The following is a 139,443-nucleotide window of genomic DNA, read 5'->3' as shown; positions in this document are numbered from 1 at the left end:
TGTAAGAATCAGAGTGCAAAGTAAAAATCAAAAGAACCTGCCAATCACCTCTTGAAAGAGATCCCAAAATTAAAACTCCCAGGAATGTCATAGGCAAAATCCAGGACTGCTATGTCAAGAGGAAAATACTGCAGATAGTCAGACTATGGAGTCAAGATTCCACAAGATTTAACAGTTACCACCATAAAGGAGAAAAGGGCTTGGAATATGATATGGTGTTCCAGAAGGCAAAAGATCTAGGGCTATGCTCAAGAATAATTTACTCATCAAAACTGAGTATGAACCTACAAGACAAAAGCACTTTAATTAAATAGAAGATGTTCAGGCTTTTCTGATGAAAAAAGAGCAGAGTTAGCTAGAAAATGAAACATTCAAACAAAGGACTCAAGAGAAGCACAAAAAGGTAAACATGAATGAGAAATCATAAAGAACTAAATAAAATTAAATGGCTTATATTCTTATATAAAGAGATTGGGTGCGCATGCGTGCATGTGTGTGTGTGTGTGTGTGTGTGTGTGTGTGTGTGTGTGTGTTTAAAACCTTTCAGAGTTTTTTCAACACCAGTTTTAGAGAATGTCTAATTCAGAGGTTCCCAAACTAATTTGGCCTACCACAACTTTAAAAAAAATTACTCAGCACCCCCTAGAAATCTACTTTCTTTAACTCTTTAATGTTTCTTTTTACATTTGCACCATTTAGAAAATATATAAGATATTTTAAAATTACATATAATTTAATAATTTGTTGTAAATTTGTGGGAGTATTGAAATTTTGATGATGCAATATTGTGCCACACTGGACTTCCTGACATTTGCAACAAGTTTGCTTGCCAATACTTGCTTGTTAAGACCTGTCAGCAGACTTGACCACTGATCCAGTTATAACTTGCCTCCTTTGTAGGTAACAAACTTGCTTTCATCTTAAGTCTTTTGATTCACATGATTTCCATCTTCTGGCTCTCACTGGGATTTGGTCTCCCTCCTGCTTTTCTAGCCCTGGTTGCACTTCTATTCATGCCCCAACTCACTGGAGGTTGGGGAGTTGGAATCCTCCTTGCTTATCATTGCCACTCCCAGGCTCTCTTTCTGCCACAATCACTAAGTGACTTTCTCTCCTTTGAGATTTACACAACTCATATCAATGAAAACTCCAGGAGTTGAACCATTTCATGATTGACCCCAGCTTTATTCAGCAACACAGTAGGTGGTGGGAGTGAGTCAAGGCTGAGGCAAAATCAGGAATGGGACAGAGGAAGAAGAGACTCCAGAGAACAGGGTAGCAGGTGCAAACTGCTTGATCAGGGGTAAAGACAGGAAAGGGTAGCCAGCAGAGGGATGAGAGTCTATAAGAACTGGAGGGTGGAGGGATGGAGATCTCAGTGAGAACAAAAAACAGAATTTGGAATCAGTTGCAAGCAGGGGGAGAGGTGGAATGACAACAGATTGTAATCAGAAAAAGGAACTTCACAGTTCATGAAACGTGGGAGTGGTACATTGTGGGTACATATATTCATACATACAGCCAGATAGAGTAGTTTGATGAAGACCTGAGATTTGGTCTACTTGATCAGTTCATAAAAAACAATTATTAGAAATGTTGGAGAATATGTGGGAAAATTGGAACACTAATGCCTTGCTGGTGGAGTTATGAACTAATCCATTCTGGAGAGCAATTTGGAACTATGCCTAAAGGGCTACAAAAATGTGCATAACCTTTGATTCAGCTATACCACTACTAGGTCTGTATCCCAAAGATCATAAAAAAGGGAGAGAGACTCATATGTACAAAAATATTTATAGTAGCTCTTATTGTGGTGGCAAAGAATGGGAAATTGATGAAATGCTCATCAACTAGTAGTGAATGGCTGAAAAGGTTGAGGTATATGATTGTGAAGGAATACTACTGTTCTATAGGAAATAAACAACAGGTTGATTTCAGAAAGACCTGGAAAGACTTACATGAGCTGATGCTGAGTGAAGTGAGCAGAACCGGGAGAACATTGTACACAGTAACAGCAACATTGTAACAGTAACAGCAACATTGTGCATGATTAACTATGATTGACTTGGCTCTTCTCAGCAATATAATGATCTAAGACAATTTCAAAAGACTCAAAATGAGAGAAAGAACAGTGGAGTCTGAAGGCAGATTGAAGCATAGTATTTCCTCTTTTTTTTCTTTCTCAAGTTTTTTCCCTTTTGTTCTGATTTTTCTTTCACAACATGACTACTATGGAAATGTTTAATATGATTGTACATGTATAGCCTGTATCAGATTGCGTGCCCTCTTGGGGAGATGGGGAGGGAAGACGTGGGAAATTCTGGAACTCACAATCCTATAAAAGTGAATGTTGAAAACTGAAAATAAAGAAATTTTTTTAAAAAAAGAAAATTATCAGCTAGTTTTAAAATACTGTGGGACTTTAATGTGTATATTGATAGTCCTTCTGACACCCCAATTTTCCAGTTCTTCAACTTGATCATTTCCCAGGATGTACATTCAATTTTTCATTTCTGTCATTTTATTCCCCATTTTCATTAGCCATCTCCCATGCTTGGAATACACTCTGTCTTCTCTCTTCACCCACTCATAATATGTAAAAAATCCCCAAGTTATGGGACTGAGATAACATAGAACTCAGTGACTAAGTAACTGTGGAACCCAGTGACTGATGGACCATCAGAGACATTTTAATTTATTTAACAAACAAGTGATCTCCTTCTCTGCAGCTTCACAGACTTGTCTTTCTTCAATTCATGAGTCAATAAACATTTATAAAGCACCCTCTATGTGCCAGGCACTAAATTAAGTGGTGGGGAAGCAAAGAAGAGGCAAAAGAGGATACCTGCCCTCAAGGAACTTACAATCTTCAAGGCACAGCTTAAGCATCACTTTCTACCAGCCTTTCCAGCTGCTAACACCTTTACTCTCAAAACACATACATACATATGTATATATGTATCATATTACATATGTAAATATGTGTGTATGCATACATAAATATAGATGGACAGATGGATAGACGGACAGACGGAAGGATGGATTGGATGGAAGGATTGATGGATAGCTACATAGACGGATGGATAGATGGATAGGTAGACAATGGATAGATGGATAGATACAGATAGAGGGACAGACAGACAGATAGATAGATGGATAGATGGATGGGCAGATGATAGATGGATAGATAGATACATAGATAGATGGATGGATAGATGGATGGAGAGACAGACAGATAGATGAATGGATAGATAAATAGGTACAAAGATGGATGGGTGAATGGGTGGATAGATCCTAGTTGTGTCCCCATTGAAATGTCAGCTCCTTTTGAGAAGGATTTTTATTCACTGTATTTGTAGTATCCCTAACACCTAATAAGGTATCTGGCACATAGTTAAAGCTTGCTGATTGATCACATGATCAGCAACCCACTGAGTTAATCCAACAGCATTTTTGGTGCCAGATGAACAAGGAGCTGGACTCAATTCTTCAACAAGCATTTATTAAGAACCTGCTGCATGCCAGGCTCTGTCCTAAACAATGTAGGTACAACTAAAGGCAAAGAAGCCCTGGTGCCTGCCCTCAACAAGCTGACATTCCCTGGGAGTTATCAAGCTCGGAATAGGAAGGAGAGAGAATTGAACTGATCTTGGGAAGCAGCAGGGAGCTTCTGGAGATTCCAAACTTCTCTCAGAAACACAAAAAACTTTTTACCTAACTTCAAAGTTCTCCCAGGAGGCTTATATAGAGATAGGGAACATTGACCACGACAATCTCCAAGGACTCTGGAGAGATGAAGGGTAGGAGGCTGCAGCAGATTACCTAGGAGGTTTTGTGCCCAATAAGCAGCACAAGAGAGGTCACCTGGGAAATGGAGATTGGAAATGAATGGCAGCCAAACATCTAGCCAAAAAAAGAGGATCATGGTACTTCATTCATCAGACATTGGGTCCAGTTTGAGTGGACCTCTTGTGGAAGAATTATGGGAGGAGTGCGCAAAATTTACCCGGGATGAGAAGCAGTGGATAGGCTGAGATAAACCCTAACGAGGAAAAGCCCTTATCAGTGAGATCAACAGATTCAGTGGGGACCTTAGGCCAATCATTTCACTTGGGCAAGGAAAGTTTCTTCTTTTCCTGGTCTGTCCTTCCCCATGTCTCCATCTCTCTCACCCCAACACATACACTGGGTTCTCAGTTGCCTTGACTGTTCAATGGTTTGGGGGAACAGGGAGCCCTGGCCACTTTTAGCCTTTATCACAGATCCTGCCCCCTCTACTCAGCCTGGCCCTGCCAATTATTCTCTGTCCAGTAGGGATTCAAGCTCCTGCCTGGGTGCTGGTGGAGGAATGGGCTCCTAGCCTAGGCAGGAAGAACTCCAATTGCCATATCTATGAACTCTGGCCTTTCTTGAACTCTAGAGGTCATGTGGTCACTCGTCTGACTCTACCTTCCAGAACTTTCTAGAGAGTACAGGTCCCTGGCTATTGGAAGAGAGAGAAATAGAGAAGACTGGTGGGCAATGAGTTTGCTTTCTTTAATGGCTCAGGGAGGGCAAATGTCCAATGCCAGGCCTAGAGGCCTGTGTGGGCTACCCGAGTCTTCTTACCTCACCTCCGAGGTCTTCGGTTGGCCAAAACCGGATGCTCATATGAGAGAAAGGACGTTCCAGAGTCGAACAAGGGTTGAGCTTTATTTCAGGGTCTCGGTTACAAGTGCAGGGGGGTCTTCCTTAGGAGGAAGAGGGGGAGATTTCCTAAGGAGGCTAAGATCTTGAGGGATTGGAAGTAGAAGTACAAGCGGGGAGAGAGGGGGAGGGGAGAGAGGAAAGAAGAGAAGCGGAGCCTACTGTCCTCTTGGCTCCTCATATGCTAAGAGAGCTTTCAGGCTTCCTCAATCCTACTTAACCTTCAGCCACACAGTTTGCATCTCAATACCGTGCTGTTAGATAACAATAGTGTGCCCAGATCCGGGACGACCTCGAGGGCAGGGAGACTCCACCCATCACGTATCTCCCGGGGAGAGGCGGAAATACCCGAGCTAGCCGAGCTAGCTCAGTCTGACCTTCTCGAATCCCTGCTGTTCATGGAGGGCCTCGTAAGACTCTAAGATTTAGAAGTCCCACTTTTACCCGCCCGAGACCGTCCACACGGATTTGAACTTCCAATCCCAACAGTCCAATGCACTCAAATAGTACGCCCCATTCCCATCACACTGTGGAAGCATCCTTATTAGTTTCTCTAGTACATGGGATGGGTGTGTGTGTGTATGTGTGTGTGTGGCCAATGAAAGTTATGTGTATTCACATGGGTCTGTCTAGAGTGGCTCACAGGAAAGTGTGAATGATATCTCTAGAATCTTCTCTACCCAACCTTCTCCAAGGGAGACTTTTGATTCCTAATTGAAGGGAAGCAGGAGGTTGGTGCCAAAAGGCTGACCACTCTGCTCTCCTCAGAGAGAATTCTATCTATTCACCCTGCCCTCCTGCCACAACTAAATATTGTTAGAGGAAAGAATGTTTTTGGGTTCCACTTGTACCTCTGATAACTATCTCTTTAATAAGAAATTAGTATCCCAAGCCATATATCCAAGGCAATTCCCACCAAATGTTACTTATATAAAGACTATAAATAGTGCATACTAAGCCCATTTGTCTGTGAAAAAGAATTCATTTGGACCCCTACTCTATTCCAATCAGTATTAATCAGTTTGATGCTTTATATAAATCATATAGGGACAGACAGGTTCATATATGGGGCATCAAACTTTAATGCAATGTTCCCTACTTGTTTACCAAGTTATGAGGCTCACTGGTGCAACCGCAAGAATGCTGACAAAGATATTGCCATTCTGTTTTACTCAAATTCCAAGTCCAAACCCAGCATGGGGGGTGGGGGTGGAGGGGGGGATGCCTTGATGCTTTGGAAAGTCTCCCAATTTATTTTTGTACCTCCAGGCCATTCTCTCTTGTCCAACATGAGCAGGTGACCATCTTATGACCACTTAGTCAGTGGAGATGCCCCCTGGTTCACCCAATCTCTGACCCTACCACTGATGTCATTTCTGGCCCTCAAGAGCAAGGTCTATCAACCAAGAGATTCTGTATCTCACCAAGACTCTTTTACATATTTGGGTATCAAATGCAAATGTAAAAACAAGATCCTGGAAGAAGGGGGCATCTCAGATCGTAAGGAAAATCTTCATTAGAGTGGACCATGGACCCTTTTAAAAAATGCCATTGGCTCAGTGTTTTTTCTTGTAGGCTGGACAATTATACTCCCCACTTATCTAAGTAGTAGTGAGCTTCGTAGATATTATACAGAGGAGACCATACCAAATAATTCACACAATGAATGAGTTCTCCTATTGGAAGCAAGATATCTCAGCTCAACTGAGAGAGTCCCAGGAATTCTCCCAAGTAGCAGCTAGTGTGGTAAACTGGGTATAGGAACATGATGGTACCAGCTCCTCTATGGGTCAGCTTCTTTCCAGAGTCTTTATCTCACTTCAGAGACTCGCACTCTTAAAGCTGGAAGCTGGAAGACCAAGGTTCTGTCTTGTCACCCTCTTGCAGACATGGAGCATGGAGTAATCAATATCCACCCATGATGTGAGTCTTAAGCAAATCAGCCCAAGACCCTGGTTACACCATAAATACTAAGAAATAGTATTTCTCCAGAATAAAACCTTTCCATACTTTTTCAGGGAGAGAAACGAATAGAAGGAAAACAAAGACCTTTCTTAGGGAAATGGAATAATTGCGAGGACTGGTCTTATCTCTCGCCTAGACAAGACCACTGACTCTCCCCTCACTTGAGGTAATGGGTGCAAACCTAAGGCCGGTGTTCTCTTGGGCTTTGGAATTTAAGATACTGATCGCTGGAAGGAATACTTGGCGCTCTCTACGCGACGTCTTAGAAGGAACTGGGTGGTAACCAAGACTACATGTTAACCTAGGATGGTCTTTGGCTTCAAGTCACCTGGGGACAGAGAGGTCCTACCGGGAGGAAAAGAGTCTCTCCAAATGACTCTGATATAATTATTACGTAGGAAATAAACTCGTCCCGGGACTCCTCGGCCACTGGCTTCCTGTGGGGGGACCTCGTTTATCCGGACACTCCCTAGGAAACCCCGGCTCTCGGGGCGGGCTGACCTCCAGCCTGGCCGTGTCCCCCTCCTCACTGGCCTTCCCCGATCACCCAGGGGCCGCCTTTGCCCATCCCCCCAATGCCAGGGATGGCTTCCCCCGTCTTTGGGGCCGGGGCGGGGGAAGGCGTACCCCGGTAAAACGCCCAGGAGGACCAAGGACGCCCAAGGCACCGAGATGCAGTTTTCAAAATCTATAAAAAAAGACAGGCGCCCCGCATTTAGAGAATTGCCTCGGGGTGCAGAGAGCCTCCCAAACCACGTGGAGTGCTGAAGCTGGATTTGAACTCGCGGCCCAGGGCGTCAGCCTTTAGGGCATCGCCCAACTGCTCTGATTAGGAACGGCTGGATGGAAAGATCACGTGGTCTCGCGAGCAGGGGCGAGGGCGCCAGAAACCGCCCTCTCCGCGTCTCCCCAGCCCCGCCCCCGGGCGAGGCCCGCTCCACCGTCTTCGCATTCATTGGCCGCATCACGCCCTCCGTCGCGCCTATTGGCCGAGTGCCTCAGCTCGTGGCCCTATCGCAGCCTCCGTCGTGTCTTCAGCCCCGGCTCCGCAGACCCCAGCCGGGCGCCGCTGCCCTTGACGACGAGGGCGGGGCCTCTTCGGACAGCGACCAATGGGGAGGCGGGCATCCCACGGCGCGGGGCGATGATTGGCTGCGGGCGCCGGCGCTGTCGGCGGGGGATTGGAGGCGGCGCCCTGGCGGAAGCGGCCCCGGGCCTGGCGGGAGTGGGTCGGGGGGATGTGGAGGCCGGGGCCCCCGCCGCTGCTGCTGCCGCTGTCGCTGCTGCTGCTCCTGCTGCTGGCGGCCCGGGCCGAGGCTGGGGCCGAGCTCGGGACCGGGGCCGTGACCTGCGGGTCCGTGCTGAAGCTGCTCAACACGCGCCACGGCGTCCGGCTGCACTCGCATGACGTCAAATACGGCTCGGGTGCGGTGGGGGAGGGGCGCGGCGGGGAGGGGGCTGAGGCCGCAGGGGACGAGGGGAGGGGGGGGGGACGAGGGGAGAGGGGGGGAGGGGACGAGGGGAGGGGGGGGGACGAGGGGAGAGGTGGGGGAGGGGACGAGGGGAAAGGGGGGGGGGACGAGGGGAAAGGGGGGGGGGACGAGGGGAGGGGGGGGAGGGGACGAGGGGGGGGGAGGGCCGGCCCCCCGCCGTGACGCCCCCTCCTCCTGCCCCCGGCGCTGCAGGGAGCGGCCAGCAGTCCGTGACTGGGGTCGAGGGCTCGGAGGATGCCAACAGTTACTGGAGGATCCGCGGCGGGGCGGAGGGCGCGTGCCCCCGGGGGGCACCCGTGCGCTGCGGCCAGGCCGTGCGGCTCACCCATGTGAACACGGGCAAGAACCTGCACACGCACCACTTCCCGTCCCCGCTGTCCAACAACCAGGTGAGCGGCGCCCGGGCCGGGAGGATGCCCTGCAGGGTGGCAGTGCCCCCGTCACGCATTTCCCCATTGTTCCCTGGGCCACGAGGTAGCGAGCTCCCTGTCCCTGCGGGGATGGCAGCGGGAGCCGCAGCCTCTCTGACTGCCCCCCCCACCGGGCACCCAGACGCAGCCCCGCCGTGCCACCCAGGCCTGGTGCGGAGGGAGCCACGCTGTTGTGGGTGATACCGTGGCTCCCTGGGAGAGACCCGGAGGGAGAGCCTCGGAGGCAGCTGCGCAGGAGTCGGGGTGTCCCCCCCACTTTCTTAGCATTTCCCCGCCTGGGAGGTGGTCGGGCAGAGGGCAGAAAGTACTCCACGGCAGTTCGGTCTGCGGGTCATTCCCCGAGGCTGTCCCAGCCCTCCCCCTGGCACCAGAGTGCCCACTGCCAGCTCTGGTCTCGGGCACACGGGTTCAAACCTTAGCTCTTCCCACCGAACAAGCATTTCCTTTGCCTCAGTTGGTGGCTCTGTAAAATGGGGAAGGGTCTGGACTAGACAGTGCCTGAAGCCCCTAGCCCCTCAGCTCCCATAAGCCTTTGCTTCCAGGAGGTGAGTGCCTTCGGAGATGGCGGTGAGGGGGACCAGCTGGATGTGTGGCTGGTGCAGTGCAGCGGGACCTACTGGCACCGGGAGGAGGCTGTCCGCTTCCAGCATGCTGGCACCCACGTCTACCTGTCCGTCACAGGAGAGCAGTACGGGCACCCTATACGAGGGCAGAGGGAGGTCCATGGCATGCCCAGCCCCAACCAGCACAACTCCTGGAAAGCAATGGAGGGTGTCTTCATCAAGCCTGGTCCCACTGAGCCCTCCAGCCACGATGAGCTGTGAGCAGCCAGCTGCCGCCTGGGCCTTCCCCGGGATGGGTAATCAATAAAATGTTCCTCTGATGGCCTTGCTGATGCTCCCTGTAGAGACTGGGCAGCTGGGGGAAGGACAGGGCCACCAGGGGCCAGAAGCCTACTGGGCCAGGCACCATGGGGCTAAAAAAAAAAAAAAAGGCAAAAGACAGGCCCTGCCCTGATGGGATCTTAAAGGGAAGGCTCCTGGCAGATGATGGCACTTGGGCTAAGCTTTGAAGGAAGCCAGGGGAGGTAAGGGGTGGAAATGAGGAAAGGGTTCTGTAGAGAAAACGCCCAGAGATGGAGGGGAATGATGAGGTGTGGGGAGCCCAGGAAGGGAGGAGCAGGCAGGCCTCCAAGTCCAAACAGCATTTTGTGTTGGGTCCCCGAGTTTATTGGCGGGGGGGAGACACAGTGGATGAGACTGGGCTTCAGATAAGTCATTTTAGTGACTGAATGGAGGATGGATTGGAGGCAGGCCAGACCCCCTACCTCCCTTCCCTGCCCCCTCCCCAGCAGCTAGGTGATGGGGGCTTGGGGGCAGGGCAGAGGAGAGAAGGGGGCCAAGTGGATGTGGGAGTGAGAAGGAGAAGCCCAGCAGGACTCCTAGGTTGGGAACCTGAGGGATCCAGAAGGTGATGTCCTTTACAGTTCTAGGCCTAGCTATGTGACTCTGTCTGCCTCAGTTTCCTCCGCTGTAGAGTGCTTAGGTACTATAGACATGCCTGATACCAGTGAGAGAGAGCCATGAGGAAGATAGCGTAATGCCACGCCCCAAGAGCAGACTGGCTCAGTAAGTGCCCCTCCCTGCTAGGACCACTGGCACACTGGAGTGGGTCCAAGTTAAAATCCCCAAAGCTTGAAGTCACTGAGTGACTTGCCCTGGGCAAAGCACTTAACCTGCTTCCTCACTGGACTCAGCAGCCCCTGTTGTCTCTTCTGGGTTCAAGGTTGTACAAGTACTGGCCAGAAGGCCCCACTGTTTTGGGTTTGGGGAGGTGAGTGGATGTCTCCCCAGCCCCAGAGGGTCCTTTGTCCAGCTCAGCCCCCAAGGGCAGTGTGGGTGGGAATTACTAGGAGGTGAGTTTCCACAAAACACCAACAAGACTAGTAGTCTTAAGTTCCCCATCCCACCAGGGATTCAAGCAGTGACCTCTTGGGGCCCTCACTGCAGGAGAAACCTCTCAAGAAGCTGCCCTGGGGGGCTAGGGCAGCCGTGGCAATGAAACCCCAGAGCTGTCTGTTCAGCTTTGGTGGGCTTCACAAGGAAAGGCTGGCTCTGGTTCTGCTTGGCCCCAAGTGGGATAGGCTGGGGCCACCTGCAGGACAAGACCTCTCTCATGTTCCTAGTCCCAGCCTCAGATTTTGAGAAGGGGGCCCCAGGCCAGTAACTGACAGCCACTGGCTGTGTGGATAGGTGACAACCCCAGGAGCCTGCCATCCAACAGAATCGTACATGGGATCTAAGGGCCGGATACTAACTTCCGGCCCAAGCTGAATTTTGGGATCCCAAGAAGCCCGGAAACAAACCAGAAGACTGACAAACCCTTGGGCATCAGCATTTATTACATCTCATGCAGAATGGGTCAGTCCTGGTCCTCAGGGAGCTGGTGGCCTCTGGCTGAAGCCCCCTCAAAGGGAAGGTGCACCCCAAGGGGCAGTCTGGCTTCATCCAGTTGCCAAGCCTCTAAACTCTGCCTTGAGCCCCTGCCCCCCTCCATCAGCAGCACCCCTTTTAGGGAAAGGAAACAAGCATTATTAAGTACCTACTATGTGTCTGGCACAGATATCTTGAATTCCAGGACAACCTTGTGAGGTAGGTAGGTACTGTTACTCCCATTTTATAGTTAAGGAAATTGAGGCAGGCTCTGGAAGCCAGGAAGGCTCTGCAGCTGAATTTGAACTCAGGTATCCCAGATCACTGCCCTCTGGCAGCTACCTTCTGCCTCTCTGAATCCCCATCAATTAGCCCAGAGCCCTGCACACAGTAGGTACTTAATAAATGTTGACCTTTACAAGTCCTCCTCGGGCAGTCTCCTCTGTTGCAGTGGAACCCTAGGGCAGGCCCTCCCTGTCCTCAGCCCTGCTCCCCATAGCTCACACCAGTCTGGGTGCGAGGGAGGCCTGACCAATGCCCTTTCACAATTGCACTGCTCAGTGACTGGACAGCAGGGCAACAGGGAAAGAGCTTTGGGCAGCCCCTGCAGCCCCTCCCCCAGTCAGGGCTGGGCAGGGGGGAAGGGCGGCCCCCAGGCATTTAGGGAATGTCAGCAGCGGCTGGCCCTTCCCCCACCCCAGCTGTCTGGGGGCCCAGGGAAGGCCAGATAAAGCTAGGCAGCAGCTCCCTCCCCAAAGGTCAGCCTCCCCCAGGCCCAGCCTCCGTTGGCTCTGTGGTCCCCTCCTTTCCCCCCTCCCCCAGCCTCTGACAAACAGGTCCAACATTCTAGGGAAGGGGCACAGTGTTGCCCCGCAGGGTTGGGATGGGGGCCCCCTCAGTGGTCCTTGAGGGAGGTTACAACTACCATCCATCACCTCCAGTTACCTTCAGAGAGGTGGGGGTGGTGGTAGTAACCACTATTTCCATTCTCAAGAGAAGACTGAAGCCCAGAGAGTGGCTATGACTTCTTTAGGTGGGGGGCCAGGTCTGGGGCAAAGCTTGGGCCAGGGGTGTACCTCACCTCCATGAACCTCCCCTTCCTGTTCTGGAAAATGGGAGCTCAAGAAGTCTACACTCCTCTGATCAAGGCAGGCCAACTAGTTTTACCTGAGACCACCCAGATTGCAGGACAGGGGGCTTGGGGGGGGTTTGGTATGAAGATGCCTTAGGAGGCCACCGAGCAGGGAACTGGCCTGTACTGGGCCCAGGACCACACTGGAGCAGACACAGAGGCCAGGCTGGATGGAGCCCCCCAAGTCTGGGCTGTTGGGATCAGCTCCCAGGCCCCTCGGGTCACACTGGGAAGGGACGGGGCTGATCCAGACCCACAGGAGCAGGAAGGGTCAGAGTAGGTGACCTCTAAGGTCCGTTCTAGCCCCAGGGCTGCATCCTAAGTCCTCGATGGAGGTCCGAGGCTCCAGTTGGAGGGGAGGGGAAAGCTGGTCAGGCTTGGCTAGCCCCACCCCCCAGTGTGGGGGGCCTTGTAGGGAAGAAGGTCTGAGCCCTGCTGACCCAAGGCCCCTAGGGCCCAGCCAGGAAGGGGGGACCTGCCTGGAGGAAAATCTAAGCAGACCACAAAGGGGGGGGGGCGCCTACAGGACTGAGGCCAGCCTGGCCTGGCCAGGGGCCCGAGCTGTCTCTCTGAGGCCTGTCCTGGCGGCCAATGCCCTTTTAACATTGCACTGCCCTCACTGGCTCAGCAGGGCAACAAGAAAAGGGCCCTGGCCACCAGCAGCGGTGTCCAGCCCGGGAACCCCTCTGCCCCAGGCGGCCCCCTGGGTGGGGCGCCCCCATCCCGGCCTCCCCCCTCCCCCAACTAAACTCTTGGACCCCCCCCGGCCCCTAAGAGCGCTCCGACGGGCTCGTGCCCACCCCTCCCCGCTCTCTCTGGGATCCGCCCCCTTTAGTCCCGTCTCCCCGAGCCCCCTCCTCTCCCTGGGGCCCCCCGCTCCTCCCGACCCCTCCCCGGGGGCTCCGCTCCCCAACTGCCCCCAGCAGCGCCTGGCCCAGGGGTCCCCGAGTGGCCCCCCCCGCCCCAGGCCCCGCTCCCTCGAACCCCGCGATGTCCGCGACCCCACCCCTCCCTCTCCGCACGACTTTGGGCTCGGCCCCCGCCCCCCCGGGGCCCCAGAACCTGCGTGTCCGGGAGCCTGGGCCCCGCGCGTGGCACGCCCGTCCGTGCCCGTGCCGGGGAGGGGCCGGCCCCCGCCCCGCCCCGCCCCGCCCCGCCCCGCTGGAATCCCCGCCCCCACCGCCTTACTCACGCGGCCCGCCCCGGGGGCGCGCTCGGCCTGGGGCGCGGGGGCCGCGCGGGGGCCGGCCGGGCGTGAAGCGGGCTGCGCGCGGCCTCGTGGCTCCCGCCCCCGCTCCCGCCGCCGCCGCGCGGGCCCGTCTCGACGGCCGGCCCCGCTCCCGGCCCTCGTTAGCATAGCGCGCGCCCATTGGCCGCCGCCCGCGCCGGTCCGGCCGCCCGCCTCGCCACTGGCTGCGGGCCGCAGGTTTTAAACCGGGGGCCCGGCGCTGATTGGCCGGCGCGCCCGCCGCGTCACGGGCCGCCCGCTTTTCACAATGAACTGCTCCGGGCCCGCCCCCCATTCACAATCCTGAAACCCTTGCCCGCCTTTTCCCCGCGGCGTGCTCCTGCGCGCCCCGCCCCCTCCCCTGGGGGCGCCCCGGGTTCGAGGGCTGCGGGGCCGCCTAGCACCCCGGGGCTGGAAGCCACCTGAGGGGCCCCCCAGGAGGTGCCCGCGCCGGGCGAGGGCCGGGTCACAGGAGCCGGGCTGGGATCAAGCGCCCGCTGCGTGCGGGCACCGGGAGACCAAGAGAGGCCCCCAGGGAGCTGTCGGGGCAGCCGAGGGGAGGCAAGGGGGCAGGCTGAGCTGGCAGCCCCCTGGCCAGAGGGAGGGCAGAGGGCAGCAGTGGCACAGGACCCCAACTCTCACAGCCCCAGTAAACAGCTGGACTCGGAGCCGGACTCCGGACGTGTCCTGTGCCCTCTTGGGGCTCAGCCCTCATTCGGGGCCTGGAATCATTTACCGGATGAGTTCGCCAAGCTCAGCCTGGACCCTTGTCCTCCTTTCTCTCCTTCCTCACTGGGGTCCTCTGAGCTCCCTGGCCCGGACCCCCTCCTTCCCCCATCTCCATCTGCTAGAGTCACTCAGGGCAACAAGCCCCCTGCTTGTGCTGAAGCCGAGGGCCTGGGGTGCCTGGGGCGCCTGGGGCTGGGGATTTATGGGACCCAATGGGCCGGCGAGCCCAAGAGCAGAAACGCTGTCAGGGCGTGGGTCTGCGCCGGTGGAATGGATATCTTTGAGATTACAGATCCCTTGAGATATCTGCACGTAGCTGGTGATGTACAAAGCTGAAAAAAGAAAAATGTGGTCCTGGCTGGCCCTGGAGTCTACCAGGCTGGGGGTGGGGGGGGTTGTGACACGCACGCAGATAGGTGTGATATATGGCACACGGGGTGCGGTAGAGAGAGAACCCTCCCAGACTAATGACCCACTAAAAGTGTGGGCAGAGAGGGATGGTTTCAGCGGGGGTGGGGGTGGGGTGGGGGGAGGCTGAAGGAGCAGGAATGAGGCCCCCTGAGATGAGCCTTGGAGGAAAAGAAGGATTTTTGACAGGTGGGAATGAACAGGAGCGATTTCCAGGCATGAGGGGACAAGGCTGCCTGGAGAGATGGAATGTGGAGATCAGGAGGCTGCTGGGGAGTTAGAACCAGAGCAGAGAGGCCCCGTGCCTGGCTAATGCCCAGCTCTGGGGCCAAACTCCCTGACGCCCCCACCACTGGCCCAAATGACAGCTGGCTCTGGTTCAGATTCCTCCCGAGCCCAGTCCAGGACCACTTCATTTCTCCCTGGCCCTCACTTATTAGGACTTGATCTTTCCCCAGTTCCTGGGGGCAACAGGATTAACTGCTTGAAGAGTTCCTGAGATCACAGATCCAGGCCTGGAAGATGTCTCTGAGCCTAACAGAGGTGCCCCACCCCCACCCCATCATTTGACAGGGCAGAAAACAGACTGAGGTGATAATGATTTGGCCAGGGCCTCTTCCTCCTCTTTGGCCATCCTCAAGTAAAGGCTGGAAGGATAAAGAGGACCCTGGCAGCCTCTGGATGGTTGCACCAGCTGGCCTCTCTGCCTCTTCTAGTTCCAAAATAAAGACATCCAGCCTGCTTTTTCCTCCTCAGTAATCCCACAATATACAGTCAACCCTTAATAAAGGTTCTTTGAATTAATTGGCTGGGGCAGGGGGCTCTTACCCAGGAAACAGTCTCTCTCTCTCACACATACACATGGGACAACTCAGTCTAAAGCCCCAGGCAGGCAGGCTGGCTCACCCCTAGGTCTTGTTCACTCAGACTAAGCCAGGAAACCAGGGGGGGCAGCAAGCCGGAGGAGAGCCCCTTTGGAGAGAGTGGGGGGTAGGGGCAGGGACCCACTCAGAGAAAGTTCTCTGGTACTGTTGGGGGAGCAGAGGGAGGGCATGTCTGAATGTTTGAAGGGGCACAGTGACTGTGTGAAAATAGGGGATGAACAGTGTAGGGGGATGGGGTGCGTGTCCGTGTGTGCCAGTGGAAAGGAGGGTGAAGGTGATGGGGGTGCCGCTCCTTCTGGCAGAATAGGGTTATCTACGTGCTTCGGAAAGGGAGTGACTTAGGGCACCTCTTGTGTGTGCGGGCTCCTGGGATAGCCTCGACCGCACCTCCCCCAGATCCCGCTCTCTGGCTCGCCTTCCTCCATCCCAGCTGCCCCAGTCTGGGGGCCAGGAGGGCGGGAGCTGGGGAATCCGGCACATTCCTGGCCTTCGGGGCGGAAACGATCGCTTTGTTCCCGGTCCGGGCTGGCCCCGCGGGGCGCTCGCTGGGCCGAAAGGAAAGCATTAGGTGTCAGTCGGGGGGAGGGGGCGGTGGGAGGCCGAGCCAGCCCCCGGCCCCAGGAATGTGAGGGGGGGAGGAGAGGAGCGAGAGACGGGGGAAGGGATGAGGCGGCCCCCATCCCCCACACCCATCTACCCACTCACTCTCCTGGTCCATAAATCTCTCCCCACCCCTCCCCTCCCAGCGTCTGTTTTTCTGTGTCTCCTCCGAGTCTGTTTTTTTCCTTCTCTCTCTCTGTCTCTCTCTCTGTCTCTCTCTCTCTTTGTCTCTCTCTGTCTCTGTCTTTCACTCTCTCCTCTCTCTCTCTGTCTCTGTCTTTCACTCTCTCCTCTCTCTCTCTGTCTCTGTCTTTCACTCTCTCCTCTCTCTGTCTGTCTGTCTCTGTCTCTCTTTCTCTGTCTTTCACTCTCTCCTCTCTCTGTCTCTGTCTTTCACTCTCTCCTCTCTGTCTGTCTCTGTCTCTCTCTGTCTCTGTCTCTCTGTCTCCGTCTTTCACTCTCTCTCTGTCTGTCTCTGTCTTTCACTCTCTCCTCTCTCTGTTTGTCTCTGTCTCTCTCTCTCTGTCTCTGTCTTTCACTCTCTCCTCTCTCTGTTTGTCTCTGTCTCTCTCTCTGTGTCTCTCTCTGTCTCTGTCTTTCACTCTCTCCTCTCTCTCTCTGTCTTTGTCTTTCACTCTCTCCTCTCTGTCTGTCTCTCTGTCTCTGTCTCTGTCTCTGTCTCTCTCTGTCTTTCACTCTCTCCTCTCTCTGTCTCTGTCTCTCTTTCACTCTCTCCTCTCTCTGTCTCTGTCTCTCTGTCTCTGTCTTTCTCCTCTGTCTGTGTATCTGTCTCTATCTCTCTCACTCTCTCTCATTCTGTCTTTCTCTCTCTCTTCCCCCTCTCTCTGTCTCTGTCTCTATCTCTCTCTCTGTCTTCCTTCTCCCCTTCCCCCTTCCTCTTTTCCTTCTCTCTGCCCCTCCCCCTCCCCTCTCTCTCCGTCTCTGTCTCTCTTGTCCTGTGTATATCTCTTTCTCTCAGTATCACTGTATCATGTATACATCTTGATGTCTCATCCCTTCTCTATAGTCAATCATAGAGCATTTATTAAGCACCTACTACATGCTGAGTGCTGGAATCCAAGGAAAGTCCAAAACCATGGGTGCTCTCCCAGCTCCCTATGGGTCTCTCTGTTGACTCTGCACCTCCGGTGGTCTCTCGTTCTGCTCTCTATTCTTTCTCTCTGCATTGCTTCCTTTTGGGCTAAGAGGAAGCCGCCTTAGTCAGTGACCTCAGCAGGAATTGGACCCTGGGGTGGGGTGGGGGTGGGTTACCCTCTTCTCTGCCCAGGCCCATAGGTCAAATTACTAGAAAATTGAGGGGGGGGGGAGAGATGAGTCAGGCCCAAGGAGGGTCAGTAAGAGGTCAGAAGCCCCCAGACCAGGCAGCACCCTGGCTTTGTTCTCTGGGGAAGGGGCTCTTGTCACAAACACTCCATTTCCTTCCTTTCCACCCTGGCTCTGGCTGGACTGAACTAAGGAGCAAGCCCTCCCTGCCATCCCCCTCCCAGGCCCTCCCTGCCATCCCCTTTCCTGGCCCTCCCTGCCATCCCCCTCCCTGGCCCTCCCTGCCATCCCCCTCCCTGGCCCTCCTGAATCTGGTGCCCTCCCAATCCAGCCCCCCATGTGCCATCTCCCATCTCTAGCCCTTTGCAGGGGCTCTCCTTCATGGAGATTGCTCTTGTTTCTGCCCTTTACCTCACCCACAGTTCAAGAGGCATCCTTTCCATGGGCATCCAACATTTCCACACAGAGGGTGGGCCTTCCATAAGACCTGGTCATTGCTTGGACACCAGAGGAACATTCTGGCTGGCTGTCCCCTTGCCCTCAGCCTCCTCCATTGTCACACAAGCAACCAATATTCTCCCCCGAATCTATTGCCTTAGTGACCCCCAGCACTCCTGCTCTTCTTTGGAAATCATTGTTAGTTCCACACTGAAACTTCTCCCACCCACCAAGGGCTTTGTGGGAGGGCTGCCCATCTCTAAGTCTGGGGCAGTGCAGGTCCATATCTCACTGCCACAGAACAACATCCAGAAAATATGAATATGAGAAAGACAAGCCTTTGCTGTCATGACCCCCTTGGGGGGCAGGAAAGGTCCTTTGCCATCTGCCCAGAGCCACCCAAGTCACCCCTTCCTCTCCCTCCACACAGGGACCATCTGCCCAGAGCCACCCAAGTCACCCCTTCCTCTCCCTCCACACAGGGACCAGCTCCCCAGAGCCACCCAAGTCACCCCTTCCTCTCCCTCCACACAGGGACCAGCTCCCCAGAGCCACCCAAGTCACCCCTTCCTCTCCCTCCGCACAGGGACCAGCTCCCCAGAGCCACCCAAGTCGCCCCTTCCTCTCCCTCCGCACAGGGACCAGCTCCCCAGAGCCACCCAAGTCGCCCCTTCCTCTCCCTCCGCACAGGGACCAGCTCCCCAGAGCCACCCAAGTCGCCCCTTCCTCTCCCTCCGCACAGGGACCAGCTCCCCAGAGCCACCCAAGTCGCCCCTTCCTCTCCCTCCGCACAGGGACCAGCTCCCCAGAGCCACCCAAGTCGCCCCTTCCTCTCCCTCCGCACAGGGACCAGCTCCCCAGAGCCACCCAAGTCGCCCCTTCCTCTCCCTCCGCACAGGGACCAGCTCCCCAGACCTACATCCAGGGTCTACAGGGACCCAGAGAAGCAAATATATTTGACCAATGGAGATGGAATACTTATGTTATTTGTGTTTATTTGTTATTTCTTTTTTAGGTTTTCAGAACTTTATTTTCTAGAGCACCAGCCCCCTCCCAGCCTCCCAGGCTCCCAACCTAGGAATCATCGTGGTTCCCCTCCCATATACAATATGGTGCCAAGGTTTGTCCCTTTCACCTCTGCAGCACTTCCCAAATACTACTCCCTTCTCTCCCCTGCCCCTGCCCTCACCTTAGTGCAGGCCCCCCCCCCACCTCAACACCCGAAATGGATGCTGGGGGGGGGGTCTGCCTGCCTTGTGTCTCTCCCTACTCTAATCCATACCCCATTCAGCCACCAAAGGGATTTTCCTAAAGTGCAGGTCCAATCACATCACCCCCTACTCAAGAAACTCCCTAGTGTCTCCAAGATCAAATACAAAATGCTCTGGTTGACCTTCAGACCCTTCATAATCCAGCCCTTCTTTTTTTCCAATCTTCTCACACCTGACTGCCCCCTCATGCTCCCACTCACCAGTAACTCTCTCCTGTTCTCCTGACCATATCCTGCTTGTCCATAGCTGTTTGTACACTCCTCCCAATCAGGGACTGTTTTTTGACCTTTCCTTGTATCCCCAATGATTAACACAGTGCCTGACACATAGTAGGTGCTTAATAAATACTTCCTGACTAACTGACACTGCCCCCTCTCATAGAATAATTTTTTTAAAACCCCAAACAAAACTGTCACAATAAATAAACTTACTTTAAGTGTTGACATTCTAACCTGGAAGAAGAGACCAGGGCCCCTTCAAAATTCCACTGTGTTGAAGGATCCCAGAGGAAATTAAATAGGACCCAGGGAGGAGTGGGGATGGTTTTATCCTCTTTGTATGGCACTAAGAGAGGAAAGGAAAAGGGTGACAAGGAGGGAGAATGGGGTCTAATGACTGGCAGGAAAGGACACAAACATGGAGGAAGAGGAGGGGGAGCAGGCAGCCTGAGCCCTTATCTAAAATAGACAGAGAAGGGTTGAATAGATAAGGACCTTAAGAGCTTGATGCAGAAATGAAAGAAACTCAAACCAGAAAGAAGTCGAGATAGGGAGGGATAATTAAGAGGAAGGGGAGACTCCAGAGCTAAAGACATTTCCTGCTCTTGAAGGGGAGAATGAAAAGAAACAGAAAAAAACAACCCCAAAGAATTAGAATCTAAGGGAAGGTGCGTGTCACTGGGGAAAGGCTCAACCGAGTGGGGCTTCCCAACGTAAAAGTCTAGATTGTGCCATAAGAAATGACAAGAGATTCGATTTCAAAGACTCCAGGGAAGTATGAACCGACGAAGAGCGAAACCGGCAGAACCCGGAGGGCTACGTACAAAGACAGCGAACTCTTAAAGACAAAACCACTCGGAGAGACTAAGGATCTGCCAGCAGATTAGCGAGCCGCGGCTAACTCGGGAGAATGTACGAGGAAGCGTGTCCAGTGCCCCACCTCCCCGCTCCCGACAGACGGACGGACTCCAGAGGAAGACAGACAAATATTTCTGGACTGGCCACTGGGTGGATTCCTTTTGCTCAACTTTGCAACTTTTCTCCCCCCTCTCCATTTTGCGGGGGGGGAGGGGAGGGAGGCGGGGGTGACGGTGTTGGGAAGAGACCGTTAGCAATGACGATCCTAAAAGAAGATCATTGAAACTCAAAAAAAATACACAGGAAAGAGGAGAAGGAAGCCCAGAAGGAAACAGAAAGAAGCAAAATGTGTGGAATCCATTACAGACTTTCAAAAATCAGACAAGCAGTGTGAAATGGAGATATACGGTTTTATTTACGGTCATCTTTTTGTGTTCTGTCGTGTATATCGAAATGGTCATTGTGCTCTTAAGTTCAGGATTACCAAAAACAAAATTAAAAATACAAATGACCAATATCAAAAATGGAAAAGGGAGAATTAACAAAAAATGAAGAGGAAATAAAGGACTCAGTTAGAAAAGCTGTTGCCTGATTACATGCCAACGCAAATGATCATTTAAATTAAATGGAGGCATATTTACAAAAATGTGAAATACTCGGATTAAATGAATAAGAAACGGAGAATTTTAATAATAATCTCAGGAAAAGAAACTAAATAAATGATAAATGAACTCCTAAAGGAAAAAAAATCATAAGACCAAACTATTAAAGAACAGTTCGTTCCAAAACTACAACAAATTTGTACTACTAAATTGTTTGCAAAAATAAGAAAAAGAAGGATTCTACCAAACTCCTTTTATGATACAAATATGGCCTTAATACCCCCATCCTGCAAAAAAAAGAGGAAGGGACAAAGGAGAGAAAGAAATCTCTAGACATTAGTCTATACTGAATGAACACTGATTCATTATTAACTCAGCTTACTGAACACTCAAAAATATTGAAAAAGTATTGGTAAAGGGGCTATAGCAACATATTAAAAAGTATACACACTACGACCAAACTGGATTTTTACCAGTTATGCGGAATTGGTTCGATATTAGGAAAACTAGTACCACAACAGATCATATTAATAACAAAACCAAAAAAAAAAATGATTACGTCAAAAGGTAAAGTTTGCAACAAAATTACATCGTTTTCTGTTAGTAACATAAAAACCACTGGAGTAAATGGATCTTTCCTTTAGATGATAATTACTATCTGTATAAACAATTACTATCTATCTAAAAGCACGAATTATCATTATCTATAATGGAGAAACATTGACAATTTTTCCAATAAGATCTTGTGATAAAGCAAGTATGTCCATTATTACCACTACACATTTTCCAATTTAATTTTTATTCTGAACTTTACAAATATGAGCCTCTTCATAAACATAAAAGAACAGAAAAATAGGATTGCACATAAAGTAACAAATTTTTTAAAATTCCTTTAAAATCTATAATAAAGTCAGAATTTATAATATCTATAATAAATTATGTGCTTATGATAGAAACATCATTTATCAAATGATATTCAAAATAAATTCTATGATATAATTTATAAAAGCTAAATATTTTATAATAATGTTTAAAATAACTTATGATACGTTTCTTATAAATTCAGAATTGTTATCAACAATAACAGTCATCAGAGCTGACGTTTACATAGTGCTTTGAGATTTGCAAAGCGCTTTACAACGACTGTCTCATTTGAAGTTTCCAAGCTGTCGCCCTTGCTTCCGATTTTTCTGGCCTGGCTTCTGTTCTTTCTGTGAGTTTAAACATAATGTTTCCATGACTCTCTTTTCTTTGTTTCTTTCTTTCTTTTTCTTTCTTTCTTTCTCTTTCTCTCTTTCTTTCTTTCTTTCTTTTTCTTTCTTTCTTCCTTCCTTCCTTCCTTCCTTCCTTCCTTCCTTCCTTCCTTTCTTCCTTCCTTCTTTCTTTCTTTCTTTCTTATTGGGAGCTACAATATCCTTAACTCACCTCTACTTCTTATCCTCCTCCCTCAATGGAAATAAAAAGAAAAACAAAGCCCTTGTAAAAAAAAAAAAATATGTACACAAACAAAACCAACTCCTATGTTGGCCACATGCATAAATGTGTGTTTGCATCTGCATCTTGAGTCCATCTGTTAGGAGTCACCACCATTATCTGATATAGCTCTAGCGATGCTAGCAATAGTAAGAAAACAAGAAAACAAATCGAGAGAATAAGAATGATCCTCTTTTGTTGCTGATAACGTGACATTCAACTAAAAATTAATTAAAATGACTAATAACTTCCCCAAAGTAGGAGAAAATAAATAAACCCATATCCCTCATCAGCTTTGTTGTATACCACCAACCAAACACAACAAGAAGACACAGAAGAAGAAATTCCATTAAAAATAACTACAGAATCAAACGGCAAATATTTTAGAGCCCACCTGACAATATTTCCACAGGGATTCCATGAACACAGCTACTGAATGCTTTTTATGGAAATAAGGACAAACCTAAGTAAGTGGGTGAGTCTGAAAATATAATACAAATGACAACACTAAATATGAAATTAATTTACTTATTCAGTGCCACACCAATCAAGAAACCAATGGATTATTTTATGAAACTAGTAGAAGTAATAAAAGTAACATTCACCCTGCAGAACAGATGATCATGAATCTCAAGACAAATAATGAAAACAAGTGAGAAGGAAAACAAGCTTTCCAACTACCCCACAAAGCAGCAAGCAGTAAAACCATTTGGTTCTGGCTCAAAAATAGAAAAGTTTTTGAGTTTTCTATTTAAATTGATCGAGTCAGATTTATTGTGATGTATGGATCTAAACCAAATTGTTGTTATCTAGAAGAGCAGTTTTCTATTGAATCATGAATTCCCCTTCCCAGTGTTTTTTAAGCACAGATTTATCAGACAGGAGTTATCAGTAGTTGTTGACATTAATGTAGCCATGAAAGTATTTCACAGACATTCTCTCATTTGATGATCTTGCTGTCTTTCTGGGTTTTCTTTTCCATTTTCCATTCATCAATGTCTCTTTTCATTTTCCACTAAAGGAAAGATTTTTAAAATTTATTTTAATCTTATTTTAAATCTAATTATATATTATATATAATATGATGTAATATAATACATTATCCAAATTTGATCATATAATTTAAATTTAATTATTAAATAAATATTTAGAGGCATTATCATTTATTAATTATATGTTTATATAATAATATATAAATATATTTAATTATATGTTATATAACGAATACTATTAATGTATTAAATAAACATGGAAGGATAAATAACAACTACATAAAATATTAAATTATATTTTAATTAAATGATTGTCAATTGCTAAATTATATTTTATTTAATCATATTTTTAATTTAAATATTATTTTAAAAATAACTGTAGTTGTCATTGTCCTGGTCTACTTAAGCCAATTTTCTTTATTCATCATTTTACTTAACATTCTTGCCTCCCCACTTTTCTACATGACTTTTACTATGACTTTATCTAATTCTATAAAATAGCCTTTGGGGGCTTGGATTAACAGCGCCTTAATTCTAGAAATCAAAACTATCTGTTTTGTCTTTTGTAGTTGCTTCTATACCTTTTTTTGATTAAAAATTTATCTCCTACCCATAGTTGTGAAAGGTGAATGATCTGTTTCTCTTCTAATTTTTTTTGATAGTATGATCTTAAATATTCAATTCATATATCCATTTTAAAGTTATGCAACATGGTATAAAATGCTGGTATAGCTGAATTTCTGCCAGTCTGCTTTCCAGTTTCCCCAGCAGTCTATATTAAAGGCATTCTTTCCTAAGATTATTTGAATATTATTTTATTGATTATTGATTTTTGAATTTTATTTGGGGATTATTGAATATTAGGCTATGGAGATCCATTGTTTCATTTAGGTCATGTAAGCATTTTGAATTTATTGTCAAATATACTGTAAGATGGGCAGCTAGGTGGCACAGCAGACAGAGTGTTGAACATGGAATCAAAAAGACTGACCTTGCAGAGTTCAAACTTGGCTTCAGACACTTACTAGTTGTGTGACTCTGGGCAAGTCACTTCACTGTATTTGCAAATCAGGTCATGAAGAGTCAGACATGACTGAAATGTCTGAACAACACAACAACTGTGGCGTAAGATCATAGAATTTTGGAACTGAAGCCTCCCTTTGTGAGCATCTCATCCAATCACAGCATGAAAGCAATCTCCACCCGAGCATAACCAAGAAATAGTTGTTCAGCCTCTGCTTGAGGACCTCCAACGAAGTCATTTTTAGGTCATGTCCAACTCTTTGTGACCCCATTTTGGGTTATTATCACAAAGATCCTAGAGTGGTTTGCCATTTCCTTCTCCAGTTCATTTTACAGATGAGAAAACCGAGGGCAACAGAATCAAATGACTTGCCCAGGATCATACAGCTAGTGTCTGAGGCTGGATTTGAACTCGCGAAAATCTGTCTTCCTGACTCCAAGCCTGGACACTCTGTGCACTATAGCACCACCTAGCTGCCCCCTCCCCTTTGGGGTAGCTCTAATTGTTAGAAAGCTTTTTTTTTTTTCTGACATTGAACCTCTGGGCAACTACCCTCCATTCCTTCTGGTTCTGTCTCTGGGTTAAACAAAACAAATCTAGTTTCTCCTTGATGTGACAGCACTTCCAATACAAGAGCCTTCATGTCCACCCCTCTCAAGTTTTCTCTAAACACAGCTGGTCCTTTAACTGATTCTCACATGACGTGGTCAGGGCCCTCCTGGTTGCTCCCCTCTAGACGGTCCTGCCTTATCAAACTGAACACAGTGCTCCATATGTGGTCTGATGAGGCCACAGTCCAGTGAGTCAATCTCTTCCTTGGCCCTGGAAGCTAAGCCTGTCTAAACGGAGCTAGAGACCTCATTGTTTATTTTGGTTTTTTCCCTTTGTTCTGCTAACTTATGTTGAGCCTGTACACATCCACTGAAACCCTAATCTTTATTTGCAACAACTTTCTAACCATGACTTCCCCATCTTATACTTGTGAAGTTGATTTTTTTGGTACCTAAGTACAAAAATTTAAATTTCTTCTTATTGAATTTCATCTAAATGGAGCTAGGACCCAAGTTCAAATCCTGCCTTAGACACTAACTTAGGTGTGTAACCCTGGGCAGGTCACTCAATTTCCCTCAGCCTCAGTTTACATATCTGTAAAGTAATAGCACCTCCCTCAAAGGGTTGTTGTGAGCATCCAGTGGCATAAAAAGAGTTTTGCAAACCTTAAAGAGGTATACAGATGCTCGCTATTATTATCCATCATGTTATTAAATTCAGGGCAGTACTGTAGCGTGTCCAGATGCTTTCAGACTTCATCATATCCCATATTAGCTGTCCCTCTCAGCTTTATGAGATCTTTGGGTCACTGGACAAGCATACCATCTTTGCCTTTGTCTGAGGTATTGATAAAATGGTAAAGAAAAAAGCACCAAGTGCAGAAGATCCCTGAGCCACTTTCCTGGAGACGTTCTGCCACACTGACCATTAACATTATTTTTGCCCCCAAGAAGGAAAAAGCACAAGAGGGTTACCTGCCCTTTCCTGTAGGACTCAGTTCTGTTCCCACACCTTCTGACTCCACCTGGCATCCCGACTCACCCCCGGAGAAATTATTCAGGGCCAGAAGTTGTCTCACCAAGCCTCCAGGGGCTGGGTTAGAACTAGGCAGGGACTGTGAAGTGTGCTGTGTATGACTCACAAGGAAGGACAAACCCCCCCCAATTACACCAACTTTAAGTGTGCCTAAGGTAGATGGCCTCTCACATATTTCATGCATGCTGTAATTATTTTGAAGAGGACTTCACGTCCCCATTATTGCCTCCTGGGTAGTATTATTACATAGAAATAGTGCTGATTTTTGTGAGTTTATTTTGCTACCTGCAATTTTGCTGAGGAAATTATCATTATGCTAATTCTTCATGATTCAAGATTAAATTAATTTGGATTAATTTAGGATTGCAAGCCCTCCTGTCAACAGTAAGTAGGGACAATTTTGTCTCCTTTTTGCCTATTGTTATACTTTTAATTTCTTTCTCTTGATTTACTGATATTTCTATAACCCTATAAAATAATAGTGGGGAAAGGAGACTGTTCCTTTACTCCTATATTTATTAGAAAAGCTTGTTGTATTTTTCCATTGCATATAGTGCTGGATTTTGGTTTTAGAGTGATATCTTATTTTTAAAACTATATGCCTATAATTGTAGGGTTTTTAGCATAAATTAATTTTGTTCTGTCAAAGGCTTTTTCTGTGTCTATTGCAACAATCATGGTTTGGTATGTTTTTATTTCTGTTATGGTTGCATTGTTTTCATAATTCTTAACTACACTCATATCCCTAATAGAATTCCAAACTGATCATAGTGAATGATTTGGGGGATAAATTGTTGTGGTCTTTTTTGCCAGGACTTTGTTTCAGCTTTTTGAACTGACATAGTTTGCTGTTTTGTTTTTTCTTCTTGTAGTTTTCTTTTCTTAGTACACCTTTCTCCCTCCTCTTCATATAATCCAGCATCCAATAACAAAAACCTCCTTTCTGTTCTTCCCACATGCCATCTCCTTGTCTGTCTTCCAACCAAGTGTATTTTCCCTGATTGTCTCCCATACGTGGAACTCTCTCTATTGGTATCTCCATTTCCTATCTTCCCTCATTTCCTTCAGGTCCAAGCTTGAAATTCCACCTTCTTTGTGCCCGAAGTCTTTTCTTGTTCCTCTTAGTGCTGGTGCCTTCCCTCTGTGGATTTTACCTTGTCAACTGGGAGCTCTTTGAGGGCAGGGATTGTTCTTTGCCTTTTTTCTCCTTCATCTCCTGTGCTTACCAGAGTGTGCAGCACTTGTCTCATAAAAAGAGTTTGGAAGAGTGTGCTCTTTCTCAATTTTTGATTCGACTTTGTATAGTATAGATATTTTTCTTCAAAGTTTGACAGAATTCTCATGAAGACATCTGAACCAGTTTTTCCTTTTGTAGTTTTTTAACAGCTACTTCCACTTTCTTTTCTGAGATGGTATTACTGACAGTCTCTATTTGGTGTTCTGTTAATATAGCTGTTTTAATACTTTTGTAAGTAAACCACTTTCTTTTGAGTTCTCAGTGTTGGGGGGTATATAGATATTTTGAGGTCCATTTTAGAGAACAGGAGATTAAGGCTAGGGGAGATTTAATGACTTACTCAATGGGGTCACACTGATGCCCAGTAGCTTTCAGAAATGGGCTTTTCAAACCCAGGTCTTCAGACCCACACAACTAGTATCACTGGGAGGATTGGAACTCATGACCAGCTTTCTATTTCACTGCTCTGTCACTAGAAATCTCCGATCATTTTGTCCCCTTCTTTCCCCCTACAGTGATCTCTTCTTTATCTTTTCTTGAAGAGACTTACTCATTATTTATCAGTGTTCTCAGTCTTCCAGTACCAACTCTGATTTAATTGTCATCCCCTTCACCTTTTTAGATTTCCAGCTGCATTAAACTCTGCTCTGCTCTTGGTTCTCTCTTTCTGTTTTCAATCAATCAGCGTTTGCAGATGATGAGATGGAGACCCAGGAGATTACACGATTTACTCATAGACAAACGGGTACAAATCCAAGTCTCAATTCCAAATCCAGAGCTCGTTCCACACTCTCATGCTAAGTTAATTTGAATTTAATTTAATCTGAATTTCTCTTTGTTACCCCAAAGATAACTGTTGTGACACTTTCACTAAGTGCTTTTCCTGAACTCTAAAACCACAGTTGCTTTGGAGGAAGTGAAGGGAGGGTCTGATGCATCTCTTACCAGTCTAACTTTACTGAGCAGAAAGGCCCCTTCCCTTGGAGGGTCTGGAGCTCATTCCCAGACACAGGCTCATTCCCAGTCAGGCATTTCGTGCACATTTGGGCACTTCCTGGCATGTCTGAGAATCCTTCTCCCCTCCTTCCTCCTCTTCTCAGTATCCACTGGGACCAGGACTTCACCCTTGCCTTGCCTTGGACTCTTCCAAGGGAAGATCTGTCCCTTCCCCAAACCCCAGGTCCCATCTATGAGCAGAGCTGGTGTCTTCTTGAATGTAATCACCCAGTCACTTGTGTGATTATCTAATAACTTATTTTTTTTTTAGTTTCTGCTTGGGCTTTTCTCTAAGGCCAGTTGATTCACTGTATCATTTATTTCATATTTTATTGCACCACCATCCACAAATGTGCAACAAAAAGTCTCTCTTCACCTCTTTTTAGTTGTAATTTGTGGCCCAGTACATGGACAACTTCTGTAGATGTAATGGGGTACATTTGATGGAAAGGACTGCATTTGCCTTAAGGCTTCAGGCTTTTCGTGGGTTCCTAGGACAATGCTTCCTGTAAGACTGTGTGGCTGCCTTCAAGGAGCTCAGAGTCATTGTAGGTGTGTGGGGGTGGTAACCACAACCAATTCACCCAAAACCATAGCACAAGGAACATGGCTGAAAGACAGGATCAGAGAAGGCTGCCCAGAGAGAGTGGTTTCTGAGCTGAGCCTAGAGAGAGGCTGAGGATCGTGAGATGTGGAAATGAGGAGGAGGGTATTCTAGGCACAAGGGGAGGTTGGAGGGAACAGTCTCAACTGAAAACTCTCTCTGGACACTGGCATGTAGTTGATTCAAGTCTGAATAAATTTGCTGCTGCCATTCCCAGGGCAACTTCAGAAAATCCCAAAACATTTTATTTGAGTTCAGGAGAGAAGTTAAAAGCAGAATTAGGAAGTGAGACCTAGAATAATAGTCTGATGATGAACTATGTCAAGCTGGCTTAAGCAAATTGGTTAGATGCTGGTACATTACTTTTTCATATTTTGGGGGTGTATCCCCAAATAGCCCTATAGGAATTGTGCTGGTTGCGCCTGGGCATGCTGTAGACCTCTCTCTCTCTTTGGATGGGGGGGAGCGTACTGCTCCCCCATGGCAGACTCTGGTGCCAACATATTGGAAGCAGCCAGCTTGTATTCTCCAAGGCCAATGGCAAATAAAGAAAGGTACAGGGGAAAGGCCTAGAAGAAGTCACCATCTACTGAGTTCTTCTCATTTGTCAAAATCTGTGCTCTCCTCTTTGAACACCTGGCACCACAAGTGCCAGGACTGTTGAAAGAGCCTCCTAGCAGACAAGCCTTCCACACTCTACCATATCTACCTCCATCTAAACTTTATGTAGTCGTCTTCCAGACTGAGTTTCCTCTCACGCAGATCTGGTCATTTCAGTTTTCTGCTCTGAGGTCTTCAGCGACTCCTAAGTAAAGGCTATGAGAAACTTGGTTTTCTTCCATCTGGCATTCAGGGCCCTCTACCTGCTGACATTTGCTCTTCAGCCTCTGTTCACTCTTCTTTACACCAGAAACTGGACAATTCTGTGTCCCCTCAACAGACCCAGTGTCCCACACTCACACCTGGCCATCACTGAAGCACAGGAGCCCCGGGGGCCAGACAGGATTTTAGAGAACACTGGGTTCTCTGGTTCTCTAGCTGTGACCGTAAACACCTTGGGATATTGAAATCTTCAAGGGAAACACAGCAATATGAACTATTAGGTATTTCATTTAGCCTAGGGGTCAATGAAAAAAATGACTGCCACACTAAAAGTGCCATGAACTGAGAAATTTGGAAGCCCCTGATAAAATCTACCCCCTCATTTCCTCTCTCCCTACAATGATCTTTATCTTATTGTGAACTTGAAGGACAGGAAAGGAGGATTGTCTATGAAACTGTGATGGGAGAAACAGCTCCCCTCTGAGTTCAGGCAGTGGGTAGCTGCGGTCAAATATAGATTCACCACTACACAGAAGTTGTGAGGGTGAAAACCCCAGACTTTATTATGCAGAAGCATAGGTTCAGTCTTCAAAGAAACCAGAAACAACTGTGAGGATTCTGACTCAGCTTCTTCTGGGCAAAATTCCATCAAAATAACAGTGAAATAACCCTTTGGCTTTCTGCAGTCTTGTACATTCCTCTTAGATCATAAAAATTAAAGATGACAGAGCCATAATGCCATAATTTCTTTAATGTCATAAAAGCTGAACAAACTTAATCAAGTAGCCATAATCTCACATATCCTCAAAAGGAAACAAACCTCACCAACCAAATTCTATAGGGAAACTGAGTCAGGTCTCCATTTAGAGATTTCACAAAAAGGCTGGTTGAGGAGGAGGATTTACTTGTCTCCAAGGAGTAAGGAATAGTTGAGATTCTTCCTCTGGCTTCTTATCTAAGGAGTGCTAAAGGCTCTACATAAATTTCACATCCCACAGGACTGGTTTTGGTCAGGTGACAATAATTTATTATAGTAAATATTATAAATTTATAATTATTTTATTGGAAATAATATAATTAATTCATATTATAAAAACAATAAATATTAACAAAAAATGCAGGAGGAATAAAAGGAAATAAAAAATTCCTGTCACAAAACTATGGAATCTTCATTGCCTACAACTTTTCGAAAACCGTATGTTAAATGTAGCATGGTAGCTGCTCTTGCTTGTGTCCCCTTCAGAACTTCCCTCTGCTTTTTTTCCCCTGGATGTTTTAAAATGTTAACAGTCTTTTCTTCTTCTTTTTTTAAATCTCTATCACTCTTCCCCACCCTCCCTCATAAAAATGTTCCCTTGTAACCAATGTTGAGTCAAACAAAACCAATCATACGCTAGCCATGCCTGAAAAGGAATGCCTCATCTTGCACCTTTGGTCCATCACCAAGCAGGAGGCAGGCTTCAGATGCTTACCTCTCTAATAGATATAGGGGTGCCTGCATGGTCATTACTATTTATTCAGGGTCAGTAACTATGGGCGGGACCACAGAGATAACCACAGTAACCACGCCCTTCTCCACTAAAATCCCTCTCAGCTCCAGACTCAGGCAGGCAGCCAATACATATTAAGTTCCTACTAGGTGCTAAGCGATGCATGAAGTGCTGAGTCCAAAGGCATCTTCACTCTTGAGATCTTTGCCCAGTCTAAAAGGGAGAATGCAGGCAAACAACCATACCGCAGCATAAACTGTACGTGATCAAGAAAGACCCTGGGGGCCTGACCTCTAATCCGAGGGTAAGAGGCTCCCATTTCACACATTCTTCAAGCTCAGTAGGCTTGAGCCAGGCGGTTACTGTGTCACTGAAAAGGAGAGGAATGTAGGAAACCTGTAGAAAAAATCATTCAGACTTGGCAACAGACTGGATATATGGGATGAGAGAGAATGGGCAGTTGTGAGGGACTATGTTACGAACCTACATAACTGGAAAGTTAATGATGGACAGAAAACAGAAGTCGTGGGTGAAAGAGAAAGAAAGAAAGAAGAAAGGTGGATGTGTTCTCTTTGGTACCAAGAGAATATGAAACGTCTACGGGGAATTCAAAATACCTAAGAGGCTGTTGGTGACTGGGGGGAATAGGGCTCAGGAAAGACAAGGCTAGATACAGAGCTGGGCATTATCACTGGAAAGGTGATGCCACACAGTGCTGGCACACAGGAGGCACTTAACAAAAGTCGTTTGAGGCTTGACTAGAGAGAGAAGGGTCCAACGCGGAGCCCTGCCTCCCACTGCACGCTGGTGGATAAGACTCCACTGGAGATCCAGACAAGGAGCCCTCAGCTGGACAGAAAAGAGGGATCACAGATGGGCAGGACGAGAATTAGGAGGCAGCAGTGTCCCAAAACCTAGAGAAGAGGATGGAGGAGAGGAGATCATCGGTGCCCACGGCTGCCGAGCGGTTCGGACCGAGGAAGAGCCATTAGATTGGTCACTGCGGACAGAGGAGGTTCAGAACCATCATTTCCAAGGCTTGAGCCTCCAGAGAAGCGGCGAGGTTTGGTTGTGAAAGGGAAAGGAGATGATACTGTTGGACGAGCATTTGCTGTGGGCCGGCTGGGCACCAGGCACTGTGCAGAGCGCTGCGGATGCCAAGAAAGGCGCACCACAGTGCCTGCCCTCAGGGACCTCCCTGGCTAGCCCGGGAGAACCGCGTCCACACCGCCGGATGGAAGGGGATCTCCAGGGAAGGCACCGGCAGTCACCCAGTGAGGACCGTGCACAGCAGGCAGGGATTGAGGCGCCGTCGGGGGAGGCGGAGAAAGGGATCCAGGGCTGGGGTCGGGGCACGGCCAGCCTGGCCACGTGTTAGGGGGTGACCCGGGCTTCGAGGCCCTCTCCGGACCCTATGGGCTCATTGACAGTGCCGGCTTGGGTCCCCCCCAGCTCTGGCTGGGCTGCAGGAGCTGTAAGCTCCCAGAAGTCAGGACGTCAGCCTCCCCGTGGGCTTCCTCGGGGCCAGCACAGCAGCCGCGGGGTCCCAGGTCCGCACCTAGAGAGCGGAGGAGGCAATTGACCTTAATTGGAAGTCTTCCGGGAGGCCCCGCCCCTCCTCTTCGCAAGGCCCGCCTTAGAGAGGCGGGGCCAGAACGCGGGCTCGGACCTTGGAGGCATTGTCTCGTGGCCGCCCCGCGCTCTGATTGGGCTCGCGCCACCACGTGGACAACAACTCGAGCAGGATTGGCCAGAACCCCGAGGGGCACTTCTGGGGCCCCGACGAGTGGGTGATTCAGGCCGTGACAGTCTCCGTGGAAACACAGGGCTCTCTTGCCGCTGTGGGCGCCCGAGCTGGTGCGTGCGGGCCTCGGAGAAGGGGCCCACCCCCTAGCCCCTCCTTCCCTCTCCAATTTTGAATAAGAAAGGCCCTGCTTCCGTCCCCCTTCTTCCTTCCCCTCCCCCCTTGAGAGGCCCCGCCCCTCCTCGGAAGCCCCGCCCTTCCTCTGTTCTTTCTTTCGCGCTCTCCCCTCCCTCTCGAAAAGCCCCGCCCCTTCCCCCCGCCATAAAAGCCCCACCCCTCCCGGGGAGAGGCCCCGCCCCTACTGTCCTCCCTCCAGCTCTCTCCCCCTCATACCCACCCCGCCCTTCCTCCCTCCCCCTCCAAGAACCAAGCACCCTCCAGAAGCCCCGCCCCTTCCCCCCCTCCAGACCTCTCCGCGAGGAGAGAGCCCCGCCCCCTCCTCCCCTCCCGTCCCTCCTCATGGTGGCCCCGCCCTTCCTCCCCTTCTCGCCTTCTTCTCCCCCTCAGGGGCTCCCCTCCCCTCCCCTCTCCTCCCCCCTGTCCCCGGGCTTCCCTCGCTTCTCGTCCTCCTCCTCCCCGGTTTTCCCCCCAGTCACCTTTTCCCACTCCACCCTGGCCTTCGCGCCGTCCCCCTCGGCCCTCCGGCACTCGTCCTCCGCGGCCCTGACCTTCACGCCGGCCTCCCTGTCCCGGTCCACGCTGACCTTCGCCCCGGCCTCGCTGTCCCCGTCCACGCTGACCTTCGCCCCGTCCTCGCTGTCCCCGTCCACGCTGACCTTCGCCCCGTCCACGCTGACCTTCGCCCCAGCCTCGCTGTCCCCGTCCACGCTGACCTTCGCCCCGGCCTCGCTGTCCCCGTCCACGCTGACCTTCGCCCCGGCCTCGCTGTCCCCGTCCACGCTGACCTTCGCCCCGGCCTCGCTGTCCCCGCCTAGGCTCACCTTCTGCCCGGCCCCCTTCCCCTCGGCCCCGCCCCCGCCCTCCCTGCGCCCCGCCCCCCTCTCGTCCTGCACCTCCGCGCACGCGCTGGTCCCCACGATCGTGGTGCCCGCCCCCGACTCCACCACGGCCAGCCCCTCCTCCTCCTCCGTGACCTTCGCCCCCGCCTCGCTGTCCCCGTCCACGCTGACCTTCGCCCCCGCCTCGCGGACCCCGTCCTCCCAGTCCTTCGGGCCGGCCCCGCCCCGCTCTCCCGCCTCCGCGCTGGCCCTGTCTCCCGCCTTCTCGTCCCCGGGCCCGTTGGGCCGCCCCCCGGGCCTGCTGTCCGCGCCCTTCCTGGCGGCCCCGCCCCTGCTGCCCTCGCCGCCGCCGTCCCCGCGCTGCCGCCGGGCCCCGTCGCCCCTGTCCCAGGGGCTGCTGGCCTTCTTCCCGGCCCCGCTGCGCTCCGCCCCGGCCCTCTCCGCCCCGCTGCCCTCGGCCTCGCTGCTGCTGCAGCCGCCGCCGCCGCCGCCGCCCTCGGCCTCGGCCTCGGCCTCGTCCCCGGCCCCGGCCTCGTCCTCGTCCCCGCCGCCCTTGCCCCGGCCCTCGGGGCCGCTCGGGCCCCTCACCTCCTGCCGGCCCCGCCCCTTCTCCAGGCTGACCCTACCGCTGGGTCCCGCCCCGGCGCCCGCCGCCCCCTCCCCCTTGCCCCTGGGACCCCGCCCCTTTTCCCTGCTGACCCCGCCCCCGACCTTCGGCCCCGCCCCACCCCTGCTCTCTCCTCCTTCTCCCGCCCCTCGAGTCCGCCCTGCGCCCTCCTCCTCCGCCCCGTCCTTGACAGGAGGCCACGCCTCCCGCCCCCGCCCCGCCCCCGGGCGCCGGCCCCGCCCCTCGGGTCCGCTACGTCCCTGAGGCCCGGGCCGGCGGCGCGCATGCGTGTCGCTGCAGGGCGGGGATGGAGGTCCTGGACGAGTTCGACTGGGAGCACCCGCTGACCTTCACGTTCTGCGAGCTCATCTCGGAGGAAGCCTTCGAGCGGCAGGCCGTGTCTTACACCGAGCGCTCCCTGCGCCGCCTCTTCCGCAGCATGGACCGCAACCCGGCGCTGGGGGAGCGCGTGGTGCGCAAGTGGAAGCAGGAGGAGCGCGAGCGGCGCGGCCTCATCTCCTTCCTCACGGTGGGCCCGGGGGGCGGGGGGGCAGCGGCCCCTACTCCCCCAACCCTCTCCCCGCCCCCCCGGCCCTCCCCCCTCCTCCCGCCCGCAGGACTGGGGGTCCCCCACCGGCCCGGCCCTCCCCCCACCCTCAGGACTGGGGGTCCCCCCCACCAGCCCGGCCCTCCCCCCACCCTCAGGACTGGGGGTCCCCCCACCGGCCCGGCCCTCCCCCCCTCCCCCCGCTCGCAGGACTGGGGGTCCCCCCCACCAGCCCGGCCCTCCCCCCACCCTCAGGACTGGGGGTCCCCCCACCGGCCCGGCCCTCCCCCCTCCCCCCGCCCGCAGGACTGGGGGGCCCCCCACCGGCCCGGCCCTCCCCCCTCCCCCCGCCTGCAGGACTGGGGGTCCCCCCACTGGCCCGGCCCTCCCTCCTCCCCCCACCCGCAGGACTGGGGGTCCCCCCACAGGCCCTCCTCCCACTGCCCGCAGGACTGGGGGTCCCCCCACCGGCCCTCCTCCCCCCGCCCGCAGGACTGGGGGTCCCCCCCACCAGCCCGGCCCTCCCCCCACCCTCAGGACTGGGGGTCCCCCCACCGGCCCGGCCCTCCCCCCGCCCGCAGGACTGGGGGTCCCCCCACCGGCCCTCCTCCCACTTCCCGCAGGACTGGGGGTCCCCACCACCGGCCCAGCCCTCCCACCGCCTGCAGGACCGGGGAGGCCCCGGGCACGCCCCTGCCCTGGTCCCCGCACTCACCCCCTCTCCTCCCCCTGTCCCAGGGCAGATTCTTCCAGGCCCTCCAGGGAGACCTCAACCACTACAATAACGTGGGGGCCTCGGAGCTCCAGCAGAGGCTGGACCATCTGAAGAAGAAGATGCAGAAGCTGAACAACTATGCCCAAGGTGATGGCACCCGCCCGTGTGGAGGAGGGGCAGGGTGGGCCTGGCTGGAGGCTGCCCCTTCCCCGCCTGCTGCCCCCTCAGGCCCAGACTCTGGACGAGGGGCCATAGGAATGACCTAGGGAGGTGACTCGTGTTTGGAAAGGACTGAGGGGCCAAACTAGCCCACCTTTGCCCAAGTGCTGAGCTGGACAAGTGCTCCCTAGCTTCCTTTGAATATCAATAATGTTGGGGACTCAGTGTGGACGCCCCACCCCAGTTCATTCCACTTTGGGCAGGCCCCATTGTTAGGACATCAGCCTTATATCGATGAGGTTGCTCTGACCCTGTATAACTTCCCCCCACTGCTCCTCAGTTAGCCCCCTCGGGCCAAGCAGAGCAGGGGTGATGTAGTGACAGATCAGGGCTTCATGGCTCAAAGACCCCTCGCCTGTGTCCGCGATAAATAGCCCCATTTCCTTCCCCTGTGCCTCCGAAAGCATCATCGTAGGAACCCTTCTCAGGTTTAGCAGCAATAATTACCACACTTCAAGTGCTTCGCAAACTTCAAAGGGTTCTTATCGATGTCAGTTACTATCCTTGTGTTTCCAGGCCCTTGATATTGTGGCTGCCCTCCTCTAGATCATACCTCCAATTTGGCCTTTCTAAAGCAGGCCTCCCAGAAGTCTCTTGCCATTCTGTGCAGCCTTTCTTAAAGTCCTCATGTTAGCTCTCCAGATGTTCTCTAGATTCTTGAGTTTTATTTTGTTCCTTGTCTGGATTTTTAAGCCAAACTTCTGAGTTTGAGTAGTCTCATTGAAGGGACTTGACTGCCCTAGAGTTTGAAGCAATCAGTATAATATGACCTTTGAATGGGAGCATGGCCAACAGCGATGGATGACCTAGACTATTGAAGAAGGATCACAGGATTGTAAATTTTAGAGCTGGAAGAGAAGGCAGGTCATTTACTCCATAAAAAAACTGATGACCTCTTTAAGATAGGGATCCCTAGACTGAGAGTTTGGGGTACTGGAAAGAATGGGTTCAACTCAGAAAACCTGGGCATTTATCCTGACTTGGGTATTTGCTGTGATCCTGGGCAATCGAAAGATGCTGTAGAAGGGGATGGTACAGTTTGGACTAAATGACCCCTGCTCAATCCCCTTCAGTGAGTCCCATCAGTGTGAATAGAAAATACTTTACAACCTGGAGGACTTGCTGTATAAATTTGGATTGTTAGTATGATTGACTTTCCAAAAATTGGTTTGATAGTATATCTCTGAGCAGATTAAATTTGGGATTCTGGGATCCCAATAAATTTGGGACCCCAACCAGTGAAAGATCATGAAAAGAATTTAACATAAACTAGAACAGAGTTGAGGGAGGCTAAAAGTCATTCCAAGGATTCCTCGTCAGGCTGTAGAATGTTTGAGAATATGGATATTATATGTTTAGCAAACACACCATTGGTGGAGCTGTGACTTGTTTGAACCCTTGTAGAAGCAATTCAGAACTATATTGGAAAATTTACTAGACCATAAATACCCTCTGACATAGAGGTGCAGCTACTAGGTACATGGCCCCAAGGAGATCCAAGGCAGAGGAAAGACCCATATATACAGAAATATTTACTATACCAGTTCTTGTGGAAGCCAAAACTTGAAAACATTGGTTGAGGGATGGCATTGTGGTGGAAGATGACTGCATGGTAAACAATGTTGACTCTAAAGTATCGTAGAACCTGGGGATGCTTGTTTGAAGGAAGCAGACCTAGAACAATTATACAGTGGCTATAGTAGTGTAAAAGAAAACCTTGAATGGCTTTAGAAGTGAGATCAAAGCAGTGATCAGTCATGACTCCAGAGGGGCACAATGGTCAATTGGGGTTCCCTTCCATACGAAGAGACTACAAAGCCTTCTTAGTTACACAAGGCCGGGGAGTGCTGGTGTGTGTGTGTGTCTGTGTGTCTGTGTGTCTGTGTGTCTGTGTGTCTGTGTGTGTCAGTGTGTGTGTGTGTGTGTGATTTTTTCCAAACTCTACTCACTCATTAACTCTTCTCTGTTACAAAGGAAGGCCCCATGGGGGTTGGGGGTGTCATTGGGAAGGGACAGCAATGTAGCAAAATATCAGTAACACGTTTCAAAAAAGAAATCTGTCATGGAATAAAAGTGGGCAAGGACATTGGTCTTAAAGTTACCTCTGGAAAACTTCCCACTTACAGTATTTTCAGTGACACCACAATTTTCCAACTTTCTAACACCTCTTTCTTCTGGTGATGCCTGGGGACTGTGACTCATGGAATACCACAATATCTGAAGAAGGAAGACTGTGAATTCCCCCCACCCCCAAGGGTGATGGAGAGATGTATGGTAGCCGGAGAAAGAACCAAAGTGCCCAAGAAGCATCAGAAAAAATGTCCAAAAGGAGCTGGGCCAATCAGATGGAAGAACAGTCAAGTCAATGGATCTCCCATGTATTACATGATTACCCAGGTCAAGACAAGAGACCCTGATGGAAGCTTTCTAGCAAGTAGGGCAGATGCCCTATGGAGAACTTATGGGAGGGCAAGAAGGGAACAAGCACGTATTAAGCTCCTTCTAGGCCCTGTGCTAAGTGCTTTACAACAACAACCCTGGAAGGCAGGGGCTGTTATCTCCATTTTACAGTTAGGGAAACTGAAGCAGGCAGATCTCAGGATCATCCAATTAGTAAGTGTCTGAAATTGAATTTGAAATTGACTCCACAAAGGCCCAGTGCTCTGTGCACTGGCTCCCCCTAGCTGCTACAGGATGGACATACTTGGATGAGTTAGGAAGAGAGCCCACGTGGATGCTCTTCCAGCCCCCCTGAAATGCCCTTGGACAGGTGATTTCACCCTCCACAGTTCAGATTGTTACTTTGAAAATACATGGTGATAATCCACTCTCTGCCTTAGGGAGCAGTTGTGAAGAAAGCACCCGATGTGAATGGGAGTAAGAGATGCCTAGTTCTCTACCTAAATGTTGTATTCCTTTCCTGTTCTGTGTCCTTGTCTCAATCAGTATTTCCCAAACCGTATTGCAGGCTGCCAAGTGTCTACACTTTCTACTTTGGATAATTCTTCCCATTGGACAGTTTGAGCCAGGTGGCTTTAGGTGGCTCCAGATAGGGCCTGGGACACTAGTCTAGTAGAAGGCGGGGGCCAGGGCTCAGGAGAGCAGAGTGAAAGGAGGTTATTTTAAGTCTAGATGACTGATAGAAGTTTAGCAAACCTATAAAAATCAGTTGCAGAGGACTTCCAAGTTTGAATGGGAAACACCAGCTCAAGTTTTCCAATCCATTTGCTTTGTGCTCTAGCCATCCCTGTTCCTCACTGAGGATGCTGCCTCCATCTTGGTGCCTTCGCCCTGGCAGTCTCATTGCCTAAGAGTGCTCTCCCTCCTCATCTTGGCTTTTTAGAATTCCCAGTTTCCTTGAAGGTCAGTTCAAAAGCCATTTTTAAAAGGAGACTTTTCTTAGTCTATCTGTCCCATCCCCAAAAGCTGCTGGTAACTTCTCTTCTAAGGTTCCCTTCCATTCACTTTGCATAAATCTTTCACATACTTATTAATGTACATATCTCCATCATTAGGATGTGAGCTTCCTGAAGGCAAGAACTTTTTTTCTATCAGTCCGTAAACATTTATTAAGTGCCTCCTATGTACCAAGCCCTAGTTCTAAGTAATGGAAATATTGGTTGTTTTCCTTCATTCTCTTAAGAGGACTCAAATAACATCGCCATGCTAAAGTCAAGTTACAATGTGTCCAATTGGGACTGATCAGAGCAACACGAATGCGCTACCACAGGTTGAGCACAAATAGTCCATGTGAACATTTGGGGTGGATTCTCTAAATTTGTGCATCCTGCATGTCCTTTGAGCTGTTTCAATTGTGCTTTGCTCATAGAGCACAACACCTTCTCTGATGTGGGCAGGCCATGCTGAGCGGTCCCATGTCTCACAATCAGTTCCAAAGTTCTTGAGGGAGACCTTGAGAGTGTCCTTGTAGCACTTCTTCTGACCACCATGTGAATGCTTGCCCTGTGAGTTCTGCATAAAGTACCGTATAGGCAGGTGTACTTTTTGCATTCAAACAACGTAGCCAGCCCATCTGAGTAGAACTCTCTGAAACAGAATGCTTGGCTGGTTACTTTGAGTGAGGACCTCAGTGTCTGGTCCCTTACCCTGCCAGGTGATCTTCAGAATCTTCCTAAGATAGTTCAAATGGAAGCAAGTCAGTTTCTTGTATGGTGCTGGTAAACTGTGCAGGTTTCACAGGCATGCAGCAATGAGGTCAGCACAACAACTCTGTAGACCTTCAGTCTGGTAGTCAAATACCTCTTCCATACTTTTCTTCAGAGCCTCCACGTGCAGTGGATGGAGTTCCAGGTCTGGAGCCAAGAAGACTCCTCTTCTTAAGTTCAAACCTGGCCTCAGACACTTACTAGCTGTTTGACCCTGGTCAAGTCACTTAATCATTTTTGCCTCAGTTTCCTTGTCTGTAAAATGAGCTGGAAAAGGAAATGGCAAACCACTCCAATATAAAATATAAAAAGAAAAACAAACAACAGTCCCTACTTTGAAACAGTTCACAGTCTAATGGGGAAGACAACATGAAAATTATGTACAAGCAAACTATATATGACATGAATTAAAAATATTAAGCAGAGCCAAGACCATATAATGTTTTTAAATTTATTTATTTTCAGTTTTCAACATTCACTTCCACAAAATTTTGAATTTCAAATTTTCTCCCTGTCTCCCCCATCCCCCCACTCCAGGACAGTATGCTGATTACCCTTTCCTCTAAGGTGGCCTCCCTTCTATCACCCTCTCCCCACTTTATCCCCTTCCCTTCTGTTTTCCTATAGGGCAAGATAGATTTCTATACCCCATTGTCTGTATATCTTTTTTCCCAGTTGCATGTAAAAGCAATTTTTAACATTCATTTTTAAAGGTCTGAGTTCCACATTCTCTCCCTCCCCTCCTCCTTATTGAGGAAGAAAGCAATTTAATATAGGTTATACATGTGTAGTCATGCAAAACACTTCCATAACAGTCATGTTGTGAAAGACTATATTTCCCTCTGCCCTGTCCTGCATTTATTCTATTTTCTCCTTTGACTTGTCCCTCTACAAAAGTGTGCTTCTGCACCCCTTCCCCCAATCTGCTATCCCTTCTATTATTCCTCCCCTCTCTTATCCCCTTCCCCCTGCTTTCCTGTAGGGTATGATAAACTTCCATACTGAATTGAGCTTGTGATATTCCTTCCTTAAGCCAAATATTATGAGAGTAAGGCTCACTTATTGCCTCTCACCTTCCCCCTCTTCCCCTCCATGTAAAAGCTCTTTCTTGCCTCTTTTGTGTGAGATGATTTACTACATTCTATCTCTGCCTTTCTTTTTCTCCCAGCATATTCCTCTCAACACTTAACTTTATTTTTTAGATATCATCCCTTCATATTCAGCTCATCTTGTGCCCTCTGTCTCTTTACATATATACACATGTACATACACACACACACACACACACACACACACACATATATATATATATATATACTTACACACATATATACTTATACACATACACACACATATATTCCCTCCAACTACCCTAATACTAAGAAAGGTCTCATGAGTTACAAATGCTGTCTTTCTATGTAGGAATGTATACAATTTAATAAATTCCTTGTGGATTCTCTTGTTTACTTTTTCAAGCTTGTCTTGATTCTTGTATTTGAAAGTCAAATTTTCTATTCAGCTCTGGTCTTTTCAACAAGAATGCTTGGAAGTCCTCAATTTCATTGAACTTCCATTTTTTCCTCTGAAGTATGATACTCAGTTTTGCTGGGTAGTTGACTCTTGGTTTTAATCCTAACTCCTTCAACCTCTGGAATATCTTATTTCAAGCTCTTTGATCCCTTAATATAGAAGCTGCTAATAAATCTTGTGTTATCCTGATTGTGTTTCTACAATACTTGAATTGTTTCTTTCTAGCTGCTTGTAATAGTTTCTCCTTGACCTGGGAACTCTGGAATTTGGCTACAATACTCGTAGTTTTCCTTTGGGGATTTCTTTCAAGAGGTGATTGGTGGATTCTTTCCATTTCTATTTTACCCTTTAGTTCTAGAATATCAGGGCAGATTTCCTTGATAATTTCTTGAAAGATGATGTCTACACTCTTTTTTTGATCAAGGCTTTCAGGTAGTCCAATAATTTTAAAATTATCTCTCCTGGATCCATTTTCCAGGTCAGTTGTTTTTCCAGTGGGATATTTGACATTATCTTCTATTGTTTCATTCTTTTGGTTTTGTTTTATAATTTCTTGATTTCTCATAAAGTCATTAGCTTCCATTTTTCTATTCTAATTTTTAAGGAATTATTTTCTTCAGTGAGCTTTTGGGCCTCCTTTTCCCGTTGGCCTAGTTTGCTTTTTAAGGCATTCTTCTCCTTATTGGCTTTTTGAACCTCTTTTGCCATTTGGGTTAGTCTAATTTTAAAGATGTTATTTTCTTCAGCATTTTTTTAGTCTCTTTTAGCAAGCTGTTGACTCATGTTTCATGATCATGATTTTCTTGCATCTCTCTCATTTCTCTTCCCAATTTTTTCTCTCTTTCTCTTACTTGATTTTCAGAATTCTTTTTGAGCTCTTCCATGACCTGAGACCAATTCATATTTTTCTTGGAGGCTTTGGATGCAGGAGCCTCGACTTTGTTGTCTTCTTCCGGTTTTATGTTTTGATCTTCCTCATCACCAATGATGTAAGAAAATACCTCTTCACCAAGAAAGTAAGAATCTATAGTCTTTTTCCTTGTTTGCTCATTTTCCAGTTTGATAACTTGATTTTTGAGCTCTTGACTTCAGAGGCAGTCTCCCAGTCAATTACTTGACTTTTGAATTCTTTGTTAAGTGGAGGGTTCCAGAAGCAGCTGCTGCTTCCCAGTGGCTGCCACTGGGGTCTGGACTGAGGCTGGGACCAGACCATGCTCCCCTCTCAGTCAGGTGAGAGACACTTCCCACTGACCTTTGAAGCTGTATTTGGCATTTGTGAGTTGAGAAGGCTGGAAACCAGTGCAGCTACCGGCCATTCAATCCCCTAGGACCTGCTCCAGCTCTGTCAACATTGGCATGGCCCATGCCAAACTGCATTCTACTCCCAGCCTGGTGCGATAGACCCTTCCTAGTCAACATTCCAGATTGTCTTGGGGTAGAAATTTGCTTCAGTCTGTCGTTTTGTGGCTTCTGCCACTCCAGAATTTATTTAGAGTTATTTTTTATAGGATTTTTGAAGAGTTTAGGGGCAGAGTTCAAGCAGGTTCCTGCTTCTACACCACCATCACAAAACAGTATTATTAAGGGCCACTGAAATAGGTTTCTCTTCAAAGGTAGGATTTTAGGTGGGACTAAAAGGAAGCTAGGAGGCAGAGATGAGGAGGGAGAACGTTTCAGGAATAGGAGACAGCCAATGAAAATGCTTGGAGACAAGAGACAGAGTGTCTTGTTCATGAACAGCCAGGAGGCCAGGGTCACTGGCATGCAGACTATGTTGTAGGATGTAAGGTATGAGAAGATTAGAATGGCTTAGGTGGGCAGTTTCTGAAGAGTTTTGAATGGTGAACAGAATTTTATATTTGATCCTGGAGTTGATTTGGAGCCCCTGGAGTTTATTGAGTAGTATCCCCAGCACTTAGACCAATTCCTGGTATATAGTAATGCTGGATTGGTTGAGCCCTGTCTCAAATGGAAACCCCACACACATTGACCTATATAAATCTTTGAGGGAGAGCACCTTGAACAGTAATTAGAATTGTTGCTCCATGGCAATTTGTAAGTCTGCTCCAGCTAGGAATCATGTCTGCTGGTTTGCAACGAGGAAGTAGATCTTCCTGAGAGATGGGTCAGAGCATGTAAGATTGCATGTAAGATGACCAGTGATCCAGGACAAGGAAGCTGGTTGGAAAAGAGGCTGATGCTAACCTTGTTACCTGTAATGCAAAGTGGCTTTTCAGGAGGTGATCCTTACCAGGTGAATACTGATGGGAGGAGGGCTTCTCTGCAGATAAATGGGTGGGATGAAAAACCTTGAACCCAAATGGTTAAAATCCTGGAATTTATTCAATTGTTAGTCTGTGGTCCCTGGGTTACAAAAACTGACACTTCCTGAGCATCTGTTCATCGTAATTCACTTTTCTGCCACTCTTCAAGATTTACAAAACACTTTCTTCAAAATACTTGCACAAGTTCTTCTTAGGAGTCCCAGATAAGCAAGCTGAGACTCTTGAGAGAGGTTCTTTGGCAGGGTCAGGATTTGAACCCAAGTCTGTTGAATGGAAGAATGTCTGAACACCATTTAGACGAGTATTCAACTGTGTGCACAAAGGCCACAAGTTTCTCACCCCCTGTCCTGGACTAGAAATTCCTCACAAAGGATGAAGGAACCACCACCTTCAGGTATTTGAAAGGCTGTCAGGTAGAAAACAGATTAACCCCTGTGGCAAAAACTAGGGGCAGTGGGCAGAAGCCACGGTGAAACAGAGTGAGCCTTGATGACAGGAAAAACCTTTCAGGGCTGCCCCCAGAGGAATAGGTTCTTCCTTAGGTCAATATGGGTTCCTGTGCAACAGAAGTCTTCTGAGCAGAGGCTGAGCACTTCCTGAGGAGGTGCAGGCTAGACCAAAGTCTCCAAGGTCCTGAGATTCTATAATCCTTTGGGGTCTACAGGGGACACAGGTAAATAGTGGAGGAGGGGTTATTTTTGAGGGCAGAACCGGGGCAGTCAGCAGAAGTTTCAGAGGCAAACTAGGTACAGCATAAGGATGAACTTCACAATGGGAGCTATTCCAAAATTAGAATGGGTTGCCTTGGTGGTAGTGAGTTCCCTTTCCCCAGAAGTCTTCAGGTAGAGGGTGGAAAATCACTGGTTGAAGATTTCTTCTCAAGTATAGTCAGTGTGGCTTTAGAACTCAGGTCACTCAAGTCCTTTCCAACTCTGAGATTCTCCGACCTCAGAGACTTCCTCTGGCTGTACCATTCAAGGAGCCCTTAAGTCTATAAGGGCCCCAGAACCAAAGCTGAAGATTAGCTCTGGGCCTCTCTTTCAGGCCACAAAATGCTTAACTCAAGTGGTTGTCTGTCACAGACGCAAGGCAGAAGAGAAGGAAGAGGGGAACCTATAGACTAGACCATTCCCCTTCCACGGCGGGCAGCATCTTGTCCCAATCACCAGGTGCTACGACCATTTCCAACCGCTCGGCCATTCCAGTTACATACATGCCCAGAGTCTTTGGTCCTTTCCCTCCTCTCTCCAACGAGCAGGTTTGTCTCCAATATTCTCTGCTTTTACTCTTTGCCAGGGGCAGAATCAGAATCCATAACCATCTTGGCAGTCTGGAACAGTGGGCCAAATAAGATGGTTATAAGCACAAATGCAAAAGTTCTGCATTTGGGTCCAAAAAAATCAATGGCACAAATACAACCAGGTCAACTAACAAAGATGTGGGTGGGAGTCTCAGTGGTTTAAAAGCGTATTATGAGTCAGTCCTGACAGAAGAGCCCAAGTGCGAGCCTGAGCTTTCTAGTAGAGGCATCACGTCCAGGCCAGTGGTGGGGATGGTCCCTCTGTCCTCTGACTTGGTCATCATGGAAGATGATATTCATTTTTGGGCACCACATTTTAAGAGGGACACTGAGAAACTGCAGTGTGTCCAGAGGAAAGCATTCAGGATAGTAATGGGCTTGGGGATATTTAATCTGAAGAGGAAAAGTTTAGGGGACACTCTGTGAAGTGCTATTACGTGGAAGAACTATTAGAATTTTTGATCTTGGCCCTGAGAGGGCAACAGTAGGAGCAAAGAAATTGCAAAGCCACAGATTTAGGTTTGCTATGAGAAAAAAGTACTAGAGGACTCTGAAAATGGAATGGGCTGCCTTGGGAGGTAATGAGCTTCCTGTCCCTGGGGGTCTTCCTGGGGAGATTCACATGAATAGGAATTTGTCAGGATTTCTCCTCCAGCGTGGGTTGGCCCAGTTGGCCTTGGATGTTCCTTCCAGCTTATTTCACCCCAATCTTTGGCCACAGGAAAAGGCCAAAGAACCAGGGAAGTCTGAGTGACTTGCCCAGAGGTGTGTCCTTGGTAGGTGCACTTGCTGGGCTGTGTGCTGGGGGCAAGTTCAGCACCTGATTCCAGCAGGAGAGGGTGTTGACATTGACTTAGAAGGATCCCAGCTAAGAACCATAGAACCGGAAGGACCCTGAGAAACCATGTAGCCCAGCACTCCACTTTCTCAGATGAAACTGAGACCCAGAGAGAGAGGGGAAACAAGTGAGTGGCCAGAAAAAGGCCATGCGTCCAGTGTCTGCTCTAGTGGTTGTTGCGTTAGGCCACCTCTTTGAGTACAAATTTAACCTCCATTTTGTCTTGCTCAGTGAAGTTAATTAGGCAAAGTCTCTCATTCTGAGCAATCCACTTGATCAGTAAACAGTGCTAGAAGGACTGTAAAGAGCAGGAAATCTCTTTGTTTCCAACAGACAGAGACATTGGCTGGTCCAAACTCTGAAGTGAAGGTCATGCAACTAAACTGGACAGGACTGTCAGCAGCCCCTAAGAGGTAGAGGGATGGCAGGGGCCTAGCTCCTTGGAAACAGCCGAGGAAGAGTGGAGAACAAGACAGGACCCAACGCTGGTTCTGAGGAAGAGGCAATGAGCACTTCTGGGCCAACTTCAACTAACATGATCAGAGCTGGGAGGGGCCTCGGAACAGTGGATGTCAGCATTGGAAGGGGCTTAGAACAAGGGGTGTCAGAGCTGGGAGGGCCTGAGAACAGGGAATGTCAGAAGTTAAATAAAGCAAACTTTATTATCTAGTCTAATCCCTTTGTTTGACGTATGGGGAAACTGAGACCCAGTGAAGAGAAGGGCCTTGCCCAAGGCCATAGCCAGTGGCAGAAACAGGATAGGGAAAGAAGAAAGAGGAGAGAGGGTCAGGGTCAGCCAGGGTGGCTCAGTCTCCAGTTCCCTTGTCTCCTGTCTTTCAGCAGAATGGTTGATCTGACTCCCTTGGTGCTTAACCCTGGTGGTTTTCATTCATTTCGGCTCTCTGGAAACCCCACCCACAAGCTCCAGTGCCCTGGCTTTCCCTGGTAAGCTATCTCAGGTTGCAAGAGGCCCCTGGTGAGAGAGTCCTGAGGCCTGTGTGTCATGCTGGGCAGAGCCCATCATACACTTAGAGTTTCACTTCCTTAAGCCCACAGGCCACCTCTCACCCTCCCCTCCTGCATCCCCCAAGGGGCTCCCTCCAGCCTTTCAGTAAATAGCATGTTGCCCATATACTGTTTAGCCTCTCCCCCTCCACTTTCCACCCAACTCTGACCCTCTCGACCTGTGCCCCATGCTAAATGGTAGCCTTCTTTGGGCAGGTCTTCCGGTCTGGGTACCACCACCGATCCTGAGGGCTCAGCCTCAACAGTGGGGACAGCCTCTGTCTTCACCCCCCCTGTGCTGCTCAAGTTCCAGCCAGTGCAGAGGCCTGAGGAGGATCCAGACAGCGACTGTGAGACCAAGAGCCTGGATTCTCCCAGGAGCGCCCCACAATAACGCCCCTTTATCACTCTGAACTCAAGAATGAATAAAGCTCTCCATGGAAACTAGTGCTTGGCATTGGTCCTGGGCTTCAGAAGGGGTAGAGGCTGCACCTTGGGGCTTGCTCTCTGTGGCTCAGGTACTAGAGGCAGTCTGAAAACCTCCCAGAGAGGCCATGAGCTATAGAGTAAAGAACTCTGACATCAGGGGTTGGGCTCAAGTAGTACCCTAACCCTTAATGTGCACCTCACTTAACTTCACTGGGGCTCAGTTTCCTCATCTGTCAAGTATATGTGTGGGTGATTGGAGGAGTATGGCACATGGGAGGAGCAAACCCCTTGAGAACAAGGGGTCAAGCATCCCATGGAGCTCTTTGGTGACCTTGATGACCTAAAAAGTCCCTTGTGGCTCTAAATCTATGGTTTTCTCTTTGAGAAAGAACCACCTACTCAGAATGCCTAAACAAAGCATTACCATCCACTATCGATCTCACTGTTGCTGTATCAAGCATGTGGCCCCACTCAGAACTTTCCTTTGGACTTGCACTTAGGGGAGTGGGGATCCCTACCTGCCACCAGGAGCAGCACATGACAGTAAGCCCAAGTGGTGGCCTAGATGAGCCTGAGGCTGACCCCAAGGCTCTGACTGCCCCTGGCTCCATGTTTCTTTCCTAGAGCACAGGTGACTGAACAGTAATCCTGAGATGTGTGTTTCTTAGCCTTGGCAGCAACCTTGGGAATCTGGGAGGTCACTGTCCAGCTCCTGGTTGCTCAGCAGGAGGTACTCTCCAAAATAAATTGTTGGAGATGACCACCACCAGGAGGCTGAGCCTGAGTCATCAGCTGACTTGCCAGAAGAGCTGAAGTGAATTACTCAGACACTGTAGGTCTGAAGTGAAAGAAAAATTGGTCTGTTTAACATCCTGCAGTATTTTGTAGTCTAACATTGGAAGTATCAGCTTTCTGGAATAGTCTAGTAAGAATTATGACATTTTATATTTGAAATATTAATGCACATTGATGCATTTTCTGTGTGCATTTTTTTTGGAGTCAATAAATAGCCTTGCTTTTCCTGATCTGTGTTGTACATTAAGCATCTTTCTAAAAGAGACCCTGCGAATCCCTTCTAGGAGGAGACCCTAGACATGAAGGGGAGCAAACATGTATTTTTAATATTTTAAAAAAAATTTTAATGTTCATTTTAAATTCTCTCCCACTGGCTCCTCCCCTACTTATTTAGAAGGCAAGCAATAAACATGTGAAGCCATGCAAAATATTTTCATATTGTGACAGCAGCAACCACAATAAAAAACTAACCTGACCAACAAAAACTAGAAAAATAAAGTGAAAAAAAAGTATGCTTTGATTTACAGTTCTCTCTCTGGAGGTGGATGCATTTTTCATGATGGAGCCTTTGGAAATGTCATGGATCATTGTATTGACCAGAGAAGTTGTCTCTCACAGTTGATCATTGTTACAACGTGGCTGTTACTGTGTACAATGTTCTCCTGGTTCTGCTCACTTCACTTTGTGTCAGTTCATAGAAGTTGTCTCAGATTTTTCCTGAAAAATCACTTTGTCATTTCTTATAGCCGAATATTATTCCATCACAGCCATATACTCCAACTTCTTCAACCATTCCCCAATTGATGGACATCCCTTCAATTTCCAAGACTTGACCCCCACAAAAAGAGCCGCTGGAAATATTTTTTCCATGTGGGTCCTTTTGCTTTTTTTCTGATCTCTTTGGGATATAGACCTAGAAGTGGTATTGCTGGATCGAAGGATATACCCAGTTTTATAGCCGTTTGGGCATAGGAACCAGCACCTACTGTGTGTCAGGTAGTATAACTGCTGGGCAGACACAATCCCTAGCCTCAAGGAGCTCAGGGGAGACAACATTCAAACAACTACGAACAAACACGCAGCAGAGAGGATGAACTGGGAGTAATACAAAGAGGGAAGGCATTTGCCTTCAGGGGATAGGGAAACCAGGAGGCTGAGGTGAGGCACGGGGTGAAACAGATGTGGAGTCTGGAGATCGAGTCTTGTTCAAGGAATGAAATGGAGAGCAATGTCACCGGATTGCAGAGTACGGAGGGGAAGGGGATGAGTAAAGGTGTAAGAAGTCAGGAAAGGCAGGATAAGGCTAGGAAGGGCTCTGAATGCCAACCTCAGCGTTTCGTATTGGATCTTGCAGTCATCTTGGGTAACGGGATGACATGGTCAGACCTGCTCTTTAGGAAAATCACTTTGACAGCACAATAGAAGAGGCTGGAGTGGGGAGAGACTGGAGGCAGGCAGACAGATGCACCTGTAGGCTACCACAATAGTCCAGGTGGGAGGCGATAAGGCTCTGCAGCAGGATGATAAAAATATTGAGATCATTGGTGCCAGGAGGGGCGGCCCATGTCTGTGAGCTCAAGGCTGGTGGGTCACTCTCCCTTGGGAGCGTTTGAGCTTCAGTAGGTTTGAAGCAAGCAGGCATCCCTACCAAGTCTAACATTAATATGGCGAGCCCTGAGGAGCTGAGGACCACCAGGCTGCCTCCAGCGGGGCAGACAAGCCCAGGTCAGAAAAAAGGGACAGATTAAAGGTTCCAGGCTGCTGCTGGTACTGCCGAGTGACCATGGAGACAGACAGAGACCTAGACAGAGACACAGACCAGAAGGAGACCTAGACAGAGACAGAGGCTAGACAGACGGAGACCTAGACAGAGAGACAGACCTAGACAGAGGCAGAGGCTAGACAGACAGAGACCTAGACAGAGAGACAGACCTAGACAGAGGCAGAGGCTAGACAGACGGAGACCTAGACAGAGGCAGAGGCTAGACAGACAGAGACCTAGACAGAGAGACAGACCAGAAGGAGACCTAGACAGAGACAGAGGCTAGACAGACGGAGACCTAGACAGAGGCAGAGGCTAGACAGACAGAGACCTAGACAGAGAGACAGACCTAGACAGAGGCAGAGGCTAGACAGACAGAGACCTAGACAGAGAGACAGACCTAGACAGAGGCAGAGGCTAGACAGACGGAGACAAAGATGATAGAGACCCAGACAGAGGGAGAGGCTAGGCTGGGGGCGGGGACCTCGAGGGCGGGGCCGCTTCCCGGGGCGTGATTGGTCGAGATCCGACTTGACACTCCGTAAGTGAGCACGTGTCCCCTGGTAAAGCGGGGACGATAACTGTATATCTCCCAAAAGAAGGAGGCGCTGCCCGGCCGCCCAAGCCACGCCCCCAGCTCGTTCCCTGGGCGGTGGGCCACGCCTCCCCAGGGGTGGGCAGCTCTGCTGCGCATGCGCCTCCTCCTCCCTCCGCCCAGAGAGGGGGGAGAGCGCTGGCCGCGGCCCCCGCGAGCATGCGCAGGAGCGGGGCACGGCGGCCCGCCTAGGCGAGGACACCGGCGGCCGCGCCGGAAGTGCCCTTGGTGAGCCGGAAGTACCCGTCCGAGGCCATGGCGGCCCCCTGAGCCGCATCCGGACCCGAAGCCGGAGCCGAGTGGGAGCGGGAGCGGTGAGGACGAAGGCGGGGCGGGGCGGGGCCAGGGGGCGGGGCCCCGGTGAGAAGGGGGATGGGCCCGCGGCCCCCCTCCCCCTCAGCCGAAGCCTGGGGGCGTCCTGGGGGGCGGCGGGGGGCGGCCGGGCTGTGGCGCGGAGCAGGCTGGGCTGACCCCGGGACGGCCGCGTCCCCGGCACTGAGTATGCGCCGGCTGTGTGCGGGGCCTGCCCTCGGGGGCGTGGAGACCAGGCGGGGAAACTGAGTCTGGGGGGCGGGGCCTCTCTTCCGCAGGGTCCGGTGAGGCAAGATGAAGACGGTGCTGATGGTGGCGGAGAAGCCGTCCCTGGCGCAGTCCATCGCCAAGATCCTGTCCAGGGGTGAGCCGGGACGCGCGGGAGGGGTGCTGGCCCCCTGGGGTGTGGTGCTGGGCCCCCCCCGTGATGGGGTGCTGGCCCCCTGGGGTGTGGTCTGGGCCTCCCCATGATGGAGTGCTGGCCCCCTGGGGTGTGGTCTGGGCCTCCCCTTGATGGGGTGCTGGCCCCCTGGGGTGTGGTGCTGGGCTCCCCAGGGCGTGGTGCTGGGCCCCCCGTGATGGGGTGCTGGCCCCCTGGGGTGTGGTGCTGGGCCCCCCGGGGTGTGGTGCTGGGCTCCCCAGGGCGTGGTGCTGGGCCCCCCGTGATGGGGTGCTGGCCCCCTGGGGTGTGGTGCTGGGCCCCCCCGTGATGGGGTGCTGGCCCCCTGGGGTGTGGTCTGGGCCTCCCCATGATGGGGTGCTGGCCCCCTGGGGTGTGGTGCTGGGCCCCCCCCGTGATGGGGTGCTGGCCCCCTGGGGTGTGGTCTGGGCCTCCCCATGATGGGGTGCTGGCCCCCTGGGGTGTGGTCTGGGCCTCCCCATGATGGGGTGCTGGCCCCCTGGGATGTGGTGCTGGGCCCCCCGTGATGGGGTGCTGGCCCCCCGGGGCGTGGTTTGGGCCTCCCCGTGATGGGGTGCTGGCCCCCTGGGGTGTGGTGCTGGGCTCCCCGGGGCGTGGTGCTGGGCCCCCCGTGATGGGGTGCTGGCCCCCCGGGGCGTGGTTCTGGGCCCCCCGGGGCGTGGTGCTGGGCCCCCCCGTGATGGGGTGCTGGCCCCCTGGGGTGTGGTGCTGGGCTCCCCAGGGCGTGGTGCTGGGCCCCCCGTGATGGGGTGCTGGCCCCCTGGGGTGTGGTGCTGGGCCCCCCGGGGTGTGGTGCTGGGCTCCCCCCCCCCCCCCGCCATGGTGGGGTGTGGGCCCTGGACTGGGGGGCAGCCAGACACAGGGCACGTGCCCTCCAGGATGCCTGGGTCCTGACATAGTTGGCCACCCCAGAACCCCTGGTGGGGAGAGCCCAGACCAGGCCAGCATTCCTCTTTTGGCCTGGCCCCCCGTGTGGCCCGCCTTAATTCTCAGCCACTTCGCTCTTGGGTTTTCCACCCCAGTGGAACACAATGGGTTTTCTTTGGACTCCTGCGCGGTTCATGTTGTGCATTTAAAACCCTACCGTGAGAGGGTCCTTGGGCTGTCGGCCTGGAGCCCCAAGGTCCGGGCCACCTCATACTCGCAGCTTGGCCGCTGGGGCCGTTGCTGGAGGTGGGCTCACCCTGAGGCTTGGGGCTGTAACTGGCTCATGGGCCTCAGCGGCCGCCGCCTTCTCCTTCACCTTGACGGTTTGTTCTCTCAGGGAACATGTCCTCGCACAAGGGCCTGAATGGAGTCTGCTCAGTGCACGAGTACACCGGGTCCTTTAGTGGGCAGACCGTCCGTTTCAAGATGACCTCCGTCTGTGGCCATGTCATGACCTTGGACTTCACTGGTGAGGCCCCATCCGCTTTAGTTCAGTTTGGCGTGCAATGCGTCTGGCCTGTGCCTGGTGCTGGAGATTGGTGCGTGCAGTAAGCCATGATCCAGGCCAGATGAACAAGAGGTCACCCTAGCGGCTTCCTGGAAGAGGGGTCCTGGAGCTGAGCCTCAAAGTCTGGTGTAGACAAAGGTGTAGAGGAGGGAAAACTTTGCATTGAGGAGCAAAGAATCCCTAAAGGGCTGTCGTCAAGGTCGGGCAGGTGGACTGAGGAGGGCAGTCACCTGGTAGACAGTGAGTGCCTTGGAGCGAGGGGGTACCTTGGGGCATGAGTGCATTAAGCTGCTCTCAGTCCTATATTAGGCACCACTGTGGGCTGTGGTGCCCGAGATACAAAGACCAAAGCCTGCCTGGAGCCCAGCTTTGTCGTCCCTGTCTGGGGGCAGCCTTAGTGGACTTGAACAAAGCGCACAGCACTTTGCCTCATTTGGTCCTCACAACAACCCTGGGAGGTAGAGGCTGTTTTTATCCCCATTTCACAGTTGAAGAAACTGAGGCAGACAGAAGTGAAGTGACTTGCCCAGGGTCACTGGGCGAGAAGATGTCTGAGGCTGGCTTTGAACTCAGGGCTTCTAGCTCTGACGTTCTCTGACCCTTGTTCCTTCCCCTCTAGGAGCCCCATGTTGTGCCCCTCTACAATTAGGGGTTGGACTAAATGATGACAATGATCATTCATGTTTAAGTGACTCCTTAGTATTTCCAGGTGCCAGTTTTAGTATTATTCCAAAGCTGGAAGAGATGAAGTAAGTCCCCCAAGGTTCCCTGGCCAGTGGTGATGGAGCCAGGATCTCTCTTTTCCTCTCCCTTACCTGTCACTGATTGGTGAGTGGCTGTCAGGCGCACTGTCAAACCCAACCTGCTGGCCTTTGTCTTTCTCAGGTGGCCTGGCAGAGGCAGTCACTCTTCCAAAGGGTGTCTCACTTAGCAACATTTTGACTTTCAGGGAAGTATAACCACTGGGACAGAGTGGACCCAGCGGAACTCTTTAGCAAAGCCCCCACTGAGAAGAAGGAGGCCAACCCTAAGCTGAACATGGTGAAGTTCCTCCAGGTACGTTCAGCCATAATGACAGCTGAAGGGTCATCATTATTGGGAGGGCTGATTTCACCATGATGACCCTAGTGGGGAGGGAAAGAGGGAGGACATTGGGGGGCTCCACTTTTTAAACAAGATGTGGAGGTTCAGGGCATTGATGGGCACATCAGAGCTGGGTTCTGAGTGCAAGCTCAGCACTCTGACCATTGTTCCACACTGCCGCTCTGTGTACAAGGGCCTAGCATGGTGTCGGACCTCCGGCTGAGGTCCTAGGCGGGCCCACTGGCTGCCTGCTCAGGGTTGGACGAGCCTACAGGCTGTTGTCAGCTCTGCTGTGTCCCCTATTGTTGCCCTGAAGCCTAGACTTGAGGACATCTCATCTCCTCCCTTGGGAGCAAGAGCCCCCTAACAGATAAGGCTAGTCTCACTCCTCCTCAGTAGGACATCCCAGCTTCATAGCCGGGGCTCTGTCTACAGACCTCCAGTGACAGGAGCCATCTCCCTTCTGGACAGCTTCACGTACAGCCAAGTGTGGCCTCTTTCTCTTCTTTCCAGCATTTGAAGGGCTTCGTGTAGAGAAAGGAAGGGAAGACACTGGCTTTGTTCAGCCTCCAGGTGAAAGTGGCCAAGGCCTGTTTCTTCTCCTTAGAGGGAAGCCTGTCCTCCCTGATGGGCCCTTGGCAAGCCTTGACGCACCAAGTGTTATTCGGGCAGCACCAGGCCTGGAGTCAAATCTGGCCTCAGATGCTGACTAGCGGGGTGACCCTGGCAGAGTCACTTCACCCTATTTGCCTCAGTTTCCTCATCTGTAAAATGAGCTGGAGAAAGAAATGGCAAAACTGCTCCAGTATCTGTCAAGAAAACCCCAGATGGGGTCACAGAGAGTCAGACACAACTGAAACGACTGAAGTGTAACAAGGTGTTAGTCACTGTTAGTAATAAGAATTCTCCAGGATGGGATGTGGTGGCCAGCGTCCACTGGACAGGCCCTTTTCTTGTCTCAGTGGGGATAGGACAGCTTGTCCTCTCAGGGCCCCTTCAGTCCTGGGCTGCTGGGGTCCGGGCTTTGCTCCATCAGCCCTGACACCAGCGGGTTCCTGCCTTGAGGTTACATCCTAGCCACCTTCCACACCATTCCTCTCAGGGTTACCTCTTCCTCTCTCTCCCCTCACCCACAGTGGGATCTGCCCAGGGGCCTTGCCTCAAACTCAGGACGCAGTTACTCTTTGAGAGCTGATTATTAGTCACAGGAGCTCTCGTTTTTACACCATGAGGCAGGCAGCATAGCTGTTATGATCCCCATTTTACAGGTGAGAAAACTGAGGCTCCGAGAGTGAAGGGGGACTAGTTAGTGGCAGCAGAGCTGGGTCTGGATCCTTGATGGATGGCATGGATCTGAGACCCCAGGCCAGGGCTTGTGGTTCTTGGAGATGCAGGATCCTGAGTCTGGGTGCACCTTGGGCCAGGCATGTTGCCCCTTTTTGGAACGGTGAAGCATTGATCACAACCTTCTTGACCCTGAGCTATCTACCTGAGCAGGTCTAGAGCCGAAGCCAGCCCAGAGGGAAGTAAGGAAAGCTTCTTTGCTGTCAGAGAAATCTCAGTGAAGTCTGGTTTACTTGGTAGGTGGAAGGGAGAGGCTGTGACTACATTGTGCTCTGGCTGGACTGTGATAAGGAAGGGGAGAATATCTGCTTTGAGGTGAGTATTCCTAAGCTGAGCTTGAGCTCTCTGGCCCTGGGGCCCTTCAGGGGAGGGGGGCTACAGCCCTCAGCACTTGGGCCTCTCCGAGTTGCCTCCAGGCCGCTCACAGTGCAAGTGCTTCTTTGGCTGGGACAAGTGCGATTGTTGTTTGTTGGTGCAGAAAGGTGTCCCAGGCCCACACACAGCAGGGAAAGCTGGTAGTAATGGGTGCAACGGGGAGGAAGGCAGAGTTCCATTTTTAAGACATCCAAGAGGCCATGATTCTATTACTTACCTTTATTATTACAGGGCAGGGGAAAAGGCCTCTGGCCCTCAGTGCCTTGGCTGTTCGTCCTCCCCACCCCACCCCTCTCTGCTCTCATCATTCAGCCAAAACTACCCTCTCTCCCAAGTGACCAGGGATCTCTCTCTTCAGGAAAATAAGTTTTTATTGATATATTTTGTTTTTTACACCAGACTTTCCCCCAGAATCCCTCCCACTCCTCCCAGATAGCTATCCCATATAACAAACAGTATTGTTTAAAGACCAGTAAAAAAGATGAAATCAACAGAACTGATCAGTATATTGATAAAGTCTGAAAATCCATGCAGTGTTCAACCACCATGACCTCCCACTCTGCTGGGGAGCTGGGGTTGGAGGGTCTTTTCCTGTCCCTCCTTTGGAGCCAGGCTTGTTCTCTACAGTTCGGTAACAAATCACTGTTGGTTTTTTGTGGTTATTTTTTCTGTGTATATTATTAAAGACAGTGTACATATTGTTTCCTGGAGTCTGCTGACTTCCGTCTGCTTCGGTTCATTTAGATCAATTCTGGCTTCTCTGTATCCATCTTTTCTTACGTTCCATTCCATACATTCATGGACCACACTTTGTTTATCTGTTCCCTGGTCAGCGGGCACCTACTACAATTCCTTGCTAATGCATAAAAGCACTACCCTAAATATTTTGGTGTGTGGGGGGCCTTTCTTCTTTTCAGTGGCCTTTTTGGGGTATAAGCTCATTAATGGGGTCTCTTAATGGGTCAAAGGGTCTGGATGACACTTCAGTCACTTTGTTTGCATAATTCCAAGCTGCTTCCCAGAATGGTCGTGCCATTCCACAGCTCCACCAACAAGGCACTGGTGCGCCTGTCATGCTACAGTCCCTCCAGCTTTTGTCATCTTGGCCTGTTTGCAGGGTGCAAGGCGAGACCTACAGGTGGTTTTGATTTGCTATTCTCTTCCTCTGAGCAGTTTGGAGCAGCCTTTCACGTGGTTGACCAGTGACCTCTTCTCAGTTCTCTTTCCCTTTCGGTCTGTCTGTAGCATTTGATCCTATTGGCCATCGTCTCCCCCAGATACTCTGGGTTTTCATGGCATCGTTCTCTCTTTCCCTCTGTACAGATTCTTCATTGATGATCTGATTAGCTCTGCTCAGTCCAGTTTTCACCTCCGGGCAGATGATTCTCAGATCTAGATACTCAGCCTTAGTCTCTCTGGTGAGCTGCAGGCCTCAACTGTCTAAGATATTTTGAACTAGATGACTCCTGAGCATGTCAGACTCAGCATGTCCAAAACAGAATTCTCTCTTCTTGGTGAAATTCTCCCTCTTCTGAATTTCCTTTTTAAGATTAAAGAATATGTTCTTCCAGTCACTCAAGTGTACAGCCTCAGGCACCTTCTTACTCCCTGACTCTCAACCCATCACATCCAATCAGTCATGCTGCCCATGGTAAAGGAGCTTCGGAAATGCTGCTTTACTTGACTTGGTAGTTCATGTGTGCCTCCTTCTGCTTTTTAAAAAGAATTTTCAATTCATTTTGAACCCTAAAACAAAATGGCAAAAATCCATTTCCATTTATGCAGTGTAACACAGAGAGGATTCCACATGAAGCCATGAATCTCCATTTCACATTGTTGGTGGCTCATGGTTTTCTAAGGCTACCCTGCCCTTCTGGGCTTCCTTCTCAGCTGCGCACTTGTCATTCTTTTCTCCTTCCCCCCAGTGAAGGAGGTCACTATTAGACACGGTGTGTATAGGCTTCTGGGGGCGGAGAGCTTCTTCCTTCACGATTCTTTCGAGGTTGATTTGATGTCACTCAGAATAGCTGTGTTGTTGACGTTACTGTATACAGCTCTCCCCCTCTTCTGCTCATTTTGTCCTTTATTACTCACATGAGTCCTGCCATATTTGTCTAAGATCACTGAGCTCCCCATTTCTTCCAGCACAGCAGTACTCCATCACGATCACACATCACAACCCGCCCCCCACTCGATGGCCACTCCCATCCCCTCCAGAGAGAACACGGGGGTTCTTGAACCTTCTTTGTCCCCGATCACCTCGGGAGGTAGATCCAAGGGTAGCCTTGCTGCTCAGAGGGTCTGTGCTGCTCCCTGACTGGGTGGAAGTGACTGGAGCAGTTCCCAGTTCCCCCAGCAGTACATTCATGTCCCAATTTCCCCACATCCCCGACAGCTTTTGTTACTTTCCACATACATGACCCTCAGCACTTCTCATCCAAACTGTGACCTTTGCCCCATCCCTGGTCACTTCATCCATGTCGCCCCCTCCCCCAGGCCCTCTGCCACACAGGGATTTTCCTAACATGAGATCCCCTTATACAGTATACTCTTGTGTCTTCCCATCATCTCCAGGACCAACCTTGAGCCCTTGGTTGTGCTTAAAGGTCCTCACCACCTGCCCCCTTCCCATCTTCCCAGACAACTTCTACACTGCTGCCCTCCTTGCATGGTATAGTCTCCTCCCCAATGCCTACAGAATTCTTCCTCCCCTGTTAGTGTCCCCAGCTTCCTCCATGACTTGGACCCAGGCCCTCCTTCTGCAGCCTCCAGGGCTGCTCTGCTGAGGCCTTTGTGTGTCATTGGACACACATTAGAATGTCATTTCCTTGGGGGTTGCAACTCTGCTGGCTTTGTCTTTGTCTCCTTGGGGCTTTGTGTCATGCCTGGCACAGAGCAGGACTAATTATATTAATAACAGAATCTGCTCCCTTACAGTCTAAGGGGAGGGGAGACGAGTACACAGGTAAGGGCACTATGGTTGCACACAGGAGTAGCCCAGGAAAAGTCCCAGAAAAAAATGTAAGGAGAGAGGAATCACTTCTGGCTTTCTGGAGGAGGCAGCCCCTGAGTTTGGCCTCAAGGGAAGAGAAGGATTTTATAGGACACAGATGAAATAGGAATGTGGGAATGTGTTCCAGATCTGGGGGACAGCTCATAGGAGGGGCCGCCAAGATGGGAGAGCAGCCCCTCCCCCTTGTCTGAAGGGGAGCCGCAGGGCCAAAGGCTGACCAGGCTGGTCGTTCCCAGAGGTTAGGGGGTCTTACATGATCAGAAGCTGAGTAGTGTGTGTGTGTTATCCTAGAAATGAGGCAACCATGGGAGGTTTTTGAGGAGTGGAGTGGACAGGTTAGGCCTGAATTCAGAATGTGGCCTGTTGGTCTGTTGGTGGGCCCAGGGATGTCAGTGTTTCCCTCCTGTGGGTTCTGCCTCCTTTATTCTGATGATTTGCTGCAGCATCTGGTCCAGAGGAAAGGGTCTGAGAATAATTGGAACTGTGAAGTAAGCAACCCAGTGGACAGAGAGCTGGGCCTGAAGTCAGGGAGACCTGAGTTCAGATCCAGCCTCAGATATTTCCTAGCTTTTTGACCTTGGGCAAGTCATTTCACATATGCCTACCTCAGTTTCCTCCACTGTAAAATGGGAGGGGGGAGGTCACAGTAGCCCTTCCCCACAAGGGTTGTGAGGACCCAACAAGGTCATGTTTGTAAAAAGCACATAGTACAGTTCCTGGCACATAGTAGGTGCCTGATAAGTGCTCCTCCCTTCCCTTCTCTCTTCCCCTCACAGAGCTCATTTTCAGCCTCCCTTTGCTTTTCTGAGGGAGTTGCCTCCTCCCATCTTTTGATGACTTGGGGTGCCCAGCTGTACCTGTCTCCATCCCTTAGGTCCTCGATGCCGTTTTGCCTGTCATGAACAAGCCCCGGGGCAATGAGAAGACAGTGTTCAGAGCACGCTTCAGCTCCATCACGGACACAGACATTTGCAACGCCATGGGCCGCTTGGGCGAGCCGGACCACAATGAGGCCCTCTCGGTGGATGCCCGACAAGAGCTTGACCTACGGATTGGCTGTGCTTTCACGAGGTGCCTGGCGAGAGGTCATGGGCGGTCATTGGGATCAGGAGATAAGCTAGACCGGGCAGGCCAGAGATCACCTTTCTCTGGTCCATTCTGTCTTCCTGGCCCCGGAGCCTGAGGCGGGTTGAGTCCTTCCACAGTGGGGGGGCCTGAGGCGGATTGGGTCCTTCCACAGTGTGGGGGGCCTGAGACGGGTTGGGTCTTTCCACAGTGTGGGGGCCTGGGCAGGTTGGGTCCTTCCACAGTGTGGGGGCCTGGGCGGGTTGGATCCTTCCATAGTGGGGGGTGGGGGGGCCTGGGCGGGTTGGATCCTTCCATAGTGGGGGGTGGGGGGGCCTGGGCGGGTTGGGTCCTTCCACAATGGGAGGGCCTGGTCTGGACATTCTTTCCTTCCCCCAAGCTCCCAGACAGAGAAGCCAGTTTTTAGACAGGACTTTATGGCATTATGGGACAGAGGGTGACCTTGGATAGCCCTCCCCTTTTCTGTGGCTTCTGACCTGGGAGTTGGGCATGGGTTTCAGATTCTTTTTCACATCTTTATCCATGCTTTTCGCTTAGCTGGGAGGCCTCAGCCCATGGTCATCATTTCTTTCCAGAGTCAGCCTGCAGCCCGCAGATCCTTCCTTTACCTCTTAGAGAGACTCTGAGGGCCTGGGCTTGAGGTTCCTGGGCCGCCTTCCCCACCCCTTAGGGGCCATGCCTTGCACAGCCCGTCTAAGCCTTGGTTTCCTCCTCTGTGAAATATCAGTGTTTATGACTGCACAGAGTATTAAGAGAAGGGCCAGCAGGATGTAAATGTGAGCTGCTACTGTCATTATTTTAGTACTACAATTATACTTAAGGCCCTTTTTATTCCCCTCAGTCCTTCTCCCATCAGGAATAACTAGACAGGGATACTCATAGAGCAGCACTGGCCTCTTCCTTCTCCTGTGTCTCACTGTTTCCCAGCTGTGACCTTGGCTCCTCAGAGCTGCTCTGGGTTGGCAGGGCTCCATTCTGTATGCTAACTACAGCAGCCAGGCTCACTCCCCAAAGAAAGGGCATCCACCCATTAAGGTCTGGAGGCCATGGTCTCTTTTGTTGGCAAGAGCACCTCCTCTGTGTACACCTTGCAGGATCATCAGGGGGTGCCAACCCTCATTGCCCTTGGCTCACACTGCCTGCCACTGGCCTATCTGGGGCTGGAGCCCTGGCCCTCATGGCCAGAGGAATGAAGCAATGATCCTAGGGGCTTCTCTCTTTCTCTCCTTAGGTTTCAGACCAAATATTTCCAAGGGAAGTATGGCAATTTAGACAGCTCTCTCATCTCCTTCGGGCCATGTCAGACACCTACCCTGGGCTTCTGTGTGGAAAGACATGACAAGATCCAGTCGTTCAAACCAGAGCTGTATTGGGTGCTCCAGGCCAAGGTTTGTCCTTTGTGCCTTTTCCACTTTTCTGTGTGGTCTGGTTGATGAGGGCTTGTTCTTCTTTCTAGGTTCTGTGGCAGGGTGTTGAACTTATGACTCCCAGTGACAGCGTCTTCTGCTACATGCTGCTAAATGCTAGCTGGGACCATTCAACATCCCTGAAATGTGCCCTGGTCACACTCAGGGGCTTGGCCTGAGTTGGAGTTTTGTCCATGGCTTCCGGAAATCAGTTGTATGAGTTCATAAGGGAGCTGGGACTAGCCATGCAGGTGGTCAGATGAAATTATCTGGGGAGACCTTTATGCCATTGGAGATGGCATGGAGAGGTAAAATCTGGCATCCAGAAAGAGGCTGCCCAGGGCAGGCTTCACATGGAAGGTGATGCTCAGTCGTAGGCCCAAATTGTTCCAAGGAAAGTGAGTGGGGTGGGAAGGCACTCGAAACCATTCCATGCCAGAGTTACTTATAAAAGAACGTGGAACTTTTAGCCTGCAAAAGAGAAAGAAAGAGTAAACGTTTATGTCTTTGGATGATAGTGTTAATCTGAGTAGGGCTGGATTGGGAAGAGCTTGCAGAAGATGGAGGGAGACAGATTTCAACCTGATCTATGAAAATTTTCTCCCAGTACAAGTTGTTTAACATGGAGCAGCCTGGTCCTAGAGGGAGTGAGCTCCCTGTCAGTGGAGACCTTTCTCTAGAGCTTGGAAGGCCCCTTGGGGGGATACTGTCCAGGGGAGCAGTGGTTTGGGGGCAGGGGCTGCTGTGCTAGAGGCAAGGCCTCTTGTGATCGATCATCCTCTGCCTTACTCTTCCTCCCTCCCTCTGACCCTGAGCTCCAGGTCGCTTGAGTACATGGGGCACCACCTGTGACCCTTGGTCATTCTGAGCCTCTCAGCAGCTTTAGTGAGGCAGGGCTGAGGGCCTTGGCTCTTGAGGGCTAATTCTTTATAATTAGACCTGACTTGGTTACACCCAGAGACAGCTCCAGGTCTTTGGTGTATCTTTGCTCATTTCTGTACCATCTTTTTGCCTTCTGTACTATCCATACAAGCTCTCACCTTTGGCTTCAAGAAGCTGGAGCATGTATAGCAGCCATACCCCAGCTAAACCAGATTAAGGGTCATCAACAGGCTTTGAACCTTTTGATGAGTATGTCTACCCCAAGCATGTGAAGACTTTCCTTGGCAGAATGGGCCAGTGAGAACAGTTTGTTCAGCCATGAAGGTGGCTGAAGCAGGTGCTGTGGAGGCTTAGAGCATGGTCAGACATTGAAGATGCCAAGGTCATCCCCTGCAGTCCTCTTGACTCTGTCCCGCCACAGGTCTTTGGTGACTGTGGCCATGACAGTGAGGTGACTGTGCAGCTCTGCCTCACTGAAATCCAGACACCTATGATGTCATCAGCCCGCATCAAAAGGAAGGACAAACAACTATCTTCTGTTCCTTGGTACTCCCAACCCCCCAGAAATCCCCACTGTGGTGCCCTCAAGGCTGCTACCCTGAGGCCTGACCCTCCCTCCTCTGGGGCCAGGGCATGTGCGCTCCTGCGGCCGTAGCCCTTCCCCTTTCACCACATGCCCTTCTCCTAGCTGCTGGGGCAGGAACCAATGACTTGTTTTCCCGATGGGGAAACTGAGGTTTAAGAGGTTTGGTGGCTTAGCCAGGATTTGTACCCAGGTCTCCAGATGCGTAGACCATGTGAATCTGGTTTTCCATTTTGCTTCATGCAAGCTTAGCTGTGGGGAGTGGACACAGGGAGGCTGGAGTCCGTTAGCTGGACTTTGTGGGGAAGGAGGGTGACAGAAACAAACAGCAAATCAGGTCAGTTGACACCATGCCCAGTGCTCTTAACCCATCCCATGCTGCCTTTAGCCCTACTCTCTGGGCTGGCTTCTCTGCTCGAACCCCAGAATTGGAGGGGGCCTTAGGGGCTGCCTGGTCCAGCTCTTTCCCAACAGAGGGATCCCCAACACTTGCTCATTCTGCCCCACGTGGCTCTTTTTTCTTGTTTATTTATTCTTTCTTTCCTTTAGGGTATGTCTACCCCAAGCATGTGAAGACTTTCCTTGGCAGGATGGACCAATGAGAACAGTTTGTTCCTTTAGCATTCATTTTTTAAAATTTTGAGTTGCAGATTTTCTCCTTCCCTCCAGCCCCTCCCCTGCCCATTGAGAAGGCATGTAATATGATACCAGTTATACATAGGAAGTCATGTAAAACATGCCTCCGTGTTAGCTCACCTGGCTCTTCCATGTGCAGCCAGGACCTTGGAAGGTGGCAGAGAGAGCCGACCAGCCTCCTCAGTGCCCCTCTCCAAAATAGCAACAGAAATGCCTCGAAGAAAAATGCCCAGGAATTCTCACAAGGAAATGAAACATCACCAGAATAGTGAGCCCACTGGATCCTCACGTGATACAGGGAAAAGGTATATTGTGAAGTTGTTCTGTGTCATCTCAGAGAAAGGGAACACTGAAGCCTCTGGAACTTTAGAAAGAGAGCGACTTCCATGTGAATGTGATGAGAGGGATAATACCTGGAGGAATTAAATTGAGGAATGGACACGGCCAGAGAAATCCTGACAGCAGACGAGGAGGGAGCAGGGAGCGTCATTTAGAAATCTTCATTGAAAGAAGGAGTCAGCTGGGGGAGCAGTGCCCAGGAGAAGAAAGGCAGGAGGTTTCGTTGATGCTGAGAAACATGCCCACAAAAAGCTTATCTGGAATTAGATTGGAAAGTCATTGAGGTGCAGGAAGCAGACCTGGTATTCAGATGTGTCCCCGGACAGACAGTGGGCTCAGAATGTCAAAGTTGAGCCCCTTCCCCTTGGGCAGCTGGGGCTCTGTGAGAGGATTTTTAGTGAGAGCTTGGAGCCTCAGGTCAGCTGGTCCAGGCTCCTCAGGGGCCAGGGGACCTTGCCCACCAGCAGTACATGGATGGCAAGTGGTGGATCCTTGGACTGCCAGTTCCATGCTGAGTCAAGAGACCTCTTCATGAGCTGCGGTGGCCCCCACATCCATACCCTGATGAACTGGAGGGTAGACCTAAGGGGAAAAAAGCACTGCCTTTGAATTGGGCTTTCTTTAGGTTGTGCAGGTGGGCAAGCCCCTCATCCTTGCCCAGCTCAGACCTATGATTCTCTAGCCGACTTCTCCCCTGGGACAGTCATCTGAATCCCCATTTGAAGAGGACAGGACAGCAGGACCGCTGTCATCCCAGACCTAGAAAGGCCCTGGGCGGTCAGCAAGTTATACGTGGGCAGACAAGAGCACAAAGGCTAAATGGTATCCCTGAGACACACATCAAGTAGTCTGACTGAGACTTGAATCCAGGATCTTGAACTCACTACTCTTCTCTGGGCTCTGTTTCCAATCAATTAGCACTTATCCTGTGCATAGCTCTTCACTAGCCTCTGGGGATACAAGTCATTAGCCTTCTAACGGAGGAGACCACCTTGTACATAGACAGCCACACAAGGCAGACAGTTTTCTTCGTCTAGATAGTGGGCTTACTTGGATCATAGGATTGAGAACACAGGCAGCTTTGGGGTGCCACAGTGCACAGAGCACGGGGCCTGGAGTCAGAAGGACTCAGCTCGACTCTAGCCACAGAAATTATCACCTATGTGACCCTGGGCAAGTCATTTCACCTTGTTTGCCTCAGTTTCCTCATCTGTAAAATGAGTGGGAGAAGAAAACAGTAGACTGCTCCAGTGTCTCAGCTGAGAAAACCCCAGATGGGGTTGGACACAACTGAAACAACTGAAGAAAACAAGGATTTAGAACTAGAGGCAACCTTAGAAGTTACTTATTCCAGGCTCTTCATTTATTTATTTATTTAGATTTAGGTGGCACAGTGGAGAGAGCACTGGGCCTGTTTTCAGAAAGATTCTGTTCACATCCAGCCTCAGACTCCTGCTAGCCTCTGCCTGCCTCAGTTTCCTCATCTGTAAATGGGCATAATAAGAACATCTGCCTCTCAGAGGTGTTGTGAGGCTCAAATGAGATAAGAATGGTAGAGCCCTTAGCACAGAGCCTGGCACACAGTAGGTGCGATATAAATGCCAATTATTGTGACTAATATTATCTTGGTGCTGGTTGCATTAAGCTCCAAGTGTATGAGGCCACCTCAGTGAATTGTGCAGCCATCCCAAAGACTTTAGCCAAGCCATGCACAGAAGACAAATTGACTGGATAACGAGCACTCTCTCCTGCCAGGCCATGACCTGCACCTGAATGCGTGCTCTGTGGAGGTAGCCCAGCAGAATTGCTTTCTTGGTCAGGTGCAGCAGACGGACAGTGAGTTGGGCCCAGAGAGGAACAGGAGCTGGATTGCATTCAGGAAACTGTGCCTGGCTTTCGCCAGCCCTTAGGGGTTCCCTGACACAAACCTGTCTTTTAAACACCACTGGTCTTCCATGATGGCAGAGGGCTGGGCATCTTGTTGCAGAAGAATTAAAATGGGTGGGCCATGGAGAGAGCGGTAAAAGATCCCAGTAGTTACCAGCCATCCCTTGTGTGTGAGAAGCAGCATCAGAGATGGCCTCCTGTATGTGAAGGGTCCAGTCATGCTGAGAGTGATGGCTGATGGCCTCAGCTCCCCCGAGCTGATGACCTGGGCCAGCCCACCAGGGAGGCCCTCTGCAGGGTTTCTGAGAAGGTGTGGACTAAAATGACCCTGAGAGAGGAAGTGTGGAGGGCTAGAGGACTGTGGGTGCTCCGCTGGAAGGAGTGGCTGTGTTGTTGCAATCACATCTCCAGGAAGTGCTGAATGCTAAGAAGTGACCAGGGCCCGGAAAGCCTGGGCCTGAGGTTGGGCCAGCCTTCCAAGGCCTCTCACTGGATCACCTGCAGGGACGCTTTGTGGCCAGGCATCTGTGTGGCATCCAGCCAGCACTGGCCGGGTGTTGGCGAGGCCGCTTCCATCAGTGAAGGTTCTGGGAACTGTATTGCTTGACTCAGGCCCCTTTGAAATGGTTTTCTTTTGGTTTCTCTGTTGTCTTTTTGGGTTGCAATCTTCGGTTTTTCTGCGTCTCTCCTTTCTTTCTTCTCTCCTGGGTGAACTGCCCCTTAGAACAGAGACTGAACAAGATGAGAAGCAACTTGGCGGAGGTCCCACACACCTTGCCTGCGCCTGACAGTGTACACAGCACCCTGCACCCATGGCCCCATCTCTGCCGAGGAGCAGGTGAAGGGCATCTTGTTATCTCTACAGGGACTTCCCTTGCCCACCCTGACACTCATGTCATCTCTTTGCTGCAGATTAACCCTGACAAGGACAGTTCAGTCCTTTTAGACTGGGACCGTGTGAGAGTGTTTGACCGCGAGATCGCGCAGATGTTCCTGAACATTACCAGGAGTGAGAAGGAAGCCAAGGTGGGGACCTGGATGTGTCGTGTGTTGGACTGGGTGGAAGGGAAGGGTCTTGGTCTGCAGAGCGTGCCATTGGCTTAGCCTCACCTGCTTTGTGGTGGGCAGCCCTGCGCCAAGTGCTGACGAAACAGAGAAAAAGGGAATATGACCCCTGCTGCCCAGGAGCTCCTGGTCTAATGGGGCAGAATATAGGCAATTACCTGGGACAGAAAACGTCTGCAGGGCAAGTGAAGGTCCTTTGGGAGCATAGTCCTAGGAAGTGGCTGGGATGGGCCTCCTACTTGCAGGCTCCCACACAGATTCCCACGGAGGCCGTTGGGCCTGCTCGCACACACTCTCATCCCACATGCCTTCCTGTCCATCCACGTGGTCATATGGTCATGTGTCCAGAGAATGGCTTCCCAAGAGCCACTGCCCAGACCTCGCCAAGCTGGCCGGCACCACACCCTGTGCAGAGTAGGAGCTTAATAGTTGTTTCCTGCATATGTGGATGCCCTGGGGTTTTAGTTTCCACAGAGAGGGCACATAAGCTAGCGGTGAGCATTGGGGAGCAGATACATTCATGCACACATGCTCTCAGTGCACATACACACTCACACTCGGACATGCTCTCACAACATGTAGTCACACACATGCCCTCACATGCACACATGCTCTCATACACATTCTTGCAGTTCCCATACACATGCTCACTCAGACACACTCTCACAACATGCAGTCACATGCTTACACATGCATGTACACACACATGCCCTCACATGCTCTCATACACATTCTCATACAATGCTCCTGCACAAACATATTTCCACATATGTACTCTCACGCTCTCTCTCTCTCTCACTTTCATCTACCCTAAGGCTACCTTTTTGGTACCGCATCCCCAGCTCACCCTCCAAGGACCCTTGTACGGATGGCCTTGCTCTGGAGGCTGGTGAGCTAGGCTCAGGCTAGGGCAAGGGAGGCAGGGCCGGGCTCCCCTTGCAGCCTTGTGGATGTGCATGGGCTTTGTCCTCTCTTCCAGGTGGAAGGGACGAGCCGGAAGGAGAAGGCCAAGCAGAGACCCCTGGCCCTGAACACTGTGGAGATGCTCCGAGTGGCCAGCTCTTCTCTGGGTATGTGAGGAAGGTGGGAGGTGCTCCCTGTCCTAGCCACGTCAGAGGGTCACGGAAGCTTGGTGTCTCTGCGGAGCTGGCCAGAGGGTGTGTGGGCCTTTAGGGAGCTGCTTTTTTCTTTAATTTCTGTAATTTTAGGTTTCAGCATCCACTTCCATAAGCTTTTCAGTTTCCTCCCCAGGATGGCCTGCAATCTGACATAGGTTCTACGTATACATTCTTATTAAATATATTTTCACATTAGTCATGTTGTAAAGAAGAGTTAGACTGAATGGGAGAAATCATGAGAAAGAAAAAAAATGAAAATAAACCTGTGGGGAGCTTTCATTTCACAGTGGGAGCCACTCTGGAGGTCCTGCTTGAGGGAAGGGGGCACTGGGTCAGTGTCTTGGCTCCTGTGCAGCCTGGGCCGTAAGACCCAAATGCAAATCCATCTTTGGGCACGTAGCTGGCCAGGCCACCCCGGGCAACTCCCTGAGCTTTTCTTGGCCTCAGTTTCCTCCTCTGTAGAATGCAGGTAGTAACAGCATCTGCCTGCTTGGGCTGTTGTGAGGGAAGGCTCTTGGCAAATCCCGTTGTGCCACATAAATGCGCTGTCATCTTTGTTTATAATAATAACGCAGAGAGGCCCCAGCTTCTCAGAGCTGACCAGTCTGGCCAGGCCTCAGGGGCCCAGTTCAGTGAAATCCCAGCTGCTGGCGTAGAACACAGCTAGGGCATGGTGGCATCTGAACCCTCGTCAGTTGGCTGAGAAGCAGCAGACTTCCAACCTGGGAGCCCTGGAGTTGTCCGGGAGAAAGTCCAGACTCTTGAGCCAGAGCCTGGGCCCCGTGAATCTTCCCTCTGTGCCTCTGGGCTTTGTCCACTGCCTTTGTGTATGTGGCGGGGGGGGCAGCCCGGGAAGGCCAGCCTTGCAGGGAGATGCCTTTGAGTGTCGGCCACCTCACTTGCTGGTGGTGCCTTATGGATCAGGGCTGTGTGCTGAGTAAGGTGCTGGACTTGGTGTTAGGGAGACTTGGGTTCAGATCATTGCTCATACACTTACTAGCTAGGCATGACCCTGGCAAGGTCCTTTCCCTGTATACCTCAGTTTCCTCTTCTGTCAACAAGGGGGTTGAAAGTGATGGCTTCTACAGGCCTTGTAGCCAGAAACTGATGACTGTGTGATCCCTTTTCTTATAGGAATGGGGCCCCAGCACGCCATGCAGGTAGCTGAGAGGCTTTATACCCAGGGCTACATCAGTTACCCTCGCACAGAGACTACCCACTATCCAGAAAACTTTGATCTGAAGGGTTCTCTGAAGCAACAAGCCAACCACCCTTACTGGGCCCAGACGGTGAGTGGAAAGGGAGCTTCCCCCAGGTCACTTCTGGGGCCATGGGAGTCTAGAGCTGCTCCCCACCCTGAATCTGGGAAGACTTTAAGTGCAACTTAAAACGTGAATGAAGCCTCTCTTGAGGGACAAGCTCTGGATGTTTCGGGGGGCAGATCTCTTGGTGCCTGTGGCTGGCCAGTTAGTGCCCTAGGAGGGGTGGGGGCTGATGGATAGTTGTATTGCCTCCTAGCTGCCAACCCATCCTGCTGTCAGACCCTCCTCTGGCCTGGAGATTTTACAGGTGAAATATTGACCTGGGCAGGGTGGGCCCAGACCAGCCATGGAGCTATGGGGGCTGAGCTGCCTGTCTCTGGGTGCCTGTCAGGCTCCACTGCCTGTCTCTGTTGTGACTGTGAAGGGATTGTGCTTGGTCCAGTGGGCCAGACACAGAACAGGCCCACTTAGAGGATGTGGCTTGTTACAGGGGCTTTAAAGAGAATGAAGTCAGTGCCACAAAAATGTGGTGAATGCCGACTGTGCCAATGCCCTGGGCTAAACATCAGGTGCACCAAAGGCAGTACAAAACCAGCCCCTGCCCTCTGGGGGCCCTAGGGGGTGTCTGCAGCATTTTGGCACTGAAATGGTCCTTCCAAGGCCTCAGGAGAAGGGTAGAACCCAGGAAAGGCTTCGTGGGGAGCCCGTGGGGCCACAGCGAAGTCTGGGACAGCGAGCAAAGGCTTGGAAGTGGGAAGGCCGGAGTCCGTTGTGGCCAGAACATCTGGTGTGTAAAGAGGAGTGAGGGTGAATCACGCAAGCGGCCCCTCACCTTCACTCCTCTGCCTGGACCCAGCTAGCCTTCTCTCCGTCTCCACCTGCCCCACCCCCATTCACACCAAACCTTCCTTTCACTGTCCCCTGCTGGTTCCCTGCTCTCTTCCATAAAGTCCTGTCTCCTCACCCTGGCATTCAAGGCCTTCCACACTTGGGCAACAGCTTGCTTCTCAGACTTTGTGTCATCTTCCTCCCCTTCTCTGCACCCCAGCCTCCCTAGACTTGCCTCCCTTTCCTGTGTCCCTTCACTGTCCCCTCTGTGCTTTAACTCCCTCCCACATCTCCCTCTCTGCCTGCTCACATCCTCCCCATCCTTCAGGTCCCAGCAAAAAGGCCACCTTTTTCAGGAAGACTCCCCTGTTTTACAGTGATTCTTCCTTTCTCAGGCCTCCCCTCGCAGAGCTCTCTGGGCTGCTTCTGTATTCTAGAATGTTCTGTTCTGCACAGTCCTCACATCTGTCAGCCATCTGTCTTACAGGACTGTAAACTTACAGCACCTGTGTCCAGTACAAGACCTGAACATGGATAAATGTCTGAGGGGGTGCTCAGTGGGCTTCCCTTCCAGCCCTATGCCTTTCCCTTCTCTCCCCCAGGTGAAGCAGCTGTTAGCAGATGGTATCAACCGGCCGCGGAAAGGCCATGACGCAGGAGACCACCCCCCGATCACTCCCATGAGGTCTGCCACAGAGGCAGAGTTAGGTAGGTGTGGACCCCCCACACCCCCGCAGTTTCTTGTGCGCTACTTCCAGGAGCTCTTAAAAATGGGAGAAGGGTCTGAGACATCTGCAAGCTGCCCCATTCCCTTTGTGGCTATGAGTGGGAAAGGGGTTTGTTTGGTGCCTTCAGGGAGGTCAGCCTTAGACCCTCCAAACTCTCCCCACTATTGGCCCCATCATCTGAAGGCCACAGGAGAGAGGGTGATATGAAGGGTGTCAGGGAACGAGGCTCTGGTAGCAGAGGGGACCAGGAATCAGGGGACATCACATGACATTTGAGATAGGTCTAGAAACTAGATTCTTTGAGGATTATTGAGAGCAAGAGTTGGCTGTGCAGTCTGGGACGTGGGTTTGAATTGCAATTCACTAGCTTGGTAGTTTGGGAAAAGTACTGCCCATGTCTGAACCTCAGTATCCCCTGCCCTGGAAGGACACAGAGCTCCAAGGGAGTAAACTTTAGTGTGCTGTGTTGCCAAAGGCTCCATCTACATTAGTGTAAGGTTCACAAGTAGCTGGGATTTGCATGGAAATCAACCCAGGCCTGGGTTTGGTCAGGGCAACAGGAGACAGAGCTGGTTATGGGAACAGGAAGAGGGTGCTTTGGCCAGCACAGGCATGGGCATCGCATCGGAGGAGGGCGGGGCCAAGTGGGAGTCCCTGGGGTTTACTGAACAGATGAGTGGTGTGGCCCACACCTTGCCTGGCACTGAGTTTGTAACCTGACCTGTGGCTCATTTCAGGGGGTGATGCCTGGAGACTCTATGAATATATCACCAGACACTTCATTGCCACCGTCAGCTACGATTGCAAGTACCTCCAGAACACCATCTCTTTCCAAATTGGGCCGGAGCGTTTTACCTGTTCAGGAAAGACGCTCATCTCCCCAGGTGAGGGGGGCTACTCTTCTAGCCCTTCCCCTCCCACAGAAAGAGAGCTGAGTGCCTCAGCACCCCTTGGGGGCTGGGATTTGTGGGGGTCCTCCACCCACCACAGACTGCCACTCCATGCCTGGGTCAGCACTTGTCCAGCATTGCTGCTGAGCTCTGGCTGGCCTTCTGCTGCTGGTGTCTCCCAGCTCTCAGTTTCACCCTAGAGCCTTCCCTGCTTGGCGTCCAAGCCTCCGAGAAGCTGGGTTCACCTCTGTACTCCAGTGAGGCCTCAGGAGAGGAGGGGGCTTTAGGGTAGTAAGGCTCTTTGCAGGGGGTCTGAATGACCCTTGGGTTGTGCCTTCCCCCATCAGCAATGTGTCAGTGCCCCCTCTGAGCAAGGCCTTGTCCTGGGGACCAGGAGTGAAAGGTGGGTCCCTCCCATCCCAGGCCCTGATGGGGATGGGGATGCAGGGTGTCTGAGCCAGTGGCCACTGTCTGGGGCCCCCTTGAGATGGCTGTCTGAGCCTGAGGAGGGAGGGCTCCTGGGAAAGGGTTAGGTGGCTAACACATTTACCAGGTGTCTACTCTGTGCCAGGCCCTGGTCCTGGCCACAAAGAGCTCACGGTCTGATGGACAGGTGGCAGCCTTGCCAGGTGTCAGGCTCCTGCATCCACTCCTCCACCTTAGGCAAGTCTAAGGTCATAGAGTCTTGGTAGGGACCTTTCTAAAGCCATTGGGGGAGGCCCATCCACCTCGGCCATATTCCCAGCATATAGTCATCCACCTCCTAGGACCCCCCAGACACAGGGCGATCCTTCCCTCCCAAGGCAGGCCAGGTCATCTTGTCTTCAGACAGGGCTGATCTAGGGGCTATAGTAATGTGGGGACCTGTTCTTCTCCAGGTTTCACCGAGATCATGCCTTGGCAGAGCATCCCCCCTGAGGAGAGCCTCCCCACCTGCCAGAAGGGGGACACCTTTGCCCTCAGCGAAGTAAAGATGCTGGAGAAGCAGACGAGTCCTCCTGACTACCTGACGGAGGCCGAGCTCATCACGCTGATGGAGAAGCATGGGATCGGTAGGTGCCTCCCCTCTGAGCAAGGCACTTCAGCCTGGGAAGGCAGCGGGCAGGGCTCCCCATGCCCCCTGCTCACTAGGCCAAGCCCTTTCTTGTGGAAGAGTCTGGGCAAAGAGAGGGGGTCTTTGTCCTGTGGAGGGGAAATTAGGTAAAAGTCCTACAGACGAAGGACAAGAACCCATTTGGAGGGTGAGGCTTCCTGCTGGGACCCTCGGGCCAGTCAGCGTGCATCTACTGAGCATCTACTATGTGCTGGGAGTAGGGGTGGTTTTGTCCCCAGGAGACAGATGAGGAACCAGAGGCTAGAAAAGGGAGCCCACCCGTATCCAGGAGTCCATGTTTGTCCCTGAGCTTCTGGACGGGCAGCTGCCCACCAGTTCACATCCCCTTCCATTAGGAGGGCGTCCTCTCATATCAGTCAGCCCAGAGGCCCCTCCCCACTCCTGACTTCCCTGTTACTGTCAAGGGTACCCCCACCTCAGCCCTCCCCCCAGTCTCCTAAGCTTCCTCCCTCCCTCCCTTGACATGTCCAGCACCTTGTCACCTTGTTTGCCCCTGGCACTGCCCCTACCTTCTGTTGGTCTCCCTGCCTCAGTCAGACCAGGTGGGGAGCAGGAGTTCCTGTCCTGGTCCCTGAGGCCCTTCTAGCTTCTGTGATGCCCCGGCCCTGAATACAGAGTGGACCATGATCTGTGTGCAAGGCAAGGTGGGATCAGAAGAGGATCTGAGCAGGCAGCAGCCTCAGAATTGGACCACTCATTTGTCTGGAAGTTGCTGCAACCCTGCAGGCAGTGGGGGGCAGGGCACCAGGCCCAGGGTGATCAGGGCCATGGAAGAGACCTGCTGCCCAGGGGCCATAGAGAGAGCGCCTGCTGCCACCAAACTGTCTCCTCCCAACAACCCAAGAGCCCGAGACAAGCTGTTGTTATCCCTGTTCTCCAGTGGACAAAACCAAACCGCAGAAAGGGGGAGTGCTGTGGCCACAGTGACCCAGCTAGTGACCTGTGGTATGGCTGCACCTTGGTGGCCTCTCCTGGGAGAGGGGGGCAAGGAGGTGTCGGAGGAGACGCACCAAGACACCGTCTCCCTGTGTGTTCTAGGCACAGACGCCAGTATCCCCGTGCACATCAACAACATCTGCCAGCGGAATTATGTCACTGTAGAGAGTGGGCGCCGGCTGAGACCCACCAACCTGGGCATCGTCTTGGTCCATGGCTACTACAAGATAGGTGGGAGCAGAGCTTCTGAGGCGGGAGGGCCCCAAGAACAGGGGATGTCAGGGCTGGGGTTAGGGCCTGAGAATGGAGCACATTAGGAGTTTGAGTAGATGTTGGAACCTGGACCTTGGAAGGTGGCACATCCTTGGACTGTAGAGATCTGAGCCTCTGGCTTGGGAGAACACAGCCTTTCTAGGTTGGGGATGGCCTGGGAATGTTGCAGGTTGAGTGTGAGCCCTCAGACAGTTGTGGGGACCTAGACCATCGGAGCTGGGGGGGATCCCAAGAACAGGCCTTTGGTCAGCATCTCTCTGGCATGGGATATCACTGTTGAGGGCTCCCGGGGAGCTACTTTCTGCCCATGTGTTTAACACAGTGTCCATGTGTCTGATCTGACTGTGTGTACCCCAGAAGTTCTCCAGCTACCTGTCACCTCCCCGCTCTCCTATCTCTTAGGCTGTATTCCTTCAGTGCACTTTAAATGTGCCTGGCACAGGCCTCCTGCCTATTTCTCCCCCAAGACTCTGCTCCCCTCAGCTCCAGGGCTGGAAGGCGCTCCCTTGTTGTCCCACTTGGGGCTTCCCTGGCCCAGACCCTGCCTTGTGCAGGAAGCCTTTCTGTGCCCTGTAGGCTCCAGGGCTTGGTCTCCAGGCATTTGTGCACTGTGTCCCCAATTGGGTGGAGGCTGTTTTCTCCCTTCTCTGTCTCCCCTGCCTTAGCACGGTGCCAGGCACTCAGGAGGCACAGATCAATGCAGGCTGACCTGTCTTTATTTGCCACCTTGAAGGGAGTGAGATAGCTGCCTGTGGGGAAGTGGGTGGCTGATGGAGGTGGTCAGTCACTTGTTCCTTGTTGCTGGGCCTGGGCTGAGGACCTCCCACAAGGTGTGATCTGGAGGAGGAGCCCAGTAGAGGGGGACCCAGACAGAGAGGAGTCACGGAGGCCCATCGAGAGGGAGTGCCCATTGTTCAGGGGAGAGGAGGGTGACCGCCACTTCAGGGCTTCGTTTCCCTAAGAGTTGACCTGGGGGCCTCTCCCTGGTGTCTCACGATCTCATTTCACCCTGGATTGAGAAGGTCAATGAGACACCTGGACATCTCCTGTGTTTGAAGGGTTGTCATGGGGCGAGGGCTGGTTAGGATGGCTCTGCTTGGCCTCAGAGGACAGAGCCAGGAGCATCTGGTACCAGGTTAAAGAGGCCTGTGTGCGTTTGATCAGCCCTGCCCACAAGCAGAGAGGGCTTTGGTGGGGGTAGTCATGGCTCCTTCAGTGGAGGACTTGAGGCACGATCTGGGTGATCTCTTGTGGTGGTACTTTGTGGAGGGGACTCTTGTCAAGCAGGACTCAGATGGATGACCCCTGAAGTCCCTTCCAGCCCCCTCAGTAATGCCACTTGTCTCACAGTGCCCCAAGTGTGGCCACTAAAGGTTCTTTCTAAAGACCTGAGCTCCAGATCAGAGAAGGAGGGGATGCTTGTTGGCTGGGACCTGGGTCAGAAGGCCCGGTCAGGTCGCTACTGACTGCCCGCCCTCCCTGTCCTCCGGTTCTTGGCTAGATGCCGAGCTGGTGCTCCCGACGATCCGAAGTGCCGTAGAGAAGCAGCTCAGCCTGATAGCCCTGGGCAAGGCCGACTACCACCAGGTGCTGGGGCATACCCTCAATGTCTTCAAGAGGAAGTTTCACTACTTTGTGGACTCCATTGCAGGTGAGGCCTGATCCCTGCTGGACACAGGTCAGTGAGGGGCCTCCTTGCTCATCTCCAGTGCGCTGAGATCTCACAAGCAGGTTCCTTCCCGTCTTACAGCAGGCAGGGGAAGGGATTGACCCATCATCAGGGTTCCTAGCTCTGTCCACACCCTATCACCCTTCCACCACATCCACCAGGAGAAAATGCCCTGAGCCTGAGGTCCTTGGAGCCCAGAGAGGGTCACCAGCCTGTGGGGGCTCTGGGCCCCAAGACCCCCTCCCCTACTGCTGGTAACAGCAGCATCAGCTCCTTCCCTGAGGAGAGCAGTACTCTGAGACCAGGGTGAGGGGGATCTCATCAGCACACGTTCCCTCACTAGTTCAGGTTGCAGCCTAGGAGCATGCCGGCTCTCAGTCCTGGGGGTCCTGGCATTACTGTACCCCTCTGAAGAAATCGAGACCCAGAGGCGTCCATGGCTCACACAAAGCCCATGATGCAGGACCTCTTTTCATGGCTCCCCTGCCTCCTAAAGGCCTCCTGTCCAGTCCTGAGGGAGTCCCAGAGAAACAGGCCATGGTCCCTCCCACCTTGAGCTTCCTCCTGTTTGGGGGCCTCAGGCTGTCAGGATGTCAAGCATCGCTCATTGGTGAGCTTGTCCTCGCTCTGCAGCTCAGAGTGACTGCAGGCCACGTTCAAACAGCAGAGGGACTTCAGTAGAGAAGAAATCTGTGCTTTAAAACACACGAAACACTGAATGTTAACGATGGAAGTCAGGCCCATTCACAGCATGTAGTAAGCATTTACTGTGTGCCAGATGGTAGGGGCACACACACCCTCAGGGAGCTTGTACAGAGGCCAGATTGGCCAGGCCTGGGTGGGGATGGAGGCTGGGCTGGCCTGGGCACATTCCCAAAGGAGGATTCTGAGAGGAGCCAGGCAGGCAGGGAAGGGACAGAGGCTCCTTCCCAGGCATGGACTGTGGCACAACAGTGAGCAGAGCATCTGGTGTGAAGAGGCTGGTGTGCATGGAGTCAGGAGGTCAGCCTGGAGAACCGCAGGGAGCGTCCTATCTGAAGTCTTTCTTGGAGAGAGGAGAGAAGGCCATACAGTTTGGGAGGGCCTCCGAAACCTTCATTATTCCATGCCTCCCCGTTTCTGCTCACCCTGCCTGGTGCCCCAGCCTCAGGGACCCTAGCTGTGGGGCATGTGTGACTGTCTGTCTGATGGCTCAGAAGTTTGGGGGATTGGCACACGGGGCCCACTGTGCAGTCTCAGATGCTCAGGGGGCATACATATATTACATGCTAGGGTAGGCGACTGAGACTTAGAAAGTGAAGAGGATTCAGGAACGCTTGAATTCCAGAGGATCCCAAGGGCAGGGTTTGTTGTGAAGGGGGCAGGGGCCCTCCTGTTGGATCATCAGCCTCCCCTGAGTCCTTGTTCTTGGCTGAACAGGGTGTGCTCAGACCTGCTTCCTGTCAGGTGAGGGGGAGGCCTTCTCTTCTCAGCATCTGCCTTTCTCAGGTCATGAGTGTGAACTCAGACCTTGGCAAGAGAAGAGAAACCTTTGCAAAATGCCTCTAGGGGAAGCAAGTAGAGCCCAGAACTGAGTGGGTCTCATCATCTTCTTTAAAAGCAGCTTGATGGGGAGGCCACCTTTGGATCATTAATCAGCAAGCATTTTATTAAGCACCTACTGTGTGCTAGGTAAAGGTCCCTGCCTTCAGGACTTGACATTCCTCTGATTCCTTCTCTCCTGTCCCTGCTTCCTTGTGGCCACCAAGCATGTGACAGGGCTCCGAGAAAGAACAGAGACCTTGAGAGCCAAGTGCCAGGGTCCTGCTTCTGCCCCTCCCAGTCCAGGGGACCCCAAGCAGGCCCCTCTGGTTCTCAGAGCCTGTGATCTCTTTGTATCTCTCATATCCCAACCCCCCCATCTCCCTCCTGGTTCTACCTTGGCCCCCCCAGTCCACGCCTTCCCTTCTCCTGAGCCAAGGATGCCTCGTGCCCTCGTCTCCTACCAATTCCTGCCATTTAAAAAGGTTTTCCTTTAGTCGTACCGATACCTTTTCTTTTTCTGGGAGTTATTTGCAGATAGATCCCTTCCCCCTAACTCCTGGAAACCCCCAAAAGGCAAAGCCACCCTGCTTCCCCAGCAGCCTTGTCTGAGCAGCTGTCTTTGTGCAGAGAGCCCCGCTCACCAAAGAAAAGCTGGCAGCGGCTGCAGACAGGCTCAGTCCCCGGGGGGACCCCCCAGCCACCAGCTCTTCCATCTCCTGCCCTGATGCCTCTGCTGACTTCATTCTATGCAAGTTCATGCATCTTTCTAGGATGTGTGAAATGCTTCCTGGTGTCATTTCTTATGACATGATATTGAGGGCTGGCTCCAGCACGGGGGTTGCCTTGACTGGTCTCCACAAGTAACCAGCATCATTCTGTTACTTCTGGTCGCTTAAGGCATGGTTGGCCATTCTCTGAGAGATGGGCACCTCCTGTTCCTAGGGAACTTCAGTTATTTCAGAAAGTGCTGTTTTTGACAGTTTAGTGAACATGGAGCCTCTTGGGGCATATGCCTCTCAGGGACAGCTGTGTTCAGATCAGAGGATATGGACAGGTCAGTGACTCTTCTCTCCAAAAACTCCAAATCATTTGCAGATGAGTTGAACCACTTGGCGGTTCCTTCCTCATAGTGTGGGCAAAGTGGGCTCCTTGGGTCCTTGATCATCTTGGCCAACTTGCTGAGTGTGAAATGTAACCTTTGCTCTTTTCTTGTCATTAGTGATTTGGAGCATTTTTTTGGGTAGCTAATAGCCTGCAAATCTTGTCCCCTTCCCCGCTGTTCCTGTTGGTACAATACCCCTCTTGCAGGCCTCGTCCCACAGGGATTCTCCCTTTCCATGAATTGTCCTCATCCCATCCTCTCATTTTAGGCATGGGATGTCCTTTCCTCCCAACATTCCTGTGAGGTGTGTGTCGGGGGTGGGGGGGAGATGTCAGGTTTTCAGGGTGAAGTTACCTGGGAGCAGTGCTTGATCTTGGACTCAGGTCTTCTGACTAGCAGGCTGAGGTGGGTTCTGAGGCCGTGTCAGCTGCCTCCTGCCCAGGTGTTGCTTGTATTTATTGGGTCTTGGGGCTTCCTGTGCCAGCCTCTAGGTGATGAGCTTTGTGAGAGTAGGCACCAGGTCTCATTCATGTTGGTTTCTCTCCTGTAGCCACAGCCAAGACAGTGGATACTGTAGGTGCTTAATGTGTGCTTACTGAAGGCATGGACAAGCTTAAGAAGCAGGTGCATCACCCAATGGCCCATCTGGGACAGATGGGTCAGGAAACACTGGCAGGCAGGACTCTAGGCAGACCCTTGGAGCCATTCATGACATGGGGCCCCCGGTGCCAGCTTGGGTTCTACGCCCTTGTTCATCCCAGCCTCATCCAGCATCTGGTGCTGCCTCACTGTCTGATGGCTAGCATCCAGTGCAGCCCACACTCTGTGGTCTCCTGTGGGGGGAAACGGCGCTGGGCAGGGGACTTCAATGACTGTTCTGGGCATTTTTGTCCTTCAGGCATGGATGAATTGATGGAAGTGTCTTTTTCACCTCTCGCGGCCACTGGCAAACCTCTCTCCCGATGTGGGAAGTGCCATCGTTTCATGAAATATATCCAGGTAAATGTCCCCAGGCCCAGTGCTTCTCCCCTCACCTGACCGGAGGGCACCCCAGACTGAGCAAGTAAGGAGGCAAAGCTTTTACCCAGTTGGGAGCCTCATGAAAACAATCCATGAGGAGGGGGGAGGGCACAGGGAAGACTGAGGGATAGTATTGATGGAACTGCAGGGCAGGAGGAGCCTCAGAGCCTTGCCCCCTATACACACAGAAGAAACTGGACTGAGGTTGCATGGTCAATCCAGAGGCCCAGCCAGGCTTGGCCACCCCAGGTAGGGCTGCAGCCTGGGGTTGCAATGAAGGACAGAGAATTTCCTCCCTGGGGTGGACCCCCATCATGATGGGAAGGGCCCGAACCCTCACACCCCTGCTTTCTGTGCCCGCTGCTTCTAGGCCAAACCTAGCCGCCTGCACTGTTCTCACTGTGACGAGACCTACACCCTTCCCCAGAATGGCACTATAAAACTGTACAAGGAGCTGCGATGCCCACTGGATGACTTTGAGCTGGTCCTCTGGTCCTCAGGGTCCCGGGGAAAGAGCTACCCTCTGTGCCCATACTGTTACAACCACCCACCCTTCAGGGACATGAAGAAAGGTAGAGTGTGTGACCAGGATGGGGAGTGCAGGGGAGTCACTGGCTGCCCCCCATGGGTGGGTATTCAGGAAGCCTTACCTAGCCAGACGCTTTGTGCCCACCCCTGTGGTGGACGGGTGTGGCTTTCCACAAGTAAACTCTGTAGAGGAATAGGTCAGAGGTCAAGGAAGACTTGGGCTGGCCTTGAAGGGTGGTGAGTGGTGAAAGGCCAACAGAGCAAGCATAGAATGAGCGTGGGAAGCAAGCGCGGATGGGCTGGGACAGTGGAAGGGATACTTCTTGTGGAGTCGGGGCCTAGGGGTTTCAAGGCCGGTGCTATCATCTTGATGACAGCTGATATTTTTGCGGCACTTAGTCTGTGCAGTGTGTTCAGAGAGGTTTCTCGCAGCACTGTGTGTGCCAGGAGGCTGGGCAGGAATTTGGAGCCAGATCACTTGTTTTGGGGAGGTAGAGGAATCCCAGAAAGTACACAACTCCGCAATGTGTGTGCTGGAGTCTACGGAGAGCCCCAGACGTGAGACCAGTAGGTGTGGGCTCAGATCAAGGCTCTGACAGCACAGGCCAGTCACCAGTGAAGCAGGAGTAATAATTCATGGCCAGGAGAGCAGACCCCTTTGACAGTGACACAGACCTCTGTTCTGAGGGTTCAGCACACGTTCAATAAGTACCTGCTGTGTGCATGGCACTGCACCAGCCCTGGAGGAAGCCGGGGCTCCAGGAGCTGGCCTGGAAGCAAGAATCTGAGCCTTGAGCTCACCCAGTGGCCCAAGTAGAGAGGCCTCCAGGCCAGTGAGATCAATTTAGTCATGGACATAGAGGTGTTTGCGAGTCAGAGCCAGGTCAGTCAGTCAGCAAATGTGTTCTGTGCGCTGTGCCAGGCTCTAGGGGCACCAAGACAAACAGAATTGCCCTGTGGGCCAAGACACAAGCATGTATCCAAGCACATGCAGAATAAACACCTGGGAGCTTTGGGGCAGAGGGAGGGCCCTAGCCCCTTGGAGGTGGTTCTTGAGGGTCCAAGAAGACTTCCCAAAGAAGGGGGCTAGAGGGGGCTGAAGGAAATGAGAGATTCTGAGAGGCAGAGGGGAGAAAGAAGGGCATTCCAGGTATCAGGACAACCTGGACAAAGATAGAGAGGTGGGAGGTAGAGCTGCAAGGAGTGGGAAGGGGAGGCATGCATGATGAGGTTGGGCAGGGGGAGAGGGCCTTAGGGAACCACTGGAGCTTTGCGGGGGGTGACAGTGATGAGGCCCAGCTTTAGGGAGAACAAGAGGGCACCTGGATGTTGGAGGAGGATTAGACGGGGCGATCCTAGAGGCAGCAAGGCCATTCTGGCTCCAGCTGGGCTAGGGGAAAGTTTTCTTAGGAGGAGGGAGATGGGGAGGGAGCTTTCTCTGGGTACAGGAGACACCCCCCCCATCTGCTCCAGTATCGACAGATCGAGTAGAGAAAAGTAGCCCCCAGTGCGGGGCTGGGGGCTCTCATTTGTTGAAGGGGCTGGGAGGAGAGTAGAGGCGACTACTTGGAGGTCTTCATTTCACCAGTGCTCTCTCCCTTCCCCTGGCACTGGTCTAGTCAGCCTCTTAGCTGGTTCCTCCTCGAGGGCTTCCCCAGGATGGATCACACAGACGAGTCCCATATTCTGGTCAGGCACCCACCCACCGCCTGCTCCCCTCTCATGGCCTCTCCTCTCTGTGCAGGGATGGGCTGTAACGAGTGTACCCACCCCTCCTGCCAGCACTCGCTTAGCATGCTGGGCATCGGCCAGTGCGTGGAGTGTGAGAGTGGTGTGCTGGTCCTGGACCCCACCTCGGGCCCCAAGTGGAAGATGGCCTGCAACAGGTGCAGCGTGGTGGTGCACTTCTTTGAGAATGCCCACCGAGTGCGTGTCTCAGCTGACACCTGTGAGGCCTGTGAGGCCGCTCTGGTGGATGTTGACTTCAACAAGGCCAAGTCGCCACTGCCTGGTGACGAGACCCAGCATACAGGCTGTGTCTTCTGCGACCCGGTCTTCCAGGAGCTGGTGGAGTTGAAGCATGCAGCCCCGTGCCACCCCATGCACCGCAGTGGAGCAGGAAAGAGGCAGGGCCGAGGGCGAGCCCGGGGCCGCCGCCCTGCAGGGAGACTCAACCCCCGGCGACCCAAGGACAAGATGGCGGCCCTGGCCGCCTACTTTGTATGACGCCAGGGACGTCTTTTAAAGCCTGGCCCCTCTGCGGGCTGCAGCTATTAAAGTTTTGTTTGACTTCTTCAGAGGGAGGACCAGCAGCATCTTTGTAGGGGGCCTGGGCCCAACCAGGGTCCCGAAGACCAGTGTGAGGTGGCTCTTTCCTCCCTTCCTGGGCTTCTCATTCCCCTCTGGCTCAGTGTGGCTGGGCCCAGGGCCTCAGCGGGGGCAGCTTCAGAGCCTGCTGTGGCCATGTAACGGTAAGCACCCCAACATACACAGGGAGGCCTGCTATCACAGGTTCTTAGATGTGCATTCATAAAAGGGAAGGCAGCTTTGGAGGGGTTAACCATCACTTTAACGAAGTACATATATCACTCACTTCAGGGGAGTCAGCACCTGAACTTCAAAGAAAATACAGAGAAATCAAACGATAACAGACATGGCTTCCTCTGCCTGAATTCAACAGACTGTTGGACCCCAACTGTGTGACCACAGTAACCAGAGAGGGAAGCAGGACATCTAGGTTCTCAAAGTTGGGGGTGGGCAGCGTTCCTTCATGACTTCCCAGCGTCCTCATCTGGCACTCAAACTTTCTTACCACAAACGAAACCCCAAAGCGAAACGTCAGCTCAGAGTATTTATACCTTTTTTGAGCCAGAATGCATCCAAACCCTGGAGAACTGGTGCCTCATTAACAAAAGGCGTAGGCCTTCCCACAGATCTTTCCAAATCAAACTCCCCTTAATGGGCAGGCCCATATCACATTAAAATAATTAACAGTACAAATAACTGTTTCTAGTTAAAGAAATTCCTATTTCTGTACTTTACTCCCAGTAAAGACTCGTGATTGATAAAGGCAAGATTCAGCCAGGCACTTGATTATACTAAAACAGCAGAAGATCCCGTTTTGCTTGCCATCACAGGCCGTATTTGGTGGCCAATTTCTGAGGCAGAGCCTTTCTTGGCTGAGCTGACCCTCCTGGGCCAAGACCTACCTGACATTACAAGGCACACTTTCATGAGACATTGAAGGGGGCCTTATCAGACTGCCCTTTGACCTGCAGAGCCTCCAGATAGGGCAAGAGCCGCTTGTGGGCACTTATATGACACAAGGTTTCCTGGGCCAGAAGCCTTTACGTGGGCAGGACTGAGGCTCAAGCTCCTAGAGCTGTAATGATCTGGTCCCAAGAATGGGGAGACACAGAAGGGTGGTGGCTTCTCCCACCCCACAGCGTGTGAAGGGAGGCAGGATTGGACAGGTACTAGAGAAACATAAAGCACTCAGTGAATGCTTGCTGTGTGCCATTACTGTGCTAAGCAAAAAATGGGGGAAAGTAACGGTGGGGTGTGTCCAGGGGTGAAGGCTGCTGGGAGGAGGTGAGATGGGAGAGGTGAGGCTGGCCAAGAGGGAGAGGAGGCTGGCTTTGTCACTGTTGCTGGGAGCCTCAGTTTCTTCCTCTGCACAAGGAGGATGATGCCATCCATAGGAGGTGCTTCCCTGGGTCTCCAGTGTGGCCCAGCCCCCCAAAGCCTCATGTGGGTGTGGGCTGCTCCTGTTGGAGCAGAGCCAAGGCCCTGCGTGGATGCCATGTGTTTTCTCTGCACATCAAAAGCGCTGATTATACCTTGTGTGCAGTGTGGGCAGCCTGGGGAGGCAGGGGAGGAGCTGTGTCTGGAGCGATTTGATCCCCATTCTCCTCCTCCTCCCCATCCATCCTCAGAGCAGCGAGCAGGTGTGGCCAGTCTGGTCCCTTCTACCCATCGCTGGTAGCTGTGTGCTTGAGGGCAAAGGGCTGCCCCTCTGGTCTCTTGGACTGGAACGTTCCCACTTTAAAGCTTTTGATCCTGAGAAGTTAATTTGTCCCCAAGCGTACACAAATACCAAACCACCCCCAGGCATAGAAACAGACCCCTCACGCCCGCAGATCCTGGGAGAGAAAGGCAGAAGGATGTGATGGAAAGAGGAGGGCCCCATTCTGCTGCATCTTCTGAATGTGTGAGTCACCTCCTGTCCCATCCCCACAGGGTCACTGCCTGCTGTGCTGGGATGCCTGCTACACTGGCTGGCAGGAGACCCAGCTTCTCATCCCAGGTCCGTGACACCACCTGGTTCACCGACTGGACAAATGGTGTCAAACACATACACTCTGCCCTGTGCCTCAGTTTCCCTATTTGTAAAGGGAGATTGGGCTACCTCCCTGAGGTCCCTTCTGAATGAACCATTCTGTGATCCTGCAGGCGAGGTTTTCCCATCAAATAGAAGAAAGGCTATGGTTTGGGTGAACTGGTCCCTTCCTGTCCTTTGTTCCCATTTCCTGTGGAAGCCAGGGGAAATGACCCAATTCCTGTCCTTCAGGCTGAGTCAGCCCTACAGCCTTCACTCCCAGCTCCAACATTATCTTCTCTCCTGCTTTTCCTTTGCTTTTAGGGGGAAGAGCCCCAGATTTGGAGTCCGGAGGCTGGTCTAATCCTGGCTGCAGGTTATGACCTCTGAGCCTAAGCAAGCTGTCTCACCCCTGGGGCCAGTGTCCTCAGCCAGTCATTGTGGGTCATGTGCCAGGCACTGAGCTAACCACTGGGGTACAAAGGCCACTTGATGTGCCAGCTAGATGACTGACCTAAGTCAAGGCTGCAAGTCAAGGCTGCAAGACAAGGAACATGGCAGGGGCTGTGCTGGATCAGATCTGGGAGGCCCCTTTCCGGAAGGACATTCTGGGAGGGATCTGGGAAGGGGTGACCTAGAGGGCAGGGGCCAGAGACTATGCTGTTGGGAAACCAGTGTGAGGAAACAGGAATCTTCTCTAAGCACGAGAAGAAATGGCTTTGGGGAGGAGATGATTAGGTCTCCTGGAAGAGGGATTAGCAATTTTTAAAAAGCTGGCCATTACATAGCACTTTAAGGTTTACAAAGCATTGTATCAGATTTGGTCTCCCCAAAGACCCTGTGCTGCTCTTCTGTCCATCTTACAGATAAGGAAGCTGAGGCCATGTGATGAGGTCACACACCTGGTGAGTAGGTGAAAGCAGAATTCAAGCTCAGGTCTTTCCAAGTCCAAAGCTAGAGCTCTCTGCACTCAGCTGATGTAGAAGGAATGGGTGGGAGGTACACAAAGGCAGACTGAGGTCTGGTGGCAGGAAGAACCTCCTTACAGTCCAAGGGGGTCTTCAGGAAGAGGCTGGATGACCACTGGGTGGAGCGTGGGTATCATAGGTACCGGTGGGACTTGACCTCCGGGGTCCCTTGCAACAGGGGCTCTGATTCTATGACCCACAGGCCATGAGCCAGCGCAGGGCCCTTGTGAGCGAGGCCTTCTGCACCCCAAGAACCTGCACGCACGTGAGAATGGCTGCTATTATCTCTTCTCCACAACTCCTTCTGTTTCCTTTCTTTCTCCTACACACACACACTCACTTTTGCTTGGAGTTGGATCAGAATTCCCAAGTCCAGCTTCCAGCAGGTGGCGCTCTAACTCCAAATGTGATTACCAATCACTAAATCAATTAGAAGCTGGTAGCAGCTGGTAGAGTGATGAGCCTGGTGTTCCAAAGACCTGGGTTCCAATCCCTCCTCAGCCTCCCACTACCCCATTTAGCCTCCCTAGACCTCAGTCTCCTCCATTATAAAATGAGGGTGTTGGCCTAGTCCACTGCGTGGGACACAGTAGGAGCATAATGCTTGTCTGATTGACTCAGCACGTGATCTCCCAGGTCTCTTCTGCATCAGGAAGTCTGCAAGTTCCTGAGGGATCACGGTCAGCCCCCCTCCCCCACCCCTGAGTCTATGAGTGTGGGCAGAGAGGGCATGCCGTGGGAGCTCCACCAGTCTCCCAAACTCAGGTCATAGGACTGTGGCTGCCCAAAGCAGAGGACCACCCATGGCATCCAGCAGGGCCACCTTCTCACTCCTACGTTTCCCACCTCTGAGGGTGGCCCTCGAGCCAGTCACCTGAGCCCTCTGAGCCTCCGATCCGGGGACAGTCCTTCATTTTCTACCTCCCAGGCATAAAGCCAGTACAAATGTGGCCATGACCCAGCTGGGACCTGGGGAGTCTCTTTAGGGGACCTGGCTGTTTCTATTGGTGTGAGCACCCCTCCTTCCACAGACACACTGCTGTCTCCCACCATGCCACAGCACAGGGGTCAGCCAGCCTAGATTCTGATCCTGAGCCTGTGCCAGGGATTACTGGCAGAATCCCTGAGTCAGCCAGCCCCAGGCCGCATTCCAGGTCACAGCTGGAGTTGGGTAGAATGGGACTAGCCAACTTGTTTATGAGTTAAGGACTCAGCCAACTGGGCATGTGCTGGGCAAGCACTGGGGCCAGCCGGGCCCGAGGTGACAGGGCCCTTAGGTGCCTCATAGCCCCACCTGAACCAAAGCCAACAAGTGATCGTCCAGCCTACCTGGAAGACTGCTAATGAGGGGGCCCCACTCCCGACTGGCCCCTGCCCGGGTCAGGAAGTCGTTCTGACCTTTAGCCTGAAGCTGCCTCTCTGCCCCTGCCCAGGTCACCCCCGTAAGTACTGGGGGCACACACAGAAGAGCTTCACCAGGGCCTTGAGGTTGGCAGAGAGCCTCCCCCTCAGCCCAGCCCTAGCAGCTAGGTCCCCTGGGCCGCAGACTCGGGGCTCCCCCGCGCCCTGGCCCAGACCCCTGGTTCTCTGGGCTCCCTGGCCCCCCAGGGACAGCCCCTGGCCAGATGGACGGTAGACTTCTAGAGAGAGACGCACTATAAATACAAGGTGGTGGGGAAGCTCCCGGAGGGCAGGGGTGCGGGGCCTGCTCGCCCTTCCTCCACCAGCTGAGCCAGCACGTGGAGGGCAGCTCCGGCAGCGCCCTCAGGCTCCGCCCCGCCAGCGCCCTCAGGCTCCGCCCCGCCCCGCTAGGCCCCGCCCCTCGTCGGTCTGCGCCTGCGCCCCCGGGAAACGGGAAGTGAAAGAGAAGAGCTTGGAGCCTGGGGGGCGGGCGGGGCGGGGGCGGAGCCAGCGCGCCGAGTCTGGGTGCGCGTGCGCGTGCGCCCGGCGAGCCCGGCGGCGAGCGCGGACCCCGAGAGTGCGGGAGCGCGGGCGCGGCCCCGAGCCAGGTGAGAGCCCGCTGAGAGCCCGGGGGGCGGGCGGGGGTCCTGGGGGGGCCTTGGCGCCCCCGCGGGGGGTCGGGCCCGGGGGCTCGGGGCGGGCTGCCTGGCGTCCTCCCCCTAACCCTAATGCGCGGCGCACGTGCGCGGGCTGTGCCCGCCGGGGCCCGCCCCCTGCCTCAGTTTCCTGCGGTGCGCACGTGCCCCGGCCTCGGGGACCCCGGGCACCCCGCGCCTGCCCCCCGGAGTCGGGCTGGGGGCAGCTCCTGCGGCAGCCTCGCCCCCAGGGGTCCAATGGGGGGAGGGTGACCCCGAGGCCCGGCCTGGGAGGGGGGGAGCGTGATGTGGAGGTGAGGATGGGGCGGTGGGGGGAGGGGACGAGCCTAGAGACACCCCCCCCCCGCAGAGAGGGGGCAGTGAAGGTGGGGGGAGGGGACGAGCCTAGAGACACCCCCCCCCCCGCAGAGAGGGGGCAGTGAAGGTGGGGGGAGGGGACGAGCCTAGAGACCCCCCCCCCGCAGAGAGGGGGCAGTGAAGGTGGGGGGAGGGGACGAGCCTAGAGACCCCCCCGCAGAGAGGGGGCAGTGAAGGTGGGGGGAGGGGACGAGCCTAGAGACACCCCCCCCCCCCGCAGAGAGGGGGCAGTGAAGGTGGGGGGAGGGGACGAGCCTAGAGACCCCCCCCCCGCAGAGAGGGGGCAGTGAAGGTGGGGGGAGGGGACGAGCTTAGGGATGGCCCCCCCGCAGAGAGGGGGCAGTGAAGGTGGGGGGACGGGGAAGGAAGAGTTTAAGCCCAGGCTAAAAAGAGGAGGGCGGTTCCTTTGTGGGGGGCCGTCTCCCCACCCTGCCCCCTCCCAGGCCCCTCCTTGGCACCAGACTGGGTGATCTCAGAAGGCCTGAGCCCTCATGGTCGGGGCCCCCCAGGGAGAAGCGCCCTAGGGCTGAGCAGGGGTGGCCCCTTTGCTAGTTAGGCCGTGAAACGATTCGGGGGGGTGTTGTATTTTAAAAAATAAATCTGGGTTATACCCAGAGTCTGACCCCCCCCTTCCTTTTTTAAAGGAGACAGTGCAGGCAGAAGTGGGGAACCCGTGGCACCCCAGGGCCTTGGGTGTGGCCTTTTGATTGAATCCAAACCAAGTTTGAGTTCTGTGAAGTTTGGATTCAGTCAAAGGGCCGCACCCGAGGACCTAGAGGGCCGCGGGTTCCCCAGCCCTGGCAGGGGAAGGGAGGATCCCTGCCCAGTCTAATTGGTGGCAGAGCTGGGGTTGCAGCCCAGGCTCCCCCAAATCCCACACTGTCCTCAGCCTCTGACTGGCTGGTCCCTGGGTGCAGGGAGCGCAGCTGGCTCAGTATTTGTCCCTGTTAGACTGTAAGCTCCCTGAGGAGGATTGCCTAGCTCATTTTTCCAGTTCCTTACAACAGCAGAGAATTTCCAAGAGCATTGTGTACAAAACCGTCTTCTCTGCCTGTTTAAAGGGTCCATTAGATTTGACCAGATAGTCACGTGCCTTGTTTGTATCCCCTTCTGAATTTCCTTTTTGTTTCATACCGTGTCTTTTTAACGTTTTCTAGATTTGGCAGCTTTTACTTAGTGTATACCTCGGGCCAGGCATTGTGCTTAGGATCTGGGAGAGCACGCATGCGCGCGCACACGCATACAGATATGTACGCATACAGATATGTACGCATACACGCACACACATTCCCGCCTTCAAGGAGCTTGGGGACAACAGCATGTACATAAAGAAATTAAGTACAAAACAGCGGAAAAGCAGGTGCAAAGCGATTGAGGGGGGACACTACAGGTCTAGGGGTAGGGGGTGAGCAGGGAGTCCCCGCGGTCCTTAGCTTTTAGTGTTTGCTTTGAAGGAAGCCAAGGCGGAAGGGAGGAGGGAATGCTTTCCAGGCACGGGGACAGGACAGGCCTTACCAGCTGAGGCATCAGGACAGCCCTCGTAGTCCAGGATGAAATCCTTGTGCTAACCTTTGAAGGAAGCCCAGAATTCTAAGAGGCCAAGGGAAGGAGCTGGGAGGTGAATGTTCCATGCAGAGAGCAAACAGACCAGTCTGCAGGGAATGAAGGCTGTGGGGAGGTGATGATGCTGGACTTTGAGGGTGGCTCCGTCCCTGGAAATATCTCTACAGTTTTGTTGCCCAGCTGGGCATCAGGGACCGTGCCCAGATAGGAACAGGAAACAAAGAGCCTCTATGTAGGCTGCCCAGTGAGACACCTGGTTCGTGCCTCAATCATCTCTTTGAAATTCAAGGTGTTCCCAGAATGGAGGCCTGTCTACAGCCATGGAGAGCATGGGGGTCATCTGGCCACCTCTGAGTGTCACCAGCTTACAGCTCTCTCGCGCTCAGAGCCAGCACAAGCATGTGCCCACCGTAGAGAGCGTCAATCTCTTTTATACCCTTCGTATTTGGTGTGGGACTGACAGGCACTTGGTTGGTTGAATTCTCTTTCCTGAGCCAGATATCCTTCTCAAATTAGGGGTCTCTGCCAGTGGCCTTCCCATTCTCCTGCTTTCCCAAGCTGGGAACCGTAGGGGTGTCTGAGTCTTCCCTGCCCACAGCCACCTCCTTTTTGTATCCACTGCCCCCTCCCTGGTGCAGGCTTCCTCATGTACTGCTTTGATGGTACAGCTTTGCCTGGCATTTGAGGCCTCGTGCAGGGAGGCAGCTGGTGTCCATCCCATTGTTCTCTCTGACCCAACCCTACGTGCCCACCCACCCGGCACTCTCTGTCCCTCAGAACTTGCCTTTATTTTCTTTTCCACACCTGGCCGTGCTGTGACCCTGCCTGTCACTGCTCCTGTCCTTGAGGCCTCTCAGCCTTTACATCCTCTTCCACAAACACCACTGACTTCATAGTAATCTCCCCCCTCAGCCAGTTGTAAATTGAGAAGTTATTTATGTTCAAAGTGTCAGTGCCTTGCTAGGCATTACCTGGTGGCACAAGAAATGTGTGATTAGAAAGAAGGCTAGTTGGAGCCTTGGAGATCACCTGCCCCGATGCCCTCGCTTTATTGAAGCTCTGGGAGCTTTTCCTGTCCCTGATGGCATTCAGCCTGGGCCCTGGTACTAAGTGCAGGGAGGGCTGAGGAGGTTCTGGGCTGGAGGCAGGGAGACCAGCAGGCCCACGGTCCAGAGGAGAGGAAAGTGCACTTCTGGTCACCTCTGACAAGAGCTGTGTGAGCTTGGGCCAATCACTTGGCCTCTGGGAAGCCCAGTTTCCTCATCTGTAAATGGAGGGCTTGGACCTAACCCTCATTCTTTATAAAATAAAGAATCAGAATGAGCAGAGGTCAGATCACCTCAAGCACAGGGAAATGGTCTGGCTGTGAAATTCCAAATTCTCTTGGTGCTTTTATGGGCCATGTTCCTACAAGATTCATCTGTGGTTCATCGACTCAGATCTGAAGACCATCCCATCCAAACCCTGTTTTCACAGATGAGGAACCAGAGAATTTGAGTGGCTCACCCAAGGCATTTTGTTGAGTTCCTTTGAATGAGAAGCAGATTTGGAGGTTGGGCCCATCCAGAAGAAAGATGGGCTGGACTGTTTCTACCCTGCTTATTGTGAGTCTCTTAGTGGGGTAGAGTTTTGGTCCACAGAACTGAGCCATTCCCCAATCCTGCAGGCTGGCAGTAGAGGACGGGAGGTTGTAGGCTCTGGGGGTTGGCTTATGAGGTCTGGGAGATCACGACCTGGATGCTTTTCATTTATCCTAATGCCAAGGGTGGTCCGGGAGCACTGCATGGGACCTCAAGTATGGGTTAAGGCCCGTCTTGAGCGCTGAGCCTCTTGGCATGCCACCATCAGCCCAGGCCTGGTTCTTCCTCTTTCAAATCCTTGGAGCCAAGGTTATTGTGAGAAAATGTTAAGGGGTCATTGTCTTTGAGCAGGGCAGGAGGGTTTGGCCTGCTTCTCTGGGGTTCGGAGGGGTTTCCTGACCATGAGAGCTGCCCCCAAGCGGGGAGGCCAGCAGGCTGGAGGGAGCCCCCTCCCTGGCCTGGGCTTCTATCCTGGGAGTCTGAATTGGGGCTACCAGGCTCCAAGTGGTTTTGCAAACCCTCTCGCACCCTAGGCAGTCAGCAGTTACTGGCATCAACACTGTCCCTTTTCCTTGTTAGCAACTCAAAGGTGACATTTTGTGAAGTGATTCTGCTCCCACACAACTGTAGGAGGGAGCAGCCAAACCCTGCGGCTGTTGGTTGACTTAGGTCCCTGGCCTGTCCCTGCTGGCCCAGTTTTATCCTGAGATTTAGACAGGGAAGTGTTTTATGGAGCTCCTGTATCAGAACCACAGCGAGAGGTCAGACCCTTCCTTTGTCAGGGAAGGAAACCAAGGCTGGGCTGGGCCAGAAGTGTCCATACAGGAAGACCAAATGCCTGGGTCATTATCTGCCTTAATGGTGGAAGAAAGGTCTGATGGGGAGCTGGGGGAGTCAGTGAGTCAGGCCCCAGCTGTTCGTGGCTGGCTTCTGTGGCTGCTTCCTTTTGTTAGAGGGTCATTCTTGACATGGCCCACATGGCAGCTGTCAGATGAAAGGCCTTCTGTTCTCCACTGAATGGGAACAAAAGCTGGCCCTGGTTCTGCCTGTCGCCAGGGACAAAGTGAGGCCCAAACGGGCTTGGCGCAGTAAGGACAGAGATTGGGACAGGCCAGAGAGATGCTCCCAGGCCAGAGGAGCAGCCCACAGGGGACAGTAGAGCGGCCAGTGACTGTGGGAGGCCACATTGGGGCAAAATCCCAAGAGGACCCTGGCCTGCCTCAGGGGCACTTTCCAAGGGTCTCCCCCCCTTTTCATCCCAGCATGCCAGTGGACCAACTGTTGCCCTCTGTTCTTTTCCTCGCCCCAGCCCAGCTTCTCCCATCCCTCCTTGAATAACAAAGAAGAGTCCCTAAGTGAGGATGGGGTGACTAGAGAGGTGCTGGGGAAAGGAAGGAGCATCCTGCTGGGGAGTCCTGAGCAACAGTGGGACCATGAGACCAGAGTGGTACCCAGGGAGGGTCCCCAGGAACTGCGGGCAGGGGAAGGCAGGGCTAGGTCACAAAGGGCTGGAAGCCAGAGGAGGGAATTTGGACCTGATTCTAGGGGGAGCCACTGGAAAAGATTGTCTGGGCCTCCAGGGAGAGGGCTGGTCCTTCTTTGAACAGTTCTCATTTTTAAGGTGATTTTTTTTCTCTAACCAAGCTATGATGGGTCTTTCCACAGCTGCCACCCATTGTCCCTTGTTCTCTCTTTGAGGGCCAAAGACCCCAAGTGAGCCCTCCTTCAGGCCAGGCATATCCCTTGCTCACAATAGCCCCTGGACATTCTGTTCCCCCTGGGGGTCATGGTCCCCCAACCCAAGTGTGTGATGGTTAAAGTGAGCACCTGTGGCCTATGTGACGTGGGCAGGGCAGGCGTGGTTCTTGGTAGCCTAAAGAAATAGGGCTGGCCTTTGGTGTGCCAGGCCACGTAGGGGCACACCACCCTACCCCACACCAGCTGCTTGCTGCTGAGGATAGCCAGCTATGTCCTAGGGCCGTTTTTACCGATGCCGTCATTCTCACTCTGTGAGTCTTCTGATTGGCAGCTCTCTGATCTGCAGCAGTTCCCATAGGTAGGCACCAGGTATTGATGAAGCACCCATGGTGTGCCAAGTACTGTGCTAAGAGAAGAGTATACACAGAGAAGCCCTGAAGGAGCTTCCAGTCTGAGAGGAACAACACGCAGACAGCTGCACACAGACATGCTGCCTGTGTCCTGGAGAAGTAGGGAATGATCCACAGAGGGAAGATACTTGTGGCACGAGGCAACCTTTCAGTTGGGACTTGGGATGCAGGGAGGTCTGTGGACTTTGATGAGAAGGCGAGGCACTCTGGGCCTGGGGGACAGATGATGAAGCCATCAGGAGGCTGGTGTCCCTGGACTGGAGGGTACTTGGTGGGGAATGAGATGAGAGAAGGCCAGAAGGGAGGAGGAGACCAGGTCAGGGAGGGCTTTGACAGCCAGACACCATTTTGTACTTGCTCCTGGGGGCCATAGGGAGCCATGGGAGTTTATTGAGTAGGAGGTGATGTGATCAGACCTGAGCCTCAGGAAGATATCTTCCTCTGGTATCTGAGTGGAGGCTGACCCCCTGCAGGGTGTTATAATGGTCCAGTTGTGAGGGGATGAAGGTCTGCCCCAGGGTGGAGCATATCCAACAGCTGCTGCCGAGGTGAAAGACCAGTCATGGTCCTCTCCATCATTCTCACAGCACAGCCAGGTTCCATTGCATTCATGTTTCTTGGTGGGCCCAGCCAATGTCTCCTCACCTTTTTGGTTGGCTGCTGTTTTCAGACTTCTGCCATGAGCTGTGTGGCACAAAGCGAGGTCTGGCCAAGCAGCTCCCGTCCAGGCCTGCGATGCACCCTTGGTGAATACTCCCTTGATTCCTCGGACATGTTGGCCCCTGACCTCTGGGGATCCTGGCTCTGTCTGCTTCCCCTCAGCCTGGTGTGCCATCCAGCCATTCCTGTGTGGCCATTGCCAAGCGTGTTGCCCAGCCCATTGCCTGGGGCCGAACCCTGGACCCCCTTAACCGCAGAGACTTCCTCCTTTGTCCTTTGCCTTTGCCTCCTTTGTCCAGGGAAAGGTTTTGGGCAGTGGGGTGACTGGTCAGAGCTCTGTAGTAGAAATAGGACCTCATGACCATGGGTGGGACTGATTGGATTAGAGGCTAGAAGTTGGCAAGGGAGTCCCAGACTCCTTCAAGGCTCTGGGAGCAGAGGGGACTTGGGAGGGCTCTGGAGTTCATAGCAGTTGAATGAGGAACGGGGGTGTAGGGTCCCAAAGGGCCAGACTGGGGCCATGGGGAGGCAGATGATGACTTAATGTGACTGAGAACTCCCCAGGATTCACACTCAGCCCCCCAGCTCTTCTTGTGCAAAGTGTGCCCAAGACATTTTGAGTTTTCTGTGCCCGTGGGACTTCTAGATCAGACTAAAGGCAGTCAGTGATGGCAGGGGTGGGGGGGCGCATATAAATCTGTAAGTCATCTGCAGAAAGCTGATTGTGAACCCCGTGTGAGCTGATGAGGTCACCAGGGGAGCAGGATGTGAGGGATGAGCTGGCAAAGGAGCCTGGGAGGGAAGGAAGGAGGGAGGGAGGAGCAGCCCCCTCCCCCCCAGGATGTCAGCTGGGTGATGAGGGCAGGAGGAGAGACCAAGGGCTATGGGCATAGACAGCAAGAGAGGTGTAGGACATGGGGACAGTTTTGACAGGGAGCCCAGATGTCAGCAAAGCTTGGGGAAGAGGAGATTGGGTCAGGTGACTTCAGAACTGGCAAGGGCAGTATCAGTGCTTCAGCACTTGCTTGGAGGGGGCCTTGAGGAGAATGCCTGGGAAGCCCTGCCAGGCTGTGCTCTCTTGACTTGCAGAGGTGGTTCATCCCATAGCTGCCAGTGACCAGGCTGGAGGGCCTGCTAACCGAGTAGGTAGCAGTCAGGAGCCAGAAGATCTGGGGGGTAGGACATTAGGCCTTGGCTAACAAGCCAGGTGGTACAAATTTATTGAGTGCTTACTATGTGCCAGGAACTGGAAAACCTTACACATGATCAAAGATGAGGCGGCCCAATTTGCCTGCTCTGATGTGGGCACGCTCTGGGGCCGTTAGACTGGATACAGTATGAGTTAGCCCTGAATGCCAGTGCATTCCTGGGTTACCTGATGAAAGGCTTAGCATGGGGAGAGAGGTCAGCTCCTTGGAGGGTTCCTCGGTTTGGACAGTAGGCCGAGAGGACGGTGGCAGAGGCAGGGACATAATTGGCAGGGCCTTCCTTATTTCTCCCCAGAGAGAAGACTCCCCTTGAAGGAGCACCAGCCATGTTTACATGATGACCTCAGCCACCCCAAAGGAGAGGGGGCCGCTGGCCCCCAGCGCCGAGGCTGCCCAGAGTTTCTTGGATTCTTTCCTGCAGGAGTTTCCAGGCCCTCTGAGCCCAGAGGCAATGTTGCCATGGAAGGTGCCAGGAGCTCCTCTGAGCCAAGGAGAAGTGGAGGGGGAACTGATGGCACTGGCCCTGGGCCTCCTCAGCAGCAGGTAGGAGCACTTCCTTCCTCTCCCCTGCAGGCTCTGAGCTGAGATGAGCTGAGCACATGGAGGCTCACGGCACCCAGTGCATAGTTCTGTGGTGGCCTCTCTGGGTCTCAGATACCTCATCTGTGAAATGGGGGTTGTTGAGCTTTTGCCCTCTTCCTCATGGGATATCAGGAGGACCAGAGAAGTTAGTCCATATACATTCTGGGTAACCTGTAAACTTGTTCAGCAGATGGGAGCTGGGGTTCTCCACTGAGGGGCCCAGCTAGTGCCTGGCCTTAGCTGAGACAACTGACCTTTCCCACTGGTCTCTGAGGGATGACCTAATGGTATACAAACAGCCTTCCTCCACATCTCCAACTAGCTGTTCCCCCTTGGAAGTTTTCTAGCAACCCACCAAACCCATGTCACCCCTGAGCAGTTCTCAGTGGCAGGATGTAAGGGCGGAGTATGAGGAAACGGGAAGTGAGTGGCCTCCTGCCAGCCATTGTCTGGGCCCTCAAAACAGGACGCTGCCCAAGTAAAGCCCAGCAGGGCTGGTCAGGGGCCTCACGGCCCACTGGGATGACCTCTGGGGAGCCAGGACAACAGGTCTCCCTTCCTCCCTCAGTTATCTCTGGATTCCAGAGGTTTGCTCCCCTCCCCTTCAAATCAAGGGTGTCCAGTGACTGCCCATAGATTTACATTGGTATGAGAGTGTGGCTCCCAGGGGAGCAGCTGCCTTGCAGGACTTTCATGTCTCCAAGGGTACGGAAGATCACCCTCCTGATGAAGCCCCCTTGGCTGCCAAACTGTCCACTCTGGAAATCGGCATGGGGGGAGGCCGGGCAGAGAACTGAGCTTTCTTTCTCCCTCCCAGTACCAAGATCAGGCTGGGGCTGTCTCTGAGGTCACCCTTCCGCCTTCTACCATTCAGAAATGTCAATGGGCTCTTCTGTCTCCTTCCTGGACCTCCCCCCAACAAGGCTTTCCAAGGACAGGATCACTCCCTTCCTTCCCCCTCCCCCACTCCTTATCCCACAAAGAGCCAGGATGGGGGCTTTTCTCACAGCTTACATCCTTCCGTAAGCCACTTGTAGTCCTCAGGGTCCACTTTGGAAGATGGCTGGGGTTTCTGGGTAATTTAATCACTTTATTTATAATGCCAGAACATTTATTAACTCAAGGTCAGTGACTCTCACAGTTGCCAAAGACCCCTCATGGCAGGGGGCTCACAGTTTATATGCTCTTGGAAGAGCCAGTGTTCCTGAGGGCACAGTCAGCTTTGCTTGGGGTTCCAATGAGAGGCTGGGCTATTTCAGTGAGGGTTTTGGAGTATTTGGATCATCAAAATCTTGGTCAAAGAGACTTTTCCATTTCCATATCGCCTCTCTGACAAAAGGGAGATCCAACCTTTCCTCAGACCTGTTGGAGCAAAGTGAGTAGGAATCCTCCCATTAGCCCAGACTTAGAATCGCTCTTACTGTCTCATTAGATCTTGGCCTGGGCACATCTTTGAGAAAGAGTTCCCATACTGGTTGGTTTCTGGATGAGGAAGTAGAAAAAGGGAAGAACCTTGCTTCTGATTCGATAAGCATCTCCCAGGTCACATATTCACCATCTTTTACTCCATGACCCCCCCCCCCCACCTTCCCCTCTGTTGTGTGGTGGTCATTATTTTTTCTTCTCCACCATCTTACCCTTGGGACTCTCCCAAAACTCTTCTTTTTCTTGGGAGATGTTCTGGACAGGGTCCCTCTTGGTCCCATAGTCAGGAGCAGGGCTTGACAGCAACTCGGGAAAGCCCTAAAGCCAGAGTGGGAGTGGTGATGTTTGGAGGACGATGATTTGGTTTAGATTTCCCTTTTTTCCAGACTTGATGGCTGTCCTGTTTGCCTCTTTCACACATGCTTCCTGGGTACGCTTTATTTTAATTAAAAAGTGTCTGACTTTTTGAAATTCTGACATTCACAAGTTCCCACTACAACCAGGAGTTGTGTGTACATCACAGAAGGGAAGACTAGGACAGTATCAGAGCCCGCCAGTCTCTTCTGTAGCTGGCTTTGTTTTTCAGAATGTTACAAAGGCTTCAGCCACCATCTTGTCAGGGCTGCAGGTGACCTTCCTCCTCCTCTTCTGGGCTTTGGAACATGCTCTTTCTCCCCTTTTGGGAAGCGCTCGTTTCTGTTCCTTGCTCCTTCTCCCCAACAAATTGGAGCGGGGGGGACTTTTTCCAACAAAGGCAAGCAAACTAAATCTCCCTGTTCATTACATCTGAGAACCCACTTTTCCTTCTGCAGTCTGGTCCATAGAGGATCATCTGAATGTAGCTACTTAATCACTCCTTGAGTTACTGAAATGAAGGCAACCGTGCAGCAGCGTCCTGTTTCTGTAAGGCATTTGTTGGTGTTCGAAGCCTTTCCCGTATCCGTGTAGCCATGTGTGTCTCCCTCAGCTTGATGACAGGCTTTGTGAGAGGCCAGAGATGGCAAGAACATGGCTAGGACAAAGCTGAGCCTCCCCCTCCCCGCCGAGATGAGGATGGAGATCGTAGGAAAGCCCCTGGTTCTCAGGGAACTGAGGTCACCTGGGCCACTCAGTCCTTGGGTGCTGAAGTGACACAGGCACTGCAGGTTGTGCAAGGGGAGGGGAGGAAAGAAAATGGAGTCTACAAACGCCATCTCAGGGACCTTGACGTAGGGATGGCTGGCAGTGTTGCAGACTGTTATTAGAGAGTTGAATGCGCATCTAGAAGAGGAAGTGGGGTGGCCCAGAAAGGGTCACGGGCAGATAGCAAGGCACCTAGCACACATGGTGGTCCTTTCTGTGTCAGAAGGGAGGCCTTCATGATTTGGGGATGGCCGAACAACTTGTGGTCCAGGGATGGAATGCTCAGGAGAGAAACCTGGGGAAGACTCGTCTGCCCCACTGTAGTGAAGGGAGCAGAGCCAGGAGGAGAGATTGCCCACATGCAGCTTATCAACAGAGGCAGCCCTGAAGGGCATCCCTGCTGAGATCAAGGGCAAGGCCAGATGGCTTCCCTCTTGTGGGAAGAGAGGTGGCAGGGAGGGACGGAGGGAGAGACAGAGGGGGGAGAGAGAGAAAGAGAGGGAGGGAGGGAAGGAGAGAAAGGGAGGGAGAGAGGGAAGGAGAGACAGAGAGGGGAGAGAGAGGGAGGGAGGGAAGGAGAGACAGAGAGGGGGGAGAGAGAGAGGGAGGGAGGGAAGGAGAGACGGAGAGGGGAGAGAGAGGGAGGGAGGGAAGGAGAGACAGAGAGGGGGGAGAGAGAGAGGGAGGGAGGGAAGGAGAGACGGAGAGGGGAGAGAGAGGGAGGGAGGGAAGGAGAGACAGAGAGGGGGGAGAGAGAGAGGGAGGGAGGGAAGGAGAGACAGAGAGGAGAGAGAGAGACAAGGAGGGAAGGAGAGACAGAGGGGCGAGAGAGAGATAGGCCTGGGGGGGTAGTGAAGGAAGGGAGTGAGTACTCAGTACCTACTATGTGCCAAGCACTTTACCAACATCTCGAGCCTCACATCCATCCTGGGAGACGGATTGTATTTTTATCCCCATTTTACAGTTGAGGAAACTGAGGCAGACAGAACTCAAATGGTTTGCCTGGGTCTCAGCCCGAGGCTGGATTTGAACGGGTCATCCTGCCTCCAGGCTGTCCGCTCTAACCGCTGCTCCACCTCAGTGGGGACTCAGGGTGCAGGATGTTGTGTCCTTGATCAGATGCTGGCCATATCAGTTGGTTTTGCTTCATGTTTTACTTTGTTGTGAAGGAGGGTTCAGTGTGGCGAATGACCAGGGATATCCCAGGAAGTATAAAAGGCATCAGTGAAATAATTTTTTGTAGAAAGAAAAGGAAGCAGCAATCACAGGGCTGGTACAGGAAGCTTCCTGAAGAACAGGCCATGCCCAATGAACATCATTTGCTTTTTACACATCGTGGCTCAGATGTTTTGTCTGGATTGTCTGGAGAAATGGGGGCCCAGACAGGTGTGTTTCAGAGACTCCACCTGGTCGAGCCATCACTCATGGGTTGCTTGCTGTTAACTTGGAAGGTGTCTGGTGGAAGCGCTCGGAGAATCTGCACTTTCCTCTTCTAGTGAATACTTCCTTCAGGGCCTTGCCTCAGGCCTGGCTGTGCAGGGCCACAGAGCCAAGAGAGGCGAGTCACACACTGGGTGACAGGGTGAGCACCCAAAAGATGGCGACAGACTGTATGATTAGGCGAAATAGAGTATGTAGCTCAATGTAAAATCTCACACTTGGGTTAAAAAAGTTAATGTCACACATTGAGAGGCGAGGCATATCTGAAAAAAATCTGGAGGTCTGAAAGGACCCCAACAAGCTTGAATTAATAAGGTGATACAGCAACCAAAAGAAGTGATGGCAGGTTGCCCTTGGGGAGGCAATCCTCCTGCTGTCCCCTGCCCTGATCAGGCCCCACCTGGACTGCCCTGTCAGTTCTGGGGTACCTGTTTGAGGATGGGCATCCTGAGTTGATGAGCTTCCGTAGCACGGTGACCAGGGTGGGGAAAGGCATGGGATTCCTGCCCTGGGAGCATCAGGTAGAAGAGCAGTGTGTTTATTTGGACTTAAGCAGAGGCAGCTTAAGGGAAGGGTTAGGGTTAGGGTTCCAGTCTCCCAAGGCTTGTCAGATGGAGGAGGGATCGGACCGGCTCTTCTTGGCCCGAGAAAACAGAGCAGTGAGTGCAGGTCACAGCAGGGCGATGTTGGACATGATATAAGGGAAAACACCGTAAGAACGAGATCTATCAGCACGTAGAGTGACCTCTTCAGGAGGCCCCTTGGGAATGTCAGTCATGTCTGCAGGCCTGGGCTCGCTCTGAGGTGGCGACCCTGAGCTAGGGGTTGAGCCAGTTCCACATCCCCTAATTACAAGTCCAGGGATTTGTGGGCAAACAATAGAGTGGAAAGAATTCAGAATGAGGAGTGCTCAGAAATTTCACAGAATGACCTCCCTAAACCATCTGCCACTGGTCCATCAGCCTTTGCTGCGTGGAGGCCCCCAGCCCCCACACGGGCATGTTTGTGATGTCCATCTGTCTGATGTACATGGTTCTGTCCTCATCAGGCCCAGTTCAGTCTCGTCCCTCATCCATGTGGAGGCTTAGACTCAGTGACCTCTGAAGTCCCTCCAGTTCTGAGTCTCTGACCCTGTGCCCCATGGGTGACCTCTCTTTTGGCCTGGCCGTGCGCTCATCCCTCTCCGTGCACCTCCAGATAGAGCCAGGAAAGCCTCTGGCACTTCCTAGCTGCATGACCCTGGTCAAGTCCCTCAGCCTCTGCCAAGGAGGGGCTTGGACCTCATGTCCTCTTTGGTCCCTTGTGGTTAGACAGGTCTAAAGTGTCCTCCAGCGATCCATCCCACAAGAGTGGCCTGAGAGACTTTGTGAGACGCTTCGTGAAGATCCTGACCGACAGAATGTTCACATCAATCCTCTACTTACCAGTCTGCATACTGTGATAAAAGGAAACAAAGCTGGTCAGTAAACAGAGATCACGTGTGCATACAGTGTCAGGCAGGGGGAGTGTAAAGATAAAAGAAAGCTGCCCCTGCCCTCCAAGAGGTGCCCCTCTAGAGGGGGAAGCAGCATGTGCACAAAGCATAGGGAGATGCAGAATGCCTACAGAGCCCACGCCCAGCCACCTCAAGAGGCCCTCACAGTGGTGGGATCAGGAGCGGCCTCCTGGAGGATGTGGTGGATGAATTGAGCTTTGAAGGAGGCCAGAAGTGAGGAGGAAGAGCCTCCCAGGCAGGGGCAACAGCCTGAGCAAAGGCTTGGAGATGGAACGACAAGGTCCGTGGGAGGTCAGATGGCCTGGACCTTGGTGTGTGTGCACAGGGGGTGGTGATGCCTGACCAGCTTGGAAAGGTAGACTGGAGCTAGGTGGCAAAGGGTTTTGCATGCCAGATAGAGGATGTTGTATTTGATCCTTGTGGTAATAGGGAACCACAGATGTCTGTTGAATGAGGGGCATGGCATGGGTCAGCTCTGAGCTTGAGGAAGAGCACTTTGACAGCTGAGTGGAGGATGGACTGGCATGGGCAGAGCAGCCAGCAGAGATTTCTGTGGTCCGGGCAGAAGGTGATGAGAGCTGAGACTGAGCAGAGAAGGAGGCGCAGATGAGAGGTGTCCAGGGTGGCCCCCTGGGGTGAACCCTGCAGCCCTGTTCTTGAAGCCCACTGGGATCTCGGGCCTCACTGTTTCCTTTTCTAGGTGGCAGCTAGTCAGCTGGTCTAGAACTTTGCAGGCAGGTCCCATCACCCAGCAATATAATGGGGATGATCATGCTCAGGGACCCACCTGACAAGGCTGTGGTGTAGCAGGCACCTTGTAATCCTGAGGGCCCTGACCAGGGCCGGGGTCTTTGGGCTGTGCCCCAAGCAGGTTGTCTGTGTGTCTGCCTCCCTTTCCCCATCACGTTTCCTGTTTCTTCCCCTCCAGGAATGCGGTGTTGCCACTGGCGTGCTCCCTGACCCATGAAGCTGTCACTCAGCTCCTTCAGGCTGACCTGTCTGTCTTCAGGCAATTGCCCAAGCAAGAGAAAGCGGAGCAAGAAGAGGAAGAAGAGGAGGAAGACGGGGTTCATGTCTCCTGTGAGTATCTTTCCTCTAGCCCTGTGGGCACATAATTCTAGGACTGTCCCTTTTACAGGTGAAAAAGCTCAGAGCTTGCTAGTGTGCAGGCTCCCCGAGGCACGGCCATCTGACCTGTGCTCTAATGGAGGGCAGCCCACTCTGCACACACTAAGCTTCCACTCGCTTTCTGCAGCGGCCCCACGCCTGCCCCACGTGGAGGACAGTGGCATTAGGATTCACACAACTCAGATGGCATTGTCCTTCCCTGCTGCCCTTTGGTCAGTCAGCAGGCAGCAGTCCCATCCCTCCCAAGCCTTGTCCCTGAGACCGAGCCTCTCTGGATTGGGAGCAGGTCCAGGCCCTGCCCTCTCCTGCCGGCTCTGGGGCTTAACAGTCTCCTTTCTGAACTGGGGTGCCCAGAGCCCAGCACAGTGCCTCCTCTTAGTCACTTCACTCAGCATCACTGCCGAGCTATGTACGATCTGCCCTCCCAACAGCCATATCAGCGCTTCCTCTGCCCAAGTAATGGGTTACATTTTAAGAAGCAAGGGCACCAAAGACAGGCTTCTGGGCCCCTCCCTAGAGCCTTCCTTCCAGAGAGCCCAGCACCCAGACTTTGGATCCAGCCGGCCCGCCAGCTGGTTCTGAGGCCACGTCTCTGACATCCTACAAGCTCATCGTTTTGTCAGATGCTCAGCTGCACTCCAGATAAACTTTATCTGCAACATTCCCATCCATCATCTTGGCAGATCCTGGCTAGAGAAAGAAAGGAAGTTACCCTGGACTTGGTGTGAGAAAGAGCTGGGTTCGAATCCCACCCTTGCTAGCTCAGTGACCCTGGTCAGGTCACTCCCTGAGCCTCAATTTCCTTATCAGTAAAATGAGAATAACAATGAAGCGTTTGATGATGAGGTTTAGTGAGCGGTAATAGCTAGGGAGCCAGGAAGTCCTGGGTTCAAATCCCACCTTTGACATATCCAGGACTGTGTGAGCCTGGGTTGGCTGCCTAACTTCTCAGGGCCCCAGGCTCCTCAACTGTGCACTGTGGCAGAGAAGCCTTGGGACCCTACGCTGGTGTAATGGCAGGGCCAGCCACCTGGGAGGTCGGGGCCGGATCCCTGGGCCAGCCTTGGCACACATGGCCTCTGGGGGGTGATTCCCCCCTTCCTCCTCCACTTGGCTGGCAGTTCACGGGCTGTCCCTGGGGGAGCATGCTTGAGGGTTAGGTGCCAGCTGGCCCCAGCTGGTGGCACTGCTCCCCTTCTACACAGGTCCTCAGGGGTCCCTGACAGTGCGGTCCGGTGGTCAACTCCTGGGCCTCATGACTGGCACTTCTTCCTGCCTCCTTTCTGGCCTTCCCTTCCTCAGAACCACTTTTGTTCCTCCCTTCCACTCAATGAGAGAGCAGAATCAGGAAGCAGGGAGTGGTGCTGCCTTCCCATGCCCACCCCTCATCATCCGTCTTCCTGAATGTTGGTCATGGCTCGCACTCTTTTGCTGTTAAAGCCAAGAATGCCCTGGAGCCACTCCTCTAGTGCTTCATAATCCTGGCCAGGCCCTGCTCTTCCTGTGGCCGGGCATCCCTGCCACACACTTTGGTGTCTGTCCTCTGCTGCCAGGCCTGGCTTCCATTTTCCAGGTTGGAATTCAAGGCACTTCCTTGAGAGGAACACAGTTACCTAGGCATCTGTGGGCAGCTGGGGCTCCCCTCTGAACCTCAGTGCCCTCTTCTCCAAGTGGAGATGATGATTCCTGCAGCACCTGCTTCCTGAGCTTGTGGAGAAGCACAGAGGAAGCCACTTGCAGAGAGCCCGCCCACCGAACTCCTCAGAGCAAGCCTTGCGGGATGGACACGGCTCACGTTGCTGTCTCTGCCTCTTGGAATCACCTGTCTTCAGACTCACTCCTAAGCATCCTGTACCCCTCTTGGCCCAGCTTCACCTGCGAAGCTTTACGTCTGAGGTTCCTCATCCTTCTGAACCGTTTGAAATCGGTCCACTCGTCGTTGCTTCTTGAACTTTTCCTGACTTTTTTCTCCTTCATGAACACAGATTCTCCCGTGGTGGGTTCACATCGCCCCTCCAATGGCCTCAGTCAGTCAGCATTGATTAGGTGCCTACTATGTGCCGGACACTGTGCTCAGTGCGCAGTGCACAGAAAGATGCAGAAGACAGCCCTGCCCTCAAGGAGCTTAAAGTCAAATAGGGGAGACCACAAATCTGTACAATACAGATATACAATATTCACACAGAAATCCAATATTTGCAATATGAATTAACATACAATGATTAAGAAACAATGAACAGGGAGCGAAGCATTAGAGGCAGTGAGGCTCATTGGCTAAGACCTGGTTCCAAACCCTCTTCAAGCCTCACACAAGGCTCCATGACCCCCTGCCCATGCCCCAGGCCCCTCTGACTGGACTCTGCTTTGGAGGAGGGCCTTTGCTCCTCAAGGAGTTCTCGGGGCAGCCTTGCTTCTGTACGTATGCTTGAGCACAGAGTTCCTCCTTGGGTGAGAGTCAGGCTCAGAGTTGCTGCTTTTCTCTATATTTTGAAGGATGACAGGACATTTAGGCATGCCAGGACCTAGTATCCTGCGTTAGGCAGAAGGAGCCGCCAGCAGAGAGATGGGGGGAACGTTTAAACTGCCTGTCACATCTCAGCTGTGTCCCCTGGTACTGTGCTCCATGCTGGGTCTCTGGCCTGCTTCTAGAACGCCTTTTTTATTTCCTTTTCTATTTATTTATTGATTTTTAATTTTCAGCATTCGCTTCCATAAGATTGTGAGTTCCAGATTTTCTCTCCATCTCTCCCCTCCCCCCACCCTAAGATGGCCTGCAGTGTGATATAAGCTCTACGTATATATTCAAGTTGAACCTGTTTTCACATTAGTCGTATTAGAAACTGCAGGAAAGAAGGAACCATCAAAAACAGAGAGCAAACAGTCCGGGTCAATCTGCTTTCAGACTCCATGGCTCTTTTGGGGGATGTGGGCAATGTTTTTCACCGTGAGCTTTTTGAAGTTGTCTTACATCCTTGCGTTGCCCAGAAGAGCTGGATCCGACATCACACATGGCGGCTGTTACTGGGTGCAGCGCTGTCCTGTGGAACGCTCAGGACCCTCTCCTGTCCTGCCACTGGTCTTCCTTCACTCACGTGGTAGTTCCGGGATTTTCTCACTGGGATATATCTTAATGTCCGGATTATTCAGCTCCTTCCCCACCTCCCCTAGCCTACTGATTTGTGTGATGCAGCAGTTCTGAACCTTTTTGCCATCAGGACTTCTTGGTACTCTTAAAAATTATCGAGGCCTCTCCCTCCTGAAGAACTATTGTTTGTACCTGTCAGTGTTTACCGTGTCAGATATGGAAATGTGTTAGTATTCTGAAAACAGTTTTGGTCTCGTGGAAGCCTTGTGGATGCCCCAGGGTCCCTGCACCACCCTTGAGAATTGCTGATGGAAAGAAGAGCCTCCCAAGCCAAATTCTAATCCTGGTTCCAACCCCACTGAGCTTTAGTGATCTCTATGATGGCGGAATTCCACTTGCTTGGGCCCGTACTTGGTACATCTGTGATTAGACATCTGAGGCCCATGGGGCTTTGGATAACTTCGTTGGGGTTTGTCTCCAGAGGATTTTTGGGTCCCTCTCCTGCGATTCTTCCCCCTCTGTAGGTACTCTGTGTGGTACCTGGCTCAGTGGAGATCCAGAGGCAGCTTTCTCAGTCCATCCCTTTCATTTGCAAACTCTTGATTGGAGCATCTGTCTTGGTATTAGACTGCATGTGTCTGCAGGCAGAGAGCTTCCTCACGCTCCCTAGCCAGGCCTGGGGCTTCTGTATTTCGAGCTCTCTCCCTGTTCCCAGATAACATCACATCCCACATTGGCCTCTCTCTTCTTGGCCATCACTGGGCAGCAGGGATGTAGTAGTCACATTGTGACTTCTCCCCCATGCTGTGGTATTTCTTGACTTTACTGTCCAAGCTGCCCTGCTCGTCCTGGCAGGGTCCTTCCCATCTGCCTGAGTCACAGGCAATTCCGGGATATTGCCACATCACATCAGATGGTTCTGACCTTCAGACAAAGGAGCAGATGTGACCAGGGGTCATTAAGGTACCTGGTCCATTGGACCCAGGACTGAGTCCAGCCAGGCTGGGAAGGGTAGAATTCAGGGCAGCACATGCCCAAGAAACCAAAGGCATTGGTCTGGTGGGCAATTTCAGTTTTGACTGAATCCTGTGTCCTCTGATGCAGAGTGTGTGTTCCAGCCATCAGGAGTCAGCCCCTTGAGGACACAGGCCGACTTTTGTTACCTTTGTATCTCCAGTGCCTATGAAATGGACTGGTGCATAGTAGGTGCTTAATGAAGCCTTTTTGGAATAGATTGGCTTGACCGTCAGCTGGTACATCCTTTCTCAGGCATCACAATGGCCATATTATTGGTATAGAGCACCCATGACCATTTCCTCATTGCGTTTTTGTCCAGTGTGGGGAATCCCAGGTGGAGGCAAGGTGTCCCCTGTGAAGAGGATTCCATGGCAGTCAAGGCGCTGAATGTCAGACCTGGGCAGGTCCTTAGAGACTAGACTGTGAGTGCCAGGAGGGACCTGACAGTGTCAGAGCTGGCAGGGCCTTGGAGATGGTGCAGGGCACTCAGTAGCCATGCCGCTGGGCCTGGCGCCTCAGGCAGGGCCTCTGGCCATTCCCTCTGCCCCTTGCTCACAGAGCCCTGCTGTATGCTCCTGACTGCTTTATCCTGGAGGTTCAGCTATCTTTCCCCGCCTGCCAGAGGTGCAGACTCACCCCTAGCAGTGGCTCACTCATCTCTGATCTCCCTCATCTCTGGCCTTGGGTTGGATCGTCCTCACTTTCCCTGTATATCTGTTGTGGTCCCCCACCCAGATGTGACTCTTTCCCATGCTTTTTCAAGTGGCTAATGGTCTGAACTTTTGTGTCCGATGTGATAGTGGGGCATGTACCCTGAATGTGTTGAATTGTAGTGACTGGCAGAGCCGGGAGGACGTACAGAGCACCTGAGAAAGCAGCCCTGGTTGTGGGCTCATCCAGGGTCTGGACCCCCACGTCCTATCCCTTCTGCTCAGCCCCCCTTTTCTGTTCTCTCACCTCCTCAAGGCCCCCTGCTGGTGGAAGGTGAGACTGCTGAGTGCCCCTACAAGGCAGAGGTGGTGGCCCAGGATTCTGCACGGCCTCCACCCAGGACAGGCACAGCCGCTCTGCTGGGAAGGGGCTGAGGCCAGCTCTCCATGTAGATGTTAGCAGGACCACTGCACCTACTATGGGCTGTCCTGTCCCTGCCTGCCTTGGAGGAGTTTACATTTTCTGGTCATTCAGAGGGAGATCTCTAGACATTCACCTCTGGACAGACAAGATGCTCTCTGCTTCAAGGAACAATCTAATGCTGAGTTTCTGCCATCACTGAGAATTCACAACAGGAGAGGGTGTGAGTCTGGATCAAGGAGACCACCAGTTCTGGGATATATCCTGCCTATGGTTTTCTGAGGAACAGAAGTGCTCCTGGGACAGGGGACAAAGGCCAGTCCTTTCCCAGTAGGCCAGCTTATTGAGAAAAACAAGAAATTAGCACCTGAGGGAGACCAGGCCCCCTCCCTGGCACTGAGCTCCGGGTTGGCCACTTGAGCAGAGAGGAGGAGCTAGGGAGGCCAGAGAGAGTTGTACCTGCCTGTAATAGCAAGCACCCTGACATATCCAAGATGGCCTGCACAGGTGGGCTAGCAAAGCACTGGGCATGGAATCAGATCCCAGTCAGACAGTCCCCATTGAGCCTCGATGTCCTCATCTGTAAAATGGGGAAAGTGGTACCTGTTGTGCCCCCTCACAGGGATTGTTGTGAGGTTCTGATGAGATCATGGGTGTGTGCATATGTATGCCAATACATGTATTGGCTGCAAGAACATCCACTGTCTAGCTTTCCAGTCTTATTTCTTTCTTCACAGTCGCTCTGTACCTACAGAACTGGATAGCTGGCATTTCCGTGTTCCAGGTGTGGCTGCCCTCCTCCCTGTGTGACCTAGGTCACACCTCTCTTTCCTTGTGTGTCACAGGAGGGGGTAGGACCTGAGGACCCCTGCTGGTCCCCTCGAATGCTGCCCTCTTCTTTCTGCAGGCACAGCTCTGGTGCTGCCATTACCCAGCAAAGCTATCTCTCCCTGCTCATGACTTTGTCCCCACTTAATAGTATTTGATTTTTTCCAGTTGCAAAGATGGCAAGTGATCTGATATAGGCTCCACATGTACAATCATAGTAAACGTATTTCCATGTTAGTCATGTCATAAAGAAGAATCAGAACAGAAGGGAAAAACCAGGAGAAAGAAAAAAAAGTGAAAGCAGCCTGCTTCAGTCTGCATCCAGACTCCACAGGGCTTTCTCTGGGTATGGGCGGCATTCTCTGTCATGAGGCATTTAGAGTTGTCTTGGATCATTGCGTTGCTGGGAAGAGCTAAGTCTGTCGTAGTTGGTCATCCCACAATGTTGCTATTACTGTATCACTCATTGTTGTACACATCCCAACCTCCCCCTTAGATTTTGTTACTTGGGTACAAGGCTTAAGCCCTCAGGGAGGTTTAGCTTGGGTCTCTGCAAACATTAGGCATTTAATAATGTCCCTTAAGGTAATCACAGGATTTAGAGTTGGAAATTGTATTAAATGGGGGAGTTAATCTAGACCAGACTTTGGAGAATGTGCAGCCTGGCTTACTTGCTTATAGAGAAAGTGGAAGGGCAGAGATCTGAGCTCTGAGGCCTCTGGCTGCCCAGACTGAGTAGAGAGACCCTGGGGAGCCTGCCGTGGGCTCATGGCCTTATCACCTTCTCCCCTGGGTGGCCCATCTCTGGGGTTCCTTCGGCTCATCTGTCAGATGGGCCAATGACAATGCCTGTGTGCTTACCTCCCAGACTCGGCCCCAGGACCATGACCTTCCCTTTGTCTCCTTTGCCCAGTGCTGGATGCAGAGAGCCTGCAGCGATGTTTCTTCAATAAGCTTTGGGAAGTTTGTAGCCAATGGCAGAAACAGATGCCAGCCCCTTCCACATGGGCTTCTCGTCCCTGGCTGACCTCCATCCATGCCATCCGAAACACCCGCCGCAAGATGGAGGACCGCCATGTTTCCCTTCCCACCTTCAACCAGCTCTTTGGTTTCTGTGTAAGCCTCTTGGGTCCGGAAGGCTCCCTTCCCAGCCCTAAGCCCTGGGGGATGGTGGGGTTCAGTAGAGGCAAGGGCCACCTCTTTGCACAGTTAAGGGTGACTCTGCAAATTGTGAAGTTTAATAGGGTAAACTGAGCTACAAGGGGCTTGGAATGAGGAATGAGGGCTGTGGCCACAGACTAGAATCAGTCTTAGATCTAGGAGGGAGAGCAGAGTCCATCTGGGTCAGTGTCCCACTCAGTGTAAGGTCTCCTGAACAACATTCCTCCTGAGTGGTCCTCAAGCCCAGTTTCCATCCAGGAGTCACTGTGGAAACTCACCCACAGTGTCAGCATTGACTAATGATTTGGGGATCAGGGAACCAGATTACATGCTGCTCTCACTTAATCTCTGAAAGGGTGCCTTGTTGTCATTTCGGTTGTGTCCAACTCTTTGTGACCCTATTTGGGGTTTTCTTGGAGTGTTACTGGAGTGTTTGCCATTTCTTTCTCCAGCTTATTTTACAAGTTAAGGAAACTGAGGCACAAACAGGGTTCGGTGACTTGCCTAGGATCACCGTCTCAGGTGGGATTTGAATTCAGGAAGATCATCTTCCTGCCTCCAGACCCAGTGCTCTATTAACTGTGCCACCCCGCTGCCCCAGGAATGGTGCTTGGCACTTTTTAATATTGTTCTTAATCATTTCGCCCTAAAATATCAGTGTGGAAAGGGGCCTTAGAACCAAAGCCGGGAGGGCCCTCAGATCCTGGAATGGAGAGTATTACTCTTGGTCAATCTTCTCATTTAATGAGGAAGAAAATAAAGCTGGGGGAGATATTGGCCGTGGGCAAGTTGGAAGGAGAGTGAATGCTGGGTGCTGGGCTAGAATGCAGCCCTCCTGACCCCTGCACTTCTTTCTTGCTGACCCAGTGCCCTTCTCTGAGATCTGAGTGATGGCCAACATGTCTACTGAGGAATGGAGGCTCCCTCAAAGAGACCTTTCCAAAACCAGTTCTTTTCAGGGCAGGGAGGCAGAAAGAAAGGGCTGCCCTTGGTGGGGTTTGTGTCCTCAATCTCACAGTCCTTCCTGGACACAGGACCTTGTGACAAGGATTGATTCTTTCAGGAAGGACCTTCCTGAAAGTCATAGAGCTGTGGGATTTTAGACCTGGAAAGAGCTGTAGAGACAGTGTAGCCCAGCTCTGTCATTTTACAGATGAGAAAGTCGGGGCTCAGGTCACCCATTGAGTCAGTGGCAGAGCCAGGATTACACTCAGCACCCCTGACTGCCAACTCTGCTTCACAATGATGGGAGGTTTGACAAAAGGCCTTAGCCTCATCTCACAGGTTTCCAAGGAAGGCAGCTATTTGTTGACCTGTGTTGTGAGGCCTGGGATAGAATAATTCCATTTTATAAACACTGTCTGCCAAGGGAAGGAGGGAAGCTTGAGGAGAAGGCCTGAAGGAGCCATAAGGGTGAGTGTCCAAGTCCCTTCTGTGCTGAATGCAGCCCAGGGACCCACAAAGAGCACTTTCTTGCACTGACAGACAAGGCTGGTGGGGGGACTCATTCAGCAGATCTCTGCCTATGGGTCTGTTTCCCCAGGACCAGGTGGATCGAGCCTACTTTGCTGTTTTTGATGGTCATGGAGGAGTCGACGCCGCCAGCTATGCTGCAGTCCACCTGCATGTCAACGTTGCCCGGCATCCGGAAGTGATCAGAGACCCTGCAGAGGCCCTCCGGGCAGGGTTCAAGCAGACCGATGAGATGTTCCTCCAGAAAGCCAGGCGGGAGGTGAGAGACATCAGGCCAGACACAGGCCTCATCCTTCATTATCATCCTAATACTGTGCTGGCAGGGGGCCCAAGGATGAGCTGATGCCCTGTACTCAGTAGTAAGAAGCAGCTGGTTTGTCTCCCTTACTGCAAAGGAAGAACAAGGTGACGCCTTGTACCCAGACCATTTCTGTCTGAGTCCATGGTGAGGTAGAGCAGGCTTTGTGGGAGCTTGCTTACTCACTCTGGAAAATTTTCTGGATGTCCGTGATTTCATTTGCTCCCCCAGATACATGCCCCTCAGTGTAGTGGCCTAAGAGCCAAGAGGCCCTAGGCTCTGACACCTGCCATGTACCTGCTCTCTGTGCTCTTGGCAACTCTGAGACCTTCCAGATGCAGAGAAGGGGCAGATGTGCACAAGTAAAGGGAATCTCCTCCGGGAGTACCCTAGGCCACCCAAAACACAGGTGTCACCCCATCCCCTTCCTCTCCTGTAAAGTCAGACCTCATCACCCCATCCAAACTGCTTCTCTCTGAAGTGACCAGTGTTCTCTTAGCTGTCAGATCCAATGGCCTCTTCTATATCCTCATTCTCCTTTGCCTTTCTGCAGCCTTGGACACTGTCCACCACTCTCTCCTCTTGGATCCTGTCTTCTCTCTGGGTTGTCAGGACATTGTCTCTCCTGGTTTTTCTCCCTTTCTCTTGATGGCTCCTTCTCTGTCTCCTGTACTGGATCCTTCTCCAGATCACACCTCTCACTACAGATGTCCATCCTGGACCCTCTTCTCTTCTCCCTCTGTGCTATTTCATTGGTTGATATCATCAGCAACTAAGGATTTAATTTAACCATCTCTATGCTAATGATTTTCAAACCTACTTTTCTTGCCCCAAACTTTCTGCTGACCTTCTGTCTCACATCTCCAACCGCCTTTCAGCAATCTCCAACTGCATGTCCAGGAGACACGTTCAACATGTCCAAGATTGAGCTCATCATCTTCCTCCCTGAATCCTTCCCCTTTCTCCCCTTCCCTTTCAATGTAGAGGGAATCCTTAGGATTCCAACCCAGGAGTCACCCTGAATCCTTCACTGTCTCTTACCCCAAACTGGTGCCAAGGCCTGTTGATTTCATCTCTGTAGCATCTCTTGTCCATTTCACCTTTGCGACATCTGGTAGATTTCACTTCTGCTGCATCTCTTGTCCGTTTCACCTTTGCGACATCTGGTAGATTTCACTTCTGCTGCATCTCTTGTCCATTTCACCTTTGCGACATCTGGTAGATTTCACTTCTGCTGCATCTCCTGTCCGTTTCACCTTTGTGACATCTGGTAGATTTCACTTCTGCTGCATCTCCTGTCCGTTTCACCTTTGTGACATCTGGTAGATTTCACTTCTGCTGCATCTCTTGTCCATTTCACCTTTGCAACCTGTCTCTTTGATTTCACCTCTGCACAATACCCCCTTCTCTCCTCTGACACTGCCCCCATCCCAGGGCAGGTCCTCATCACACATGGACTATTGCCATAGCTGCTGCCCCCAGTCTCTTCCCACTCTGATCCATCCCTCACCAAAGGGATTTTCCTAAGGTGCAGGTCTGACCACATCTCTCACACATACAACTATATGCCCCCTCCCTTCCACTCAATAAACTGCTGGTGGTATTAGTCTTACCTGACAGGGGAGGAGACATGCTCAGAGAGGGAAGTGACTGACTTCCTCATGCTCATACTGCTAGTAAGGGTTGCAAGTAGGGTTGGAAGCGAGACCTCCTGCCTCCCCAATAAACCACACTGTCTTGTATCTGGCTCTGGGAGTGAGCTGCCTGGGGCATTGTGTATCTGAGGTGGGCTGGGATCAGTAAAAAGGTTGGTGGTTCTAGGGTCTCCAGGAAGGCCCATGCAATGTTGATCTCATTGTCCAGACACAGGGAATGGGTGGTCCTGCTGCCCTCTACCCTGGTCATACCCCATCCTGAGCATCAGGCTTGCTTCTGGGAGCCCCATTTAGGAGAGTCATTGACCAGGGGAGGGCAGGACAACAAGGATGGAGATGCTCCTGGGCCCACACCCTGCAGGGACAGATTTGAAGAGCCTGCAGGGCCAAGGAGCAGCAGCTATCCCAAGTGCCCTCTGTGGCCATCTTATGGAGGATAGACTTTCTCCAGGAGTTTAGCTGGGATGCTTCGATCTAGTGAGGAGATTGAGGATTGAGGGAGGCTGATGGCAAGGGCAGTCTGCTGGAGGAAACAGGAGGAGATGGAACCAAGGATGTGAGCAGTGGCAAGTGGAGTCTGCCTAGGCCAGAGAAAGAGAGTGCTTTCCATGAGACTGTGAAGGAGGACGTCTAGTGATGAAAGAAGAGGGGGCTCTTGGAGAGAGGCTGCCATTATTTTTGTGAAAGGTCTTGGCTCTGGGAGTGGCAGTGGAGGGGTCTGAAGAGGGACAGAACAGCCACTGTGCCGAAGGTGATGCTCCCACTATTTCTCCTTGTACCTGGCTGGAATCCTATGCATCCAGGCCCTTCTCAGTCTTCCAAACATTGATTTGCCATCTTCTCTCTGTTCTTACAGAAGCTGCATAGCGGCACCACGGGGGTCTGTGCATTCCTTGTGGGACGCACCATCCATATGGCCTGGCTTGGAGACTCCCAGGTCATGCTGGTGCAGCAGGGGCGAGCCCTGGTGCTGATGGAGCCTCATAAGCCAGAACGCCCGGTAAGACCTAGGGGAGTGTCCCTAGAGAGAATCTGCATCAGGTGATAGCCCTAACCACCAAGCACATGGCTGTAGTCCTCAGTTTAGTCTTCTGTAAAGTGGGAATGATCGGACTGGAATTACTTCTCCCACAGGTCGCTGGTAAACCTTAAAGGGCTATGAAAGTGGGAATTCTGATTGCCCTTGCCTTCCCCTGGTGAAGGTTCATCTGCCCAGAAGTTTAGCTGGAGGCAATCTCCTCAAGCCCTGGTTGGGCCTCGGGATGGGTGAGGGCCTGGGAGTGACACCCAGGGACATGAGAGGTGGGGTGCTCACAAGTTGCAGAAAGAGGCCATGGGCACTAGCAAGGCAAAGCATTAGGACCAGCCCCAGGTGGGCCTGAGGACCTGTCTGGCTCAGGTGCTCTTGGCTTCTCTGGTTCTGTAACAGGCAGACTGGGGCTCTCTTATTTTGGTCTAAAGGCCCATTTTTCTGTTGCCTTGATCTGAGCTGGTGTGGGAGCAGAGCTCAGCCCAGGAATGACCCTGCTGTGCTATGCCTGAGCCTGAACCACCAATTGGAGTATCAAGAGAGCAGCCAAGACCCTGGAACTGTGGGCTTCTGGCACCCCTGGGCTGGAGGCCGGCCTCCCCAAACCCCAGTGGGGCATCTCCAGGCAGCTCAAAGGATAGTACCTGAGCTAGTGATAAGGAAGGTCCCACCTGGGCAGTGGAGACAGACATCAGCCCTCTGGAGGGAGCACTTCACAATGCCTGAAGGCATCAGGTTTGGCTGAACACTTGTTGGGGACGCCCCTCTTCAGCTCGGGCTTGGGCACTTCTGATAGTGTGAGCCCAGGCTACCCCAGAGAGAGCCTTTAAGGAGCTGCCTCAGCTAGGATGGCCTGTGGAAAGAACTGGAGAAGAACCCATGGAGGTGGGCCAAGACCTCATCCCTTCACCTCGTTGAGGTAGAGTCGTCTTCAAGCACGCGGAGAGCTGCCCCCGTCCAGGGCTCAACCTTGTTCTTCTTTGCCCCCAAGGCAGAGCCAGGGCCTGTTTGGTCAATAGGAGGACTTGGTCACAGCTCAGGGGATCCCAGAGTGGGCAGAGGTGAACTCCTAGCCCCTGTGGGGTGTTCAGGTGCCCTTTGTCAGTAGGGACCAGCGGCCACAGAGACTACAAGTCGCTTGTTCTGGGTGCTAGAGTTTTGCCTGGACGCAGAGCCGAGCTTTCCGGCCTGCAGGTCCCCTATTTCACCTGCCTTCATCTCTTGACTCAGCCCTCCCTGCTGCCCAGTCTCTCAGCGCTGTTGTTCGTGCAGGCGTGTCCCCCACTTTCCACCTCACAGAGCAGCCAAAACAACTTTCCTAAAGTGCCCCCTCCTTGCTTGATGAACTCCAGTGATCCCCAATTGTCCCAAGGAGCAAATATTTCACCTTTACCTCATCCTTTTAAAATTAATATTTGTTAGGCAAACTTCTTGCATGTGCCTAGTCATTAGTCCTGTGGGGTTTAGGTTATAGCTCCAAAGTAGCCATCGCTTAGTCAGTCAACAAGCCTGTATATCAAGTGCTGGGGACACAGTGAAAGGGGAGGCCTAGTGGCCACCTCTGAGGAGCCCCCATTCAAGTACAGGGGAACACAGAGCCAGGCTGTGTCTCCCACCTTGTCTCCCTGGGCTCCTTAGTGGCCCTGACTCCCCTTGCCTGGCCACTCCCTCTCCCTGGGCTTGGAGCTCAGGGCTCTCTGCACACAGTAGGCCCTCAGTAAATGCTTGACGGTCGCCTGATTTCTGAGGGCCAGCTGAGGGGACAAGAAATGGTCGGCCTGGTGGAGAGCAAGGTCAAAGAGGGTTGCCACAGAGGAAAGGAAGTGGACTTGGGTGTGGCCCCATTCCTAACCTGCTGCTTAGAACAGCCTGGTGATGGAGTGTGCTCTTATGCAGAACAATGTGAGGTCCCTGTCAGCCCAGATGTGTAAGCAGAGGCGGCACTCACCTGGGGCAGTGTGATGCTGGGGGACCCAGATGTGAATCCTGGCTCCGCCACTTTCTCCCACATGCCTCAGTTTTCTCCTCTATTAAAGGAGGGGCCTTGATGCCTTCTAAATCTGTGAGGAGATGAGCTTGGAGTTGATGGTGATGACAGGGAGCCTTCTCTTGGCCTGCAGCTTCAAGGGAAGGAGTATTTACCCAGCACGGAGGGTATGCCAGGCCCTGTGCTAAGCATCTCCCCTGTGATCTCACTTGATGCTTGATATTACCTCTGTTTTTACATATGAAGAAACTGAGGCAGGTAGGGGTAAAGGGACTTGCCCAGTATCACTGGGTTAGGAAGTATCTTAGGTTGAATTTGAACTCAAGTCTTCCTGCCTGCCTCCAGGCCCCGTGTCCTGTGCTGTGCCTCAGCCCTCCTAGACAATCTCTGAGCCTCGCTGCATCTTGTGTTGTCACATCCTCCGCTCAGGAGGCGAGGCCAGGAGCATCCCCTGCACACTCAGGCCCATCCGGAGCCTCCCTCCTGGATGTGAAACTAAGGCCCAACCTTCCGGGACCTCTGGAGGCTCTGGGGAACAAGGGTTCTGCTCTTGGAAGGCAGAGACCAGGCCCTTCACTGCACACAGCCTGGCACGCTCCATTTCCCCTTTCCCCTTGTCATCCCCATGTTACAGATGAGAAAACCAAGGCAGACAGGTGTTAAATGACTTGCCTAGGGTCACATAGCCAGTACAGACCTGAGGACCAGGCTTGAACTCAACTCTTCCTGGTGCTCTAACCCTGTGCCACTGAGCTGCTCATCCCAAGGTAATGGGCTCGCCTCTCCTGGAGAGCCTCAGGTGGAGGCTGGCTGCCTCACCCTTGATTAGGCCAGACAGGTCTCTGTGTTGATTGGTGAATGTCCTCTGGGCCCCTCCTGGCTCTGATAGTCCATTGATTGCCCCCGCTGGAGGCCTCTTCCCAGCATTCTGTTCAAGTGACCATCGCTGAAGTCTTCTCAAAATGGCATCAGGAGACCCTGCCCCGAGCTGGCTGAGCCACCTTAGGGGGATCCCTAGACCACAAAGGAGCAGTATTGAATTGGTCAGCTCCTCAGTTTGATACTTGTCCTGGGGTCTCTGAATCCTGTGCTGCTTGTTTTTAGGAGGGCAGAGACCTTCCCCCATTTACTGCTTCATCAGCACATGGGACTTTCAGTGTCAGGGCTGCATTTTGGAAAGGACCAAGGCAGAGTGGGGGGACCTGGGACCTCCGTCAAATGTGGTGCAGCCTGGAGAGGACCATGAGCACCCATCCACAGCCCTGGGGCTGGGGCAAAGAAAGACCCCCTGCCTTGACAGAGGCCAGGGGTGAGCTGCTCCTCCATGCCCTGCCCCCAGCCCACAGCAGGGGAGGGGGTGGGGTCCAGAGAAAGGTGAAAGCTGCCCCTGAATCTTGGGCCTCTTGAGCCTCCTTCCCATGGAGAGCAGGCGGGGAGTGAGGTGGTCTTTGGTGGGCTTAGAACCAGCCTAGGAAGTGGAGATCCTGAAATGCTGCTTGGGGATCAGTGAGGTGCTAGCTACATGTGTTGGGAGTTAACACGATGCAGGTTTAGGAATCTGCAAACGACCTGAGAGGCCGATTATCCAATCCAACCCCCTGCATTGTACAGAGTGGGATACTTAGATCTGGCCGAGGGCACTCGGAAGTAAGCGGTAGGCAGGATTTGAACCCAAACCCAACCCTCTCTCCTCTGGGCCTCCTGTGGGATGTTCTGGAAGGCCCACAGGTGAGTGCCTCCTGGCAGGAGGGAAAGCCAGGGGCTGGGGTTCAGCTGTAGGAGGTCCCCATCTATCACCCAGGGGTACCCTGCCTACTGTCAGGCTGCTCAGGCCGGGACAAGGGCCCTTTCTCGCTTGCCCAGGCAGGCTTAGGAGTCTGCCACTCTGACCGTGGGCCTGGTCTGGGAGCCCTTCGGCCAACTCCTCCCTCTGCTTTTCTGCTAGGATGAGAAGGAGCGCATCGAGGCCCTGGGTGGCTTTGTGTCCTACATGGACTGCTGGCGAGTCAATGGCACCCTGGCTGTTTCCAGAGCTATCGGTAAGGAGACTTTTGGTGGATTGGCATCGATGAAGGGGGGTGGGGGGAGCTCATCACTCAGGTCTTTAGGGGGGCCCAGGTCCACTGTCTGCAGTGCTCAGGGACAGGCTGGAGCAGATTTCCTGCCCGTACTAGCCGGACGTGGCCTCCCTTGATGCAGGCTGGGAGTTCAGGTGTCCAGGACTGACTTCTGATGACACTCCTCTGGAGACCTCCCACAAACCTGCCACGTCCCTTTGGCCTCTCTCTGTGGTGCCCTGGCTGGGCCTCTGGGGGCCTGGGATGCAGAGGCATCAGGGCAGGTCCTCAGGGGCCAGCTGCGCCAGGCCCTTTTTGGTGCAGTCATTCCCTCCAGAGCAGGGCTGGGTGGCTTCGTGGCCTCTCCCCAGAGATCGCTCCTTCCCATAACCTCAGATTTATAGTGGGCAGACCTGAAGGGGAATCTCCTGTGCCGTGTGCCTGTACAAGGGTCCTTTTGCCCCCTTGACCTGCAGTGACAGCAGGCTCACTAGCTCCCAGGGCACCCCATTCCTCTTTGGGGCAGCTTTGATTATGTGGATGGAGGGCCCCCAACTACTCCTCCTGCCTGTTAAGGCCAAGCAGAACCAGCCTGACCTCACTTTTACATAATGGTCCTTGCCATGTTGGATGGGAGGTAGTGTGTGTCCCACCTACCGTGCCCCTACCTCCTTAGGGAGCTTAGGGTCACCTTCTCTAGCCCACACCTCCAGGACGGTGTTTTCCATTTCATTTCCTATTTTGCCCCCTGGAAGGCCAGGCTGCCTGGGTGGGTACTTCTCTGTGGAGAAGCCCCAGGGGAGCAGTCCCCAGTGCCCATCCTCCCTACAGCAGAGGCTTCAGAGCCCATGTATGGGCTGGCTCGGCCTTTGCCCACACAGATGTCATCTGTCACTCCCCTGCCTGTTCACTCTGTCCCCAGGGAGCTCCATGTGGTGGATCCCCAAGAGCTTCACATCACCTTCCCTGGCAGCATTCTGTGTGATGCCCGCTGCCTGTCCTGACCTTTTTCCCTCAGGCCATATAAAAAAGGGCTCAAAGAGGCAGTTCTGTAGGAGCTTCCACCCCCGGCCCCTCTTCCCTCACAGCCTGTTCCTGAGCCCCAGACTGAGGCCCTTGAGCTCTGAGGACCCCACGTGACACTCACACATCACCTTGACTAGGACACGAGTCATCAGGTTGCTATATCACCCCTCAGTTTTAAGTCTGACTGGGTTGGGGTCATTGGGGGACGCTCTCTGGAAACAGGCTGGCTGACGAGGGGCAGCTCGGAGACCCGAGGGACCCAGCCACATCCCCTTTTCACTCAGTTTTCTCAGTGATAGAGGGGGGACTAGGAGACAATCCTTGCATTTTGGTAGCTCTAGGAATGGAAATGGTTCTGGGGGGTGGTGAGTGAAGGTGGGAAAGATTAGGGCCCCAGTTCCCAGTCAGTGCAGCAGAGGCTTTTAGGTGGAGCCTGAGGAAGGCTAGAGGACTGGACCAAGTGGCTCCTCAGGTGGGGCCCTCCCTTGGAATGGAGAAACCTCCAAGTCCTGTCTGGCCACCCTGGCCACCTAGGCTAGAGCCATCAAGGCTTCATATGTGCCAGGCCCCAAGGAGAGACAGTCACGGTCATGGGGAAGTGACCCTCACTCAGCAACACTGGCACTCAACTGGTCTCAAGGCCTGCAGAAGGGACCATAGACAAGGCATTGCTTGGCCTGTAGGTGGGTGGGCAGGTGGAGAGGAGGAATTTGCAGGCTGGGTTTTGGTGATCATCTGGTTCCTCATTCTAGGGGATGCCTTCCAGAAGCCTTATATATCTGGTGAGGCTGACGTGGCCTCCCACGAGCTCACAGGTACAGAAGACTACCTTCTCCTGGCCTGTGATGGCTTCTTCGACTCTGTCCCGCATGAGGAGGTGGCCGGCCTGGTCCGGGACCTTTTGGTCCAGAGTGAGGGCAGTGCTCTGCATATTGCTGAGGAGCTGGTGGCAGCAGCCCGAGAGCGGGGATCTCGTGACAATATCACGGTCCTGGTGGTCTTCCTCAGGGACCCCCAGGAGCTTGTCAAAGATTGGATTCCAGAGGCAGCAAATGCCTAGTAGGTCCTGAGTGTGGGAGCCTCAGCCTCTGCCTTCTTGGGGCCCCAGAATGGCAGTCTGGACCGCAGCCCAGGGCCCTGGGAGGTCCCACGGCCTGGGCACCCCCTCCCCCGAATCCCCCACCTTCCAACCCCAGGATTCCTTAGGGAATGAGGGGCCACACTAGGACTTAGGGCTAGCTGTGGTTGCTTCCTCCAGTGTTACTAACCCTTTCCCAGGGTCTCATGTCCAGCACCCCCCTAAGCTATGAAAACTGGGTTCCATCCTGTTCAGTTAGGTCAATGATCCCCGAATTCTCAGGAGAGAAAGGTCCCTAACAGTTATTGCCAAAGAGTGCTCTCTCAGCCTCCTACGCGCCTGGCCCTGGGGCAGACCCGGGCAGGCTTTAACAGACCAAAGACAAGCAGTTAGGCCCATGTGCCCTCAGCCACTCCCCAAGGTCAGTGCCAACCTGTGTGCCAGCCCGAGCCAGGTGCCCTGGGAGCTTGGCTTTGGGCTGAAAAGGTTAAGGCAGACCCTTCCTAGACAGTGTTACTTTGCAGCGGTTTTATTTTAAGAAGAGGATGTAAAAGAAAAAAGCCTTTCTAGGTGGCTTCTCCATCCCGCCAAGTGCCTTTAGCAGTCCCAGACGGGAAGTCACCAGGTGCACAGTTTACAGTTTCCGGCAGGGCACAGTGCCGTGCCCCGCCACCCCCTGCCCCCAGAGGGAATGGGTAGGAATCCAGCCTTACTGAGGAATGGCCCTGGGAGAGACCAGGGATTTTCCAGGAGTGGGAGAATCCACCAAAAGGAAGAAAAGGACCCTGGAGCTTTTTAGGAATGACCTGAGGAGTCTGGCCATGCCCCTTCTGTCACCCACCTGCCTTATCCCAGAAATCTTGGATAGCTCCCTCCCTTCCTCTACACCACACTCTCCTTTCCTGTGAAATGAATGGCTTGGAGTAGGGGGTCACAGAACTAGAAGGGACTCAGAAGTCATGTAGTCCAGCCTCTACAGGAATCTCTCCGCCCATCTCCCTGACCAGTGGCCATCCTTCCTCCAGGAATGAAGTCTCACAGGTTCCTCCTCCTCCCAAGGTTCTGATCTACCTGGAGGTGCCAGATGCTCCAGCTCCCTGTGGGCTGCTCCCCTCCCCCACCTGGGCCCATTTCCTCCTCTTCCCAGTGATGCAAATGATTCTGCAGACTTCTTTCCAACTCCAGACCCAGAGTTCAAGGACGTGGCTCCATGGATTCGGGTCTGTGTGTTTTGTTTGAAAAACCACTGCTTCTGCTGACAGCTTTCCTTTGCTCAGGTCCTGCCCGTGGCAGTTCCCAGGGTCATTTTGACCCAATAGGTCAAACCCTTGAGTTCACTGTGGAGACTAAAACCCCAGGGGAGAAGGCCAAACCAGGAGAAAAGACGCCTCCCAGGTTTGCTGCTGAACTTCATGGTCCCCACACCCAATCTGGATGTCCATGCTCTCAGTGACCCAGAAGAAAGGGCTGGGAAGGGTTTCCAAGAATCTACACTGGAAGGTACACCTCAAACAACGGGAAACTCACCCCCTCCTTGCCATTTTCCAGTGGCCTGTGCCCTGAAGATGAATGTCAGCTCAGGGGAAGCCCCAGGAGAATCAGGCAGAGCTGTCCAAGTGCAGCCAGTGATGCCCACCCCTCTGCCCAAGGCCAGGCCCCAGCCGCCTTGGCTGAGCTCACCCTGTTCTTGGTTCTGAAGCCTCTCCATGGGCAGACCCAGCGTGCATTTAGGGATCCGTGTCCTCCCCTCCTCTATGGGTCACTCAGCATGCTGAACCCCGGAGCCATTCGACAACAGCGGGTACAATGCTTGGCCAGTCACTTGACTACTGTGGACTGGTTCGTTGTTTGCTCATGGGCCTCATGAGGAATGGCTGATTCACAGATGCTTCATCTCACGAGGACTACGTCTGCTCCCTCCCCTTCCTTTGTCCTCTGGGGGTCCAAGAGAGTGGCCCTGCCAGGTCCATCTTGGAAGCCAGGCTGCTGTGGCAGAGAGAAGGAAAGGAGAGAGCCCCAGTATCCTCAGTCTGCACTCCCTGTCCCCCAACACCTCATTTGCTCTTTGCAAGACCCTTTATACCCTATTAGTGCTAGTTTGATGCATCACCCACTTATCATTCAGTATGCTACCCTTGCCTTGTCTTCCCCACCCTGCCCTGGTCCTGGGAGGACTGAAAAGCGGCCACTTCCAACCTTCTCATCAGCATTTGCTGGAGCTGTGGCCATGAGAATCCAAGCTCCGCCTCCACCCTGTAGGAAGGCTGTGGAGAAAGCCTTTCTGGCTCAAATGAACTGATGGGCTAGCCTGGGAACCCAACCACAGCATCCTAACTCGGTGCCTTTTCAGGCTGGGGCCGGCCAGGTCCGCCCTGCCCAACGTCATTGCTGCTGCTTCTCGATCAGCACTAGGGAAAGTGGAGGTTTTCTTAGGTTTGAAGCTGTTTGGCATCTGTCTCTGTCAGTTGATGCCCCTTCCAGCCTGAGTACAGGGTCCTGGGAAGCACTGGTGGTCATGTGGGACTGAGGCCGAGGGTCTTCACACCACCTAGGACTGGGCCCTCCCAGCCCAGTGCCAAGCAGTTGTTCAGGACCGCTCTGTGCAGCATCTCTGCCTCCAGTAGAGAAGCATGATTAAGTATTATTAGTGTCTATTTTTAAAATTAAGTGGGTTGGGAGACTGAGCTGCAAATGTCAGCTCCTTATACAGAAATACCAAACACTAGGAGCCAGGTGCCCCCCTCCCCCAACACTTTTATTAAGGTACAGCTAATTTTGATGCCTTTTCAGGGTGGCAGGGTAGGAGGGGAGAGAGACCCCACCTGTAAAGGAGATGGGAGACAGACAGGACAGGTGCATGCTCAGGTGGATGTGTTGTCCCAAGGGTTGTTCTGCCCACAGTGAGGCCACTTCCATCCCTTCTGCCCCCAGTGTCAAGATGGTGGAGGGGCTAACTCAGGATGGTACTGGTACTGATTCAGGCACGGTGTCCAGTGTCCCACAGTGCCTTTGTTGATCCTGGTAGACCCTGTGCCTCCTCATCTGTAGTGTGAAGGAGTTTCCTGGGAGTTCTGCTCCCTGCTGCCTCCAGACTCAGCCAGACTATGGATTAGGGCTGGCAGCCTTGAGCCCCAAGGCCTTGCATGGCTGGGTGACTGGATGAAGGCAAGAAAGAGCGAAGAGGAGAGAGAGAGAGAGAGAGAGTGTGTGTGTGTGTGATGAGAAAGCAAAGCAGAACTTGGACTATAAAGGCTGTGTTGGCCCCTCAGGAATGTGGGGGGTTGGGACGTGGAGAGAACAGCCCATTCCCTGGCCATAGAATCTGCTAACAATATAAATGGGCTCAGACCTAGCTGGCAACCTTGAATGCAAGTGCTGTTTGGCCCAGGGCTAAGTATTCCTCAGCCTCACTTGGCATTCCTGTGGATGAAAGGAGTTGTTCACAAACATGTTTCCTGCCTCAGTGTCCAGGCCCAGCTGTGGCCATGGGAGGTCCTGGGGAACCCTGGCCAGAAGCATTATGGATCTAGGAGTGTCGGGGATTCTTCCAACACCATGTTTAGGAAGGACATGTGCAAGCTGGAGGGTGTACAGAGGATGGAGAGTGGTCTGAAGACCGAGCCGTACAAGAATCAAGAATCTTGAGCCCAGAGGTTGGGACGTGACAAAGGGCTGCCATGTGAGAAGAGTTAGACCAGGCAGAACTAGGAACAGTGTGGATGTGACAGGAGACAGTTCAGCCTGATGAGAGGAGAAAATGCCTAACATGAGAGTTGTCCAGAAATGGGCTGGTTGGTTCTGGCAGCAGGTGGTATCCCACTGATGGGGGACTTCACTTGGAGGCTGGATAAAGTGACCTGATGGAGGTATGGTAGAGGCTCTTCCTGGGGACAGTGCTTTTCCACACAAGGTCAGACTAAATGGCTGGGGCTCCCTGCCCTGCTCCCCTATCATATACAGTCAGTATTCAAAGGGGCCCTAGCCATTTGGCACAGTACTGAGAGAATCTGATTTTCCGTTTGTCCCCCCCCGGAGGAGCAGGCCTTGGAGACCTTCCATTCCTGTTACAAGCTGGGGCCCAGGGGCTTTCTCTTAGGCACCCCTTCCGCTCCCTCCACCCCCTGCCCCAATTTCTTTACCAACAAAGTTAGGAAAGGATGGTCTTGGCCTCAGGCCTTCCCCAGCTTGGATATGCCTTGGCTCTGGCATGAGGCAGTACTTTTTGCCAATAAATCCCCCTTGCTCCTACGGCCAGTGGAGGCTCTCGTTCCTACCCTATTTATTGGCTGATGCCTCTGCATACATGTGCATAGATCTTGGGACAGAGTATGGAGTTCTTCACTATGGCAACACTCTGCTCTCTGTGATGCTGCTTTATTGTGCAGAAAGAGCTTATGTTGTGCGCTGGCCCTGAGGTGGGGAGAGTCACTCTCCCCTCTTATAGAGAAGCATCTCAGGGCTGGCCCCCCGCTGCAGCTGCAGAGGCTGCTCACACTACACACACAGACACAGACTCTCTCTCTCTCTCTCTCTCTCTCTCTCTCTCTCTCTCTCTCTCTCTCTCTCTCTCTCTCTCTCCCTCTCCCTCTCCCTCTCCCTCTCCCTCTCCCTCTCCCTCTCCCTCTCCCTCTCCCTCTCCCTCTCCCTCTCCCTCTCCCTCTCCCTCTCCCTCTCCCTCTCCCTCTCCCTCTCCCTCTCCCTCTCCCTCTCCCCCTCCCCCTTCCTCTTCCTCTCCCTCTCCCTCTCCCTTTCCCTCTCCCTCTCTTGTGTGTATGTCTCATTGGGAGCACAGTTGTCAAAACCAAAGGAAAGGGGGAAGTGCCTCTGCCATTTGGATTATATTGGCACAAAGTATTAATAAACAGGAGTATTGGTACCTTGGGTCCTTGAATTTTGGGGTGTCTTCAGTTCTCTACTAACCCACAGTCATTTTGTAACAGGGTGACCATCTGTTTTTCAAGGCAAACAGGACCGGACCCAGTAGGCAGGTGGGAGGCAAGTCACACACTGACTCACTCTTCATGTTAGCCTATCTGGACAACCTAAGGGGTGTGGGGTTGGCACTGCACTTGAAGGGACAGGGGCATAATGTCAGATTCCTCCAGGGCAGCAGCAAGGCCTATTGAGGAAGGGAGGCTGGTCACAAATGTCTGTTCTGGGAAATAGGGAAAGCACATCTTTCTTGGGACAGAGAAAGATAAGCCAGAGGAACTGGCATCTCAGGGATGCCCTCCTTTGGGCCCTGGGGGTTTGCAGTACTCCCCCTTCTCATGCCAGAGAACCTGCCCCAAAGAACACCAGGCACTGAACTCCTTCGTAGCCTCCACTAAGTGGTGAGGTGGGGCTACTGGGGGATCCTTGGCAGGGGCAGAAGGAAAACGCTAGCCCTTCCAAATTAGATCTTACTCAGTCCTTTGCTGGAAGATGAAGGACAGATAAAGAAATTGAGGCCCAGGGAGGTGGCAATGATGAAGCTTGTCCTTGAGCCCAGCTGTTCTGAGTCAGAGGCCAGAGATCTTTAGTGACTTTTCTGAAGCACCTACTGTGTGTCAGGCTCCTGGGAAGAAAACAGATTATCCCTGCGCTCCATCTGGAATCTCTTCTATCCCTTGTCATTTTCAGTTCAGTTGCACATTTAAGAACCTTCCTGTGCAAATCCTTAATTGGATTGGGGAGGGGGTGTCCTCTGCTTCCTCATTTAGGAATCTCTTCCCAAAACCTGGAGTATTTGTCTGCTGCGGAAGTGGGGGGACAGCAGTGATCCAGGAGGGCTTCTTAGAGGTGGTGCTTATGCTGGACCTTGAGGTAGTGGAAAAAGGAGTGGGGAAGGAGCAACATGGGTACACCCAGGAGGTGCCCTTGAAGTCTTTATTGAAGGATGCAAAGCTCAAAAAATAGGTTGGGGCTAGATTGCCAATCTTGGGGATTTGGGTTGAATCCATTGAGTAGTAATGGTCCCATGGAGTCTTTAACAGCAATAGAGTGAGGAGTCAGTACTGAGCCTGGACTGTGTGAATGGGCCCGCTCACTGATGGTCTCCCTAGTTTTTTTATTATTTATTTTAAGTGCCTACTGTGTACACATAGGCAGCTGAGAAAGTGGGAGGAGGGGGTGCCATAGCAAGCTTGAGGAAGGATGAGGTGGTTTGGAGGAGCACTGTGGTGAGTCAGTTAGGGAAGTAGAAGGATGGCTGTGCAGCAGCGAGGGCCCAGTTGAGGATGGGTAACATAAGTTTGGGGTGGACCCAGTTGTGGTTTTATGATAGTTTCTTGTTTTGTTTCTAAGCATATGAACAAGTCTGAAGGCAGTAGGTAATGTTAGGGTAAGATCAGTGAGAGGATAAAGGGACAAAGGAGTCCAGTGAAGAGGACAGTGTAGACTCAAGGGGTCAAAATGGGGAATGGAGGGAAAGGTAGTCTGTGCAGGGGTTATTGTCTAGGAAAAGGCTGAGGAGATGAGGGAATGGAGGGCATGGTTATGACTGAAAACAGGATTAGGGTTCCAAAGGCAGAGGGAAAGGTGAAATAATGGAAGATTGTGACTAGATAAAGGAATTTCAGAGTTTATGAACTTCTAAGCTGAACACGTGGGTATGACCAGCTCTGTATGTGGCTGAGGCAAGGTGGGGAAGGAGCTCATGGAAAATGAGTCAGTGAGGAACTGGGCGTTTGGGTGCCTGAGGGAGGTCCCCTAGTGGGAGGGTGGGAAGGACTAGAAGTTAAACACTGGGAAGAAGAATGTCCCTAGTACTGAGGGGCCAGATGCAGGACCCTTGGGGTAGTCACTGGGCTGGTAACATGGCCCCGAAGGATGAAGGCTTTTGCCATGGCTGCTGGGGCTTCAGCTCTGAGGTTCCAAAGTGTCCAGCACAGGGCTGGGCCCATTGAGGGGGTGGTGTCCCTGAGTGAGGTGAACACGAGAGGGAGACACCTGCTCTCCAGAAGCCTTTGTCCTTGTGGGGGAGGGGCAGGGGGTGTCTTTCCCAGGACCAGCTTGAAGCAGCCGCCTCATGCCCCCACACAGTGGTGTCACAGCAACTGCTGCTCTAAGCTGCTACAGCTTTCCCCAGAGCTGCTTTTGAAGTCTGAGATTAGTGCTCGGAGACAGCAGAGAGAGAATAGGAAATGGGTGGGAGGGTGCCAGGCAGCGGGAGCCTGTACCACCCCATCCTTGGGATCCTCAGCTCAGAGGCCTCCTCCCTCTCATGGAAAGCCAGGAAGGCAGGTTGGGTTCCTAAAGTGATATCCCCTGCCAGAGACCAGTGAGGCTGTAGTGGCCAGAGCCCCAGGTCCTACTGTCCAGGACCTCACAGGCTGGCTGGGCAAGATCAGAAGCCTGACTCTTGGGTCAGCCCGGAATTCCCTGGGCCCACCGGAAGGGGACAGCACATTTCAGGCACAAGTGTTTTCTAAAAACACTGAGTCAGCCCAGAACCAGCTCACCCACCTCCCATTCCCTGGCTTCCAGCCTCAGTCCCTTCTCCAGAGCTCTGGTGGTTCCTAAAGCAAACCTACCTAGAACTGTCAGCTCCTGCCTCCTGTGCAGGTGACTGCCTTTCAGTCGTACCTCCTCCTGGACCTCACAGGCCAAAACCACCTACCTTGAGGCTGGATTTTGATGGAGGGCCTTAAGCGGTCTAATCACCCACCTCCCCAAACAGGCCACTTTCCAGCCATTGATAGTCTTCCAGGACTCATTCCGCCATGGTTAGCATGCTCTCATCCCATCATATTCTTCTCCATCTCCATCAGCTGCCATTGTACAAATCCCATTTCCCATTCCCCACTGGCTGCTCCCTCACTCCTATCCCCCTCAACCTGACCCCAAGTAGCCCTTCCTCTGTGCTCTCTGGAATGCCTGCTCCATAGGTAACAGATTAGCTTTCATCTTAAATTTTTTCTTTTCTTACTCCTTCCCTCTTCTGGATCTCATTGAGACTTGGCTCCCTCTGCACAACACAGCCCCCCTAAGCACCCTTCTCAGGACCAATGACACTATTACCCTCCTCTGTGACTCATTACTCAGGGCAGGGGAGTTGGAATCCCTCTTGTTTCCCACTGCCCCTTCAGGCTATCCCTCTATCACCATCTCAGCTGCAGCTTCTCCTTCAAGTTTCATTCAATTCGCATTTGTCACCCAACCCAGCTCTTGGTGACTATTATCTACCAATTCCCAGGATATTCTCCTCTCTTCCTCATGAGTTTAATGTTTGGCTTGCAGTCTTCCTCTCCTCCCCAACTCCTACATATATTTATTGATATTTCCTCAGATACCTCATATCTCAGTTCCTTAACTGACTCATTTTCCATGACCACTTCAGACACACGATCTTGCCACCACCCACAAGTGTTCTACTCCTATGTTCATGAATTCTCAAATTCCTCTCTCTGTTCAAGATCTTTTATCATTTCATCTTTCCCCCATCTTATGATCCCTACTCCAGCTTTTGGTCATAACTATGACCTCCAATTCCCCTACCCCTCAATTCTCCCCCACTATCACCCCTGCGCTGTCTTCATTCTTTCCCCTTCCTCATCTTGACCCCTTGGGTAAACTGGTTCAATTCTACACTGTCCTTTCCTCTTGGACAATTTTAGTTTATTTAATTTCAAGTAACTGTTCATTTAACATTGTTCTAAATTGAAGCATTTCTTGCTTGGAGAGAAAAATGTCCAAAGTGATGAATTCCGCACCCCCACCCTCATGCTCTTCAATGTCTCTCTAACAAAGATCATTTGGAGTAACATTTATAGGAACCATGAACAAGGAAAATGTGATAATACAATGAACCGCAATTTGGGAATAGCATTGTACCCCAACTACCATTCTGTTCCACTTAATAGAAAAGCAGTCACTTTTAGTGTTCTCCTAAAACTACTCCGTTCCTTCCTGATCCCTCCCCTCAAGGGATCAGAGGGCTCTCCACCCTCTAATCCATACCCTGACCCTTCCGAATGGGCAAGGGAATGACCGTAGGTCCAGTCTTCTCGAGTGGGGGAAAGGGGGGTTGGCCAAGGCAGTGATTGTAACCCCGTGAGGGGCATTTTTTGTTCCAGGTTTGGTTTCCACCCATAATTTCAGGTCTTAGTTTTTATTCTTAACCTTTTATGTGGTTTCCTAAAGAAAAAACCTGGAAAGGACTTAAAACCTGAGAAATACTTATTTCTCAACTTCAGTTGAACTAGACCTGCATGCTTCCACACTCCTTTCCAACCTAGAAATACTGTCCTATGAAGGTTAGTTAATCGGCATTTATCGAGCATCTACTATGTTCCAGGCAATAAGGCACTGGACATCCATCAAGGAGTTTACAATTTAATAGGGGAGGTAACATGCAAACAGTACATACAAAGCGAGCTCTATACAGGACAAATGGGAAATAATTAGCAGACAAGCTTGAGAGTTAAGAGGGCTGGGGGAGGCTTCCTGTACAAGGTGGGATTTTAGTTGGAACTTGAAGGAAGCCAGGGAGGTCAATGATCAGAGCAGCAGAGGGAGAGTGTCTCAGGCATGGGGGATGGACAGAGAATGCCCAGAACAGAGAGATGGATTTTGTTTGGGAACAGCCAGGAGGCCAGGGGGCACTGGATCTGTGGCATGGTCTTCTTCAGCAACAAAGGATGAACACAACCTGTTGCAAGGAGTAACAAGGCATAAGAAGATTGGAAAGGTAGGAGAGGGCATGTTAGGAAGGACTTTGGATGCTAAACGGAGCGATGTGTATTTGCTCCTGCAGAAAGGAGGGAGCTACTGGAGTTTATTGAGTGAGGGGAGACATAAATCGATTGGATTTGTGCAGTCAGGAAAATCTCTTTAATGGCTCTTAAATGGAAGAGGAGGAGTGGGCTGAGAGGGAGAGAGAGGACACTCCCATCTTTCTGACCTCTCCTCAAGTTTTTTATCCAGATCCCAGCCACTAGCCATGGGTGTCCCCTTGGACTTTCTTGGGCTCTCTTCTCTCCCCTCTCTCTTCATTTCCCTTGGTGATCTCATCATCTCCCATGGGTTCCAATATCACCCCCATTGCTCATGATTCCCAGCCTCCACCTCCCTCCTGACCTCCAATCTCAAATCATTAACTCCCCCTTGGGGACCCTCAGACTGGGTGTCCCTGTTGGCACCTCAAACTTGTCCTGTCTAAAACAAAGCTTTTTCTTCTGCCCTCCTCCCCTCCCCCCAGAGCTCTCCTGTCTTCCCCACTTTATCTGTCAAGGATATGAACATCCTACGTTGCCCACATCCCCCAGGCTAGAAACCTCAATGGCACCCTCTCCTCCTCACCCAAACTCCCCCCCCCCCACCCAAGTTGCTGCCAAATCTTGTTTCTCCTTCACAACCTAAGCCTCTTGTTCCACTCCCAGGGCCACCTTCCCTTATTTCTGGGGGTCTTAACCATCCTTTGCCATCCAGTGATGCTGGCACAAGGCCCTTATCTCCAAACTCCATGCCCTTGTACCAGCCATCCCTGTGCCTAGACCTCTCCTCCCCTCTGCCTCCTGCTTCCTTCGAGACTCAGCTCAAATCCCATCTTCTGACACCCCCTACACACACAGACACACACACACACACACCATCCCCAGTACCTTCATTTACACTGTTTCTTATACAGTATGTGCACACAGGGATTATCTTTTATTTGCATTGAGTATCTCTTCTGTGTGCATAGTTTTGTAGCATGTGTGTTCTAGATCCCTAGCCAAGTCAGCTCCATCTATCCTTCCAAGCCCTCTAGAATCTCAGGGGTGGGGGATCTCTCTTCTCCATTGCCAGTGGACTGAGCCTACCATGACCATGCTCTGCCCAACATTGGGAGCCTGTGACTAGCAGCCTAGTTCCACCTAACTATTTACCATGGGATCGCTTTTACAAAAGCAAGAATAAACATGCAAACATCCCCTCCTTGCCCATATCTCTCCCCTACATGCGCCACCATGTTTTTTGGAGAGAGTAGATTCAGCTCAACTCAGTTCTTACGCAGCAGTGGTCCCATCACATTCAAGTTCATATTTATTATGACTGCTACTTGAGTCCTTGTACCAATTTTCTGCTGGAAAGGTCACTCTTTGCTCCTTGAGGCATCACCCAGACTCTGAAATGTCAGGATGCCTTAGTGTTCCCAGTCTAAAGAGAAAACGGAAGCAAAATTGGAGTTGAGTGGTTCAGTCCCTCCTCTGCTCTCCTTTGTTCATCACCATCCTTTCTACCCCATGCATGGTCCTATCTCTTCTTTCTCTTCCCCTCTCCCTGCACCCTTCTGGGAGGTGGGATTGGGGAGAGAGAACATTCCAGAATGGGTCACAGTCTTGCAAAGGACAAGGAGACCAATTTGGCTTAATTATTGAGTTTATTGGGGGGGAGGGGAAGGATAATGGATTCAAAAGAGAGCCTGGATCCAAATTGCAAGAGTCTTTACATGTGAGGAGAGGGGTTTGTGTTTGATTCCAGAAATGATAGGAAACCATCAAAGCTTCCTGAGTAGGGGAGTGACTAGTGCTTCAGAAGTATCCATTTGGTGACCACATGGGGAGAGACAAGTCTGAGTCACCATTTACGAGGGAATGAAGTGACAGACAAGTGCCTGAATCGGGGGGATGGCAAGAGGGGCAGAGAGAAGGGCACTGATGTGGGAGACAGAGATTCTGGAGGCAGAATAAGTAAGAGTAAAGGATTGGGAAAAGTTCTGAGGACAAAGGAAGAGGCAAGGATGCCTCTGGAAGGATGCTGGTGCCATAGAAATCAGCAAGTCAGTCAATGAGCATTTATCTAGAGTGCCAGGCTATGTGCCAGGCACTGTGTTAAATGAAGAAAGGCAAATGACAGTCCCTGCACTCAAGGAAGTCTCAGTCTAATGAGGAAACTGGGAAGAGGGAGGTTTGGGGGAAAGTGATGAATTCTGTTTTGGACGTGTTGAATCTGGCATGTCTATGTAGCATCTAAGTGGAGATTTCAAGGTGGCAATTGGTTATTTAGGCACAGGACTGAAAATGTATGGGAAATGGAGCCTCTTTCTGATTGGTACCGAAAAAATAGCCTTTCAGAGGAAAACTATGTATCAGAAGACCTTCTACTAAGCAAAGATGGACTTGGCTTCTCCTCTCCTTGGCTTATGATACAGATGACTGCCCCCAGGGGAGACCAGGGTCATGAATGCCTGCAGTCCAGAGTTGTGATATGCTAGGACTGATGTGTGGCCCCCACTGCTGGGCCTGTGTGCTATGTATGGTCTGCCCCATAGACACTGTGGCATTGGTGGGAGAGTGTCCCAGGCTTCTGGTTGAATTTTTCTTGCTTTCTTTTCTGTTTAATAAACTTTTCTGACTTAACACCATGAATACAGGTTGGGTGAGTGAACCAGCCCAAAGGGAGATTAAAGAAGGTTGGAGGCCACTCCCAGAACCACAGGCTATATGTGGCTTTGGGGGTCATTTGCCATGAGATGGATAATTGAGTGGGGGTGGGCAATGAGATCACAGAGAGTGGTGAGAGAAGACAGCCCAACAGAGTTTTGGGGGACACCCAGGTTTGGTAAGTCAGACCCTGATGAGAATTCAGAAAATGTCAGCCAAGCAGGAGAAAAACCAAGGAAAAACGCTGTCGTGAATGCCCAGGACACTCCACTCCCAACATTTTCTCTGGCTGTCTCCCACGCCTGGGACTCTTCCCTTGCTCATCCCCATTCCTTCCAGTCCCAGCTGAAATCTCACCTTCTTCAAGAAACCTTTCCCAGCCTCCTTTCCTTCCAGTCCCTTCCCTCTGTTATTTATCTCCAGTTTCTCCCATGTATGTCTTGTCTATACACAGTTGTTTGCATATTGTCTCCCCCAATAGACTGAGTTCCCTGAGGGTAGGAACTGATTTTGTCTTTCCTTGTATCCCCAGCACTTAGCACAATGCTTGGCATCCAGTAGGTGCTTCATAAATGCTTGTTGGCTTGATTTGGCTGTGTTTGATCAATATTATCTAACAGTGCAGTTATCAAAAAGCAGGGAGAGTAGGAAAAGGCCACTGACTTTGGCAATTAAGAAACCAACAATTCAAAGCGCTGCTAAGATACCAGTTTCTACTTATCAAAGTGATGATAAATGATGAGCCAAGCCCTGGCTGCTGAAACTAGCAGTGAATCCCCTGTTTGGAGGAGGCTCCTTTAATCAGTAGAAGAAAGGCTTGTGTAATTAAATAGTGGGTTTGGGTGCTCTTTTTGTGGGCATGTTAAGAGTTCATAGCTTTCTTTGAAGTATAACCTCATGGGAGCACGTGTGATGTGTGTGATCTGTGCTCGACAGTTTTTTCTCCCTTTTGCAGAAAGGCTGAGTGGGCTTTGCCATCCCCTACCCCCATGAGAAGAGTAGTCTCTTTAGAGGTCATCCTTAGAATAATTATTAGTATCTCACCCAGGCAGACTGACCACTGAGATAAGAACCACCTTCATGGGTGATAATGAGAAACTGCCCATTACTGGCTTCCTCCCCCACCCCCCCATAATGGCCACCTGCATTGGAGGCCAGGAGGGTCTTTTATGTGAGGTGAGACTGAGCTGCCAAAGAATGGTGAGTTATTGTGCTCAGAAAAGACTGCTTATGTTCAGCTAGGTGTACCTTAAACAATGAACAGACAGTAAAAATTACAGTGAATAAAGGGCCTCTGAAGAAAGGATTCAGACTTAAATGTTAATACTAGATTCTATGAGCAAATTATGAAGACGGTAGATAATTTCGCCAAAGAAAATAACAAGAATGAGACAAGTTTCGAAATGGAGGCAGAATAATTTTGAGGGAGAAAATGTGTATTTCTAAATAGTTTCATTAACAGAAGAGAGATCGATGAACCACTTGGGAATGAGATTAAAAAATAAAAAAGCAACAAATCAGAAAACCTCAACCAAACACAAAGTTAGAAATTATGAAAATCAGAGAATTGAATAAATTTCAGTTTACGTTAAGTTAATAATCCCCTCCTGTAGGTAAGAGGATGAAGCCCCAACCCTCCTCCTCCTCCTCCTCCTCCTCCTCCCCCCCACTCTGGCAAGTCTCTGCCTGGCCCCAAAGACAGGGCAGCTGGAAGTCCTTTTCTACCTCTTGTTTGTCCTTCCTTCTCAAAGAGGATCGTGACATCAGGGAGGTGAGGCCATGAATTGGACCGAAGTGAGGGAGAACTAGTTGGAAAAAGAGGAAGCTAATGGAAGGTGAGGACTGGAGGGAAAGAAGTTTTCACATCCAGCTGGAGTTTTGAGGGAGAAAATTAAATGAGGAGGAGGGAGAGGGTGGCAGTCATCCCGTGGAAGTACAGTGGCAGCTGTTGGTAGTGACATCTGTGGTTCCCTTTCTCAAGACCAAGAGAGATGACCTCTCCACAGACAACTAAAGCGGTATACAACTCCGTGTGTGTGTGAGTGAGTGTGTAGTTATGGATGTTGTGTCATCATGTCTAATTCTCCATGACCCCATTTGGGGTTTTCTTGGCAAAGATACTGCAGTGCTTCGCCATTTCCTTCTCCAGCTCATTTGACAGATGGGGAAACTGAGGCAAACAGGGTGGAGTGACTTGCCCAGGGTCACAGAGTGAGTGTCTGAGGTGGGATTTGAACTCAGGTCTTCCTGACTCTAGGCCTGGCACTCTAGTGCCACTTACCTGCCCAGTTAGTCCTGGGTACTAGACCCTTATATCTGGAATGCTGAGGCTAGACGGCAGGAACTGGCAATCCGTACAACCTTGTCCCTCTGCCTCATGTCTTACTTTAACTGAATGCGGTTGGTGCCCATTTCTAGTTGTGTCCTTTTAATAATGTGGATAAAGACAGAACTTGATGGATTTAATTTTCTTTTTATCAATATTTGGAGTTGACCCTCTCCTTATGTTTTCCGATATCTCTTTGTTCTCAATGCAGCAAGATTTTGTGAATACCTAGGTCACCTATAATGGGGGCATCCATGGGGGAGATGCTGGTGGAGGCAGGGGTGGCCCAAGCACCCTCTTTGAATTAGCTGCAGGGCTGACTTTATCTGTAGAACTACAGGAGTAGACAAGTCTCTCTTTCTGGTGGCCTCCAGAGAGTCAGGATGTGTTCACCCAAGGCCTAGGTGCCATGTACCAAGCTGTTGGGACGAATTCAGACCCCAGTTGGGGTCAGCCTTTCTACCGAGATGTTGCTCGAGCTTCCTGGAGCCACAGGTGAGAGTTGGGTGAGAGATGGGACCCAAAGGTTGGTAAGCAGCTCTGACAACCCTCTGCAGCCCTCACAGCAGAGGTGCTGGTCCTCCTTCAATACCCCATACATATTAAACATCTAAAAAAGATGTATAAAGCTATGAGGTTTATTGCAGGAAAGAAGAAAGGAAGGAGACATGCATTTATTAAATGTTTACTGTGTGCTAGGCCCTGCCCTCATGAAGCTTCTGTTCTAAGGGCAGAAGTGTTGGAGATAAGAGAAAGAATGAAGGTGCCAGGTGCCCAGGGCCTGATTTTAAAGTCCACAGAGTCAGGGACAGGGCTGGGAAGGGAATGAATGAAGGCAGGCCAACCTGGGCCCCATCACCAAGTGGAGGCTCTTACCAATGGCAGAAGGAGATTGGCTTCGTGTGGGGATATTCCGGGGTGAGTGGACCACAGAGATGGCATTGCCATCCAGGGTGAATGAGGAGGCCCCCAGACACCGAGGGAAGTTCCAGGATGGGACAGCACTAGGAAAGGCCCAGTTCTGAAGTCCAAAAAACCAGAGACAGGCCAAGATAAGTTAATACATTATCTTACTTCATCCCAGTAAATTCAGATACAGCCAACTTGTGGATCTGTTTTGTGTGGTTAATCCTTGTTTATTACAAAGGAGGCCTTTTATTTGTTGGTCGAGGGAGGGGTGTCTGGAAAGTTGAGGTGGGTGCAAGGCATAGTGGTAGTGATGTATTTTGTAGAGAAAAGAATCATCCAGAATAGAAGGGGGAAGAAACAAGCATTCAGAAAGTGTCTGTGATGTGCCCAGCACTGGGCTAGGCCTCTGAACCTTGTCTGATCTTCTCAACAGCCCTGGGAGTTTTCTATTATTTCCAGTATTTCTGTTGTGATCCACATTTTACAGTTAAGGACACTGAGGCAGGCAGAGGTTAAGTGACTTGGCCAGGGTCACGTGGCTTGAATTTAGGCCTTCCTGCCCAGTGTTGCTAGAAGATAGCTCAGAAGGGGGCCTCAGCAGGCAGGAATACTGGAATTACCATGGTAGATTTGAAATAAACATGAACAATTTTTAAAATCCCAAGCTGTACTTAGTGGTGATTTATAAGACTTCATATGAAGTCACCTTTTTTATTTGTCCTGTATGTAGGATCCCGCCCCCTTAGGGCATTCCTGGCAATTCAGTGGAAGCAGGAGGGGTGGGCTTGTTTCCGAGAATGAGTGAGGGAGGGCCCTTATCTACACACACACACACACATACACACATGCACACTTTGAGCATGGGAAGATATCCTCTGACCGCTTCTCTGCAGTCATAATGACTCAGAGGTTGGTACTGTGTGGGGATGTAAAATCTGTTTGGGGGCTACTGAGCCAGAATTTGAGGCTCTACTGAAGGGGTGACTTCTGAGGTTCTCTTCGTGCTGCTGGCCTTGAAGCTGTCTGGATGGCCAGGTTCGAGGTGGTGATGGAGTTCTGTTCTAGGTAGTGAACTCATGTCCTCCTAGAGAAGTGTCTATCTGGAAGGGGACTACCCACTTCTGTGTCTGCCCCCTCCAGTACAGGGAAAGAGTAGAGAGAGAGAGAGTCCCTCTCACCTTCAGCCAGTCTGTGCTCCCTAAGGTGAAACAAGAGGAGAACCCTCCCAATGAAGCTGTAAATGTCCCAGGGAGGTCTGACTAACAGCCTCCCAAGTGATCGATCTCAGAGGAGTAAGTTACTGGATTCTGCCCTAATCAAGTCACCAGCAAACATTGCTTAAGCGCTTACTGTGTGCTAGTAGGCAGAAAGAAAGAAGAACCTATCCTAAAAAGCTTACATTTTAACAGAGAAGACAACATTTAAAGGAAGCTGTTGGGGGTGGGGGGATGCCTTCCTTCAGTCCAGGATTCCTTATTGCTTACAATGCCCTTTTCTGTGGGGTGATAGAATGTATTCTGGGTACATCTTTTAACCTGCCACTCCCCGTAGCTTGGCAGAACCAAAGGACTAGAGCAAAAATAGAATTATTCCTTGGAAGGGTGAAGCCCAGGTGGACTTGAAGCCCTGGGGAGCCCAGTCTCCCTATTGAGAAGGTGAGTAACCCCAGAGCAAGGAGCCCAGGAAAGACTTCAAGGACAGGGGAAGGCCACTAGCCACTGTGGCTTCTGTGGGCCATAACCAGCAAGCCATGGGCTAGATTTCACAGGGAAATAGTTGTGTTTGTTGATATTTGTAAAGTTCATAATAAGGAAATAGAAAATTCCTTAAATAAAAAAGAATTAAAAATAAAACCATTCATTGGGGGACATACTTTATAGCGCATTTTTCTGATAAAGGGCTGAGATCTAAGATCCTTAACTTAGAGAGATATAGACACATTTCAGGGAATTGGTACGATAGAAGTGAACAGAAACTATTTCATCGTGTCTGTGTTCATCCTTTGTTGCCGAAGAGAAATGATGACCTGACTTGCACTTGACTTTGTTTTGAGTGAGGGAGGGCTGTGCAGGTCACCAGCCTCACTTCTCCTTCAGAGCTACCTGAATCCAGTAACCAGATATTCATCAGGATGACTGGAGATGACCCAGGATGCAATGGGAGACCTTGTCCCCTTTAGGCCAAGGTCTATTCAGGTACTCACTTAAAGTGATGTAATGCCTATTCAGTGGATAGGCCTGTTAAGAAGTAATCAGGGGATGGCCCCTTTATGAGGCCATTTTCTGGACCCTCTGGCTTAAGAGTGATTATGGATAGTAACGATTGCTCTTTCCCTCCCAGCCTGATGTAGTTATTTCATCATAGGTAGGTGGTCAATGGCAATTCTCCCAGGAAGAAATCTAAACCATCAACAATCGTATGAATCAATTCTCCAAGTCTCTAAGAAAAGCAAATAGGATAAGCTGAGAGTGCCCCTGCCCACGTGCCCGAAGAACAGAGAGGACAGACGATGTAAGCGTCACTCATTGGAAGCACCTGTTGATAGAGCTGTCCCCTCAAAGTCCTCGGGAGTGCATGCATCAACTTTGCCTCAGCAATCCTGTTACTGAGTGTGCCCCCAAAGAGGCCAAAGCAAGAAGGGAGGACCTTTGTGCAGGAGAGCGGTACAGCAACAGTTTTTTCTTATAGCAAAGAATTGGAAACAAGATGAGTTTCCCTCAGGTGGGGGACAGCTGAGCAAACTAGTAAACGAATGTAATATTTCCGTGTGGTAGGACAGGCAGTTAGGTGGTGCAGCAGATGGAGCTGGGCCTGGAGTCAGGAAGACCTGAGTTCAGATAAAGCCTCAGAGACATACTAGCTCTGTGACCTTGGGCAAGTGACTAGCTTCTGCTTGTCTCAGTTTCCCCAGTTGTAAAAAATTGGGATAAAAATAGCATCTCCCTCCCAGGGTAGTTGTGGGACAAAGTGAAAGTGCTTAGCACTGTGGCGGGAACGTGGTAGGTATATATAAATGTTAGCTGTTATTATGAATAATAACAAACATGATAAATTCATGGTAATTTGGACAAACTTGTTTGAATCTAGGGAGCGAGACAGCATAGTGGCTAGACAGCTGGGTTTGCAGTCAAAAAGACCTGAGTTGAAATCCAGTCTCGGATGCTTCCTAGCTGTGTGATTCTGGCCAAGTCACTTCACCCCTGTCTGCCTCAGTATACCCATCTTCAAGGATTGTGAGGATCCAGTGAGGTGACTTATGTGAAGGACTTTGTAAACCTTCAAGTACTTTGTAAGTGCTAGCTGGTAGTGTTATTAACTGATACGGAGAGAAATTTAGAAAAGCTCAGGAGCAGTTTACAGAAGGGTAGGCACTTGGAGAGACTGAGGACTCAGAGCCATGCAGGAGTGCATCACGACAGCAAAAGGACAGGGAGGAAGCCTGGCCCCTGTGCCTTGGCAGGAGGTGATGGACCAGGGAAGCAGGGGGAGGTGGAAGTTTTCAGACGTGGCTAAAGCACTGAACTGTTCTGCTGGAACTTCATTATTTGTTAGAATGGAGGTCTTACATCCAAAGAGAAAGGAAGAAAGAAGGACAGGAGCGTTAATGCAGTGTCTTAAAATGCCCAAATGAAGACAAGAACTTCACAGTGTGCTTGCAATAGTTCCCCACCCCCATCCCAGCTGATGTAATCCCAGAAAGAAAGGGGCAAACAGGAGAGAAAGAGGCATTAATGTGTTAAAGGAAGTGTCAGGAGAAAGTACGTGCACCTTGTTATCCCTTTGCAAAGTGTGAAGAGGTTTCCTCTGATGGATTTGGAAGGGCAGCCTGCCATTGGCTGGTGAAGACTGGCCACATCCCTAATGGTCTTTAGAAGAGGAAGCTTACAATCCCTAGAGACCTGGAGAGGCAGGAAACAGCTTTGTGTGGTGTAACTCACTCTAGCCCAGAAGGCGGTAGGGAAGGAAGAGATTTGCTCTCTTTTCATCTCCTCATTGGCCATAGTGTCTTGCATCATACCTACTCTCCCAACAGGAGGCTCTGCATGGGGGCAGAGTGAGGGGGGATGCTCAGGAGACAGAGAGACAGAGAGGAGGGAGGGAAGGAGATACAGAGACAGAGATAGGGACAAAGATGGAGAGAAAGAGAGAGAGGAGAGGGCAGAGATGGAGACAGAGAGACAAAGAGAGAAAGAAGAGAGAGGGAGATGGAGGGGGGGGAGGTGGAGGAGAAATTTCCATGGACAGTTAACCCTGATAAAGAGAAAACAGATAACTATCAATTTTAAGAGTTAGCCCCACCAGTGGGAAATCAGGCCTCCAAGAGAAGGCCCAGGTGTCTCAGTAGAGATGCTGTGCCTAGAAAGATGAGGGTGTCGTGAGAAAAGCAAAGATGTTGGCATCTAGCTGTTCTAGAGACTCACCTTGTTTTGGCCACAGATGCTCCCTATGTAGACCAGTGTTCTCGAAATCTGTGCCCGCTATTCCCATCAATGCTGTATGTGTACGTGTGTGTGTGTGTGTGCTTGTCCCAGGTTTTGGGGGAGATGTTGTATAGCTACTGTGCTCACTATGCCAACTTCATAAGTACCTTTGCTTTGAGCTAATTGTGTCTATTATCTGACTGGTCAAGAGGAGCACACCAGCAGGGACCCATGAGCTTCTAAGTTTAAAGAGTGCCATAGAGTAGCGTTGAACCTGAGATAATTCTCTGAGGGCTCCAAGGAAGTGTAGGTGGTAGGGTTGTCCCTGGAAAGGCTTCAGCATCCCAAATGGTATGCAAACAGG

The 139,443-nt window shown here is 51.9% G+C and overlaps 4 protein-coding genes across 6 annotated transcripts; all 4 read left to right on the top strand.

Annotated features, from left to right (window-relative positions):
* Positions 1–7,794: 7,794 nt before the first annotated feature.
* SDF2L1 (stromal cell derived factor 2 like 1) lies at positions 7,795–9,458 on the top strand. Its single transcript, XM_072599689.1, has 3 exons — positions 7,795–8,076; positions 8,337–8,533; positions 9,118–9,458. The coding sequence occupies exons 1-3, from the start codon at positions 7,890–7,892 to the stop codon at positions 9,397–9,399; spliced, it is 666 nt and encodes a 221-aa protein (XP_072455790.1). The 5' UTR covers positions 7,795–7,889; the 3' UTR covers positions 9,400–9,458.
* Positions 9,459–32,603: 23,145 nt separating this feature from the next.
* On the top strand, positions 32,604–47,306 carry LOC140498915 (uncharacterized). 2 transcript variants are annotated; one of them, XM_072599687.1, is made up of 7 exons: positions 32,604–32,741; positions 34,555–34,783; positions 35,540–35,663; positions 44,799–44,974; positions 46,188–46,267; positions 46,695–46,799; positions 47,076–47,306. In XM_072599687.1, the coding sequence occupies exons 2-7, from the start codon at positions 34,562–34,564 to the stop codon at positions 47,251–47,253; spliced, it is 885 nt and encodes a 294-aa protein (XP_072455788.1). In that variant the 5' UTR covers positions 32,604–32,741; positions 34,555–34,561; the 3' UTR covers positions 47,254–47,306. The 2 variants fall into 2 exon arrangements, with proteins under 2 accessions (XP_072455788.1, XP_072455789.1); XM_072599688.1 differs by having other exon boundaries at positions 32,605–32,741; positions 46,698–46,799.
* A 3,356-nt stretch (positions 47,307–50,662) lies between these two features.
* Positions 50,663–81,596, top strand: TOP3B (DNA topoisomerase III beta). Its single transcript, XM_072599686.1, has 18 exons — positions 50,663–50,754; positions 51,031–51,116; positions 52,438–52,569; positions 53,558–53,664; positions 55,276–55,350; positions 59,298–59,494; positions 60,741–60,897; positions 66,155–66,268; positions 67,287–67,377; positions 68,560–68,714; positions 70,118–70,223; positions 70,981–71,127; positions 72,012–72,185; positions 73,286–73,414; positions 74,958–75,107; positions 78,650–78,750; positions 79,142–79,343; positions 81,044–81,596. Exons 2-18 carry the CDS (start codon positions 51,047–51,049, stop codon positions 81,523–81,525), a joined length of 2,589 nt encoding a protein of 862 aa, XP_072455787.1. The 5' UTR covers positions 50,663–50,754; positions 51,031–51,046; the 3' UTR covers positions 81,526–81,596.
* A 4,890-nt stretch (positions 81,597–86,486) lies between these two features.
* On the top strand, positions 86,487–123,952 carry PPM1F (protein phosphatase, Mg2+/Mn2+ dependent 1F). Of its 2 annotated transcripts, none has more exons than XM_072599690.1 (8): positions 86,487–86,594; positions 94,414–94,661; positions 101,111–101,262; positions 108,225–108,427; positions 110,016–110,204; positions 112,755–112,898; positions 116,861–116,954; positions 118,751–123,952. In XM_072599690.1, the coding sequence occupies exons 2-8, from the start codon at positions 94,453–94,455 to the stop codon at positions 119,056–119,058; spliced, it is 1,299 nt and encodes a 432-aa protein (XP_072455791.1). In that variant the 5' UTR covers positions 86,487–86,594; positions 94,414–94,452; the 3' UTR covers positions 119,059–123,952. The 2 variants fall into 2 exon arrangements, with proteins under 2 accessions (XP_072455791.1, XP_072455792.1); XM_072599691.1 differs by lacking the exon at positions 86,487–86,594 and adding an exon at positions 87,776–94,052.
* Positions 123,953–139,443: the final 15,491 nt, after the last annotated feature.

Source organism: Notamacropus eugenii, chromosome 4, assembly GCF_028372415.1.
Source record: "Notamacropus eugenii isolate mMacEug1 chromosome 4, mMacEug1.pri_v2, whole genome shotgun sequence".
Taxonomy (NCBI): Eukaryota; Metazoa; Chordata; class Mammalia; order Diprotodontia; family Macropodidae; genus Notamacropus; species Notamacropus eugenii.
This window is presented reverse-complemented; position numbering and strand designations above follow the sequence as displayed.

Excerpts from the sequence above, each read along its gene's own strand:
- TOP3B (XM_072599686.1), top strand. The coding sequence starts at position 51,047 with ATGAAGACGGTGCTGATGGTGGCGGAGAAGCCGTCCCTGGCGCAGTCC. Across the intron at positions 53,665-55,275 it reads ACATGGTGAAGTTCCTCCAG|GTGGAAGGGAGAGGCTGTGA; the intron begins GTACGTTCAGCC and ends TTTACTTGGTAG. Across the intron at positions 59,495-60,740 it reads ATTGGCTGTGCTTTCACGAG|GTTTCAGACCAAATATTTCC; the intron begins GTGCCTGGCGAG and ends TTCTCTCCTTAG.
- LOC140498915 (XM_072599687.1), top strand. The coding sequence starts at position 34,562 with ATGGAGGTCCTGGACGAGTTCGACTGGGAGCACCCGCTGACCTTCACG. Across the intron at positions 35,664-44,798 it reads GCTGAACAACTATGCCCAAG|ACGCAAGGCAGAAGAGAAGG; the intron begins GTGATGGCACCC and ends TGTCTGTCACAG. Across the intron at positions 44,975-46,187 it reads CTCCTCTCTCCAACGAGCAG|ACAGAGACATTGGCTGGTCC; the intron begins GTTTGTCTCCAA and ends TGTTTCCAACAG.
- PPM1F (XM_072599690.1), top strand. The coding sequence starts at position 94,453 with ATGATGACCTCAGCCACCCCAAAGGAGAGGGGGCCGCTGGCCCCCAGC. Across the intron at positions 94,662-101,110 it reads CTGGGCCTCCTCAGCAGCAG|GAATGCGGTGTTGCCACTGG; the intron begins GTAGGAGCACTT and ends CTTCCCCTCCAG. Across the intron at positions 116,955-118,750 it reads GGCTGTTTCCAGAGCTATCG|GGGATGCCTTCCAGAAGCCT; the intron begins GTAAGGAGACTT and ends TCCTCATTCTAG.
- SDF2L1 (XM_072599689.1), top strand. The coding sequence starts at position 7,890 with ATGTGGAGGCCGGGGCCCCCGCCGCTGCTGCTGCCGCTGTCGCTGCTG. Across the intron at positions 8,077-8,336 it reads TGACGTCAAATACGGCTCGG|GGAGCGGCCAGCAGTCCGTG; the intron begins GTGCGGTGGGGG and ends CCGGCGCTGCAG. Across the intron at positions 8,534-9,117 it reads CCCCGCTGTCCAACAACCAG|GAGGTGAGTGCCTTCGGAGA; the intron begins GTGAGCGGCGCC and ends CTTTGCTTCCAG.